The sequence below is a fragment of the Antechinus flavipes genome, chromosome 1, assembly GCF_016432865.1.
Source record: "Antechinus flavipes isolate AdamAnt ecotype Samford, QLD, Australia chromosome 1, AdamAnt_v2, whole genome shotgun sequence".
Lineage (NCBI taxonomy): Eukaryota > Metazoa > Chordata > Mammalia > Dasyuromorphia > Dasyuridae > Antechinus > Antechinus flavipes.
The window spans coordinates 399,893,585-400,037,763 of NC_067398.1; positions in this window are offsets into that span (position 1 = coordinate 399,893,585).

Consider the following 144,179-nt stretch of genomic DNA (forward strand, 5'->3'; position numbering starts at 1 on the left):
TGGGCTGGCAAATTGCCTTCTGTTCTTGATTTGCTCTTGTACTGTTTCAATGAGTCAGGATCAAGGGTCTCCATCGATGATTAGCTATGATTAAGACTTTCCCACTGGCTTTATCAACACCATCTGTGCTGTGATGTGCTATATTTCACTCTAGTGAAATTTACTTTTCTAAAAGTACTTCCAACTAATCTTGAGCTAGAAAATCATTTCATTCCATCTTTTCTTAGGCTTTGCCACTTCAGACTCTATTCAGAGACTTGTTTCATGTGGTTTAAAAAGGAAACTGGGAGAGTTTGAGCAGCTTCTGGCTTCACTCTGCTATCTTGGCTCCACCCTCAGAAGTGTTTTTTTTTTTTTTTTTAGTCTTTTACTCTTAAAAAAAATAGTTCCATAGTTTATTACCTAGGCAGATATCTTTGTAACTAAATACATGAAGTAGAATGCACTTCTATAGGCTTACTGAAAGCATCTTTGGCACAATTCTAATAATGGATGGGAAAATAAGGGTACTAGATTTCTCCCCTATTGATACAAATTTTATTATCTCTTCTGTCCTTTCAATGCTTTTGTTTAGTTATTAGTAAACCAAAAGTGCAGAATTTTATAATAGACTATAATAGAGATTAAGGGTAGATTTTTGTTGATTACTTTGAGGTTTTTATTGATGTTGTAAGAATTTCTTTTTTGTCACTTAATGAATGTTTATGTTCTTCTTATATATAGTCTATTTGACTTTTTGTGTTGTTTGGAATTTTTTAAGTTTGAAATTTTTGTTGCCTGCAGTAGTATTTTGCAAGTTTCCACTATTTCCTTACATAATCTATTAAATCAATATTTCTATGCTCCTTGTGGATGATCCTTTTCTAAATATAATGGCAAAAATCATTCATTGTTTGTATAAAGTTATTATTTCATAACCCCAAATGGGTCTTTTTAAAAAAATGCTTCTTTTATCCACATAAATTATTAACTATGTTCAGATGGTTATCATTCTAGAAAGTCTTTTCATTTCATTACAGGATTTTATCTATTCCATAGTTTTCATCTGGCAACAAACAATTTTCTCTCACAATTGTCTAAATATGTGTTGTATGGGCATCATCAGTATTTTATAATGCTTTGTAAAATGTTGTTCCAATATTTTGTTCCAAATATATTTCTAGAGTACATTTTCTCATTTATTATGTGCTTTATGTGTGTCTGTTGATCTATTATTTTATGGTGAGCAAATATTAAGCAATGCACACACAGACACACACATACATATGACATATACACATACAACATTTGGTTATGTTATGTTAATAAAATTTTTTCCCTAGCATGCTTTCAAATTATATAGTAATCCATTTTATGATTCTAGAAATGACCAGCAGTTGACACTATTTATGTTAACTGTTTTAAGTTATACTGCTCTTTTAAAATGTTTACTTAAAAGTAGTACTTGATTTTAACAGTGGGTAATAATTTTGCTCTTAATATATTTTTAACTGAGTTAAAAATAACTGATTATTTTAACTGATGTAACTCTTTTCCTTTCTTCCTTCATTCCTCCCTCTCTTCCTCTCTCCCTCTCTCCCTCCTTTTCTTCTCTCCTCCTTCCCTTCTTTCCTGCCTTCCTCCCTTTCTTTCTTCCTTCTTCCTTCCTTTTCCTTCTTTTTAAAAAAATATCTTTTCCATCTGTCTTTTTTCTTTTTAAAACAGCAAATATAACAAGTTGTTTTATAGGACTTAATATTTGTAATAGATTTTATATTTCTTTTGATCAATCCAGTCAGGCAGTTAATATGATGAATTCTGCATATAGGTTGAATAAATTAGGAGAAACTATACAGTCTTGTCATATTCCGTTTTCAATGTTAAACCAATCAGTTGTTCCATGTTACCTTGTAACTGTTGCATCTTGTTCTACATTCAGATTCCTCAAGAAACTAATAAGAGGATATGGTACTCCAATTGTTCAGAAGATTTTAACATTATCTTGTTATGCACACAGTAAAACCCTTTGGTAAATTCAAAGAAGCAGAACTTTTTTTGCAAATCCCCTTGTCACTGCAGGTTTTTTGTTTGTTTTGTTTTGTTTTAAAGTACACAAACATATAGAATTGTGTGCGTGTGTGTGTGCACGAGTGTGTGTGCACGTGTGTGTGAGAAACCACTAAATTTAACATGTCATTTATTTTAATTTATTTATCCAAAAAAACTTACTGTATGGAAAGTTCCATAGGTTTCATTTAGACAATTCTATCAAAGGGGTCCACACATGGATATAATAGAAAATGAAGACTAGCTCTTTGAAAAAACAAAGAAACAAAGAAACAAAGATGATATCTTTAAGTTTGTGTTACTATAATGTCATATAATATTTGGATCCAGAAATCAATAATAACTTCTACCTTTTGGAAACAAAAAAGAAATGCAAATTTTATTCATTATGATATTTCTTTGAAGTCTTTCCCCCCCTGAGGCAATTGGGGTTAAGTGACTTGCCCAGGGTCACACAAGTAGGAAGTGTTAAGTGTCTTAGGCTGGATTTGAAGTCAGGTCCTCTTGACTTTAGGGTTGGTTCTGTGTTCACAGTGCCATCTAGCTGCCCCTTTTTGAAGTCTTGCAGATGAATATTGTGTACTGCATGAGTACATTTTGTTATTCTTTTTAGGTCATTTCTTCTCATAGTACATTTTGGTTTTCTACATCCCTTTCTCTTAACATTATAAAAGCAACTTGATAACATATATATGATATCTGACAAATGTGTAATTTATTTTTCCTTATTAAGTATTCTCCATCAATAGTCTTGTACCTTGCATTTTATTCAGTTTTAGTTTAGTAAGATAAATTTTATTTTTCAACATAATCATTTCCAGATCTTAATTTTTCACAATAGTAAAAGGTGCAATGAAACAAATTAATGCTCAATTTAAGAATAAGATTTTGAGGAGGGAAAACTTTTTCAGTGATTAGTTATGGAAAATGAAATTAGGTACTTCAAAAGATAGTAGTTTCTACCTAATTAAAGTCTAAATGAACAAAAAAAAAAATCCCTCATAAATGTTATTGGATTATCTGACAAGTAAAATTCCATTTATTCCAAAATTCTCTTATCCTTTGATTTATGATTATATTTTTCCCTTTCAGTAATTTTTATTTTTTACATAGTGTATATTTATTTAAGTTCATCTCTTCCTCTTACCTTCTTTTAAAAGCAAACTTCTTTTTTTATTAAATCTTTTTAAATTTCAAAAGATATTCATGGATAATTTTTCAACATTAACTCTTGCAAAATCTTGTGTTCCAATTTTCTTTCTCTTCTCCTCACCCCTTCCCCAAGATTGCAAGTAATACAATATATGTGAAACATGGTAAAGATATATGTTAAATCCAATGCATATATATTTATATAATTATCTTGCTACACAAGCAAAAAATCAAATTAAAAAGGAAAAAAATCATTAGGAAAATAAAATGCAAGCAAATATTAATAGAAAGAGTGAGAATTCTATGTTGTGATCCACAGCCTGCCCACAGTCCTCTCTCTGGATGTAGATGGCTGTCTTCATCAAAAGATCCTTGGAATTGGTCTGAATAATCTCATTAGTAAACTCCTTCAGGGTAGAAAATAAGAATTTGTCTTTATATGTTTACTCTCTGTCACAATGCATTGGATAAAGTACTTACGATTTCTTACTTTAATCAAATATGTTTAAACTGAATTTTCTGGAAACAATCACAAAGGTATATAATTGATATATTGCTTGCCTATTGAATGGGAGAGAAGTAAAAGTGGGGGAGAATTTGAAAGTCAACATGTTAAAATTAAGTTTAGATGTTTTATATGTAATTGGGGCATATTTAGGGAATACATACCTAGATATATATGCGTGTATATTATATATGTACATATATAAGGTACTTAATGTATACACACATGCATATATAATAACCTTTTTATTCTCACAGTATAATAATACTAAATAAGAGTCACAATACTTCACTCTTTTCACCAAATTCATCCCATAAAAATGCTAGAAATGTTCATAATAAAATTTAAAATTGTTAGAAATTTGAAGGAATAGTAAATAAAATCCACAAATGACTTATATGTAAGATTTCCTAGTCCTCTGCATAATGAATCTACCAACACTATATACATAAAACTGCTAAATTTGAAAGACCTTTGAAACATCTGCTGTTTTATGAATTTGAAGGACTTGTAGCATTGTTTCAGAATGGCATAATTATTGCTAAAAGAAATTGAAGAATAAAATTATTGATGTTTAGTGCATCTATCACAAAATATTTTGCCCATTATCTATATATTAAAGTACCATCCATATGTTTAGGCCTATTAACAACACTGTATATTTGAATCTCTATTAAAATGGTAGACTTTTATCTTTCATCATTAGAAGATTATCTAATTATTCTAATAGCACTAGAATTTCATATGGGAAAAAATGATAAGATTTTCTATTGTCATCAGTCTTTGTAAGTTCAATTTACTTAATTCCTTTAAGGAATTAAGGCAAAATGTCCTTTTATATTAGGCTAATGATTGACTTAATTTTACATATCTTAAAATAACACATTACTTTCTTCATATGAAGTCTATTTTCACTCTTGGAGCATGACCCTTTGGAAGACAAAAGGGTGCTTTTTTTTTTTTTAAGGAAACAAAACTTATATCTAACATCTCAGAGAGGAGACAACAAAATTTTCACTGGATAACTATAATATCAAAATGTAGCTTTTCCTACAACAAGTCTGTATTGGATTCCATTTTCTTTTATATGTGTAGAACTAAATGTTGAGCCTTCTTAATGTCCCATTCTCCATCTAGCTCAGTGAATTTAATCAGATTATGTTTTATAATTCCTCTTTACTATTCCTCAATATCTTTTGTTTGACTGCTTTAATTTTGGTTACCAATTTACATATACTGACATTATATATATACACATATATATATATACATATACATATATATATAATACATGTTATACAATTTACATATAGTTAGCAAACAAATGGCTAGTTTTCTTCTATTTACACTCGTTTTTTTACATGTTTACACTCATTCTACTATATACTTTTTCCTTCATGGCTAAGAAGTTCAATAAATCAATAGAACTAAAGAATTATTGAGATCTTGCTATATTCCAAGTATTGAGATAGGCACTGATCAATGAAAGACAAAAATTTAACCCCTATCCACATGGAATTTAACTAGAAGGATACAACATTTCCCCAGGTAAACAAGTAAATGATGCATGAATATCAAATGCATTGTGCTGGAGAGAGGAATCTTAACAACCAGTGGGATCAGGAAAGGCTTTCTAAAGGAAGTGATGCTTTATATTACAAGTTCAGAAATCTGGGTTTCTGAGAAGCAAAGATGAGAAAAGAAACTATTCTAAGCCTGGGGATCCACCTTTTTAAGCTAAGTAATACATAATTAACCTGGAAAGATAGGAGATTTGAGCAGGCAAATTGTAGTCAGGAATATGTTTCAGAAATATTTATTTGGTGACTTTGGAAAACAATTAGGGAAACTGGAGGTAGTGAAACTAGTTAGTGTTTTTCAGTATAAAAGATATGAAGTTATAATTATTTGAATACCAGGTTGGTGATTCCTAAAGTAAGATTCTTCTCGAATGCTACCTCTAATATGTCTGTTTCAATGCTTTATAGTAAAGATGAACAAAAGAAAAACATGTTTTGATATGATATGAGAGAGGGGGTCAAGGGAAAGGGAGGCAGGGAGGCAGGGAGATAAAGGCAGAAAGAGAGACACACACAGAGAAAGGCAAACAGAATGAGGGATGCAAAGCCATAGACTAAGGCTGGGAGAGTCAGAAACAAAGAAACAGCATTTGAAAACTAACAGACACAGAATTAGAGAGTGTGACTGAGAGAGATACAGAGACAAAGAGAGAAAGAAATACAGAAAGTGAGGGAGATACACTCACAGACATACAGGGAGAGAGAAAAAGAAGGAAAGAGATAGAAGCAGAGTGAGTCAAAAACAGATTGAGACAGAGCAAATGAAAAAGACATAGAAAGAGGAAAAAGCAGAGAAACAATGCCAGAAACTGACAGTTTGAGAGAGAAATTAAAAAAGGGAGGCATTCTTTTTCTTATGCAATTTCACTATTTTACATGCAGATATATAATCTGTCATAAAATTATTTGAAAGTCTGATAGATAAAAATGTGTGATTGTTTCTTTTATCAATAATCCAACAAAGTAATTGCAAGTTTATTTCTTGCTTATAAATTATACTGCAAAGAAACTGGCTCCTTTGCTTATTTCTTCCATTCAATATAATAAATAAGAATTTCAAAATCATTCCAAAATTAAATCTGACCCACAACCTTCTCTCCCCAGGGTGTGATTTGTAGGTTAGAAAAAGAGAAAGAACAAAACAACATAAAGAGCTTTTTGATAAATCTATATTATTATGTGTGCAAATGAATCAACTAAATTTATATGCCCAATTAGATAGCAAATTATGTAGAAAATACAATTGCATAATAAACAGGTTGTTGTGTTCCCAAAGCCACAAAAGTGCTTTTCCCATAAAGTGCCTTGGTTTCTTTTCTTTCTCTTGGAAGATGAAAATAAATGGAAATTCAATTGTCCATCTCAGTACAAGATATCTCTGAGATGATGGACAATATGGCTGTGTATAGTTTTGTTTTGTTTTCTAAACTTTGAATTCATAAGTAAATAAGGGCCAAACTACAAAGGTAATTCAAAATCATTTCAGAAAAGACAATTTTATAAAATGCTAAATTGTTGTGCCAGTTTACTGTCAATTTTATTTTTTTCCCTTTTGAGTTGCTATTTGAACCAATTTATTTTCAAGGATCCCTGTTTCTGTGAGATTTAACTTCTTTTAAAATATTAGATCCCCTTTATTTAAATTTGTTATTAACAATATTTCTTTTTCACTATTTAGTCAACTCACTTTTATCTTGTTATTACTTATTCTACTAACATTAACTATTGGTGATTGACTGTACTTCCCTTCCACCTCCATTAAAGTAATACTCTGAGACTACATGTCTGAAATGTCCATAACAGCCCTTTAATGATATCACTATTATTTATCTCAATCAGGATGATTTATCTTTTTTAAAATTCATTTTTTTTAAGTTTCCCATAACTCCTGCATTTTTATGTACTTCTTTTATAGAAATCATGGATCCTTGAATGGTTGAATTATAGTGTCAGATTTAGGGAAGAGACTATCCAAAGATGATATCTGCATGATGATGAACCCAAGGTTATAGTGGAAAGCTTAGTTCCTGATATCAGCTCTTGTTTGTTACATGACCTTAATTAATTAATTTATTTTTCTGAGTTTTAGCAAAGTAATGTAAAAATCAAGAAATATTTATTAAACATATACTATCTGCCAGGAATTGTGTGAGCACTGGGGAAATAAAAGAATACAAAAGAAAGTCTCTATTCTCAAAGATTCACAGTATAATGGAAGAGAAAAAATGCAAGGAATTATGTATGACACATTATAAGATAAATTGGAAATGCTTTCAGCTGGAAGGCATTTAAATTAAGGAGAATTAGAAAAGACTTATTGAAAAGCTTAATATTGTAAATCAGACTTCAAGGAAATTATGGGGCAGCAATGAGTATGGTGTTATATTCAGAGCTGGAATGACAGTCAATGAAAAAGCCAAGAGTCAGTAATAGTATGTTTTACATTGAAAAGTAAGGAGGTTAGTGTTATCCTATTACAAAGTACATGAGAAATGCAATATAAGGGTACTGGAAAGACATGAAGAAGGAAAGTTCTTGAAGGGCTATTATAATAATCCAGAAGTAAAGTGGGAAGGGAATACATTTGGGCTATCACTTTCATCAGAGTAAAATATATTTATTTGAGATGTCTTGCAAATGCTGACTAAAAATGCTTTGGCAACAGATTGTACGTGATAAGGTGATAAAAGGTAACGAGTCAAGGAACACAACTATATTGAGTCTGGGTGAATCAGGTGATTTTTGGTACTTTGTACAGCCTTTAGAGTAAAGAGGAAATTCAAAAGAGTGGAAGATTATTTGGAGAAAGATAATTCAGTTTTGAAAATGTCCAATTTGAGATGCCCATCAGATATCCATTTTAAGAATCTGAATAAGCAATTGGTTCAGTTTGGTTGTGTGAGATTACAGATCAGCAGAGAGGGTGAGGCTGAATAAATGAATTGAAAATCTTTAGTAGAGGAGTAATATATATTTTAACATATTTAACATGTATTGGACAACCTGCCATCTAGGAGAGGAGGTGGGGGGAAGGAGAGAAAAATTTGGAACGGAAGGTTTTGCAAGGATCAGTGTTGAAAAATTAACTAATCATATCTTTTGTAAATAAAAAGCTATAATTAAAAAAAGGATAGGCGTAATAAAGATTCTGTGATAATACTGATGAGATCACTAAACTAAATAATATAGGAAGAGAAGAAGACATAGTAAAACGTCTCATTGTACACATAAAAATAACAGTTGTGGTGCTTATGTAATATAAAAATATTGAAGTAGATCATATCTTAGTTTCTTAGAAAAGAAAATAAATCCTTTTAAAGACTAAAGGAGATGTCACTTGCTTCATGGAATTTTATTTGATTACTACTGTTGTCAAAACTCTCCCTTTTGAACTTCACATGGAAATTTGTTTTATGCTTAACCTATGAAATGATATCATATTATTTTTTATTTTCTTAAGCAATATGTGGCACAATAAATAGAATCATTGACCTGGAGAGAGAATGACCTCAAATCTTGCCTCAAGTACTGAATAGGTTGTTATAAGTTTTAAATGAAATAATAATTGTAACATGGTTAGCATAGCATCTGGCATGTATATAAAAAAGTAAATGTTAAGCTAATCTTATCTAGCTCTTAACATATATTTCATATTTGACTCTCTTCACTTTGACAATTACCTCTTTAATATTTTAATTTAATTTTAAATGACTGTTTGTATTGCCCTTCCAAATCTTAATATTTTTAAAATTTTGTTCTTATTACATATCAAGACAACTTTTAGCATTTATTTTTACAAAAATTGAGTTTCAAATTTTTCTTTTCCCTCCATACCCTTCCTTCTTCCAAAAACTGTAGGCAATTTTAGATAGGTTCTATCTATACTATGTAAAACATTTTCATATTAACCAGAGTTGTAAAAGAAGAAAAAGATCAAAAGGAAAAAAAAACCACACATTTTCATATTAATCAGAGTTGTGATAGAAGAAAAAGATCAACACAATAAAATTAAAAACTTCAACCTGCATTCATAGTTCTTTATCTGGATGTGGATAACATTTTCCTTTGATTCCTTCATATCTGTCTTACATCACTGTGTTGCTAAGAGCTGAGTCCAACATAGTTGATCATTATACAATATTGCTGAAATTGTATGCTATGTTTTCATGATTTTGCTCTTCATGTTGTGTTTGAAAATACAAATCTTTCCAGGCTTTTCTGGAAGCTGCCTGCTCATCATTTCTCATTACATAGTAGTATTCCATTGCATTCATTTTTAGCTTGTTTCCTTAATTTGGGCATCACTTCAATCTCCAAAATTTCAGTACCATGAAACGGGCTGTTATAAGAACTTTTTAACACATGTATGTATTTTTCCTTTTTGTAATGATTTCTTTGGGAACAAAAGGTGGTATTAATGGATTAAATGGTGCTCACAACTTGGTTGTCCTTTGGGTATAGTTTCAAATTGCTCTCCAGAATGGTTGAATCAATTCACAACTCCAAAGACAGTGCAACAGTATCCCATTTTCCCACAATATCTCCACCATTTTCCTTTTTATAAGTCACATTAGCCAATCTGATAGTTGTGAAGGGGTACCCCAGAGCAATTTTAATTTTTAATAGCTTTTTATTTACATAATTTATGTTTTCTAATCAAAGTGATCTAGATGAGTTTTTTGCATGATTTGACAATTTTGATCGCTGAAAACGGCCTACTAATATTCTTTGATATTAATCTACCTATACATACTTCATACATGTATAGATAGAAAGATAAGAATATCTATATTTGAGAAATGAGACCTTTATCAGAGACACTTGTAAAAAAAGTTTCCTAGCTTTTTATTTTCCTTTTAAAATTGGTTACATTGGTTTTGCTTTTGCAAAAGATTTAAAATTTAATGCATTAAAATTAACCATATTTATATTTCATATAGTTCCCTATCTCTTGATTGGTTATGAATTCTTTCCTTCTCCACATATGTAACAGGCAGATTATTCCTTGTTCTTCTATTTGCCCATGGTGTGACCCTTTAAGTTTAAGTTATATACCTATTTTGACCATACCTTGATATTTGGTGTGTTGGTCTATACAATATATATGTCCTTTTGTTTTCTGGTTTTGCTAGTATGTCCTTTTGTTTTCTGGTTTTGCTAGTAGATTTTTGTCAAATAGTGAGGGTTTTTCCCAAAAAATCAGGCATTTTGGGTTTTATCAAATATCAAGTTATTATGATTATTGAGTATTGTATATTCTATAACTAATCAATTATATGTATATTGTAATCAATACCAGAGTGTTTCAGTGATTTATAATTTGGTTTTAGACCTGGTTTGTGTAGGTCTCTCCAGGCCTTTCTGAAATCATCCTGTTGGTCATTTCTTACTGAACTATAATATTCCGTAATATTCATATACCACAATTATTCAGCTATTCTCCAATTGTCCATCTATTTTTCTAATGATAGCAGAAAAACTACATCTTGCTAAAGAATACCACAGATAATAAACAATATACTTAACATATACATCTATATCTATATCTATATCTATCTATCTATCTATCTATCTATCTATCTATCTATCTATCTATCTATCTATATACATATATCTCAAGTGGTATAGCATCCAAATACTTATAGGGGAAATTAATTGAGTTGCAAGAAGAAATAGAAAGCAAAACTTTATTAATAGGGATCTCAATCTTCCTCTTTTAGAACCAGATAAATCTAACCACAAAATAAACAGGAAAGAAGTTGAGGAGATGAATACGACTTTAGAAAAGTATGGTATGAATTCAGTGGAGTTAGAAAAAAGATATGCCTGTTTCTTAGCAATGCATGACACCTACACAGAAGAAAAATTGACCATCTATTAGTGTTGGAATCCTTACTAACTGCTAACTAATTAGAGTTGATCTAATCTTACAAGAAGATATTTTGGGCAGAACCTGAAACAAGGTACTAAGTAGAACTAATTAATACAAGGCTTGTGTCCACACCTTTACTCATTGGAGTTCAATGAGTTCACACCTCCCTTGAAGCTCTTTGGGCCAGAGAGCACTATAGGAGAAAACCCATAATCCCTCTCTTGAGCATAAATAGAGCTTCAATGGGCCAGTCGAGAAAGTTCTTCAGAGGAAGACGCTACAAGTCGAGATTTCACCGGAATGACATGAAGACTGGAGCTGGCTGGAGGCTGAAGAAAGCAGAGGCAGAGGCTGAAGGACCAGACCTTTGGATTTAAAGACATTTGGAGAGAGCTCTTGGAACCAAGCAGAGAGATAGGCCTCTAAGCTAACCGGGCTATATTGGAGATAATAAAAGATCTGAACTTTTATCACCTGGCTGCGTTTTGAGAAGAAAAAGCTCACCACATTTTGGAGCCCAACGTGGGGCAAACAGACCCCCCCTCAGTGGATTTCAGTGGAAAAGCTCCGATCCTGATTCAAGTGGAAAAGACTTCAACCCAGAAATTAGGGTGAGTGCAACAAAGAAATTTTGTTAGAAGAGTTAAAGTAGAATTTCAGCTAAGATGGGACAGATATTTAGAAAACAGCCTGTTTCTGTTCAAGGAAAATGTTTAGAGAGCATTGTCAAAGTTATGGAAAGCCAAGGTTTAATTATAAGTTTACAGCAAATCACTGAACTTTTACAAACTGTAAAGGATATATGTCCTTGTTTCTCTCTTGATAAGGAATTAGATTTAAATGAATGGAAATTGGTTGGAGAGGATCTTTGTCAATTCTATGATAAAAATGGGCCTAACTCAATAATTAATACATATAATGTAATACAATTGGCTATAAGAAGTTATTTAAGTGATAGAATGATGAAAAGGAAAGTACAGGAGGAAGAAGTACCAACTTTACTGGGTGAAAAGGAGGACGAATCAGATGAGAATGGAGTTAATTACAATTCTGAGTATGATACTTCACAGCAGGAGGAATTAGATGATTCCACATCTCATGACCCTCCCCCTGCAATTAACCCTTCATGTGTGGAACAAGGGGTAGGGAGAGAGACAGAAACACAGTCAGCTTCTCCTGTAAAGCAGAATTTGACAAGATTAGAAAAAGTATTAATTAAAGCAAAAAATGAAGGAGAAGATATATCTGATTTTATAAATACATATCCTGTGATTGAAGAGCTCAACTCCTCAGGTCAAAAAGGGAGAAGATACACTCCTTTTAATTTGGAAAAAATTAAAGATTTGAAAAAGGGTTGCACTCTTTATGGGGCTACATCATCTTATGTGAAGATGTTACTGGATAATTTGTCTTATGAAATCCTAACCCCAAATGACTGGAAATCCATAACAAAAACTTGTCTAGAACCGGGACAAAATTTATTGTGGCTTTCGGAGTTTCATGAATTATGTAGGATTCAAGCCCAACGCAATAGGCAAACAGGAGCTATTGTACAAGTTGCTTTTGACCAACTAGCTGGTGAAGGTCAGTATGCAGAGAGTTCAGAACAGATTTATTATCCCATAACAGTGTATGAGCAAATTTCTAAGGCTGCAATAAAACCTTGGAATTCTCTCCCTGGACAGAAAGATGGAAATAATGTTTTCACAAAAATAGAGCAAGGTCCCAATGAACCTTTTGCAGATTTTGTGGGACGTTTACAAACAGCTGTAATAAGAACCATTGGAGACAATGCAGCAACAGAAATAATGACTAGACATTTGGCTAAGGAAAATGCCAATGAGATTTGCAAGAGAATTATATGGGGGCTAGAAAAAATGCTCCTTTAGAAGAAATCATTAGACGCTGTGCCACAGTGGGCACAAATGCTTATTATGCCCAGACTATGATGAACATGGAAAGACAAGGTCCTTCTTGGCAGAGGAATTCTAGAGAAACTCGTCGATGTTTTCAGTGCAAAAAATTGGACATTTGAGAGCTCATTGTAGATATGGAGATAGAGTAAGAAGACAGGGTGAGAGAAAACCCAAAACCCCATGTCCAAAATGTAACCGAGGATTTCACTGGGCCTCTAAATGTATATTGACCCAGAGGAATGAGAGGCAGGGCCCAGCTCTAAAGTATCAATCAAAGGACAGGTGGGGCATAATAGCAGCTGAGGTTACACCCAGAGAGACTTTAGAAATTCAGAACTCTGATGTCATCAACCAACAGAAAAGCAATCAGGATTACAGTTGGGAAGAATACAGGCCTTTTAAGACAACAAGACAATATCCAATGCAAACAGCTCCAATGTAATTACCAGATGATGAGGAGAAATCCCAAAAGTGGTAAATAGAAGAGAATTAGATAGGTTAACTTCTTGGGGAAGAGTATCTGCTTATATTTCCACAAGTGGAAAAGGAATCAGATGGCTAACAATGAGACTGTCAAAAGAACTTTAAAATCTTCAGCTTTCAGTTCCTGAAAAACCAGCAAGAATCACTGGATTCCCTGAGATGAAAAATTGTTGATGAGACTTTTTGCAGTACTTCAGAGCTTACAGGAATTATTAGATTCCTGGCGCATGAACTAATGGACAATGGATTCCTTATGGACTATTTCTAGGACTTATGGACATTTGTAAATTTTCAGGTCGATTTATGTTGTTACATTACTACTAGCCTGTGTTACATTACTATGTGCTTATGTATTTTAAGCAATTGCAAGAATCATTGGATTTCTTGAGATGAAAGATTGTTGATGAGACTTTTGCAGTAGTTAAATTTTCATGTTGATTCATGTTATTTGTTACATTACCACTAGCCTGTGTTATATTGCTGTGTGCTTTTGTAAATTATGTATAATGCCTCCCATATTGATGAATTTATGTATACCATGTATATCTGTTACAAAGTTCTGGCCCATATTGATGGATTTATGTGTACCCCCTCAGAAACCCCCTATGTTTTAAAACAAAAGAAAGGGGGAGATGTTGGAATCCTTACTAACTGCTACCTAATTAGAGTTGATCTAATCTTACAAGAAGATGTTTTGGGCAGAACCTGAAACAAGGTACTAAGTAGAACTAATTAATACAAGGCTTGTGTCCACACCTTTACTCATTGGAGTTCAATGAGTTCACACCTCCCTTGAAGCTCTTTGGGCCAGAGAGCACTATGGGAGAAAACCCATAATCCCTCTCTTGAGCATAAATAGAGCTTCAATGGGCCAGTCGAGAAAGTTCTTCAGAGGAAGACGCTACAAGTCGAGATTTCACCGGAATGACATGAAGACTGGAGCTGGCTGGAGGCTGAAGAAAGCAGAGGCAGAGGCTGAAGGACCAGACCTTTGGATTTAAAGACATTTGGAGAGAGCTCTTGGAACCAAGCAGAGAGATAGGCCTCTAAGCTAACCGGGCTATATTGGAGATAATAAAAGATCTGAACTTTTATCACCTGGCTGCGTTTTGAGAAGAAAAAGCTCACCACATATTAGGACATTAAAATCTCATGATCAAATGCAGAAAGGCAGAAATAGTAAATGTGTCCTTTTCAGATCATGATGGAAAAAAAGAAATATATGTAATAAAGGACCATGGCAAAAGAGACCAAGAATTTATTGGAAAATAAATAATGAGATCTTAAATAATAAATGCCTCAAACAACAAATCATAGAAGCAATTGATACTTTCATCCAAAAAGAATGATAACAATGAGAGAACATATCAAACTTATGGGATGCAGCCAAAGCAGTTCTAAGGGGAAATTGTTAATTTCTAGATGTTTACATGAATAAAATAGAAACAGAAAATAAGTTAATTGGATATGTAACTAAAATAGCTTGAAAAAAAATAAACCTAAAACCTCCAGTTAAATAACAAATTGGAAATTCTGAAAATCAAAGGAGAGATTAATAAAAGTGAAAGTAAAAAAAAAAAACTGTTGAATTGAGAAACAAAACTAATAGTTGGTTTTATGAAAAATCCAACAAAAAAGATAAAACCTTGGTTAATTTAATTAAGAAAAACAAAAGAAGAAAACCACATTACTAATATTCAGAATTAAAAGATTGAACTTACCACCAAAGAAGAGAAAATAATTGCCAGCTATTTTGCCAATTATATGCCAATAAATCTAATAAATTAAGTGAAATGGATGAATACTTATGAAAATATATTAAATAGTCCCACTAAAAAAAACAAATTGCACAAAATAATAATGGCCTCTTTAAGAAAAACTCTATAGGGCCAGCTTGACATGCTGGTGAATTCTACCAAATATTTAAAGAACAATTAATTCTAATGCTAGAAGGAGTTTTACCAAATTCCTTTTATGACACAGATTTGGTGCTGACACTTATAACAGGAAGGACCAACACAGAGAAAGAATATTATATATCAATTTTCCTAATGAACACTGATGCAAAAATTGTAAATAAAATGTTACCAAAGAGATTACAATAACTTATAAACAAGAAAATATATTATGAGCAAGCAGGATTTACACTAGGAATTCAGCGTGGTTTGATATCAGGAAAACTATCAGAATAATTGATTGTTTCCATAGCAAAACTAACAGAAATTATATGATTATCTTAGTAGATGCAAATTTTTTTTGGCAAAATACAATAGCCATTCTTATTAAAAACACTGGAGACCATAGGAATAAATGTTTTCCTTAACATGTTAAGTAGCATCTTTCTAAAATCACCAGTAAACATTATATGTAATTTACATAAGTTAGAAGCATTCCCATTAAGATCAGGGGTGAAACAAGCATTGCCCATTATCACCACTACTATTCAATATTGTACTAGAAATGTTAACTTTGACAATGAGAAAAAAAAAAAGAAATTGAAAGAATTAGAATGACTTAACAAGGAAACAAAACAATCATTTTTGCTGATGATATGTTAATATATTTAGAGAATCATTTAAAAAAACTCCTAGAAACAATTAGCAACTTTGACAAAGTTGCAGGGAATAAAATAACCCATGTTACCAACAGAGTTCAGCAGCAAGAGATGTAAAGAGAAATCCTGTTTAAAATAACTATAGATAATATATATTTGGGGATATATCTGCAAAGACAAATCCAGGAACCATATGAACATAATTACAAAATACTTTTACACAAATTTATACAAATTTTACACAAAATTACAAAAAGTTAGATCTAAACCAATTGAAAAATATCAAGTGCTTATGGGTAAAATGAGCTAAATAATTAAAAATGACAGTTTTTTCTAAGATAAACCTAGCTATTCAGTGCCATCCCAATCAAAGTGAAAAGAAATTAAATTATAGATTTAGAAAAATAATAACAAAATTGGCCTGGAAGTATAGAAGTTCTAAAATTTTAAGGGAATAAATGGAAAAAATGCAAATGAAATTTACCTAGCTGTACCAGACCTAAAACTCTATTATACAACAGTAGTCATAAAAACCATTTGGGACAGGTTAGGAAACAGAATATTTGTGATAGATTAGCTTCACAAGACACAGAAGTCAATGATATAATGTGTTTGAAAAACCCCAAATCTCTACCTTCTGTAAAAGAAACTCACTATTTGACAAAAATTGATGGGAAAACGGAAAAATAGCATAGCAGAAACTAGGCATTGATTAACATGTAACATCCCTCTATCAAGATAAGGTCAAAATAAGCTCATGGTTAGACATAAAGTGTGATACTATAAGCAGATTAGGAGAATAAGGAATATATACCTCTCAGCTCTGTGGACAAGGGAGTTATTTATGGTCAAAGAGAATATTATTAAATGGAAAATGGATAATTTTGATTAGATTAAATTATTTTTTCTCACAAACAAAACCAATGTAGCCAAGATTAGAAGAGAAGCAGAAATTTGGGGAATTTTTATTTTTACATACATACATACATATATATATAAAGTCCTCATTTCTAAAATATATAATTGAATCAAATTAATTTAAAAAATAAGCCATTTCCCTGTTGATAAATGGTCAAAAGATATAAACACTTTTCAGACAAAAATATTAAAGCCATTACTGATCATATAAAAAATGCTCTAAATAACCATTAGAGAAATGCAAATTAAGAAACCTCTGAAGTATGATCTCACATCTCTCTAAGTGGCTAAGATGATAGGAAAACATAATGAAAAATGCTGAAGGAGATATGGGGAAATTGAGACACTAATGCATTGTTGGGAGAGTTGTGAATTAGTCCAACCATTCTAAAGAGCAATTTGGAACTATGCCCAAATCACTACCAAACTGTGAATACTCTTTGATATAGCAATGTTTCTACTGAGTCTGTATTGCAAAGAATTCATAAAAGAGGGAAAAGGATCCACATATTCAAAAATGTTTGTAGCAGCCTTTTTGTAGTAGCAAGGATCTGGAAATTGAGTGGATGCCCCTCAGTTGGGGAAGGAGTTAATAAATTATAGCATATGAATGTAATGGAAAATAATTGTTCTAAAAAAAAATGATGAGCAGGCTGATTAAAAAAAAAAAAAAAAAAAAAAAGCCTGGGAATACATTCATGAACTGATACTCAGTAAAATGAGTAAAACCAAGAGAACATTGTACTGAGTGAACTATAAGATTATGTGATGATCAAATGTGATGGACTTATTACTTTTCAACAATGAGGTGATTCAAAGTAATTCCAAAAGATTTGTGATGGAAAGAGCCATCTGCATGCAGAGAGATGACTATGAATGCAGATTAAAGTATAATTTTTTAATCCCCTTTTAAGTTATTTGTTTGCTTGATTTTTTTCCTTTCATATTTTGATCTAATTTTTTTGCACAACATGACAAATATGGAAATATGTTTAGAAGAATTACAATTTTTTTTTATTATTATAGCCTTTTATTTACAAGATATATGCATGGGTAATTTTTCAGCATTGACATTTGCAAAACCCTTTGTTCTAATTTTTCCCTTCCTTCCCCCCATGCTCTCCTCTAGATGGCAGGTTGACCAATACATATTAAATATGTTAAAACATAAGTTAAATACAATCTATGTATACATGTCCATACAGTTATTGTGCTGTACAAAAAGAATTTGACTTTGAAATAGTGTACAATTAACCTGTGAAGTAAATCAAAAATGCAGGCAGACAAAAATAGAGGGATTGGGAATTCTATGTAGTTGTTTATAGTCATCTCCCAGAGTTCTTTCTCTGTGTGTAACTGGTTCAATTCATTACTGCTCTTTTGGAACTGATTTGGTTCACCTCATCACCAAAGAGGGCCGCGCCCATCAGAATTGATCATCATATAGTATTGTTGTTGAGGTATACAATGATCTCCTGGTCCTGCTCATTTCATTCAGCATCAGTTCATGTAAGTCTCTCCAGATCTTTCTGAAATCATCCTGCTGGTCATTTCTTATAGAACAATAATATTCCATAATATTCATATACCACAATTTATTCAGCCATTCTCCAGTTGATGGGTATCCACTCTGTTACCAGTTTCTGGCCACTACAAAGAGGGCTGCTACAAATATTCTTGCACATGTGGGTCCCTTTCCCTTATTTAAGATATCTTTGCGATATAAGCCCAGTAGTAACACTGCTGGATCATAGGGTATACACACTTTGATAACTTTTTGAGCATAGTTCCAAATCACTCTCCAGAATGGCTGGTTGTATTCACAATTACCAACAATGTATCAATGTCTGAGTTTTCCCACATATTCTCCAACATTCTGCATTATCTTTCCCTGTCATTCTAGCCAATCTGACAGGTATAGAGTGATATCTCAGATTTATCTTAATTTGCATTTCTCTGATTAATAATGACTTGGAGCATCTTTTCATATGGCTAGAAATAGTTTCAATTTCTTCATCTGAGAATGGTCTGTTCATATCCTTTGACCATGTATCAATTAGAGAATGGCTTGAACTATTATAAATTAGAGTCAATTCTCTATATATTTTAGAAATGAGATTTTTATCAGAACTTTTGATAGTAAAAATGTTCTCCTGGTTTACGCTTCCCTTCTAATCTTGTCTGCATTAGTTTTGTTTGTACAAAAACTTTCCAATTTGATGTAATCAAAATTTTCTATTTTGTGATCAATAATGATCTCTAGTTCTTCTTTGGTCATAAATTCCTTCCTCTTCCACAGGTCTGAGAGGTATATCTTCTTTTAATTTATTTATAATATATTTCTTTATGCCTAGATCATGAACTCATTTTGACCTTATTTTGGTTTATGGTGTTAAGTGTGGGTCAATGCCTAGTTTCTACCATACTAATTTCCAATTTTCCTAGTAGTTTTTGTCAAACAGTGAGTTCTTATCCCAAAAGCTGGGATCTTTTGGTTTGTCAAACACTAGATTATTAAAGTTATTGACTATTGTGTCCTTTGAACCTAACCTATTCCACTGATCAACTAATCTATTTCTAAGCCAATACCAAATGGTTTTGGTAACTGCTACTTCATAATATAATTTTAGATCTGGTACAGCTAGGCCATCTTTATTTGATTTTTTTTTTCATTAATTCCCTTGAAATTCTTGACCTTTTGTTCTTTCATGTGAACTTTGTTGTTATTTTTCCCAGGTCATTAAAATAGTTTTTTGGAAGTCTGATTGATATAGCGCTAAATAAATAGATTAGTTTAGATAGTATTGTCATCTTTATTATATTTGCTCTACCTATCCAAGAGCATTTAATATTTTTCCAATTAATTAGATCTGACTTTATTTGTGTGGAAAGTGTTTTGTAGTTTTGCTTATATAGTTCCTGATTTTCCCTTGGCAGATAGATTTTTAAATATTTTGGTAGTTACTTTAAATGGAATGTGTCTTTGTAACTCTTACTGTTGGATTTTGTTAGTGATATATAAGAATGCTGATGACTTATGTGGATTTATTTTGTATCCTGTGTGGATTATTTCTAAAATTTATTAGTAGAATCTCTGGGGTTCTCACTATACCATCATATCATCAGTAAAGAGTGATAATTTGGTTTTCTCATTACCTACTCTAATTCCTTTAATCTCTTTCTCAATTCTTATTGCCAAAGCTAGTATTTCTAATACAATATTGAATAGTAATTGTAATAGTGGGCAATCTTGTTTCACTCCTAATCTTACTGGGATTGGTTCCAGTTTATCTCCATTACATATGATGCTTACCGATGGTTTTAAGTAGATGCTCTTGATTATTTTAAGGAAAAGTCCATTTATTCCTATACTCTCAAGTGTGTTTAATAGGAATGGATGTTGGATTTTATCAAATGCTTTCATCTATTGAGATGATTATATGTTTTTTGTTAATTTGGTTATTAATATGATCAATTATACTAATAATTTTCCTAATATTGAACCAGCCCTGCAAGGAATTGCAATTATTTAGCTTATATGAGATTGGTTGCTGTCTTGGATTGGGGCAAGGAGAAGAGAGAGAGAAAAATTTGGAACACAAGGTTTTGCAAAGGTGAATGTTGAAAACAATCTTTGCATATATTTAAAAAAATAAAAGACTACTTAAAATTAAAAAAAAAATCTTTTATTTAAAAAGATGTTAAAGGGTGGAAACCAGAACTGTACTGATGAAAAAGGAAGTGAGGAGTATGAACATTGAAGTTTCATCTCATCAGATCTGGATTAAAGAGAAAATAACATATGTATTTGGTAGGAATAGAAATTTATCTTACATATAGGAATGTAGAAGATAAGGGGGGAAAAAAGCAGGGAAGTGTTAGAAGAGAGGAAAAATTAAGGCTGGAAGTAGTCAGAAGCAAAATTGGTGAATAGGGACAGGGTTAAAAGATAGAGATAAAAGTATAAAAGGAAGAGGTTATTTGATGTAGATATATATACAACAGATAATCACAATGTATATGTGAATAGAATGAACTTTTCCATGAAATAAACATGATTAGGAGAATATTTACAAGAAACATTAGAAGCAGAGAGATACACACAGACTAAAGGTTAACAAGCTGGAATAAAATATATTTTACTTCAGATAAAGTGCAAGATGCAGATATAACAATCCTGGCCTCATACAAAGCAAAAACACAAATAGATCTAATTAAAAGAAATAAAGAAGGAAAGAAACTTCATCATGCTAAAAAGTACCATAGATAATAAAGTAATGTGAGTACTAAATATGTATGCATCAGGTGGTATATCATCCAAATTTTTGAATACTTGAATCAGTACTTTGAATCTCAGAAATTAATAAATTTAACCACAAAATTAAGAAGAATTTAAGGAAGTTCATAGATTCTTATAAAACTTAGATTCTGAAGAAAACTGAATGGCAATAAAAAGGAATGTAACATTTTTTCCCTCAGTGGTCCTTAGTGTCTACACAAAAATTTAAATAAAAATCTCACAGTCAAATACAGAAATTCAGAAATAGAAAGTACACTCTTTTCTGAACATAAAATAATTGGGGAAAAATTAAGAATTTAAATCTACGATTCCCTAAGAATTTAGGGAATCGTTCATGGCCAAAATTAAAAAGGATTTGCAAAAAAATACAAGTAATATAGACAAAATTACAATGAAAGTAGAAAACTGGGGTGGAGGAAATGAAAATGTTTCTCTAATAACTGTTTTTGTTAATTGCATAGAAAATGGAGTCAAATTTATAAAGATATAAGTCAAAACCCACTTTGCATATTGGCAAAAGATATGGAGACAATTTTCAGAAGAAAAAAAAAACAAAGCTACCTATTTTCATATGAAAAATGGATGTAAATCTCTTAACTTAGACAAATGAAATTAAAACAACTTTGAGGTATCATATCACATTTAAGAGAGAGACTAATATTATTGAAAAGGAAAATCATCTATTTGGAAGGGAGGTGGGAAAATTGGGACACTAATGCATTGAAATAATAATCCCATCCAAGTATTCTATAAAAAATTGAAAACAATGAATAAAAAAAAAACTATATAAAATTTTGCATAGCCGTTGGCTCAGCATTATTAAGTCTGTATCCCAAAGAAATTAGAGAAATGAGAAAAAGACATATTTGTATAAATATATTCCTAAAATGTTTTTTTTTCATAATTTTCATGGTGTCAAATGGATCTCTGTTAATTGGGGAATAAAATATGTGGTTTGTAACTGCAATAGAATCCTATTGTTTGTTTTAAGAGATAATGAACATGATGATTTTAGAAAAAAAAAGATGAAAAGGTATTGAATTTATGTAGTGACATAAACAGAAATTGCCTACAAAGATCAAGTCTGAATGGCTTAGCCATTCTAACCAATAAAATGATTCAATAAAAGTTTGAAGAATTCAGGATGGAAAAAATGTCATTTACTTCCAAAGAAAGGACCAATAGATTCTAAATTCAAATTGAATAATTTTTTTTTTTTGCATTTTGTTTTTCTTAATTTTTTTTGCAACACAGCTAATAATTTTGTATCATTTTATATGTATGATTCATATCAAACTTCTTGCCTTCACATTGGTGGAAGAGGTTTGGGATGAGGAACATTATTTGGAAGATTTTTTTAATGTATAAAATACATAAATAATATGAATGTATCTTTATTCCTTCTTATGTCTATAATAATGGTTATGTATTGCCAGTTGGTATGATTAAGAAGATAACAAACTGATGCTCTTATACTAGGGTGGAATTAATTTATCATATGGTTGTCTAAACATCTACCAAATTATTATCACATTCAAGAATTCTGGCTTCTTTTCATTCAAATGTTTGAATGATTTTTTCCCTAACTACTGTTTTCTATCAATTATTTCCAAAGACTCTTTTGGGGTTCCTGTGAGAGTTATCAGTAAAAGTTATTTTTTTAATTCAAATTGGTTTTGAGTGGGTTATATTTATTTCCCCATCCTCATTCATTTGTATTTAATGAAAGTTTAAGTTTTCAAAAAAAAATGGAATAGAAAAGACAAGTTTGTAATTTCTAGATCAAAATTTATAAGAATCTCTGATATGAAAATAAACTATTCAAGTAAACCATATATTGTGTCCATATAAATATTTAAATTAATTACTCAAAGAATGAAACATTGGCATGACTCTGTGATATATTCATATAAATCTAACCAGGGATATAAACGTTTATCTGTGTATGTGTACATATATGTATATATGTAAGATTTTTTTTTTCACTTTTAAAGAAACAAAGAGAAGCAGTCCCTATCTATATTATAAAGAATTGTTTTTTAATGACAGATTCGAGTTAACCAGTGGAACTACTATTTGCAGAGCTTTCTGCCAATTAGAGACATAATAAGAAACTTACTAAAGAATAATTGTCTATTTCTCATAAAATAGCTGTCATTTCCTCTCTTGTTTATTAAAAATTGATAGCAATGGAATTAATTGAAAGCCATGTTTCAGGGTATGACTCAAGTACTTTGTTTTTGCTACTTGGGACCAACACATTTTGAAATATGTTCCTGCCATTCATTCTTTGCATTATACTTTAATCATAAACTTTTAAATCTAGAATTATAAAAATAGATGTTAGATCCTTCTATAACAATTCTAGGGTTTATTATTTTGATTCTCTTGGAGATGAGGTGATGTGAATTATCCTACTTACCGAATTTGATCATGTTGCCCTGCATACAGCTAGACATCATTTCAGCCCTAGAAGATCTCATCTAAATATATAGCGTTCATGACAATGGTTTTTCCAATTGAAAAAAAAAAAGTTATACCATTCCAAGAAAACTAATCTTATAAGAAAAGATGATGCTATAAACAAGATCAAATCTTGCAAAGAAGATAGTTAACAATTGGCATCAAGATACATTTCTTTATTTTGTTTTGGAGTACCATGCTATATAATTTTCTAGACTTCTAAATGAGACCTTACTACTCTATAATGTACATATCTTAATTTTAGTTAGAGAGTAAGTATAGGGGCAAGGGAAGAAATAAACAGTGATAGTAATTATTTTCTTTACAGTTACCAAATAAACAGTTGTATTTGATATTATCTTGCTACTCCTATTTTTCCCTTCTCCTTCCCCTTTCTTTCCCTTCTCCTTCCCCTTGCCTTCCTTTCTCTTTCTTTTCCTCCTTCCCTTCTTTTCCTTCTTTTTTCATTTTTAGTCCTATATATTTTTGCAGGATTTTTCAAATAAGTAAGGTGATTCTCAACATTCTTAGAGAGAAAAATATTCAAGGAAAAAAACCAAATTTCAAATAAATTTGGTTCAATTTAATATACATTTAGGAGTGAACTTTTGCTTGTTATTGTTGGGTATAATCTGGTTTCTAAGTCAGAGAATTCAGGATCAAATAATCCCTCTACAACTTTCTATGACTTTAGGCACGTCCTTTCCTTAGGTTAGAACTCAGTTTTCTCCCACATAAAATGAAAGTATTTGATATAAAGTTCTATTTTACTTCTATCTCCACTTCTCTTTTGGTGCTGGAAATAACAAGCATATGTTTGTAATTTTTCTATATACCATTGAGTATCCAATTAATAGTTTTGCATATTTTTGTTGCCTAATTAGGTTTGAATTTCTAACTTAATAACTAAAATAATGATTAAATGATCCAAAATATGTTGTATTAAAATAGTATAAAATTCAAGAATATATAATGAAAAAAAAAAAGAAAATAGGGCAATTTTATTTCTAGAAGAAAACCACTATCAATTTGACTGTGGGAAAGTCACTTAAATCCTACAAGTTTTATATTCATTACCTTGAAAATAAAAGGTAGTAAGTAAGAATAGGGATGATCTTTCCAAACTCTAACATTTTATTCTTATGTTCATGAAATAGAGAAAAAAATAAGTGGCGCAGTAGAAAGAATATTGGCCTTGAAATCAGGAAGATGAGTGTTTGATATTTACACAAAATTCTTACTAGTTTCATGTCTCTGAAGAAGTCATTGGACCTCTGTCAGTCTAAATTTTCTCTTCTGTCTAATAAGAATTACGATAACACATACCACATATAGTAGCATTAGGCAAAATAAAATAACATATTTAAAGTGAAATATAAAAGAAAGTACTATCTCAGTTTCAAGTATTAATGACTAAATAATGCAATATTTTGTTAAAATTCAAATGCTTCAGATAATACATACAAATGACTGACTAGGAGATTATTAGAATTAATTTAGCAAATACATTTGTTGAATTTGAAGTTTTGTTGATATTTTTTGTGGCAGATGTTTTTGTAACATTTTTCAGATTAGCTAGGTGAGCTTAATTTAAGTCATCTGAGAGTCAAGAATATCAAAAGCAAATTAGAACAAAGAGAAAAAAAAATAACATTCATTTCTTGCTCCTGTGATTACAAAGGAATTCTCTCAAATGTATTTCTCACCACTTCCTTTATAAAGCAGGTGGAATGTTCCATCATACTATGATAATGAACCAGTTGGGATGCTTATACTGTACACCTGTGAATATTTTAAACCAGATGTATAATTTCATATTTTGTAGTTAGCTGTTTTATGAAACTCAGGGAAATACAACTATACATAGAAAGATACATGAATGGAGTGGTTGTGTCCTTTATTTTGAACCAAATGTGTTCATTTTTTACTTTATATTTTAACTCACTGTTAACTTTTTTGAAATTTTATTACTTCTATTCTCCCAAGATAAAAAAAAAAATTCTCCCCATAAAGCAAAGATATTTCAAGATCCTAATTATCTTTTGGTATGCAAATTTTATTCTCCAAATTAATTACTTTTAAAACTTTTTTCATTGGTAGAATTTCTTCCGATTTTTTTCCCTTCAATCTTCCCTGAAAGCCACTATATTTCACAAAGAAGTACGTTGTAAAGAAAAAAAAATATGAATTAAAATCACTGAACCTATGCATCAAAAAAACTTAAAATTTATTTAGTGTTCCATGTTTCAAGGACTACCCAATTTTGATAGGGAAGTCATCTCTTCATATTGTTAGGTTGTATTATGCCTACTTTTTTACAATTCTGTAACATTGAATTTGGATTTTTTGTGGTTGCTCTGTCCACTTACATTGTTATAGTAATTGTATTTTTAAAGAGTAGGAGGAAGTCTTGGGAGCAAGTGACTCAGTAGAGGCAATGGCTTCTGGAAATCTGAGCCTACAGATAGTAAAAGGAATCAAGAAAAACTTGTCAGAAGGAGATTATAGGGGTCTCTTTCCTCAGACCAGCAACACAGTTATATTGCTTTACTCATATTCAAACCCATGTGGTAATCCTCAGTGATAGTCTCAGAACAAAAATGAATACTAACACCCAACACTTACGGCAACAGTGGAGCAGGATCCTTGTCCACAGTTCTAGGGAATAAATGAGTGCTTGTGGTCACAGGTCAGGGTAATTATAAACAAATATCTCCTTCGATTATAAAACCTAAAAAGAACTGAAAACTTATAGATTTCTAGAACTACCTCTGAAACAGATGCTTAAAAACATGGGGCGTGGGAAAGTACACCCTCCAACCTGGAAGCAGAACTTCACTAAGTCAAGAAATATGCAGGAAATATGGGCAAGCAACAGAAAAAAGAAAATTATATTATGGTGAAAGGAAAGACTAAAATGTACAAAGTCACAAATATTACATCCAAAGCTTCAAAGAAAAGTATGAACTGAATAGAGAGCATAGAAAAAAGGGAGCTTTTCTTAAAATAATAATCAATATCTATCTAAAACCAACATTATTTGTAATATTGTTGTAAAACAAGCATTATTTGTAATGGAGAGAAGTAGTATTGATTTCCAATAAGTTTAGGGTTAAAAGAAAGATGCCCATTATCCCCACTATTATTCAACATTATACTGAAACATTGGCTTTTGCAATAAAAACATGAAAATAAATTGAAGGAATTAAAATAAAACTATAATTCTTTGCACATGATATGATGATATACTTAGAGAATCCTAAAAAGTCATGCAAAAACATGCTGGAAACAAATCAATGCTTTATCAAAGTTGTGGGACATATAATAAATCCACAGAAATGATCAGCATTCTATATATTACTGAAAAAACCCAGAAGCATGAGATAGAAAGAGAAATTGTATTTAAAATAACTATAGACAAAACAAATGTCTGGGTATTTACCTGCCAAAACAAACCAAGGAAATATATGAACAAAATTGCAAAATAATCTCACACAGATAAAGATCTAAATAATTGGAAAAATATCAATTGTTTATGGGATGGCCAAGCTAATATAGCAAAAATGGCAATTTTGTCTCAATTGGTCTACTACTTCAGTACAATAGCAATCAAATTGCCAAAAATTATTTAATAAGGCTAGAAAAAAAATAATAACAAAATTCATCTGGAAGAACAAAAGGGCAAAAATGTCAAGGGAATTAACAAAAAACAATACAAAGGATAGTGGCTTAGCAGTTCCAGATCTAAAACTGTAATATAAAATAGCAGTCATTTGATACTGGTTAAGAAATAGAGTTGTAGATCAGTGGAATGGATTAGATACTTGTGACAGAATAATTAAGTCCTATAGTAATCTACCATTTTATAAGCCATCTAACTTCAGCTTTTAGGATAAGAACTCATTCTGACAAAAAACTGTTGGGAATACTAGATAACAATAGATCAGAAATTCAGCATAAACATTATCACATCTCATACCAAAATAAAATCAAAATAGGTAGATGATTTGAACATAAAAGGTGATACCATTAGCAATCTAGAAGATCTTTGGAGAAGAGAGGAATTTATTACTAAAGAAGAGCTAGAGATATTATGAAAGGCGAAATGGATAATTTGATTACATTAAATCAAAAAGGTTTTACGCCAAAAAAAATCAACAGAAATAAGATTAAAAGGGAAATACAAATATGGGAAAGTATTTTACAGCAAGTGTTTCTGACAAACATTCCATTTCTAAAACTGTGTCAAATTTATAAGAATACAAGTCATTCCCCAATTGATAAATGGTTAAAAGATATGAAAAGACATTTTTCAGATGACAAACTTAAAGCCATTTATAATCACATAAAAATGCTTTAAATTATTGTTGATCAAAGAAATGTGAATTAAAATAACTCTGAGATACCACCTCACCCCTCTCAGATTGGCTCAGATCACAGGAAAAGATGATAAATTTTGGAGAAGATATGGGAAAATTGAGACACCAGTGCATTGTTGGTGGAGTTGTGAAATGAATCAATCATCCTGGAGAGCAATTTGAAACTATGCCAAAAGTTCCACTGCTGGATTTGTATTTCAAGGAAGGATGATAGAAGTAAAAAGACCTGCATTTGCAAAAATGTTTGTAGCAGCTCTTTTTGTAGTATCAAAGATTTGGAAAATGAGAAGATGCTTATCAATTGGAAAATGACTGAATAAACTGTGGTATATGGAAGAAACAGAATATTGTTTTTCTATAAAAATGATAAACAAAATGATTTTAGAAAAGCCTGGAAAGTTTTACATAAAGTGATAATGACCAAAACAAACAGAACCAGGAATATATTGCAAATAATAATAGCAAGAATGTGCAATGGTCAATTATGAAAGACTTGGTTCTTTTCAATGGTTCAGGCATCAAAGGGAATCCCAAAAGACTTTGAATAGAAAATCCCATTTGCATCCAGAAAAAAAAAAAAAACCTATAGAAATTGAGTGTAAATCAATTAATTCAAATTTTTTTTTAAGTTTCAATTTTATTAACATCTCCTTTTATTTTTAAAATTTCAAGTTTGGTATTTGATTTGGGGTTTTTAATTTGTTCTTTTTTAAGCTTTTTAAAGTTGCAAGCCCAATTAATTAATCTTCTCTTTTTCTATTTTATGTATGTAAGCCTCTAAAGATATAAAATTTCCCTTTATTACAGCTTTGGCTGCATCCTACAAATTTTGGTATATCGTCTCGTTATTGTCATTCTCTTGGATGAAATTATTGATGATGTCTATGATTTGTGGTTTCACACATTGATTCTTTAGGGTGAGATTATTTAGTTTCGAATTTCTTTTTGGTCTGTTTTCCCATAGGCTTTTTATTGAATATATTTTTTATTGCATCGTTATCTGCAAAGGATGTCTTTACTATTTCTGCCTTTCTGCATTTGAATTTGAGGTCTTTATGTCTTTATATGATCAATTTTTGTATAGGTTCCATGAACTGCCAAGAAGAAAGTGTACTTTGTTTAGTTTTCTCTAAAGATCTAAAGATACCTAGCTTTTCTATTGTTCTACTTATTTCTTTAACTTCTTTCTTATTTATTTTTGATTTGATTTATCTAGTTCTGAGAGGGCAAGGTTGAGATCTCCCACCTTTATAATTTTGCTGTTTATTTCTTCTTGCAGCTTTCTTAACTTATCCCTGAGGAAGTTAGATGCTATACCACTTGATGTATATATGTTTAATATTGATATTGCTTCATTATTTATGTTACCCTTTAGCAATATATAGTGCTTTTCCTTATCTCGTTTAATTAGATAAATTTATGCTTTTGCTTGATCTGAAATCAGAATAGCTATCCCCACTTTTTTGACTTCACCTGAAGCATAGTAGATTCTGCTCCAGCCTTTTACCTTTACTCTGTATGTGTTGCCCTGCTTCAAGTCTGTTTCCTGTAAACAACATATTTTAGGATTCTGGCTTGTAATCCAGTCTGCTATCCACTTCCACTTTATGGGGGAGTTTACTCCATTCACATTTATGGCTAAAATTCCTAATTCTGTATTTCCTACAATCTTATTAACCCCATATTATGTTTTTCTCTTTCCTTTTCTCCTCACCTCTCTCCCCAGTATTAAACTTATGAGCACCACTTGCTTCACACATCCCTCCCTCTTTAGGATCCCCCCTCACATTTTCTTAAACATTTCCCTTATACTTTCTGTCCCCTTCTATTTAGCCCATTCCTTCCCTTTTCACTTTTCCCCTCCCACTTTTAATGAGGTGGGAAAAAATTTCTCTGTAAATTTGTGAAAATTAGAATATCAAAAATTGGAAATATCCTTTGCCTTTTTACTCATTTTAACAGAAAAACAAACAAACAAACGAAAACTACTGCAGTCTGCTTATGGGGTGCAGTGGGGATATTACCGGGCTGCCTCTACAGACAACAGGAAATAGCAGTGAAGCAGCAATGGAAGAAAGTGGCTGTTCTTGGAACAGCGGCTGTGCTGGGATTAGCGGTTGTGAGCTGAGATTGTGCTCAGTCCCTCCTGGTGCTGGGTAAGTGTGGCCAGGTCCTGAGAGACACTAGTGTTTTGGAGTTATAGTCTTTACCTTCTGAGTTTATAGCTTTTCTGCTGATCTACTGGCTCACTAATAGGGCAGAGTAGTCAACACTGTGATTGAGTTCTCCCCAACATCCTTCTGGTCTGCTCAGCGTAAACTGTTCTCCAGGCAATTGCCTATCTGCCTGAGTCTGTGCCTGGTCTAGCCCAGTTCCATTCCCAAGCACGAGCAAAAATAGACCTTTTCTGGTAATGTGTTGTATTCCCAATATTTGTACATTTTGACAGTCAAGCACTAATTACAAGGTTGAGTTTTATAAAAATACTTTGAGGGTAAAGTAGAGCTCAGAAAGACACGTGTGTTCTCTCCACCATCTTGGCTCCATCCCCTTTTTATAATTTTTCTAATAATTATGCTTTCTAATAGAATGTCAATTTTATACAAAATTATCTGTTTTGAGAAATTCACATTTTTAAGTAATCCATTTAGAATAAAAGTTTTTTTTTAAACCTCTAGTTTCTTTAACAATTTATTTAGCTATATATTTTCATCTTTTATATTTATGATAGGTTTGTTCAAAATTGAGAGAGTAATTTTAAAGTCTCTTAATATTTCAATCTTACTGTCTATTTTTTTCTAGGATTTACTGGATTTTTGCTTAATTAATTGAGGCACTTGGCATATATGAAGTTTAATACTGATACTGAATTATTGTTGGTTTTCTTTCCATATGCTGTATTTTCTTTACCTCTATTTATATTTCAAATTTAATTTTATATTTTTGCATTTATAAAGTATCACTTTCTCTAGGACATAAAAAGAAGTATTTTACCAGTTTAGAAACCTTTCTTTGTTCCTGATTGTCTGGTTCATCTTACCCTATTCATTCTTCATGATCATTCCCCGCCACTCCACTTGTCATGACATCTACTCACTGTATTCATGAACTTTTACCTTTTTGGATGTTGGCTGATCTAAAGGAGTCTCTGACTTCCCCAGTATACCAGGATACACTCCATATTATCATCATGCTTGTAATGATCGTAGTATTTTTGAAATATATATATATATGTATATACTATACTACCTTATAAAGTAAATGCATTTTAATGTACTCATGTCTTACTTCTTACTTTTTCTTTCTCACCATGGAAGTTTTTATTTTTGGGGGGTAGAGGAAAAGAGAAGGGAATATATTCCTATTGCTAAATTAATATTTTCCCAATTTTCTATTCCTATTTCAATCTGTCTTTTTACCAGTCATGTAACCTACCATTGTTATTTTTCTTCCTCAAAACTAGGATTTATTCATTAATTTATGTTTAATTCTCTATTCTATTCTGTTCTCTATTCTAAAAGATTTAGCACAAACATTTTACCCATAAAGTTAAGCTCAGTCTTTGTTTTTATATTGTGTATTAATATATGTATGTATGTATATTTATGAAATGTGTATATGTATATAAGTATATATGTATGTGTATACTTGTGTAATTTATGTAAATGTATCATAGTGACTTATAAATTATTAGTTACTGTTTGAAATGGAAGATGGGTTTCCAAATCTTGTTGGGGGAAAAAAAGGAGAAACAAAATTAAGGAAAAAAATCTGATTATGAAAAGGCTATACAACCCATCAGGAAAAAAGGAATTCTAGAGAAAATTAGGGAATTTTTCATAAAATATATCCACAAAGAATATATAAGTGAAAAAGGAACAGGCTATCCAAGAAAATATTAATAATAAAGACCAATTATAAGAAACTCAATAAGGTCAAATCATTTACTTCTTATATATGTAAATATCACTTCTTTTGTGACTGTCATTTTTATATGAGTTGTTTGAAAGAAAGACTTGGGATGAGCTAAATATAAATATAAATATAAATTTATACAAAAAAATGTTAATAGTGGTAAAGGTGGGTAGTGCTGAAACCTTATTGTCATCAGGATTTTAATAAAAAAGGAAAACATTGTAGCATCCCTTTTAGTAGTGTCAAGGAATTGGAAACTGAGTGAATGCACATCAGTTGGAGAATGGCTGAATAAGTTATGGCATATGAATGTTATGCAATATTATTGTGTTATAAAAACGATCAGCAGGATGACTTACCTAAACTTAAGCTGAGTGAAGTGAATAAAACTAAGAGAATACTGTACACAGCAACAAGAAGATTTTGAGATAATCAATTCTGATGGATGTGGCTTTTTACAACAATGAGGGGATTAAGGCCAACACCAATAGACTCTGATAGAGAAAGCCATTTGCATCCAGAAAAGAGCACTGTGGGGACATAGAATTTTCACCTTTTGTTGGTGTTTTGTTTGCTTTTTGTTTTCTTTCTCATTTTTTCCTTTTTGATTTGATATTTCTTGTGCAGCATGATAATTGTAGACAGATGTATAGAAGAATTGCATATGTTTAACAGATGTTGTATTACTTGCTGTATTACAGATCAAAAAAAAACAATAAAAAAAAACAAAATAAAAATATATTCACTCAGATTGATTCAGAGTGAATTTAAAAAAAGCAATTATTTCTATTTTGGTAAGAAGGCCTGAGGATCTTCCCCTCCCTGATTGATTTTTATTGACTAAGTAAAAGAGGCCATTCTCTGCTTCATTTCTTATTTAGCCTTAATCACTGATTGCTTGTGTCTACATTAACCTGAGACTTGTTAGAGATCCCAACTTAAAAGGAGTCAAGGTCTGCTCTTGTATCCAGAGCCATTTCTAATCATGCTGATCTGTATCAAGCTACTGAACCCATATGGCTAAGGAGGAGAAGGTGAGTCTGGTGACCTTGCCTCAGTCCTCACTCACTCAAATCAAATTCACTTGTATGCCATGGCATCACTTCCCAATTTTAAGGTCACCTTTGAGAACAAAGGACACACTAAGAACACTTTATTTTTCTGAATTAGCTTTCCTCTCATACTTTTCATTATGATGTCTCTCTTAGTCATTCTATATGTCTATCTACTCTTTAATTTTCTGTGTTTCATTTTCCCAACATTAATTAGCATGATTTTGTGCTGATATCTATTATTGTTCCATTTTCCCTCTTATATACTATCTCATTTTCTTATTTTTTCAGAGTTCATTGTTGCAATTTTAATTTCTCTGAAGGAAATAACCTTATCTTTATAGGATATTGTTGGAATCCTTACTGTTAACTAATTAGAGTTGATCTAATCTTACAAGAAGATGTTTTGGGCAGAACCTGAAACAAGGTACTAAGTAGAACTAATTAATACAAGGCTTGTGTTCACACCTTTACTCATTGGAGTTCAATGAGTTCATATCTCCCATAGTGCTCTCTGGCCCAAAGACCTTCAAGGGAGGTGTGAACTCATTGAACTCCAATGAGTAAAGGTGTGAACACAAGCCTTGCATTAATTCGTTCTACTTAGTACCTTGTTTCAGGTTCTGCCCAAAACATCTTCTTGTAAGATTAGATCAACTCTAATTAGTTAACAGTTAGTAAGGATTCCAACAGGATATCATAAAATAAAAGTATAGATTTAAACATTAATAACTTTATTATCATAAATATTCCAAACTTAATAGAGCTATCATTTAAAACTATTTCAAATTAATGCATGTTTTTTTTATTTTTTGTAAAATATAAGTGGTCTTTAATTTTAATTTTAAAAACATAAGCCAAATTATCAGTTATTGTATGTCTGACAGTTTCTGTTTTATACATTCAGACTGATGGTTTAATTAAGGAGCTGCTTTTTTCTTCCTCCTTCAATTGATCTATTTCTGTTAGATATTTTCTTATGATGACAAATCACAGTTTTCTTGTATGCCACAAAATCTAATGTTTTGGGTGATCTTAAGTTAGTTACAAATGTAGTCCTTTCAGTTGTGGAATGGCAAATGATTAAAGTTCTTAAAAAGTTCAAATATTGCTTAGAATTATCAAGAAAATTGTTATGCTAAGAAACATCAGTTAAAATGAATAAATACCTTTTAAAAATGTATATTTTGCCCTAAGACATTTAAAATACCTTTTATATTTGCCTCTAAACACTATCTAAATTTTTAGGTTTGAATCACCAACTTCTTGAGCCTCTCAATTGGATGTTATTTTCCACAGGTATCATGAATGCAGCATTACCATAATAAATTCAATATATTCCTCTCACCTCCAAGACTTCTACTTTCAAAATTTATTTACTAACCTTCATGAGACCTTCATTTTATGGTAATTCAGATTTACAACCTTAGAGCTGCATTATTCCTTACTCAAACTCACTCCACCTAGCCTACTTATTTTTGTCATGTCATTTATACCGTCATATCATCTTACGTTCCCTTGATTCTACTCCTACATTTCACACATATATGTAGAACTGAGCTTTTACAATAATCTTATCATTGGTCTTTTCATCTCTACTGTTTCCCTATTCTAGTCCATCCTTTACTCTGATAATAAATTGATTTTCTTATAGTGCAGAAATGTCTATATTACATCCCTCCACCCCCACAAAATACCTGTTAGTTAGAATTAGATAAATATTTTTCATTTGGATTTTAAAATCTTTCATACCTAGTCTTCTTTCTTTCTACCCTATTTACATTTTAATAATCATCCACTTATTCTGTGATAGGGAAAATTGGCCTCTTCACTGTTGTTCAGAGAAGGCAATCCATCATCTGAATTGAATTTTCATGGCTGTCCCTTATACCATTAATGAAGACTTTTTTACTTGTGCCTCTTGGATTCCCCAGTTTTCTGGAATGCAAGTCAAAATTTTACTCTCTGTAAGAAACATTTTCCACTCTTTCATCTTTGCTTATACCTTTCCTTTCATGGAATTTTCCATTTATGTGGTTACAAATTGAATGAAGATAAAATTATATGCACATTTTCTTCCCCAGTACAATATATGTTCTTTGAGAAGAGGCATTTTAAAAATATTAGTTACATGTAGAAACAATATTCATTTTATTACTTAATTACCTCTGAATCATGAAGGGAGAGAAAAATCAGAACAAAATGGGGAAAAAAAGAAAAAAAAGTAGACACAGCATATGCATATTTACACTTAGTTTCCATAGTTTTTTTTTTTTTTTCTATATATATGGATGGCATTTTACAACCTAAGTTTATTGGAATTTCCTTGAATCATTGAATTGCTGAGAAGTAATTATGTCATAGTTGATCATCATATAATCTTTCTGTAATTGTTTCTATTTGTTTTGTTCAACATTAGTTCCAATAAATCTTTCCAGGCCTTGCTAAAATTGTGTTCTCATTTTTTTAATAGTACAAAAATATTCGATTATTTTCATATATCATAACTTATTCAGGCATTCTATAACTGATGGGGAATCTCCTCATTTTCCAATTTTTTGCTAGCATAGAAAGAGCTATTACAAACATTTTTACATATGTGGGTCTTTTTTCTTCTTTTATGATGTCCTGGGGATACAGACACAGTAGTGGCACTTCAGGGTCAAAGGGTATGCACAGTTTTATAGCCTTTTGGGCATAATTCCATATTGCACTCCAGAAAGTTTGGATCATTTCACAACTCCCCCAGAACTGTATTAATGTCTTGGCTTTCCCATATCCCCTCCAATATTTATCATTATCTTTTCCAGTTATCTTAGCCAATCTGAGAGATATGAGATGGTACATAAGAATTGTTGAATTTCTTGAATCAATAGTGCTTTAGAGCTTTTTGTCTTATGATTAAAGGTGGCTTTAATTTCATCATATGAAAATTATATTTTCATATATTTTGATTATAGGGGACCACTGGGGACTGACTTGTATTCTTATAAGTTTGACAAAGTTATAGGAATGGGACTTTTATCAGAAACATTGGATGTATAAAAGTAAAACACTGGGGAGGTGAGAAGAGGAAAAGGAAAGAATAAAGCATAACAGGGTGAATAAGATGGCAGAAAATACAGGATTAGTTATTTTTACTGTGAATGTGAATGGGATGAACTCTCCCATAAAACAGAAGTGGATTGCAGACTGAATTAAAAGTCAGAATCCTACTATATGTTGTTTATAAGAAACACATTTAAAGCAGAGTGATACATACAGAATGAAGGTAAAGGGCTGGAGCAAAATCTATTATGTTTCAGGTAAAGTAAAAAAAAAAAAAAAAAAAAAGCAGGGGTAGCAATCCTGATCTCAGATCAAGTAAAAGCAAAGAAGGATGAATACAGAGAGGCTTGGAGAGACTTACATGAATTGATGTTAAATGAAATAAGCAGAACCAGGAGATCACTTTAACACTTCGACATCGCTATTGTATGAGGATATATTCTGAGGGAAGTGGATTTCTTTGACAAAAACTCAATTTCAATTGATAAATGATGAACAGAAGCAGCTACACCCAAAGAAAGAACACTGGGAAATGAATGTGAACTATTTGCATTTTTGTTTTTCTTTCCTAGTTGTTTTTTTACCTTCTGAATCCAATTACCCCTGTGCAACAAGAGAACTGCTCGGTTCTGCACACATATATTGTATCTAGGATATACTGCAACATATTTAACATATATAGGACTGCTTGCCATCTAGGGGAGGGGGTGGAGGGAGGGAGGGGAAAAATCAGAACAGAAGTGAGTGCAAGGGATAATGTTGTAAAAAAAATTACCCGGGCATGGATTCTGTAAATATAAAGTTATTATAAAATAAAATAAAATATTAAAAAAAAGTAAAAGCAAAGAAACATTTAATTAAAAGAGATAAAGAAGGAAACTATATTTTACTAAAGAGTACAATAGATAATGAAGCAATACTAAGTATATATATATACACCAATGTTATAGCATCCAAATTCTTAGATGAGAAGTTAAGAGAGATGCAAGAAGAAATAAAAAAGCAAAACCATATTAGTGGAGAATCTCAACCTTGTTCTCTCAGAACTAGATAAATCAAATCACAAAATAAATAAGAAAGAAGTTAAGTGTGGTGTTCTCTTCTTTAATACAATGGTTTTTTATGAGCAGTTTTCTTGGGGAGATTTTCTGGAGGCAGCCTTAGTTTCAGTTCAGATCAATAATCACCCCAAATGCAGCCAGGTGATAAAAGTTCAGATTTTTTATTGCTTCCTCCAATATACCCTGGTTAGTTTTCTTGGTGGCCTATCTCTCTGCTTGGTTCCAAGAGCTCCATCTGAATGTCTCCAAATCCAAAAATTTGTCCTTCAGCCTCTAGCCAGCACCAAGGTGAAAGTTGGAATGAATCTGACTTGCCTCCGAGAGAGGGCTTCTGCAGAACTGACTGACTGGCTCACTGAAGCTCTTTTTATGCTCGGTATAAAAGGTTGACTCCTCCTCCAAGAGAGTGGGATTATGGGACCTGAGAGTGGGATTATAGGTTTCTGTCTTGTACATACTGAATACTGACTTATGAATCTTCCCAAAGTGTGAACTCCCATGAGTACTTAAATACATTAGTGAGCTAGAGGATTTGCTAAGTACCACGATAAATTAGGCAACTGACTTATCACTTTGTAAGGATTCAGTCTAAAGTGTGAACCAATGAGCATTGTATCACTTTCATTGAGTTAACACTAGGATTCTAACAGTTAAGAAGGTGAATAAAATGTTAAAAACATTAGATATGATAGATCTTTGGAGAAAATTGAATAGACACAGAAAGAAGTTTAATTTTTTCTCAGTTGAGTGGATGTCCATCAATTGGAGAATGCCTGAATAAATTGTGGTATATGAATATTATGGAATATTATTGTTCTTATATTGTAACCTATTTAACATGTAAAGGACTATTTTCCATCTGGGGGAGGGGGTGGAAGGAGGGAGGGGAAAAATCGGAACAGAAGTGAGTGCAAGGGATAATGCTGTAAAAAATTACCCTGGCATGGGTTCTGTCAAAAAAAGTTATTAAAAAAGAAAAAAAAAAAGAATATTATTGTTCTGTAAGAAATGACTGGCAGGTTAATTTCAGAAAGGCCTAGAGAGACTTACATGAACTGATGCTGAGTGAAATAAGCAGGACCAGGAGATCATTATATACTTTAACAACAACAATACTGTATGATGATCAGTTCTGATGGACATGGCCCTCTTCAAAATGAGATGAACCAAATCATTTCCAATAAAGCAATAATGAATTGACCCAGCTTCACTCAGCAAAAGAACTCTGGGAAATGAGTATGAATCACTTCATAGAATTACCTCTATTTTTGTCCACCTGCATTTTTGATTTCCTTCACAGGTTAATTGTACACTATTTCAAAGTCTGATTCTTTTTGTACAGCAAAATAACTGTATAGACATGTATACATATATTGTATTTAACTTATACTTTAACATATTTAACATATATTGGTCAATTTGCCATCTGGAGGAGGGGAAGGGGGGAAGGAGGGGAAAATTGGAACAAAAAGTTTTACAATTGTCAACGCTGAAAAATTACCCATGCATATATCTTGTAAATAAAAAGCTATAATAAAAAATTTTTCTCAGTGGTTTCATGGAACCAAATAAAAATTGACCATGTATTAGTGCATAAATACCTCAAAATCAAATACAGAAAGGCAGAAATAGTAAATACATTTTTTTTCAAATGACTATGCAATAAAAAATCACATGCAATATAAGGCCAGGAGAAAATAGACCAAAAATTAATTGTAAATTAAATAATCTAATCCTAAATAATGAATGGCTGAAACAACAAATCATAGACACAATCAACAACTTCATCCAAGAGAATGACAATAATGAGACAAGATACCTGTGATGATTTCAAAAGAAAAACAAATGGGAGAAAGAAAAAGAGTATACTAGGTGAATGGGAAGGTTGAGGGGAAAAAATATTTTCACAGAAGAGTCACAAAAGAAAAAAAAAGTTGTTTGTTTTAATTGATAAGCTAATATTAAGATAAGTTTTTTTCTGACTTTCTATGCATATTGTATTGCAATCATTATCTTAGTTAGCTTCTCAATATTTTCTAGGGCCTTGATAGAGGAAGTGAATTAAAAAAAAAAAAAAAAAAACAGGCCCACACACATAAGACACAGAGTTATCTTGTTCTGTGTATTTACATATATGTATACTTGTTAAAATAAAAATTTTTAAATAGTAAAATACTAAGAGATTTTGAATGCACTTCACTATGTTAAATGAGAATATCTGTGTACACTGCTGGATTTGATCCATAAACTATTCTTTGTGATTTTCCAGTTTTATATAACAATGACATTTCTGGCATGATATAAATTCCTTTTGTTCTGGTAAAACTAAAGCTAAGAATGTGATGCAAATAATTTAGAAAACTATTCAAACAATTCAAGAAGTAAATGATACCAGCTGTTTGCAGCTAAGGTCTGACTTGAATTATGTTTTTATTTTTGTGTACATAATATATTCAAATATATTTATATACAAAAAATATAATACAACATTTTATTCAAACATGTTTTATTTATGTATGTGCAAGTACATATGTGGTGTATATAGATATACATTATCAGATGTATTTATAACTTTAAGTATTTGATAGTTTTAGAACTAGAAAGCATCTGAGAAGTTATTTAATATAACTCTCTACTTTTAACAATGAGGAACTAAGCCTAAAAGTATGAAATATTGGACTTAAGATAACAGAAGGAATAGTTCAGCAACTATAGTGCCCAAACTAGAATAGGAAAGACTCCTCTTCCTGACTTTAAATCTGATTTCAGAGTTTTACTAGTTGTATCATCCTGAGCAAGTCACTTAAACTTGTTTGTTTAAGTTTCCTCATTTGTAAAATAAGCTGAAGAAGTAAATGACCAACTCCCGCATTATCTTTGGTAAGATATTTCAGAAAATGTCACAGACAGGTAAGTATGATTGAAAGAAAAATTACTGAAAAACAAAAAAAAAAAAGTGCAGAGTTGAGACCTGAAGCCAGATCTGGATACTCTTCTGTTTCTGCAGGAAAAGTTTGCATTTTTTTTTGATAAGTTTTGTACTTTGCTGGCTGAAAATGTACTTGTGGTCAATTAAATCCCCAGGTCCTTTCCCCATACATTGTTATCTAGCTGCATCAATCTCATTATATGCATATGATATTGTTATTTTTTTTGTTTAAATTAAAACCTGTATCTTTCTTAATTTTAATTTGCTAGTGTATACCAACCATTTCCAGATATCATTTTATTTTTTATGTCAATATATTTTTATTTTTATTATTTTTTTAAATTTATTTTTAATAGCCTTTTATTTACAAGTTATATATATAGGTAATTTTACAGCATCGACTATTGCCAAAGCTTTTATTCCGATTTTTCCCTTCATTCCCCCCACCCCCTCCCCTAGAGGGCAGGATGACCCTCTAATTGTTGTTAAATATATTAAAGGATAAATTAGATACACAATAAGTATACATGACCAAACCATTATTTTGCAGTACAAAGAGAATCGGACTCTGAAATACTGTACAATTATCCTGTGAAGGAAATCCAAAATGCAGGCAGGCAAAAATATAGGGATTGGAAATTCAATGTAATGGTTCTTAGTCATCTCCCAGAGTTCTTTTGCTGGGCATAGTTGGTTCAGTTCAATATTGCTCCATTGGAACTGGTTTGGTTCATCTCATTGCTGAGATCCATCAGGTCCATCAGAATTGGTCATCATATGTTGGAATCCTTACTAACTGCTAACTAATTAGAGTTGATCTAATCTTACAAGAAGATGTTTTGGGCAGAACCTGAAACAAGGTACTAAGTAGAACTAATTAATACAAGGCTTGTGTTCACACCTTTACTCATTGGAGTTCAATGAGTTCACACCTCCCTTGAAGCTCTTTGGGCCAGAGAGCACTATGGGAGAAAAGAGAAAACCCATAATCCCTCTCTCTCGTATCCCACAATTCCTCCCTCTTGGATAAAAGAAACAGACAGAGGCCCTCGGTCAGATTTCAGTGGAGTTATGCCAGAAGCCCTCTCTCTGAGGCGAGGCAAGAGAGAATACATTTTTCCTCTTGGCTGGCTGGTGGCAGACGAAGTGCTTCAGAGTGAAGAAGCTACAAGTCGGGATTTCAGCAGAATTACGCCAGAAGCCCTCTCTTCAAGGCAAGACAGATTCAACTTGATACTGGCTCTGGAGGCTGAAGAAAGCAGAGGCAGAAGCAAAGGACAAAGCGGCAAGAGCTCTTGGAACCAAGCAGAGAGAGATAGACCTCTAAGCTAACTGGGCTATATTGGAGATAATAAAAGATCTGAACTTTTATCACCTGGCGGTGTTTTGAGAAGAAGAGGCTCATAACATTTTGGCGCCCAAACAGGGATAGATTCAGATCCATCTGAACTAGATCACGACAATCATATAGTATTATTGTTGAAGTATATAATGATCTCCTGACCCTGCTCTTTTCACTCAGCATCAGTTTGTGTAGGTCTCTCCAGGCCTTTCTGAAATCATCCTGTTAGTCATTTCTTACCAAACAATAATATTCCATAATATTCACATACCACAATTTATTCATCCATTCTCCAATTGATGGGCATCTACTCAGGTTCCAGTTTCTGGCCACTACAAAGAGAGTGCCACAAACATTCGTGCACATAGAGATCCCTTTCCCTTCTTTATGATCTCTTTGGGATATAAGCCCAGTAGTAACACTGCTGGATCATAGGGTATGCACAGTTTGATAACTTTTTGAGCATAGTTCCAAATTGCTCTCCAGAATGGTTGGATGTATTCACAATTCCACCAACAATGTATCAGTGTCCCTGTTTTCCCACATCCCCTCCAACATTCCGCATTATCTTTCCCTGTCATTCTAGCCAATCTGACAGGTATGTAGTGGTATCTCAGAGTTGTCTTAATTTGCATTTCTCTGATTGATAATGACTTGGAGCATCTTTTCATATGGCTAGAAATTGTTTCAATTTCTTCTTCTGAGAACTGTCTGTTCATACCAGATATAATTTTAATGAAAATGAATAAACTAGACAAGCTCACAAACAAGTCCTATATCATTCCATCAGACCTCTCTAGGTTCAAATTAATCTTTTAATCACTACAGTCTATTGTGTTTTTCAATGAGATACAAATTTAATTAGCTCTTTTGTCATCTGTTCTATGTCATTCATTCTTGTATGAAAAAGTTTTTTGAAAAAAAATTCAGTTGCTTTGGAGAAGTCAAATATGATTTGATAATTACTTCTTAAAAGGCATCTATTCAATGCCTTTCAATCCTCCACCTCCAAATCTAAAGTCTAAACATCTTCAGTTCTATTGTTATTATCAAAGATCAAATCAACTTTATTGGGGGAAAATTAAAGAACTGAATAAAGCCAGGTATATACATAGCAGCTCTTCATCTTTTCTCCTGACAGAATCTGTAAATATAATACAAGAGTATTTCACTCTTCCCTCCTTCAGTTAAGAAGATGTAGAACCTAAGAAAGGCTACTGAGGCAAACCTGGGTTCTGAGATTTATTCTATTAACTCTGGAATAGGATACCATACATTGGTACTTTTAAAAAATCCTTTCATTCTGTTATTATAGAAAGTGATATATTACTATATTTTAACATTCTCTTCTCTGAGAAGGGACAATACATACATATATACACAGTAGATAGATAGTATATCAAATATGTACACATATTTATATATACACATATATGTATGTATATATATATATATATATATATATATATATATATATATATATATATATTTGTGACAGTATACCATCATATCATATACAAAGAGTGAAAATTTAGTTTCCTCATTACCTACTCCAATTCCTTTAATCTCTTTCTCGACTTATTGCCAAGGCTTGCATTTCTAATACATAATGAATAATAATAGTGATAGTTGGCAACCTTGTTTCACTCTTGATTTTACTGGGAAAGGTTACAGTTTTTCCTCATTACATATGATGCTTACTGATGTTTTTAAATATCCTTACTATTTTAAGGAAAGTGTATTTATCCCTATCCTCTCAAGTGTTTTTATTAAGAATGGATGTTTTATTTTATCAAATGCTTTTTCTGCATCTATTGAGATGATCATAGAGTTTTGTTAATTTGGTTATTGATATAGTCAATTATGTTAATAGTTTTCCTAATATTGAACCAGTCCTGCATTCCTGGTATAAATCCTTCTTGGTCATGGTGTATTATTCTGGATATGATTTTCTGTAATCTTTTTTTAGCATTTTTTAAAAATATTTTTTCATCAATTTTCATTAGTGAGATTGGTCTATAATTTTCTTTTTCCATTTTCATCCTACCTGGTTTAGGTATCGGTACCATGTCTGTGTCATAAAAGAAAGTTGGTAGGACTCCTTCAATCTCTATTTTTTCAAATAGTTTGTATAGTTTTAGAGTTAATTGTTCTTTGAATTTTTGATATAATTCACATGCAAATCCATATGTTCTTGGGGATTTTTTCTTAAGGAGTTGATTAATAGTTTGTTCTATTTGTTTTTCTAAAATGGGTCTACTTGACCAATTTACCTCTTCCTCTATTAACCTGGGCAAGCTGTACTTTTGAAAGTATTCATCCATTTCATGTAAGTTATCCAATTTATTGGCATAAAGTTGGGTAACATACCTCCTAACTATTACTCTAATTTCTTCTTCAGTAGTGGCAAGTTCTTTTTCATTTTTGAGCCTAACAATTTGATTTTCCTCTTTCCTTTTTCTAATCAAATTTACCAAGGATTTATCTATTTTGTTGGAGTTTTTTATAACACTTATTCTTAGTTTTATTTATTAATTCAATAGTTTTTTTTTTAACTTTCAATTTTATTAATCTTTTCTTTTATTTTTAGAATTTCAAGTTTAGTGTTTGGGGTTTTTAATTTTCTCTTTTTCTACCTTTTTTAGTTGCAAGCCTAATTCATTGATTTTCTCTTTCTCTATTTTATGCATGTAGGCCTCTGACATATAAAATTTCCCCTTATTACCACTTTGGCTGTATCCCAAACATTTTGGTATGGTGTCTCATTATCGTCATTTTCTTGGGTGAAATTATTAATTGCATCTATGATTTGCTGTTTCACTCAATCATTCTTTAGGATAAGATTATTTAGTTTCCCATTACTTTTTGGTCTATTTTCCCACTGGCTTTTTACTGAATGTAATTTCATTGCATCATGATCAGAAAAGGATTCATTTAATATTTCTGCCTTTCTGCATTTGAATTTGAGGTTTTATGTCCTAATATGTGGTCAATTTTTGTATAGGTTCCTTGAACTGCCAAAAAGAAAGTATATTCCTTTCTGTCTCCATTTAGTTTTCTCTTCAAGTATTCTATTTACCTCTTTAACTTCTTTCTTATTTTGTGGTCTGATTTATCTAGTTCTGAGAGTGCAAGTTTGACATCTGCACTATTATAGTTTTGCTGTTTATTTCTTCTTGCAGCATTCTTAACTTCCCCATTAAGAATTTAGATGCTTCGCCACTTGGTGCATATATGTTTAATATTGATATTGCTTCATTATCTATGTTACCCTTTAGGAAGATATAGGGCCTTTACTTATCTCTTTTAATTAGATCAATTTTTGTTTTTGCTTGATCTGAGATTAGGATGGCTACCTTGGCTTTTTTAACTTCATCTGAAGCATAGTAGATTTTGCTCCAGGCTTTTTACTCTGTATGTATCACCCTTCTTCCAATGTGTTTCCTGTACACAACATATTGCAGGAGTCAGACTTTTAATCCAGTCTGCTATCCAACTCAACTTTATGGGGGAGTTTACCCCATTCACGTTTATGGTTAAAATTACTAATTTTGTATTTCCTGCTATCTTAACCCCAGATTATGCTTTTCTCTTTTCTTTCTCCCTTACCTCGAGTCTCCAGTATTAAACTTGTGAGCACCACTTGCCTTTCACAGCCCTCCCTCTTTAGGATCCCTTCCCCCACTTTAGAGTCCCTCCCCTTTTCTTAAACTTTTACATTTCAATTTCTGTATTCCCTTCTATTTAGTTTATTCCTTCTCCTTTCACTTTCACCCTCCCACTTTTAAATTAGTTGGGATAACTTCTCTGTAAATCTATTATATCTAATATTTTTTCTCTTTGAGCTAATTCTGATGAGAGTAAGTTATACACTATGTTCATCTCCCTCCCTTATTTCCCTTAGATATAAAAGGTTTCCTTTGCCTCTTCATGAGCTGTAGCACCTCTATTTTTTTTTCCTTTTTCTCTTACAATTTCTTTTCCACCTCTAGCTTCTTTGTAATATTATTACAGTAAAACTAAATTATACATGTATTCTTTATGTATACTCATAATAGAAATATAGTTCCCAACATTTCTTTTTAGCTTTTATGTTTCTCTTGAGTCCTATAGTTGGAGGTCAAACTTTTTGTTTAGTTCCTGTTTTTCATCAGAAATAAATTGAAATCACCTATTTCATTGAATGTCCATCTTCTTCCCTGGAGGAAAATGCTCAGTTTGGCTGGGTAAGTTATTCTTGGCTGAATTCCAAGTTCCTTAGCCTTTTGGCATATCATATTGCATGCCCTTTGATCCTTTAATGTGGACACTGCTAGATCCTGTGTAATCCTTATTGTGACTTCTTTGTATTTAATTTTTTTTTCCTAGCCATTTGTAGTATATTTTCCTTCATCTGATAATTTTGGAATTTAGTCATAATATTTTTTGGAGTTTTCATTTTGGGATCTCTTTCAGTAGGTGATTGATGAATTCTTTCAATGTTTATTTTAACCCTCTATTTCTATAACATCTGGACAGTTCTCTTTGATGATTTTCTGAAAAATAGTGTCTAGGCTCTTTTTTTCATCATGATTTTCCCAAAGTTCAATAATTCTCAGATTATTTCTCCTAAATCTATTTTCCAGGTCTGTTGTTTTCCCAAGTAGGCATTTAACATTTTTTTTTCATTTTTTGGTTTTGCTTGAGTGATTCTTGGTGTCTCCTTGAGTCATTCATTTCCTTTTTTTCAATTCTGATTTTTAAAGAATTATTTTCTTTATTTACTTTTTAATTTCTTTTTGTAATTGTCCAATTGAGTTTTTAAAGGAGTTATTTTGTTCTATGCAAAATTTTTTTCCCTTTTTGCCCATTTTATTTTTTAGAGAGCTATTTTCTTTTTCCAATTCATTAATTCTGTTTTTTAGGGAGTTGATTTCTTTAATCACTGTATCTTTTAATGACTAAGATGACTTATGCAGACCCTCTTGCAAAAGCTTCCCTTTCCTTTCTTCATTTTTCTTCTAGCTCTCTTATAAGAGCCTTTTTAATTTCTTTCACAAGAGCCTTGTGTGGTGGGGACCAGATCATATTTCCCCTTGAGGTTTCATCTAGATACAATCGATTTTTAGTCTCCTCAGGGTTTTAAGTTTCCTTTCTGTCAGTTTAGAAGCTATCTGTAGTTAGAGCCTGCTTTATCTTTTTACTCATTTTGCAAAAGACAAAACAAAACAACTGAAGTCTGCTTTTAGGACAGTGTGTTGTTATCCAGCTTTCTCTACAGCAAAATGAAATAGCAGTGAAGCAGTAGTAGGACAGCAATGGCTGTGCTGTGATCAGCATCTGCACTGGCATCAGGGGTTGCCTGCTGAAATGGTGCTGAGTCCCTTCCAGTGCTGGGAGGGTATGGCCAGGTTCTGAGAAACTCTAGCATTTTGGAGTTATAGTCTTCACCCTTGGTGTTTATAGCTTCTCTATTGATCTACTAGCTTGCTGCTGGAGCAAAATAACTCACACTATGGCAAAGTTCTCCTTGCAAATTTTCTGCTGGCTGAGAAAACACCGCGGCCTTGTCTGTTCCACTCAGTATGAGCTGCCTTCTGTGCTCTCACTGCCAACTTGACTAATGCTGTGCCTGGCCTAACCAACCCCACCTACAAACAAAAACAGACCTTTTCAGGCAAATTTAGAGAATATCTTCTGTTAGTAATGTGTTGTAATACCAATATATGTGGGGTATGCCAGTCAAGCACTAATTCTGAGGCCTTTCATAAAGGAAGTAGTTTGAGGGTGAGGAAGAGCATAAATAGATGTGTATGTGTCCTCTGCACTATCTTGGTTACACCCCCACCCACCTTTTCCCCCTCATTCTTTAGAGTCAGATTAATTAGTTTTCTATTAATTTCTGTTCTATTTTCTCCTGGATTTTTATTACATGTAATTTGTATTGCATCATGCTCTGCAAAAAAAGTGCACTTAATATTTCTGCCTTTCTGCATTTGATTTTGAGCTTTTTATGCCATAACAAATAGTTAATTTTTGTGTAGTTTACATGCAGTGCTAAAAAAAAATGTATATTCCTTTCTGTCTTCATTCAATTTTTTTCAAAGTTCTATCAGTCTTAACTTTTGTAGGATGCTGTTTACCTCTTTAACTTCTTTTTTATTTATTTTGCGGTTTGATTCATCTAGTTTTGGTAAAGTCGAGATTCCACACTAATATAGTTTTGCCGTTTATTTGTTCTTGCAGCTCTCTTAATGTCGTGTCTAAAAATTTGGAAGCTATATCATCTAGTATACTTATTGTTGATATTACTTTATTATCTATGGTACATTTAATTGGGATGTAGTTGCCTTCCTTATCTCTTTTAATTTGATCTATTTTTGCTTTTGCTTGATATGAGATCAGTATGGTTACCCCAGTTTTTTTTTTTTTTAATGTCAGCTGAAGCATAATAGATTCTGCTTCAGCCTTTTACCTTCCCTCTAAATGTACCACTATGCTTTAACTGAGTTTCTTGTAAACAATAAATTGTAGGATTCTGGCTTTTAATCCAGTCTGCTATCTGCTTCTCTTTTATGGGAAACTTTGGAGAGTTCATCCTATTCACATATAAAATTATTATCTCTGTATTTCCTGCTATCTTTTTTTTTTTTTTACTATTACTTTATTTTTTTGCTATTTTCTTTTCTTTTCTTTTCTTTCCCCCTTTTCTTCCTCCCCAGTATTTTGTTTCTGGTCACCCCCTCTATTATACATACCTCTCCTTTTGCAGCTATCCCTTTCTTTTACCTTTCTACTTCTATTTCTACTCCTCCTTCTATTAGCCTCCCCTTTTCTTTCCCCCCTTTCCCTCTTACTTCACTATAGGGTTAAACAAACTTCTCTGTGAAGCTAAATGTGTCTGATATTCTCTCTTTGAGCCAAATCTGAGAGTAAGATTCACACAATACTCACCCACTTCCCCTCTTTCTCTCAACTGCAATAGGTCTTTTTTTGCCTCCTCATGAGATGTATGTAATTTATCCCATTTTAACTTCAATTTTCTCTTCTTCCAGTAGAATCACAATTACTCCTCTGATTTTTTTTCTTAAATCATCACAATAAAATCAAATTATACTGCACCCTCTAAGTATACTCATAACAGAAACATAGACCTCATTAGTTAAACATATTATCTTCCCGTAGGAATATAAACTTTTAAACTTTAAAAACATTATTTTTTTCTTTCTTTTTTATGTTTTTATGCTCCTCTTGAGTTCTGTATTGGCAGATAATATTTTATATTCAGCTTTGGTCTTTTCATCAAAAATAGATGAAATTCACCTGTTTCAGTGAATGTTTATCTATTTCTCCCTAAAAGATGATGCCAAGGGCAACTATGTGGCACAGTGGATAGAGCACCAGCCCTGAAGTCAGGAGGACCTGAGTTCAAATCTGACCTCAGACACTTAACACCTTCTAGGTGTGTGTCCCTGGGCATGATTCTTATTCTGGGTGTTCTATTTAGTAATCTTAATATGTCAATAGTACTGGGGAATGATCCCAGATTGAGTAAACCTCTGTGAGGTGCTTAGAGAGAAGCACACTGACAAAAAATATATAGGAACAAAAGATATAAAAAGGTTACCATTTACATTATGCCAGGTACACATGAATATCTTATAAAAATTCAGTCAAATCTTACATCAGCAATAATAGTAATAATACATCAAGAGTTGTCATTTTGAAGAAACTAACAATCAACTGTTGCTCTGAATACCAATTGTTATTCTTCTTTAAATACAGGGCAGTTACTGTTTGTACTGAGTAGAAACTGGAAATTGAATGTATGCCCATCAATTGGAGAATGGTTGGGTAAATTGTGGTATATGAATGTTATGGAATATTATTGTTCTGTAAGAAATGATCAGCAAGATGAATACAGAGAGGCTTGGAGAGACTTACATAAACTGATGCTAAATGAAATGAGCAGAATCAGGAGATCATTATATACTTCAATAACAATACTGTATGAAGATGTATTCTGATGGAAGTGGATTTCTTTGACAAAGAGACTTAACTCAGTTTCAATTGATCAATGATGGACAGAAGCAGCTATACCCAAATAAAGAACACTGGGAAATGAATGTAAACTATTGGCATTTTTGTTTTTCTTCCCAGGTTATTTTTACCTTCTGAATCCAACTCTCCCTGTGCAACGAGAAGTGTTCAGTTCTATTGTATCTAGGATATACTGCAACATATTTAACATATATAGGACTGCTTGCCATCTAGGGGAGGGGGTGGAAAGAGGGGAATAATTGGAACAGAAGTGAGTGCAAGGGATAATGTTGTAAAAAATTACCCTGGCATGGGTTCTGTCAATAAAAAGTTATTATATATATTAAAAAAAAAACAGGGCAGTTATTCATTATTGATTGTGTGTTGGAGTCCATCTCCAGTGAATACTGAGAGTGTGAATCTCAATTGAATATCCAAGATCAGGCAGAAGATATACTTTGTGATTTTTGTTTATTAGGGTTTATATAATCTTTAAATTAGTTATACATTAACACAAGCTACCTCCAAGTGATGCCATATACATTCCAGGGTTAATACATAAACCATACTTTGATATTTCAGTTCCACTTTAACTATAAATACCAATATATTTATCAAAACAGTCATAAATAGCATAGTTGTGATGCTTATCAATACCAACGTATTTGTCAAAACAGAATTATAAATAGCAAAAACTATCATACCAATGTATTTATCAAAACAGTCATAAATAGCATAGGTGTGATACCTTGTTCCTATCACATGCATTTTCCATCAATATCATCATGATTATTTATTATTATTTATCTCAAGTATGTCTTTCATTCATTGTTGAGGAGATGCTGAGCCAACACTTTGAATTGTTCCCCTTACAGAGAGTAGGTCTCAAGTAATCTCTGGACCAGACCCTTCCTGTACATGGATTTATTCAATACTGGCTTTCTACAATTCTACATTTATTACACAAATTTTGCTAATAAATTAAAATCAATCCCATTTTTGTATAGCTATTATTCCTTCATTAAAATTGAATATCATTGAAGAAATATTCTTTTGTTTTTTTTAACTTATACTTCTTATACTTATATAATTTTAAAGTTTAGTCAAAAATTTGCCTTTGGATAAAAATGAAATATAGAGTTTGTATAGTATTATTTCCCAAATATTCTCAATTCTTCTAATCTAGTCATGAGACTGCATATATAAATATGACTACAGAATCTAGACTTACAGAACCTTTAAAGAGTTAACATGTACATAAATATACACCCACATTTTACATGCATATTTATATTTTGTACATTGCATATACATAGAGGCATGATGTATGCATGTATGCATGAATACACTCCTGTATATATTCCTGCCAAATTGATATCAAAATATTTCATAAGAATTTTTGCCAATATCTGGGTAAATTATACAAATTCTCACAATACACCAGTTAATTATAACTGTGAGCAAAGACAGTTGTGTTAGTCTGTCATTATCTGTTTTTTATAGGCTAAATATTTATAGTAGTTATTTTTATATTTCTTAGTATTTAATATTTTTAATGAACAAGCAAAACATTTATAAAAATTTAAGTCAAGATCAGGATTTGCATAAAATCAATTTGATCTATATTTTAAAAATGGAAACAATATATATCTTTTCCCAAGCATTTTAGTAGTTTCCTATTTATTGATGATATTTAAAATATCAGAGATTAATATTTTAAATACCTACCATGTTTACACTTTATGTACTTAGTTGTTTATTCCTTTCACAGAATCTGTATCTTTTTTTCCCTCACAGTGTTTTTGCAGATTGTCCCTCATGTAAGTTATGCATAAATGGCAACATTCCTTCTTACTCTGATGTACTCAGGTGTTGCACAAGTTTTGCTTATAACTGAACCCAGTCATTTTTACAATAAAAAGTCAATAGCAGTTGCATGTATTGCCTTTTATTTTTGTCTACTATTCTATAATTTTCATCATTGTAATAATCTGTACAATAATAATACAATGGAAATTATTCAAATAATCTGTATACTGACTTCCTATTTTGAATTGTTAAAAAAAAGTAGATAATATAGTAGAGTATCTTTTGTTAGTTATTTATGAATTAATTTATTTGTTATTTATAGAAATGTTCTTCTTGAAATTATTTTTTCTGAAGAGTTTTTTTTAATACTTAGCCATCTGCTTTTTCAACTTTCCTCTAGTATACGCCTGTTCAAAACATCTGTATATTAATAAAATCCTCTTGTAAAATAACATCCATCAAAATCAAGCTTAGAGGGACTTTGGAAAGACAGACACACTATTGTAGAGTTCAGACAACTTTGAGTTGGTTCAATCTTTCTAGAACTCTTTTAGAAATAAGCTAACAAAACAAAATGTTTTTCTTTTCAATCTCAGATTGACAGTACTGCTCATAAACAATGGCATTAAGGAGAAAAATAAATGCTCTACATATGTACTTATATATTATACATATATGCTTAAACTATGTAGAGCTTTTAAAGACCAATAGTATCATGGGACATTGCCTATAATATAATATTTAGCTAATGTATTGATTACTGGAGGAGGAGAGAGAGAATGAGAGAGAGAGTGAGCAAGAGGAGAGATCAGGAAACAAAAGTGTTATCTTTTTATGGGTATCAATAAAATTAAATAACAAAATACTGGTAAAATGATGTGATCTCAAGATATTTACAGACTTTCCATAATATATTCAAAATTAAAATCATTTCCAACACATGATAATATTAATAAAGGTCTAAATAGCAATTAAAGCAATTATACTGAAGAATGTCAGATGGTGATATTTTAATTATTTGTTTCTTTTTTGCAGTTCTTTCATCTCTGACTGATGTGATAAGGCACACCACAAAGTACTCTGAGTATTTGATCCTTTCTTCTCTATTGGAAAGATGAATTTACTGCTTAATTTTTTTGAAAATATGACACTATTTATCTGATACTGATTGGTACAACTGAAAAATCTCTACTCCTTTAATTCAATGTTCATCCATATGCATATGTCTATCGACATACTGTACATATATATTTGTGTGTGTGTGTGTGTATATATATATATATATATATATATATAGTCTATGTGTTTGTATATATACATTTCCACAATATGAATATGTATATATGTATGTGTGTATATATATATATATTCTAACTAGTGAACTCCCTCTCGAAATATCTATGATAAAATAATTAAAATAGTTAACAATTATAAATGCTTATTATGTGCCAGGGACTATACTAAATGCTTTACAAATATTGCTTTCTTTTAATTCTTAAAACAAATCTGTGAATTGGGTTATATTATCCCCATTATTTCCAGATGAGAAAATTGATGTAAACAGAAAAAACAGTCCAGACTGCACAGGAAGCATCTGAGTTCTGATTTTAATTCAAGTTTTCCTAACTCTAGGGAAGATTCTCTATCTACTGTACCATGTAGTTGCCCAAATTAAAAAAAAAAAACCTATTTCCTTACATATTCATCCTCCCCATATCAATAATAACTAAAGAAAAGACATGTTTAGGAAGTTAGGTTTGGATTCTCTATAAATATTAATGATACTAAAGTAGAGTCTATAGTAACTTAAAATTTAAGCTTTAAGTAAATCTTGAATGCCGGTTAACTGATATGATCTCTTCTTCCCTTTAGGTGATTTGGTCCTTAGTGAAAAGAAAACAAAGAAAAAGATCCACTAATGTCATAGATGAGCTGCTTTTAGATTTACAACTTGGGAAGTTAGGAAGTCATAGAAGAAGAAAATGAAAGAGCTTTTTGAGACTAGAGGTGTTCTGGGAAGCATACTTGGCACGTAAGCCTGCCTGGGCATATCTGAATGTGCTAATGTGGGCTGTTAAACATATTTCCACTGTTCATTTGGCTGTCCTCCAAATGAGGCTATTGCTGGAATGGCCCTGACTGTGCAAATTTGAACAGTGATGCTTATTCTCAAATATATTCAGCATATTCTCTGAAATTGTGCAGTTATTTTTTTTTTCTTTTGGTGCTATATTCATTTTCCTACAACCAATTAAAATGATTGTTCCACATCTTTGAGTTATTGAACTCACCTAAGATCTTCAAAAATCACTGATATAGAGAAGTGATCAATGATAGGATATGGGATAATTTCATTATTTTCAAGCAGGCTCTACAGAAGTGCTGAATCACTTAAAAAACTTTTTTCTTGTTATTGAGTCATTTCAGGCACGTTCAACTCTTCATGACTTCATTTGAGATATTCTTGGCAAAGATGCTGGAGTGCTTTGTCATTTTCTTCTCCAGTTATTTTTACTGATAAGGAACTGAATCAAGCAGGATAAAGTAACCTGTCCAAGATTATAATGCCAATAAGTGTCTGGAACCAGATTTGAAATCAGGAAGAAGAGTCTTCCTTATACTAGACTTAATGCTTTATCCACTGTATCACTTAGATGCCCCCTACTATATCGAGTAACAAACACTATGCATGCTATTCCAAAATATTAATGCAATTTTAGCCTTTAATAGCTTAAAACTAAGATTTTTTGGTACCCTCTATATAAAATGTCTCACAGATAAATGAAATTGAGTAAAATACCTCTGAATATAGGCACATCATAGGATGCCCACTCTGTAAAATTTTAGGGTAACATTGGAGCAGAGCTTTTATCATTTATTACATAAGTTACTAACAGTCTACTTCCGTAACTGGAGTAATCTCTCTCTCTCTCTCTCTCTCTCTCTCTCTTTCTCTCTCTCTCTCTCTCTCTCTCTCTCTCTCTCTCTCTCTCTCTCTCTCTCTCTCTCTCTTTTCTTTGCTAAGGCAATTGGTGATAAATGACTTGCCCAGGATTACAAAGCCAAGAGGTATTAATTGTTTGAGGTTGGATTTGACTCAGGTCCTCCTGACTTCAGGGCCAATCCCATCCACTATGCCATCTAGCTGCCCCCTAATCTTATTTTTTTTAACAGAATATGACAAAATCAGTGAGTTTTTGTTAAGTATGTAATTTATTTTGCATTCAGTTTAAATGTTTTTTGAAACAAGCCAAATTACTGCTGTATTAAATAAGTTGGGCAAGACCTAATGATATCTATTAAACAAATTCTATGTGAATATGTTTGTTTAGCTGTTCAAGTACTTCATGAAACATAGTTGACAAAACTGACATAAGTTTACTCAAGGACTTTTAAACAAAAATTAAATGTGGCAACACTGTTGAATGGATGTTAAAATAGTTCAGTGATAGATTAGCTTAAGAAGTATGGTATCAAAATGATGGAAAACATGTTTTATTTGCTCATTATATCATACCTAAAATATATTTTAAAAAAAAACTCCTCAGAAATGCCATTTTGTTATTATGCTTCCTAATTCTCTTTTCTTCCCATCCTTGCAATTCTGTTAAATCTATTTTCTAACTTAACTGACAATTTTCTCCAATGTTACCAATTAACTTTATTGAGGAATTTTATATTGTCATGTATAATGTAGTGATCTGGCTGAACTGTGAATATTGAATACTTTTCTATCAAAGTCATCATTTTTTAAACAGCATCATCTAATTTTATTTATATACTGTTTACCTATATTTTTATAGATTAAATTATAGGTATTTTGAGTATTTAGGAAATATTTTGCATGTTCTTTCTCTGTTAACTACTCTTGAATTTTGTTTTCCAGAAGCTGAAAATATTTGTCCATTTTATTTGAAACACTGAATAATTTTTTGGAGATATTGCTCCAAATGATTTTCAGATAGTATTTTTGGAGTTTTCAAAGTTAACAAACCTCATTTCTAAAACAATGGATAATTTTGTCTATTATTTGTCAATTCTGATGACTTTTTTTGCATGGTTTTATTATTTTTAGTTTTTCCAAAATAATATTAAAGTAATGGAGAAATATACTCTTGTTTAAGCCTTTGTTTACTGGGCAAGACTAATATTTTACCTTGTAAATAAGAGATATAGAGAAAGATTTGTATGCCAAATATGAAGGGTTTGGATTATGATATACTGAAACGTTTACTATATTCTCTTTTACTTTCAAAAAGATTTGTCCAGGAATATCAAGTTTTCTATGAAAGATAAACATGGATTTAAAATAAAATGCAGGAACATTGATTATTCATACTGATTAAGTTAAAGCTACATAGTAAAGTAGATATTCAAATTTATCAAACAAAATAAATATATGAAAAATTAAAAAGCATGCCATTCCTGAGGTAGACTCAAGATGGTAGAGTGAAGGCAGGGATTTGTTTGGGCTCTCCCGCATGCTCCTTCAAATGCCTTGAAGTAATAACTTTTAAAGCAGATTTGAACTCAGGACCTTCTGATTACAATGCCACTGCACCTTATTATTTGCTATCAATTGTGGTTGATTTTTGCTTAGCTTTTGTTAAATTATCTTGCTTTTTGATTGTCCCTGTATATTTTATTACATGGAAGTGTTCTCTGGGTAGGAAAATATGCAAAAAAAAATAATAAAACCATAAGGCATGAAAGAAAATAAAACACTCATAAAGTATTAAAGTAATGAGTGCCAAAAAAGAAATGTTACAGGAGGTTACAGGTGATAAGAAAACAATATGTCCTCACACTCTTAGCCTTCATGGAGGATATGTAACAAATCATTTTATGATATGTATATGTGTATATATTTTATGATCTATATGTTTTTGTAGGTGTGTATGTGTCTACACATATCTTAAGCAATCACTGACATAAAGAATAGAACTTTTTTTCTTGTTTCTTTATTTTTATTTTGTTTACTTTTGAATAGCTTTATTGTTTACAACTTTTTTCATACAAGTAGCCTAATCCTTTATCTTTAACCTTTTTTTTAAATCAATAGCTTTTTTATTTTCAAAATACATACAAATAGTATTCAACATTCACACTTGCAAAACCTTGTGTTCCAAATTTTTCTCCCTCCCTTCCCACCAACAGCAAGTAATGCAATATATGTTAAACATGTGCAAAAGAAAATGAATTTTAATGTCTTTTACTTTATAGTGTTTGTTTGTCAGATAACTGTTCCTTATTCCCCTACTTAAAGATCCTATTTCTGCAGATATTAAGTTATATTACCTAGAAGTTATACATTTATTGTTAGTGGTTAGTGAGATCATTTCTTTGATTTCAATCTGGGGGGAATGTCTAAGCTTGTATTTTAACTGCAATTGCATTGCAGTGAACTTTACAATAGACTAATTTTTGTGCTACAGGGGTTAAGCTAGGAGTGTTCTTTCTTTTCACTCATTGTTATTTATTTGTTATATGCAAAATACATTGACAAATAGCAGGAGACAAATGACTCCTTCCAGGAATTTAAAATATTAGTATTTCATGAAAATTAAGCATAATGAATGAATCCTTGGTGGATTAGTACAAAATAAGATTATATACCAACTTATGCCATTAACTTTCAAACTACAAATATTAGGTACATAATATTTTAAAATGAATGATAAAGTAAGATTACATGGCATTATATTAGAATTCTCAAAAAAAAACAATAGCTTATATGTAAATAAATATATAGATACCCTTGTGTATATTATCTCATATTTTTAGGTTTCTTTTTTTATTTTTTTTATTAATAAAAAGGTATATTTCCCTTGTATACCCCTGCTCTTTTGAAATAAAGAAAAGCAAAAGACTGAAGCTTGTAACAAACATGTGTAAGAAAGATAACCCTACTCATGTCTAGATCTTTGAATATGGAGATACCTAGAACATAAATGATAATAGTCTTCTTTGATTGGTTGCATAACCACATAGGTTGGGACTTTAAAAAGAGTTAGATGGGGACAGTCATTTGATTTTTTTTTCCTTGTAAGCTCTTTCACAGTACCACTTCTACAAACTAAGCCAGTTTGGAGAATATTTCCCCTATTCGTTCTTTTTTTTTTTTTTTTAATTTTCTTTCAGCCTAACAGAGAAACCTAGTTTATAAGATTCTGGTGTGAAATCGGTTTTGGACTTAGAATTTAGCTCTTGAGGAATGGACTAAACTAAATCTAATTCCTTTTTCTTTCACAGAGTTTAAGGGAATGAAAGTTGGGAAGGGATTTAAAATCCTTTGGGGGTTTAATATATTTGCATATTTGTGATTATCTTTGCAGTTAATTTTTAATTTTAAATACTATCTGTGATTAAAAGGAAATAAGAAATATGTTCCCTTATACTTCAATGAATATTACTAGTATGAATATAACCATTTACAAAGAGATTAGATCATTCATATTCCCTTATAGGTTTTAGAGAACTCTGGAAGAGGGGTGAAATGAAATATCTGGCTTTCAGGCAGTGGAGCCAAATGAAATCAATGTTAAATGGCATAGTCAAACAAATAAAATACATACAAAATGTATATATTCTGCACCTATTCTCCCCTAGTTTGGCACTACTCAGCACAGGAATAGAACACAAAGAATCAAAAATTCAGAAGAATGATTTGAAGTTCATGACTGAATAAGAATTATTTTCTTCAAAATTGTCAGTCAGTAAGATATATGAACTAGGTTGAGGTTTCTGTTATCAGTAGAAAAGGAAACTTTTATGTCAAAACTGATTCCTTTGATGGCAGAAGATGGAAAGCATATACGATATTGCTTTCATGTATTCAATTCTAAACATTTCCCAGATACTCAGTGTCCCTTATGTGCTCTCTTCCTTTCAGACAGAGAAAAACATCTTAGAAGATTGGTTGCTCAATATTGGAGATAATCTCCCATCTACTTTTTTCTTTATTTATCTGTTTCTCTCTCTGTGTCTCCTTTCCTACTCAAACCCTTCCTCTCTTCTTTCCTCTATTACTTGCATTTGTCTTATTTTCTCAAACTCCAATTTCAATAATATAGGAATAATTCAGTAAAGCTTTTTATTCCTTCAATCAATGAATATGAACAACTGTTTCACCATTCATAATCTAGCAGATTTTTTTTGAAACACTAAGAATTTAAATGAATTGAGCAGAGTAACACAACTAGTAGAATAAGAAAAGTCAATCTACTTCACGACAGCATTTATAGGAATAATAGAGTCTGTTATTACATCCATGTTATTTTCTAGAAACTTGTGAAATATATAGATGGTAGGAATGCTAATTTTGCTAACTATAGGTATTATTTATACAATAGTTAATCAGATTATAAACAAAACTCTTTTGATTATATTTAGATAAATATCAGATTATCTCTGATATAGTCTGTCCTTGGACTCAGATATAGTTAGATTTCTGTGTCTACCTAAATATAGAAATGGGAACAGAGTGTTAGGAACTACAGCCTCCTATGGCTCTTACTTTGGGAATAAGAATGTTGCTGGTCAGAATAAGCCACATCATTTCTTGTGGTTCCTATTTAATTTTTACTGTTCTTGATTCTACTATGAAGGATATTTTTAGATCACTAAAAGGGGGATAGAGGAAAAGAAATTATTGAGAAAATGTGATGTAATATATCAATATTGTCTCATATAGAAAAGTTATTACCCTGATTAATTTTGTCTCATGTAAACCAATATATATATTCAGTTTATGTTTTACCTATTGAGAAGTTTGCTAAAAAATTTAAAATAAATAAATAAAATCAAAAAGGAAAATTTCTTCTTAATTCTCTTCTTCCAACTAGGATAAAATAACAATAACAACAATGAGCAAAAACTTATTTAAACAGAGATGTCAGATGCTGTATGTCTTTCACTGTTGATAAATATTAGTTGACTGACTGACTGATTGTACCAATCCTAACTAATTTTTAGCTCAATCCTTTTCTACAAAAATAAGCAATCTGTTTTTATCTAGAAAAAAATTAAAAGAACTTATAATAAGCAACTAATCAACTTAAATCATCAGTAAACTCTGAATTCTCAAGTCATCTCTCTGCTTTGCTCTCATTCTTTAATTACAAATTGTCAACAGGAATTCCAAAGCTCCAGTGTAGACTGCCTAAGACAAAGACCACCTCCTCACTAAAGCATAAAAAAATCCACAATCCTGTGGCTGACAACTGTTATTTTTAGACTCCTCCAGGTTACAACAAATATAATTTTATGCAGTTGAACTATATACCTGAGAATTATCTAAAGATTCTCTGGGAGCTTCTTTTCCCTGACTCTAAAAAAAACTGGTCTCAAACTCCACTCTCTCCCTCAGATCCAATTTCACTACACTTTTTAAAAATTATCTAGTGCTTGAAACTTCCATAATTTCATTTTATTAAAACCCTATATACAAAGAAGACATACCCAACCTTAGCGCTCTTTAAAATACAATGGTCAACACATGATGCAGAAAAAAACAGAATTTTTCTGTAGGCGGTGGTAAACAAAAGAATATTAACATCACCAAAGAAACTGCTCTACTAGAACTAGAAAAATGTATACAAATATATTTTTTTTCTCATTCACCATTCCACACTTACTACAAAATGTCACTAGTAAAATGTTAAGAGTTCAAATGTTGGAGTTTGTTCTTCTCAGAGCACAGCCGGTTTAGAGGCTTGGAGCCCTTCGGATGTCTCCAAATCCAAAGGTTCTGTCCTTCAGCCTCTGCCTCTGCTTTCTTCTGCCTCCAACAGAGATGGAAGATCTCTCTTATCTCCTTCTGGGGAGCCCAGTCACCAATTTGCCGCGGAGAGAGGGCTTCTGGCGTAGCTCCACTGACGTCCGTCAAAAGTGTTCTCTGCAGCAGAGTCGTTCCTTTCGAGTCCAGCGCGATCAGCCAGCCAAGAGGAAAAAAGTGTATTCTGGAATGGCTGTCTCGCCTTATATGTGAACCTTCTGAGAGAATGGGATTATGGGTTTTCTCCCATAGTGCTCTCTGGCCCAAAGAGCTTTAAGGTATGGTGTAGAAAGTGTACTTTTTGAAGCTAGCATACTTGTGGAGTCCAATGAGTAAAGGTGGGAACACAAGCCTTGTCTTGATTAGTTCTACTTAGTACCTTGTTTCAGGTTCTGGCCAAAACAACTTCTTGTAAGATTAGATCAACTCTAATTACTTAGCAGTTAGTAAGGATTCCAACAGTAAAATGTTACAGAATACACAAAGACTGCATTTGTGTCTTTGAGGCATGCTTCCTACCAAATATTAGTCTATCTTGTTTGTTATTTGTAAATTAAATAATAACAAATTTAACTTAAGGAATGAAAGATTTATACTAAAGAATAGATATCTTTGAGAATAAGTCACAATTACAAGGTAGCATTCATCAATGTATATTGTGTTTCATTGTGAGAAATTTCCAGTTATTTTTAAGCCTTTATGTATTCATTGTCACTAAATTTTTGTTGAGTAATCAAGTGATAAACACAATGACTTTATTAGTGGAGAAATCCCAAGTGAACTGGGAAATAACTTGTCAAGAACCATCTGAGCTACCATTAACAAGGTTATGACAAAGCACACTATAATTATTTTAGCTTAGGGTGGAGGTGTATGCTTGTTTGGGAAAGATTTATTATTTCCACTGTTAATGGTAATTGCAAGCTAATTTACACATATAAATTGATTTGTGTGCAAGTGACTTTAATGCTTTAATATTTGCTGTTTCATTTTTCATTGTTCCAGAGAATAAAGGCACCCTTTATAGTTTGTGCAATCAGTTTGGCATGTACTCCAAATGATGACCTATTATTACACATATGAGTGTATGTATATATGTGTGTGAGTGTACATATACACATACATACACATATGTGTGCGACATATTGCTCAGGGCATGCATAATCAGAAAAGATGAGCCTTCCACTTTCACAAAATACATGAACAACTCAGATGATAGATGGGCATATCATCTATCTATCTATTTATGTATCTCTCTATTAATCTATTTATCTGTCTGTCTATCTATCTTTTCATGTTCAGTTCTAAAATGATGAACACAACAATGAAGAGCTTTTGGCCAAAGGGGAGCTGAGATCTTTGATCTAGGCCATAGAAGAATGCTTGATGTATCTCATAGAATATTACACAATACAGGAGAATAGCAAATAAGTCCCCAGGTAACAGGATCTTGTAAGACCAAAGGATTACCTCTGAAAACAATTACTAAAAACAAAACAAAATAAAACCAACAAACAAAAGTCCCTGAAGCTTGGGGTAGTGCCCCTCCTCTCCAACCTGAAAAAATATACCCAAGAGAGACAATTTAAGAATTGTTGGACTACTTGAAAGCCATGGCCAAAAATGAACCTAGACAGTGTCTTTCAAGAAATTATCTATCTACTTATCTAATTATCATGTCCACTCCACTAAAGGGCAAAAACTCCATTGTTCTTCATTCCCTGAAAGTGAGAAAAATAAAGAGAATTCAGGTATTTGTATAGGATAAATCACTTAACCTTAAAACTTTTTATCCCAAAGGGTCTTTATATACCATTTTACTCGAAAGGTATGTGAAATCCACAAGAGAAATACCTTTTTTAGATGACTACACTTTAAAAATATTAATAATAATTTATTTATGTATTACAGATTATTTATGCATTACAGCAGTTACCAAAACCATTTGGTATTGGCTAAGAAATAGACTAGTTGACCAGTGGAATAGGTTAGATTCAAAGGATAAAACAATCAATAACTTTAATAATCTAGTGTTTGACAAACCCATAATGTCATTAATGTTGTGAGTTGGTCCAATTAAGGAAAACAATTTAGACTTATGCAAGAAAATTTACTAAATGATCCATAGTCTTTGATATAGTGGTCTTGTTATCATATTTATACTCTGGGGATAGGTCATTGATAGAAATAAGGAGTATTCATAAGAGCAATATATATATATATATATATATATATATATATATATATATATATATTTCATATTATTACATGAATATAAAGAATATTATTTTTATAAGGAATGATAAATATAAAAAATTTTGAGAAACATTGGAGAATTTATATGACCTGATACAGAGTGAAAAAATGCAACTAAAAGAATAATATGGGGGAGCTAGGTGGCAAAGTGGATAGAGCAACAGTCCTGAAGTCAGGAGGACCTGAGTTCAGATCTTGTCTCAGACACTTAACAACAATTCCTAGCTGTGTGACCTGGGCAAGTCACTTAACCCCAATTTGCCTCAGGGGGAAAAAAAAGAATAATACACAGTGACTATAATGATGTATAAATAAAGACAGCACTATCTTTCAGTAATTCAGTTATCACATAACAGCTGGCTTGTTTCATCAGATTTGAATGTTGGTAGGTTGTCAGTTTTTTATTTAAAAAACTTTTTATTTTTTATTTACTTTTTATTGACAGAACCCATGCCAGGGTAATTTTTTTTTTTTTACAATATTATCCCTTGCACTCACTTCTATTCTGATTATTTTTCCCCTCCCTCGCTCCACCACCTCCCCTAAATGGCAAGCAGTCCTATACATGTTAAGTAGGTTACAGTATATCCTAGATACAATATATGTGTGCAGAACCGAACAGTTCTTTTGTTGTACAGGAAGAATTGGATTCAGAAGATATAAATAACCCGGGAAGAAAAACAAAAATGCAAGCAGTTTACATTCATTTCCCAGTGTTCTTTCTTTGGGTGTAGCTGCTTCTGTCTATCCTTGATCAATTGAAACTGAATTAGATCTCTTTATCGAAGAGATCCACTTCTATCAGAATACATCCTCATACAGTATCGCTGTTGAGGTATATAATGATCTCCTGGGTCTGCTCATTTTACTTAGAACAGTTCATGTAAGTCTCGCCAATCCTCTATGTTTTAATCCTGCTGGTCATTTCTTCCATATTCCATAATATTCCATAACATTCATATACCACAACTTACTCAACCATTCTCCAATTGATGGGCATCCATTCATTTTCCAGCTTCTAGCCATTACAAAGAAGGCTGTCACAAACATTTTGGCACATACAGGTCCCTTTCCCTTCTTAAGTATCTCTTTGGGGTATAAGCCCAGTAGAAACACTGCTGGATCAAAGGGTATGCAGAGTTTGATAACCTTTTGAGCATAGTTCCAAATTGCTCTCCAGAATGGCTGGATGTGTTCACAATTCCATCAACAATGTATCAGTGTCTCTGTTTTTCCACATCCCCTCCAACATTCCATATTATCTTTCCCTGTCACTCTAGCCAATCTCACAAGTGTGTACTGATATCTCAGAGTTGTCTTAATTTGCCTTTCTCTGATTAATAATGATTTGGAGCACATTTTCATATGGCTATAAATAGTTTTAATTTATTTTTCTGAGAATTGTCTGTTTATATCCTTTGACCATTTATCAATTGGAGAATGGCTTGATTTCTTATAAATTAGATTCAATTCTCTATATATTTTGGAAATGAGGCCTTTATCAGAATCTTTGACTGTAAAAATGTTTTCCCAGTTTATTGTTTCCCTTCTAATCTTGTCTGCATTAGTTTTGTTTGTACAAAAACTTTTCAATTTGATATAATCAAAATTTTCTATTTTGTGGTCAATAGTGATCTCTATTTCTTCTTTGGTCATAAATTCCTTCCTCTTCCACAGGTCTGAGAGGTAAACTATCTTATGCTCTTCCAATTTATTTATAATCTCATTTTTTATGCCTAGATCATGAACCCATTTTGACCTTATCTTGGTGTACATTGTTAAGTGTGGGTCAACACCTAGTTTCTGCCATACTAATTTCCAATTTTCCCAGCAATTTTTGTCAAATAATGCATTCTTATCCCCAAAACTGGGGTCTTTGGGTTTGTCAAACACTAGATTATTAAATTCCTTAACATTCTTGACCTTTTGTTTTTCCTCATGAATCCATTTTGATCTTATTTTGCTGTATGTTGTTAAGTGTGGGTCAATGTCTAGTTTCTGCCATACTAATTTCCAATTTTCCCAGCAATTTTTGTCAAATAATGCATTCTTATCCCCAAAACTGGGGTCTTTGTGTTTGTCAAACACTAGATTATTAAATTTCTTAAAATTCTTGACCTTTTGTTTTTCCATATGAACTTTGTTGTTATTTTTTCTAGGTCATCAAAATAGTTTTTTGGGAGTCTGATTGGTATAGCACTAACTAAATAGATTAGTTTAGGTAGTATTGTCATCTTTATTATATTTGCTCACCCAATCCAAAAACATTTAATATTTTTCCCATTGGTTAGAGGAGACTTAATTTGTGTGGAAAGTGTTTTGTAGTTTTGCTCATAAAGTTTCTGATTTTTCCTTGGCAGATAGATTCCTAAATATTTTGTACAATCAGTAGTTACATTAAATAGAATTTGTCTTTGTAACTCTAACTGTTGGGTTTTGTTAGTGATATATAAGAATGCTGATGACTTTTGTGGGTTTATTTTGTATCCTACAACTTTGCTAAAGGTGTGGATTGTTTCTAATAACTTTTTAGTAGGATCTCTGGGGTTCTCTAAGTATACCATCATATCATCAGCAAAGAGTGATAATTTAGTTTCCTCATTGCCTATTCTTCTTCCTTTAATCTCTTTCTCAACTCTTATTGCCAAAGCTAGCATTTCCAAAACAATATTAAATAGTAAAGGGGATAATGGGCAACCTTGTTTCACTCCTGATCTTATTGGGAATGGTTGCAGTTTGTCCCTGTTACATATATCATAAAATATTTTAAAAGGCAAATAAGAGGTAGAAAAATCAGGAAAAGAAATGAGAGTTTTGCAAATGAAAGTGAACAGCTTGGAAAAGGAATAAAACTCCTTGAAAAAAAAATTGTAAAATGTAAAGAAAAAAAAGAAAAAAAAAAGAAAATTCACTGAATTTTGAAAATTATAATTAATCAAATAAGAAGACATACAAAAACTAATTGAAGTGAATCATACATTACAAACTAAAATAGGGCAGATAGAAGTCAATGACTCTATGAGATGTCAAGAATCAGTAAAAGAAAAATAAAAAGAATGAAAAAATGGGAGAAGATTAAAAAAAATCTCACTGGGAAATTGAAATTTCTGGAAAATCGAATCAAAAGAAATTTTAAAAATATTTGTCTACCTGAAGATCATAATCTGAAAAAAAAAAAAAACCTGAATAGCATTCTTCAAGAGAACATCAAAGAAAACTTCCCTGATATACTATAATCAGAGTGAGAAATAGTCATTTAAAGAATCCAAAATTTTCTCCAGAAAAAAGATCCCATGAAGAAAACCTCAAGAAATATTGTTCCAAAATTTCAGAACTATAATTTCAAGTAAAAAAAATCTGCAAGTTGCCAAGAAAAAAACAAAAATAAAACAAAATTAAAAGCAAAAACAAAAACAAAAATATTTCAAGTATTGTAATGGGTTGAGGCTTGAGTTGATGCACTGAGATCCCAAGCACATGATGCTAAATAGTAATTGGACCATACTCTATTAATATATATGCTTGGAGAAAGAATTGCCCCAGCCCACTCTTTGTGCAAGTCTTGTTGTGTTGTATAGGAAATGATGATTTCCTCCGCAGGGGGCGGAGAGGGAAGCTGAAAGAGAGACTGCTGGCAGGCTTCTTGACACAGCTGCTCACATTGCTATCGTGATCCCCCTTCACCTCCAATTCCTCTTCACCTTCGATCCTTCTTCACCTCTACTAAGAATAAAGATCCACGATTTTCCCCTAAACTAAATTCCTGACTCCGGCTGATTTTAAATACGCGGTCATCACATTTGGTGCCCAAGCATGGGAACCAAGGACCCTACTAAATATCAAAGAGTAAGAGTCAGGATTACACAGAATTTGGCAGTTTGTACAACAAAATATAACAGGGCATATAATATTTTATTCCAGAAGGCAAAGGACCTGGAATTGCAATAAATAATCAACTACTCAGCAAGACTGAGCATCAACTTTCAGAGGAATAGATGGTTCTTCAGTGAAGTAAGAGATTTTTCAATCATTTCTATTGAAAAAAAAAAAACAGAACTAAACAGAAAATTTGATCTTCAAACACAGGACTCAAGAGAAGCATAGAAAGGTAAATAGGAAACAAAAAATATACAATTTAAAAGTTAAACTATTTACATCCCTAGCTGGAAAACTGATACTTGTAACTCTTAAGACCTAAATTCTATATCGGGATAGTCAAAGGGAACACAGATGAATGGAGAATGTGTACATGAATTGACAGTGGTATGATGCTATCAAAGAGGAAAAATTAAGGAGTAAAAAAGGATTGTACTGCGAGAAGAGGAAAAGGGAGGTAAAACAGGATGAATTAGATCACATGAACAGGCAACAAAAGATCTATTATGAAAGAAAAGAGGAATGAACATTGTTTAAAGCTTAATCTCACCAATTTACTTGAAGAAGAAATGACATTCTCTCAGTTGGGTTTAAAAATTTATCTTGCTATATAAGGAAATAGGATAGCAAAGGCGACAGAAAAGAAGGGACTGAATAGAAGGCAGGGAAGAAGCCCTTGAAGAAAGGGTTTAGAGAAAAGATAAGAGTCAACAAATGGAAAGCAGATTGAGAGAAGGGTAGGTTAGAAACAAAACACTAATAAGGAGGGACAGGGTGCAAAGACAGAATAAAAGTGTATGCATAGGATGGCGGGAAATACAAAACTATTAATAACAACTGTGAATGTGAATGGGATGAATTCTACCATAAAACAGAAGTGAATAGCAAAATGCATTAAGTGTGGATAAAGAGTGCATTAAGAAAGTTGCATGATATATAAAATAAACCCACAGAAATCATCAATATTTCTCTATGTTGATAACAAAGCCCAGCAGTGGGAGAAAAAAAATTCCATTTATAGAAATTGTCAACAAAATAAATATTTGAGTATCTACCTGCCTAGAAAAACCCAAGAACTATATTAATACAATTACAAAACACTTTTCACACAAATAAAATCGAATCTAAACAATTAAAATATATCAATTGTTCTTGGTTAAGCCCACTAATAAAATAAAAATGATAATTCTGCCTAAACCAATCTACACATTTATTCCCATACCAATTGAACTGCCAAAAGATTATCTTATAAAACTAGGAAAAATAATAGGAAAATTTATCTCGAAGAAAAAAAGGTCATGAAAACTAAGGGAATTAATTGAAAAAAAAAAATACAAGGATGGTAGCCTAGCAATACAAGATTTAAAATTCAGTTATAAAGCAGTAGTCATCAAAACCATATGGTACTGGACAAAAAAATAGAGTGGTGGATCCGTTAAAAAAAAATTGCTGGGAAAACCAGAAAATAACATGCCAGAAACTTGGCATAAAAGCACTTCTCACACATCATACCCAAATAAGATCAATATAGATGCCTGATGTTGGCATAAAGAATGACAATATAAACACAAATAAAACAAGCAATAGTTTAGCTTTTAGATCTTTGGGGAAATGAGTAATGTATGGTCAAAGAAAAACTAAAAAACATTATCAAATGTAAAATTGACAATTTTGATTCCATTAAATTAAAAAGTTGACCCAGCATTGGAAGTCAATCAGAAACACCCAAGGGCAAACTAAAGCAGCTGTCTTTCCTTTGCCTTAAAAGCAGAACTCAACTCTTAAAAAATGAGCAAAAAAGCAAAAAGGACTCTGACCACAGAACTTTAATGGAGAGGGAGAGAACAGAACTCAAAGCCTGAGGTTCCTAAAGGCCAATCAACTCCAGATGAAGTTCCAAAATGGATATGAGTTGGTCCACATTTCACAAAGTTTTCTTGGAAGATTTCAAAAAGGATCTTAAAAGAAAGAAAAACAATGGGGAAAGGAAATGAAATCTTTGCAAGAGGGTATGGAAAAGGAGAAACAAAAATTACCTGAAGAAAACTCTTGGAAAAAAAAAGATATGATAGAAAGGAAAAACATAAATTCCTACAAAATAAATTTAATGAAATGGAAAAAGCATATAACTCCTTAGAAAATAGATGCAAAAAAGATACCAACTCATTGAAAAACAAAATTTGTGGAATGGAAAAATGCAATGAATAAAACAATCCAATTGGCCAAATACAAAAGGAACTAAAAAGGTCACTGAAGAAAATAATACACTAAAAATTAGAATTGAGCAAATGGAAGTGAATGACTCAATAAGACTTCAAAAATCAGTCAAACAAAACCCCCCAAAAATAAAAAAAGAAGAAAATATGAAATACCTCCTAGAAAAACAATTGACCTGGAAAATAGATCTAGGAGAGATAATCTAAAGATTATTGGACTTTCTAAAAGCCATGTTGAAAAAAAAAAGAACCTAGATATTATCTTACAGGAAATCATAAAGGAACACTGCCCTGTTGTCCTAAAATATGAAGGTAAACTAGCCATTGAATGTTAAGTTCAAGCTAGCTCCCTGGAGGCCTCAGTATCAGCCAAAGCCAGGATAAATTAAAGTCCCTGGTCTTTAGGAGGAGGAGTGAAAGAAGCAGGCAAAATGCCAGGAGTTTTGCCAAAGATCTCTTCTCGATTCTGGAGTCCAGAATCTCTATCTTTCTACTCTTCTTCCTGCTGCCAAGTAAGATCTTACCTTTCTCACTTCACCCTATAATCCTTGCCTACGATTATCTGTATCATCAAACATTGAGTAAGCATCAAACAGTGAGAAGAGCCATTTCCCAAATACATGCTAATAGAGTCATTGTCTTATATCAAACAGGTAATTAGCCTTAAGTGCTTGGGTGTCTGATTCAAGCACACCTTTTCATAGTTTCAGCCCTTTACAGAAAGAATTCACCTATCCTGAATGAAAACCCAAAATTAAAACTCCAAGGAATATCATGGCTAAATTTCATAACTATTGGACCAAGGAAAAATTATTGCAAGTAGCCAGTAAGAAACAATTTAAATATTGAAAAGCCACAATCAGGATTACTCAGGACCCAGTAGCTTCCATCTTAAAGGATAAGAGAATCTGGAATCTGATAATCTGAAAGTCAAAGGAAATTGGATTACAGCTAGGAAGCAACAATTCAGCTAAATTCATCATTTTTTTTTCCTCAGGGAAGAAGATGGTTATTGAATGATATAGGTGAATTTCTTTTATTTTAGATGAAAAGACCAAAACTGAACAAAATATTTGATCTCCAAATACAGAACTCAAGAGAAGCATAAAAAGGTAAAAAAGGAGTGAACCCTTGAGAACTATATGTCTGTTATGGATATACTTAAAGAATGTGGGTATAATTTGATTTCATTGTGACAATATGAGAAAGAAACTAGAGTTGGAAAGGGGATTGTACTGGAAAAAGAAGTAAATGGAGGTAAAATAAAGGAAATTATATATCATGAAGAGGCAAAGAAGAACTATTACAACTGAAGAAAAGAAGGGAGGGGGGGTGAACATTGTGTGAATTTTATGCTTCTCAGATTTGGCTCAGAGAGAATAGTAGACATATTTGGTTTCAAAGAGAAACTTGTCTCACCTTATGGGGAAGTGAAAGGGGAAAAGAAAAAAACTAACAGAAGGGAAAACAGAAGTAGTAGGGGCAAGGTATAAGAAAGGGGAGGGTTAGTAAAGAGATAGGATTATTTGAGGGAAGTCATGGTAAGAAGCAAAATACTGGGGAGGATGAAAGGGGGAAAGGAAAGAGCAAAACACACCTTAGGATAAATAAGATGGAAAGAAATACAGTATTAGTTATTTTAACTGTGAATATTAATAAGATGAACTCTTTCATAAAATGGAAACAGCCAAGTGGATTAAAAGTGAGAATACTATAATATGCTGTTTGCAAGAAAAACATTTAAAGCAGCATGCTATATAGAGGGTAAAAGTACAAAGCTGGAGCAGAATCTCTTATGATTCAGGTGAAGTAAAAAAACAAACAAACAAACAATAACAACAACAACAACAACAACAACAACAACAACAACAACAAACAAAACAAAACAAAAAGAAAAACAAAAACAGGGGTAGCCATCCTGATCGCAGATCAGGCAAAAGCAAAAATTAATCTAATTAAAAGAGTTAAGGAAAGAAACTATATCATGCTGAAGGGTACCAAAGATAATGAAACAATATCAATAATAAACATATATTCATCAAATGGTATAGCATCCAAAATCCTAGAGGAGAAGTTAAGAAAGTTGCAAGAAGAAATAGACAGCAAAAATATACTGGAGAGAGATCTCAAACTTGTTTTCTCGGAACTTGATAAATCGAATCATAAAATAAATAAGAAAGCTGTTAACTAGATAAATAGAATCTTAGAAAAGTTAGGTATGATAGATTTTAGGAGAAAATTGAATGGATACAGAAAGAAGTTTACTTTTTCTTCATGGTTCATGGAACCTATAGAAAATTGACCATGCATTAAAACATAAAAACCTCAAAATCAAATTCAGAAATGCAGAAATAGTAAATTTATTTTTTTTTTTCAGATCATGGTGCAATAAAAATCACATACAATAAAAGGCCAGGGGAAAATAGAACAAAAAGTCATTGGAAACTATATAATCTAATTCTAAAGAATGAATGGGTGAAAAAAAAAACAAATCATAGACACGATCAATAACTTCATCCAAGAGAATGACGATGATGAGATAACATAACCATTATTTGTGGGATGCAGCCAAAGCAGTTACTAGGAGAAATTTCACATCTTTGGATGCTTGCTTGCATAAAATAGAGAAAGAGAAGATCAGTGAATTGGACTTACAACTAACAAAAGCTAGAAAAAGAACAAATTAAAAATCCTCAATTAAATATCAAATTTGAAATTCTGAAAATAAAAGGGGAGATTAATAAAATTGAAAATATGAAAATTATTGAATTAATAAATAAAACAGTTGGTTTTATGAAAAAACACAACAAAATAGATAAACTTTTAGTTAATTTTATTAGAAAAAGGAAAGAAAAAAATCAAATTGTCAGTTTCAAAAATAAAAAGGGAGTACTTTCCAACAACAAAAAGGAAATTAGTGTAATAATTAGAAGTTATTTTGCCCAACTATATGTCAATGAATTTGATAATCTAAGTGAAATGTATGGATACGTACAAAAAATATAGATTGCCCAGATTAACAGAAGAGAAAATAAATTATTTAAATAGTCCCATTTAGAAAAAGAAATAGAACTAGCTATTAATCAACTCCTTAAGAAAAAATCTTCAGGGCCAGATGGATCCACATATGAATTCTAGCAAAATCTTAAAGAACAATTAATTTCAATGCTATATAAACTATTTGAAAAAAATGGAAAGGGAACCTTCCAAATTCCTTTTGTGACACACAGTGCTGATCACTAAACCAGGCAGGGTGAAAATATAGAAAGAAAATTGTAGACTAATTTCACTAATGAATAATGTTGCAAAAATCTTAAATAAACTATTACCAACAAGATTACAGAAAGTCATTGCCAGGATAATTCACTATGACCAAGGAGTATTTATTCCAGAAATGAAGACTGGTTCAATGTTAGGAAAACTATTATTATAATTGACGATGTCATTAACCAAATTAATAAAAACCATATGATTATCTCAATAGGTGCAGAAAAAACATTTGAAATCATCCAACACCCATTCTTATTAAAACACTAGAGTATAGGAATAAATGAATTTTTTTCTTAAAATAATCAGTAGCATTTATATAAAACCATCAGCAAGTATCATAATAATGAGGACAAACTAGGACTATTCCCAATAAGATCAAGGGTGAAGTAAGGTTGCCTACTATAACCATTACTACTCAATACTGTATTAGAAATGTTAGCTTTGTCAATAAGAGAAGAAAAAGTGATAAAACAATTACAATAGATAATATAGATAATAGGAAACCAAATTATCACTCATTGCAGATGATGCCTTGGTATTCTTAGAGAACCTTAGAGTCAATTAAAAAACAACTAGGAGCAATTCACAATTTTAGCAAAGTTGCAAGATACAAAATAAATCCACATAAATCTTCATCATTTTTATATATTACCAACACAGTCCAGCAGTAAGAGACAAAAGAAGAAATCCCACTTAAAATAATTGTTGATTGTATAAAACATTTGGGAATCTAACAGCCAAGGGAAAGTCAGGAACAATATGAACACAACTACAAAACATTTCCCACACAAAAAAAGTCAGATCTAATCAATTGGAAAAATATCAAGTGCAAATGGGTAGGGAGAACTAATATAATATAAATGACCATATTTTCTAAATTAATTCTACTTATTTAGTGTTATAACAAACTCTCAAGAAATTATTTTATAGATCTAGAAAAAAATAATAACAAAATTTATCTGGAAAAACAAAAGGTCAAGAATTTAAGAGGATTAATGAAAAAAAAAAGCAATGAATGTAACCTAGCTGTGCTAGACCTAAAACTATATTATAAAGCAGCTGTCCTCAAGTGGTATTGGCTAAGAAATAGAGCATCAGTGCAATGGCTTAGGTTCACAAAACACAAAAGTCAATGATCATAGCAATCTAATACTTGACAAACTCAAAGCTTTTGGCATAAGAACTCACTATTTGACAAAAAATCTGTTGGGAAAATCAGGAACTAGTATGGCAGAAACAAGTCATTTGTCCATATCTAACACCATACAGCAAGCAAAAGGTTGAAATGGGGTCATGATGTAGGCATAAAAAAAATAATATTATAAGCAAATTAGAATAGCATAGGATAGTTTATCTCTCAGATCTGTAGAAAAGGAAGGGCTTTATGACCAAAGAAGAACTGGAATTAATTACTGAACACCAAACTGATAATTTTGACTTTATTAAGTTAAAAAAGGTTTTGTCCAAAGAAAAATAATAGAGAAAAAATTAGAAAGGAGGCAATAAATTGGGAAAATGTTTTTTTTTACATTTCAGGTTATGACAAAGGCCTAAATTCTAAAATATAGAGAATTGACACAAATTTATAAGAATTCAAGCCATTCTCCAATTGATAAATGGTCAAAAGATATGAACATTTTTCAGATGAAGAAATTGAAACTATTTCTAGCGATATGAATAGTGCTTTAAATCACTATTGACCAGAGAATTGCAAATTTAAACAACTCTGCGATACCACTACACACCTCTCAGATTGGCTAAGATGACAGGAAAAGATAATAAAGAATGTTGTAGCTATTGTAGGAAAACTGAGGCACTTATACATTGTTGGTGAAATTGTGAATAGGTTTAGCCATTCTGGAAAGCAATTTGGAACTATACTCAAAAGTTTATTAAACTGTGCATACCCAAAGATGGTGGAGAAAACACAGGTGACTTTCTATACTTTCTGATACCCTCACAACCAACATTGAAGTCAACCTCAAAAATAGTGATTGACTGGTAAAACTCACGAAGACTAGAAATACAACTCACCAGCAGAAAATAATCTGGAATTTCATCAGAAAAGGCTTGTCCTGAGGGACCAGGGAGATCATTGCAATCAGGGAGAAAACTAGAGGCAAGCAGATTGTGCAGACCTGGTGGGAGTGGCCTCTGTAGTTAGAAAATTACAGAAACAACATTGGCATAGACTGATTGCTCTGCAAAACAGTAAATCAGCAGAGAAATCAAAGCCACTCTTTAAAAAAATGCCAGAACCTAACAGGATCTGGCTGAACCCACCCAAAACCAACCAGAAGTGACAGCACAGATCAAAACATAACCTTGCAGCCCCAACCCACAGTACAGGGCTTTTCTTTGGGGCAGTTGTGAACCTGCACAGCAGGGAGGCACAGCGCCCAGGGTAGCCTCTAATCTGCACAGTGGGGGAGGGAGGAGGGGGCTCTATTTACTTCAGGGCAAAGACACTTCTGGTCTGAGCAAGGCTATTAGCTGGTCTGAGCAGGGCTATTAGCTGTTTATCTGCTAATACCCACAGCCCCACAGAAGGCTATGGCCTCCCGTGGTGACACTTTCATGGTAGTCTGTAGCCTTAGGGAAGTCGCTAAACCACACAGCAGGGTTCTCCTCTGGGCACTTCTATAGCTCGGTCATGCTGAATCACTTCTGCTTGGGGCAGGGTGGGGGGGAGGGGGGAGGAAACTTTTGCCCAGAGGACTCCCATACCTTGCTGCCTGAAGCCTGTTTACATCTTTCCCTGCTTTGCAGAGGAAGCTGGTAATCCCCTTGCCCTGAAGGCAGACTCTAAAGGCTTTAAAAAAAATGAGTAAAAAAATTAAAAGGATGATCAACAGCTTCTACACAAAAAAAGAGCAGGTTGCAACCCCAAGGAGACTAATAGTAAACAGTCTCCAGACAATATCCCAAAGGGGAATGTTTCCTGTCCCCCTTTACATAACTCTCTACTAGTAGAGACCATTAAAAGTATCAAAAGGGAGTTAGAAGAAAATGGGGAAAGGAAAGAGAAGCTTTGAAATATGAATTGGAAAAGGTACAAAATTCCCAGGAAGTGCAGGGAAATACAATTTGTGAATTGGAAAAAGAAAAAAAAATATCTCAGGAAAATAAGATTTGTGAATTTGAAAAGATAAAGAATTCACTAGAAAGTAGGATTTGTGAATTGAAAAAGACAAAGAATTTGCAAGAAAGTTGGATTTGTGAATTGGAAAAAATAAAGTAATTCACTAAAAAAAAAAATAGTGAAATGGAAAAAAAAAATTCCATAGAGCAAAACAACTCATTTAAAAACTCAGTTGGACATATACAAAAAGTAGCAAAAAAAAGCTAATGAAGAAAATAACTCATTAAAAATCAGAACTGAACAAATAGAAATGACTGATTCATTGAGACATCAAGAATCAGTCAAGCAAAACCAAAAAAATGAAAGATTGGAAAAAAACATGAAATATCTACATGAAAAAATGACAGACCTGGGAAATAGATCTAGGAGAGATAATCTGAGCATTATTGGACTTTGTGAAAATTATGATGAAAAAAAGAGCCTAAATACTATTTTACAGGAAATCATCAAAGAGAACAGTCCAGAGGTAATGGAATCAGAAGGGAAAATAGGCATTGAAAGAATTCAGCAAACACCTTCTGAAAAATACCCTGAAAAAAAAAAAAACTCCAAGGAATATTGTGGCCAAAATTCAGAACTATAAGATTAAGGAAAAAATGTTACAAGCAGCCAGAAAAAAAAAAATTCAAATACTGAGGTGCTACAATAAGGATCACCCAAGATCTGGCTGCCTCCACATTAAAGGATCAAAGGGCCTGGAATCTGATATTCAGAAAGGCAAAAGAACTTGGAATGCAGCCAAGAATCAACTACCCAACCAAGCTGAGCATTTTCTCCCAGGGAAGGAGATGGTCATTTAATGAAACAGATGAATTTTTTTGTTTCTAAGGAAAAAACCAGAACTAAACAAAAAAATTGATCTCCAACCATAGAACTCAAGAGAAGCAGAAAAGGTAAAAGGAGCTCTTGAGAATTGTATTTCTGTTGTGGATATACAAAAAGATACATGTATAATTTGATTTTACTGATATAACATAAAAAAGGGAAGCAGAAATGGAAAAGGGATAATGTTAGAAAAGGGGGGATAAAAAGAGGAAAACTACATCCCACAAAGAGGCAAAGGAAACTTATCATATCTGAGAGAATTTAGAGAGGGGAAGGAACATTGTGTGAATCTTACTCTCATCAGAGTTGGCTCAAAGAGAAAATAATTGACATGCTTGTTTCACAGAAAATCTTCTCTCGCCTCATTAAAAAAGTGGGAGAAGAAAAGAGAAATAAGGGAAGGATACAAGAAAGGGGAAGAGACTCTAAGGGGGGAGGGAGGGATCCTAAAGAGGGTGAGTGGCATTATACAAGTGGGGCACATAAGTTCAAAACTGGGAAAGAGGGTTGGTGGGGCAAGTAAAAGAAAAGCATAATCTGGGGATAATAAGATGGCAGGAAATACAGAATTAGTCATTTTCACTGTAAATGTGAATGGGATGAATTTTCCCATAAAGGGAGGCAGATAGCAGACATGATCAAAAGTCAGAACCCTAAAATATGTTGTTTACAGAAAACACATTTAAAGCAGGGAGATACATACAGTATCTATTATGGAGGGAGCAGTATCTATTATGCTTCAGGTGAAGTCAAAGAAGCAGGGCTAGCTATCCTTGTCTCAGATCAAGCAAAAGCAAAAAATAATCTAATTAAAAGAGATAAGGAAGAAAACTATATCTTGCTAAAGGGTAACATAGACAATGAAGCACTATCAGTACTAAACATATATGCACCAAGTGGTGAAACATCTAACTTCCTAAAGGAGAAGTTAAGAGAGTTGAAAGAAAAAATAGACAGCGAAACTGTAATAGTGGGGCATCTCAACTTTGCACTCACAGAATTAGATAAATCAAACCACAAAACAAATAAGAAAGAAATTAAAGAGGTAAATAGAATATTAGAAAAATTAGGTATGCTAGATCTTTGGAGAAAATTGAATGGAGACAGAAAGGAATATACTTTCTTCTCAGCAGTTCATGAAACCTATGCAAAAATTGACCATATATTAGGATATAAGGACCTCAAAATTAAATGCTGGAAGGCAGAAATAGTAAATGCTTTCTCTACAGATCACGATGCAATAAAAACTACATTCAATAAAAAGTTAGGGGTAAATACACCAAAAAGTAATTGGACTCTAAATAATCTCATCTTAAAGAATGATTAGGCAAAACAGCAAATTGTAGACACAATAATTTCACTCAAGATAATGACAATGATGAGACATCATAGCAAAATTTGTGGGATGCAGCCAAAGCAGTAATAAGAGGAAATTTTATATTCTTAGATGTTTACTTGAATAAAATAGAGAAAGAGAAGTTCAGTGAATTGGGTTTGCAACTTAAAAAGCTAGAGAAAGAGCAAATAACCCCCCCCCCCCAATCAAATACTAAATTTGAAATTCTAAAATTAAAAGGAGAACTTAATAATATTGAAAGTTAAAAAAAAACTATTGAATTAATAAATAAAACTAAGAGTTGGTTCTATTAAAAAAAAACAATAAAATTGATAAACCTTTGGTAAATCTGATTAGAAAAAGGAGAGAGGAAAATCAAATTAATAGTCTTAAAAATGAAAAGGGAGAACTTTCCACCATAAAGAGGAAATTAAAGAAATAATAAGGAGTTTATTTGCCCAACTTTATGCCAATAAATTCAATAACCTAAGAAATGGATGACTACCTCCAAAAATATAGGCTTCCCAGATTAACAGAGGAGGAAGTAAACTACTTGAATAGTCCCATTTCAGAAAAAAGAAATAGAACAAGCTATTTACCAACTCCCTAAGAAAGAATCCCCAGAACCAGGTGGATTTACATGTGAATTCTACCAAACACTTAAAGAATAATTGGCCCTAATGCTTTATAAACTATTTGAAAAAATTGGGAATGAAGGAGTCCTACCAAATTCCTTTTATGACACAGACATGGTACTGATACTTGAACCAGGTAGGTTGAAAACAGAGAAAGAAAATTATAGGCCAATCTCCCTAATGAATATTGATGCTAAAATCTTAAATAAGATATTAGCAAAGAAATTATAGAAATATCATCCCCAGGATAATACACCATGATCAAGTAGGATTTATATCAGGAATGCAGGGCTGGTTCAATATTAGGAAAACTACTGGTATAATCAGCCTTATTAATAACCAAAAACAAAAACCATATGATCATCTCAATAGATGCAGAAAAAGCATTTGATAAAATCCAACATCCATTCCTATTAAAAACACTTGAGAGTATAGGAATAAGTGGACTTTTCAACTTAAAATAATCAGTAGCATCTATTTAAAACCATCAGTAAGCATCATTATATAATGGAGACAAACTGCAACCATTCCCAATAAGATCAGGAGTGAAACAAGGTTGCCCTTGTTACTATTCAATATTGTATTATAAATGTTAGCTGTGGCAATAAGAGTTGAGAAAGAGATTAAAGGAATTAAAGTAATGAGGAAATCAAATTATCACTCTTTTTTGATGATGGTATACTTAAAGAACCCCAGAGATTCTACTAAAAAGTTATTAGAAATAATCTACAACTTTAGCAAAGTTGCAGTTTACAGAATAAACCTAAATAAGTCATCAGCATTCTTATATATCACTAACAAAATCCAACAGTCACAGTTACAAAGAGAAATTCCATTTAAAGTAACTACTGATAGCATAAAATACTTAGGAATCTATCTGCCAAGGGAAAATCAGAAACTGTATGAGCAAAAATACAAAACACTTTTCACACAAATTAAGTCTAATTTAACCAATTGGAAAAATATTAAATGCTCTTGGATAACTTCTTTCTTATTTATTTTGTGCTTTGATTTATTTAGATATGAGAGAGCAAGATTGAAATCCCCCACTAGTACAGTTTTGCTATCTATTTCTTCTTGTATCTCTCCTAACTTCTCCTCTAAGAATTTCTGTACTACACTACATGCTTCATTATCAATGATACCCTTTAGCAAGATATAGTTGCCTTCCTTATCTCTTTTAATTAGATCAATTTTTGCTTTTGTTTGATCTGAGATCAGAGTGACTTGAGGAGACATCAAGAATCAGTTAAGTGAGGGCAGAGCCAATATGGCCGAGAAGACACACATGACATTCTATGCTCCTCTCATACTTTCACTACTAATTACCAAATTCGGCCTCAAAAATAATGCTTGATTGGTAAAATTCATGAAGATTGGAAGTACAACAACTTACCAGCCAAAGATAATCTGGAAGATTGCCAGAAAAGGTTTGTCCTGATTGGCAGGAGCATGTCAGCGCAAGCAATGAGAAAGAACCAGAGGCTAACACATTGAGTGGACCAGGGTGGAGGCAAGTCTCTGTGGCTGAAAAATTTGTAGGGAGGACTCTACTACAGGTTGGCTGCTACAGGTTGGCTGCTCTACTTTGGTTGCAAAGCAGTAGATCACCAGAGAAGTTAAAGCCAAAGGTAGAGCGTACTTCAAAAAATGCCAGAATGTAACAGGATCTGGCTACACCCCCAAAAAACCTTCTCAATAAATTAGAAGAATGTAGGATAGTTTACCTCTCAGACCTTTGGAGGAGGAAGAAATCACTCTTCCCAGAGCAACTGCTAATCCCCACAGCAGGGTTCTGCCAGGGATAGTGACACTTTTGCTGCTCAGCCTCTAGCCCAGCACACTTGCTTACCACACAGTGAGACTCTTCACAAGGCACTTCCACAGCTCACCATGTACTATCCAGGCCAGAGAAACTTTCTGGTGTGGGGCTTTTCCCAGGGCATTTTTGTAGCTCCTCTGCTCTTTGCAGCCAATTTGCAGTACAGCTACTCTCCATATAGTTATCCCTGCTCTGCAGAGGAAGCTGGTATCCTCCTTGCCCTGAAGCCAGACCCTAAGGGCTTTTAAAAAATGAGTAAAAAAGCTAAATAGACCATGAAGATTGCTTCTATACAGAAAGAGAGCCGTTTTTCAAAACCAAGGAGACTAATAGCAGACAGTCTCCAGACAAAATCCCAAAAAGGAATGTAACCTGGTCCTCATCACACAAGGCTCTTCTAGAAGAAATTATAAAAATCTTAAAAGAGAGCTAGAAGAAAAATGGGGAAAGGAAAAAAAGAAGCTATGCAAGAGAGTACTGAAAAAAGCTTATAACTCATTTAAAGAAAAATTTGATAAAGTGGAAAAAGAAAACAACTTCCTGAAATGTGAATTGGAAAAGGTAAAGAACTCCCAGAAAAACAGATTTTGTGAATTGAAAAAGATAAAGAACTCCCAGGAAAGTAGGATTTGTGAATTGGAAAAAGACAATAACTCAGTAAAAAAAAAATAGTGAAATGGAAGAAATTTCCATAAAGCAAAACAACTCATTTAAAAAGTAAATTGGACATACAGAGTGCATGTATAATTTTTTTTTTTACTGATATAATATAAAAAAGGGAAGTAGAAATGGAAAGAGGATAGTATCAGAAAAAGGGAAAAGGGGATATATAAAAAGAAGGAAACTACATTCCACAAAGAGGCAAAGGAAAACTCTCATAACTGAGGGAATTTAGAGAGGGGGAGAAATATTGTGTGAATCTTACTCTCATCAGATTTGCCTCAAAGAGAAAATAATTGATATATTTGGTTTACAGAGAGAAACATCTCTCACCTCATTAAAAAGTAGAAGAGGAAAGGGGAAAAGGAAAAGAATAATAAGGGAAAGTTACAAGAAATCAAAAAGGATTAAAAGGGAGTGGGAGGGATTCTAAAGAGAGAGCTATGTGGTACCCATAAGTTTAATACTAGGGAAGGAGGTAAGGGAAGGGGCAAGAAAAAGAAAAGCATAATCTGGGGATAATAAGATGGCAGAAATTACAGAATTAATCATTTTAACCATAAATGTGAATGAGATATTAGCCTCTAGAAATATAATTTTGCAATAGAATATCTTAGAATTGAATGGTTTTAGATGATAGTGGGGTTTGAGTTTTGAACATGGATTTTGAACACTAATAGCTTTAATAGAGTGGTGGTAGAAGACACAATTTTGGCAAATCTGATCAAGTTAGTAGCAAGTGTTCAGAAGTACCATAAGTATAAATATTAATGGCATCAATGAACATGACACAAGAGTCAGTCAATTAACATTTATTATATAGCTACCATGTGCCAGGCATTATATTAATGATTGAGGATTCAAAGAAAGGCAAAAGACAATTTCTGTCCTTGAGAACTTGATGGGGAAAGAAAAAAAAAAGCTGAAAAGTGAAAGAGAAGCAAAAAGAAAAAAAAATAATATCTATTACAGAAGCATTGAAAAAATTTATAGCAGAGAGAAATTATGTGACTATAATTCTGAGTTCTTTTGTGGGGCAATCTGGTAGACACTTTCTGATGTCCATGCTCCACTAAATATCTTCTTTCTGACACTGATAATCTATGTTCTAATAAGCTTGAAAATTCTTCCTTATAAAAAATCATACACAAGAAGCCATTTCTCATAAATGAACAATTTAAATAGAAATCAGGCCTAAATGATGTTGCTTTGGGGCTTTTTTAGAATGAACAAATGCCTTGATTTACTCCATTTTTTAACATGATTTTCTTTCAATATATTACAAGCTTTAAAATATTCTATGATAAAATTAATTTAGAAAACATAGTGTTAGTATTAGCAAATGCTAATTTGCTGTCATATAAAAACAACCCATTGTGATTATAACTTACAAAAAATAAAAATTCTAAACGAAATACTACAGAATAAATATATTGGGTACTTAAATATTTTTAAAGTCTGAAAATGTTTTGTTTGAGTCAGATGTCAACTGCATGTTTAAGTATGTGACTACAATTATTAATGTAAAATTGAAGATGGTGCAGTAAGTAATCAACTACCTGGAAGTCATTTTTTCATTTTTCATCTGTAGTAAACAAAAACCAATATTCCTCCTTCAAAAGAAAATAAAGCATTCTTCCTTATATGTGGAGGGAGAGAATACCTGCATAAAGTTGCATTTGAGATTTTATCAGTAAGTGAAAATAAATCAGGATTTCAAATTTTACACGAATGTGTCAAATTTCTTTCACTATTCTAGGATGACTTGCAATGAAACCAGTAAAATTCAAGTACTCTAAACAACTTGATCAAAATTTGAGGAACAACTAGATGGGTTTTAAATGAATGTGATGAAGTACTTTTGTGTTACAAGAAATGAATGGTTTCATTAATACTTGTAAAGACATATGTACTGACGAAAAGTGAAGTAGAACCAGAGGAATGATTTACGTTATAAAATAAATATTATGAAAATGAGAAATTCTAAGGATTTTTATAAAGTAATAGAGAGTGAAATGAAAAGAACTAGGAGAAAAAATATTTATACATTAATACAAAGACTGGTGATGGATCATGCTACCATTTATAGTCATATGTTGCCTTTAAGGGACAAAGTGATACATATATTTTAATAAAATTATCAAGGAAATTTGTTTTACTTGATTATGAATATTCATTACAAAACATTATTTTTCTTTTTTTTCCTCAGTAAGGTGGGGGCAGAAGTAAGGAAAAAGAGATTTCTGTAAATATCCCCTTTAAAAGTAAAAGAGTTAAGGAGAGTTCCACAAATGTGAATTATTACATATACTTTAAAGATAAGCTCAATGAATCCCCAAATGAAAAATTGTTAAAGGATGAAGATTTTTCCAATGAAGTCATCTATAGTCATATAAAAAAATGCTTTAGATCACTATTAATTAGAGAAGTACAAATTACAACAACTCTAAGGTTCCCCTGCATACCTTTCAGATAGGTTAAGATAACAGGAAAATGATAATGATAAATGTTGGAGGAAATGTGGAAAAACTGAGACAACAATATGTTGTTGGTGGAGTTGTAGAAACTCTTTTTGTGGTAGGAAAGAATTAGAAGATAAGTAGGTGCTCATTGGGTAAAAGCTGAATAAAATGTGGTATATGAAGGTAATGAATATTATTGGTTTTATTAAAATGATGAATAAGCTTATTTAACAATGCTTGGAAGATTTACATGAATTGATGCTGAGCAAAGCAAGCAGAACCAGGAATACATTATACACAATAGCAGCAAAAATATGCAATGATCAACTCTGAAAGACTTAGTTTTTCTTAGTGATTCTGTGATCCAGTAAATTTTAGATAGAAAACACCATATTTATCCAGAAAAATAACTATGAAGATTAAATGTAAATCAACCCATTCTAAGTTCATTTCTTTTTTCATTTTATTTTTGGTTCTCTCTCATGGTCTTTTCCTTTTGTTCTGATTTTTCTCTCTTAATGTGATTCATAAAAAAAAAAATGTACATTTAAAAAGTTGACACATGTATAACAAAAAATACAGTTAGTAAAAAAGATAAGGCCACTGCATCATTATTATTGATTTTACACTTATGTTTTTACTATATTACATGAGACTTATCATGAAATAGGAATAATCTGTAGATGAAAGTTATAAAAATAATTTTAAAAATGAAAAAAAAAAAGGCTTATTATGGGTGTAAATGAGTGGAAATAGGCAATCATATTTACCTTCATTTGCTAATTAAACACTGTTGGAAGCTATAGGTCAAATGGCAGGACTGATAAAATGGCTAATTATTATTAATGGTATCATCATTGTTATGAATTATTAAATCTTGATAAATTGAACTTCTAATTGATGAGGGTTAGCTTGCTGAGTATAGTATATGAGGGATTTTTTTTTTTTTTTTTTTTTTTTTGCTGACAGCCTATTCTCTGAATTTAGAAAAGATTAGAATAAATGAGTTCTAAAATATGTGATTCAAACTACCAAGAGAGTAAGACTGAAGCATATGTTAAACTTGATATTGAATTATATGAGTGGATGTCTACATTTTAAATAAAATTTGTAGAACTTATGCCCAGATCAAAGTTGTACTGATGCAAAATTTTGTAGAGAGCCACAGATAGTGGGGGAATTCTGGGTAAGGTATAAGACCTTTCAGCCCAGAGGGAACCTACTGACATTGCCTGGTTTGTCTCCCCACCTCCCTTTGGTGTCCTCACCCATTCTGACTGCCAGTGGCTGCTGGAGGTCTAACTCAGTCTTGTAAAATGGTTCTATTCATGTGAGAGGATATGATGACACAAGGAAACTAAGAGGCAATTGCATTGTCTGACCTCTCTCTTCTTCCCTCTGCTTAGAATTTATTTCATTCCCAATGTATTTCAAGACATTTCCTATATTTCATTGCCTATTGTATAGGCAAAATTTCAAACAGAGAAGAAGACTATAATCAGAATAAGATTTTTCATAAGTCTCTGTTCATTCTTCTGGCTCGGCCCATTGATATGTTGACCCATTTAATTACCCCAGCTAAAAATGTCTTACCAGGTCACTTCTTTCTTTCCTAATGCTGGGTTACCAAAGGAACTCTGGTAGGATCCTACTCACAAACAGCTCTGAAATACTGCGGCATCTTTATTTTTTATGTTTCTTGTGTCCTGAGTTCAGGTACCATATGTTATGATACGGGAGCCATCGGCCAGTGGCTTCTGAAGGTCTAACTCAGACCTGTAGAATGTATCTCTTCATGTGAGATGATGATGATGATGATGATGATGATGATGATGATGATGATGATACAAGGAGATTAAGAGGCAGTTGCTGTTCTCTGACCTCTCAGCTCTTCCCTCTGCCTCCAATTTATTTCATTCCCAATCAACAAGGAACATCTGCATTAGTAAAGGCAGCTTTGCAACTTCTTCAAGTATTATGATTTACAGCTGTGGAGGTTCTCAAAGAATTGACCTGCCCCTTCACTTAGGCATAGTCCTTACTATTTTTTTTGCTATATCTTCTTTTTATATGCATATCCCTGTTGCTGTTTTAATGATGAACACTTAAAATTATCATTTCATACCACTAGGCAAGAGCAATATTACTTTTGTCATTATATAAGGAATGATAAGCATTTTCTCAGAGCTTGGGGCAGAGAAAAAGATGCCTGGGGGAAAAAAAAACATTAATAAACTTGGTCTGAAGATATAGTATGATTCAAAAGGTTGTTAAGTGTATAAAAGACAAATTTATGGCACTTCACTTATTCCAGAATTTCTTCAGGCAATGTGAAATTATATATCTTACAAATATATTTTTTTGCAAATCTCCGGAAAATTCTTGAATAGTCTGAGGGGTATACATATGATGACCAACCAAATCAACCAATTAATAACAGTTTAACACACACACACACAAACACACACACACACACACACACACACACACACACACACACACATATATATATATAACTTTAAAAATAAACCTAAGATAATTTAGCTAGCATATTTTCACAGAATGTTTTGCAGTGGTTTACTTCAATATCTAACTTTAAAAAAAATCTACCTAGGAATTTTTCATCAACCAAAAAAATGATCAATAGTTCTTGTACTTCAAATTATGATTACTGTATTTCCATAATATCTAAATTGTTAGTCACAATTCTCTCTTTCTTAAAAAAAAATCCTATTTCCTCTTATATTTACTGATCTCTTTTTGATCCTGGCATATGAAATGCATTGATATTTACCAACCATTATTTAATTAAGCAGAATGTTCATAATACAAATTGCAAATAATTCCCAAGTTGTTTTGTTAAACCTTTTATGGCCAAAATTATGTTTCTTTTATGTGTATCTTTTTGAATAATCTTCTAATGTAAATTAATTATAATTGAATAAAAATAAATTGAACAGCAACCTATTAATATTATCAAAAAGCCAAGATTTTTTTTTTTTTAAGAATGTAAAGTTCAAAGAAAGAATCCTTTTCTAAAGACATGACAAACATTTCCAGGGCTATCCATCTTAACCTGTTGCAGTTTTAGATGAAAAGGAAACAAACTTTCTTTTAGAGTCTACCTCTCCCTGCCCTCTCATGATAAAAGGAAAACTAAGTATTTTTGGAAGATAAGAGGACTGGATAACCTAGTATACAAGGATTAGATGAAAGAATTAAGAAATTTTAACAGAAAAGAGAAAGTAAAGAGAGAAAATGAGAGGGAACAGGATGTTCTTTCAATTTCTTTCTTTCTTTCTTTTTTTCTTTTTAAGTCTAGGTCTCTGTATTTTACACAAGTCTAAAATAATCTGCCAAGTCCAACCTTGATCCCACTTTTGATCATTATAGGTTGCTTATTTTTCCCCCCTTGGACCTGTTTACTCTTAATATTTAGCCTTGTTTCTTGCAGCTCTAAATGTCTTATCATGTGTCACACTCAGTGAAAATAGACAAGTAACTTCTCCCACTGCAGCTCAGAATCTCCTCTTAAGCAAGCCTTAATTTTCTCAATAAGAAGTATTACAGATGTGTATCACCACAAAAAGTTCTTCAAAATATTGAAACAATAAAAAAGAAGAGAGATTATAATAATTCTACAATAGTTTCCAAAGAGAAGAAATAGGAGCAATAAATGAAACTTTCAGAGATTTTTTTTTTTTCATGAAAAGAAAATTGTTTTATTAGAGCTTACCAAAAGTAGAGTATGTTGCCTTAGAAAGAAAGAAATGACTTCCATCTTCATTGCTGGTCTTAATACAAGTATTCACTTGTTAAGGACATTACATCATTTAATCAATCAAATACATTTATTATGCACATACTGTGCTCCAGGTACCTGAGCCTTTTACTTAAATAGATGATGGGTACCACAATATCCTCTCTCCACATTCTCCAATCAGAGAAAGGGAGAGAGCAAAGAAAGGTGTGAGGTTAGAAAATAATTTAATCTTGCAGTAAATTGAGACAATTGAGTAGATTAATGGCACATCTAGATAGAAAGTGATAAGAATTCTGCCAGAATGTCCTCCTTAAAATAGAGGACCTTGAAGGAACTCTGAAATGTCCACTCTCCACATTCTTCAATGTCAGAGAAGAAGGGACCCAAAGGACAGGAATTAATGAGGAGCTATGAATTACCGAGTTGATTTGATGTTGAAAGAATCATATTATGTACACACATGAATTCATACATACAAAACACATACCATATACACAAAACAACACACATGTTACATCATCATCTATGTCTACTCATATCACGTGCATATATGGTCCCTTATTATGTGTCTATATATGTAGGAGTGCACACATACACCAAAATGAGTATGTATCTATGTGTATATTGGTATGTATGTGTATTTTGTATCCTTTTAATATAAATTCACCTCCTCCTTTTCTCCTTTTTTTATACATTTGTGCATCTTATCTCACTATCTCACACATTTCTGTTTTTAGAACAGAAGATACCTCTTCTCCTTGATCATAAGCATAATGTTATCTCCAAAACATTGTGCCTTCCTGTAGAAGGCCAGGAGGTAAGAAACCATTCCAGGTCTTGAATCTTGCAGTCACTTGGCCCACCAAAACTTCCTTTTCTTATTGATATAGCAGAGAAATACTTGTTAATATGTGATTAGAAATCTAGTGACTGAAGCAAAATGTAAAACTACCATACAATGGATCAATGGATTACTATTGGAGATTAAAGACATTTTGGAGAAAGGTACTTGAGGACATTAATAGGATGAGTTTGCTATGCATTTCAACTATTTACATCTCTAAGTAACTGAGATTAGGGCTTAATTATTTACATTGTACTTCTTAGTAAAGATATTGGGACTTCGACAAGTGAATTTCATATCAAGCCAATAAGCATTGGAAGATTTATCTCTCTGATCAATAAAATTTTGAAGAGTTCTAACCAAATTCTTTCTACTGGTCCCGGTTTTCACACCCTTAATTCACTGCAGGAGTTGGATTCCAACAACTCCACCACCTCCTCCTCCCCCTCTACAAAATCATCCCCATTCTCTCACATCTTTAACCTACTTCACTTCTACTGGCTTCCTGGACTAAAACATTTTAGCTCCCATTATAAGATTTTAAAGAATACAAATAAGCATGTAGACCAAGATAAATTTCCTTTGTAATTTATTTATGTAAATAACCTGTATTCTACACATGATTCCTATTTCTTCTCAAAACGCAGCCAGGTGATAAAAGTTCAGATCTTTTATTATCTCCAATATAGCCCGGTTAGCTTAGAGGCCTATCTCTCTGCTTGGTTCCAAGAGCTCTTGTCGCTTTGTCCTTTGCTTCTGCCTCTGCTTTCTTCAGCCTCCAGCCAGCTCCACTCTTCACTCGGTGAAATCTGACCGAGACCCTCTGTCTGTTTCTTTTATCCAAGAGGGAGGAATTGTGGGATACGAGAGAGAAGGATTATGGGTTTTCTCCCATAGTGCTCTCTGGCCCAAAGAGCTTCAAGGGAGGTGTGAACTCGAACTCCAATGAGTAAAGGTGTGAACACAAGCCTTGTATTAATTAGTTCTACTTAGTACCTTGTTTCAGGTTCTGCCCAAAACATCTTCTTGTAGCAGTTAGTAAGGATTCCAACATCTCCCCCTTTCTTTTGTTTTAAAACATAGGGGGTTTCTGAGGGCGTACACATAAATCCATCAATATGGGCCAGAACTTTGTAACAGATATACATGGTATACATAAATCCATCAATATGGGAGGCATTATACATAATTTACATAAGCACATAGCAATATAACACAGGCTAGTAGTAATGTAACAACATGAATCAACCTGAAGATTTACACATGTCCATAAGTCCTAGAAATAGTCCATAAGCAATCCATTGTCCATTAGTTCATGTGCCAGGAATCTAATAATTCTTGTAATCTCTGAAGTACTGCAAAAGGTCTCATCAACAATTTTTCATCTCAGGGAACCCAATGATTCTTGCTGGTTTTTCAAGAACTAAAACAGTTTCATCTTGTGTTAGGAAATCCAATGATTCCTGAAGATTTTAAAAGTTTTTTTAACAGTCTCCTTGTCAGCCATTTGATTCTTTCTCCATCTGTGGAAATATAAGCAGATCCTCTTCCCCAAGCAGTTAATCTAATTCCCTTCTATTTACCAAATTTGGGATTTCTCCTCATCATCTGGTAATTACATTGGAGCTGTTTGCACTGGATATTGCCTTGTTGTCTTAAAAGGCCTGTATTCTTCCCAACTGTAATCCTGATTGCTTTTCTGTTGGTTGATGACATCAGAGTTCTGAATTTCTAAAGTCTCTCTGGGTGTAACCTCAGCTGCTATTATGCCCCACCTGTCCTTTGATTGATACTTTGGAGCTGGATCCTGCCTCTCATTTCTCTGGGTCATCCTACATTCAGAGGCCCAGTGAAAGCCTCGGTTACATTTTGGACATGGAGTTTTGGGTTTTCTCTCACCCTGTCTTCTCACTCTATCTCCATATCTACAATGAGCTCTCAAATGTCCAACTTTTCCGCACTGAAAACATCGACGAGTTTCTCTATAATTCCTTTGCCAAGAAGGACCTTGTCTTTCCATGTTCATCATAGTCTGGGCATAATAAGCATTTGTGCCCACTGTGGCACAGCGTCTTATGATTTCCTCTAAAGGAGCATCTTTGTCTAGCCCCCATATAATTCTTTTGCAAACCTCATTGGCATTTTCCTTAGCCAAATGTTTAGTCATTATTTCTGTTGCTGCATTGTCTCCAATGGTTCTTATTACAGTTGTTTGTAAACGTCCCACAAAATCTGCAAAAGTTTCATTGGGACCTTGCTCTATTCTTGTGAAAGCATTATTTCTATCTTTCTGTCCAGGGAGAGAATTCCAAGCTTTTATTGCAGCCTTAGAAATTTGCTCATACACTGTTATGGGATAATAAATCTGTTCTGAACTCTCTGCATAGTGACCTTCACCAGCTAGTTGGTCAAAAGTGATTTGTACAACAGCTCCTGTTTGCCTATTGCGTTGGGCTTGAATCCTACATAATTCATGAAACTCCAAAAGCCACAATAAATTTTGTCCCGGTTCTAGACAAGTTTTCACTATGGATTTCCAGTCATTCGGGGTTAGGATTTCATAAGACAAATTATCTAGTAACATCTTCACATAAGATGATGTAGCCCCATAAAGAGCGCAACCCTTTTTCAAATCTTTAATTTTTCCCAAATTAAAAGGAGTGTATTTTCTCTCTTTTTGACCTGAGTAGTTGAGCTCTTCAATCACAGGATATGCATTTATAAAATCAGATATATCTTCTCCTTCATTTTTTGCTTTAATTAATGCTTTTTCTAATCTTGTCAAATTCTGCTTTACAGGAGAAGCTGACTGTGTTTCTATCTCTCTCCCTCCCCCTTGTTCCACCCATGAAGGGTTAATTGCGGGGGGAGGGTCGTGAGATGTGGAATCACCTAATTCCTCCTGCTGTGAAGTATCACACTCAGAACTGTAATTAACTCCATTCTCATCTGATTCGTCCTCCTTTTCACCTAGTAAAGTTGGCACTTCTTCCTCCTGTACTTTCCTTTTCTTCATTCTATCACTTAAATAACTTCTTATAGCCAATTGTATTACATTATATGTATTAATTATGTCTTTGGAAATTGAGTCAGGTCCATTTCTATTATCAAAAAGATCCTCTCTTTCTAATGTCCACTGCATTGAGTTTGAATTAGATCTGTAGCATTCACCCAGTTTTTCTCTGATTAATTTCCATTCATCTAAATCTAATTCCTTTTCGGTAGAAAACCAAGGACATATGTACTTAAGAATTTCTAAAAGTTCAGTGATCTGCTCCAAAATTATAATTAAACCTTGGCTTTCCATAATTTTGACAATGCTCTCTAAACATTTTCCTTGAACAGAAACAGGCTGTTTTCTAAATATCTGTCCCATCTTAGATGAAATTCTACTTTAACTCTTCTAACAAAATTTCTTTGTTGCACTCACCCTAATTTCTGGGTTGAAGAGTCTTTTCCACTGGATCAGGATCAGAGGCTTTTCCACTTGAATCAGGATCGGAGCTTTTCCACTGAAATCCACTGAGGGGGTCTGTTAGCCCCACATTCAGGGCGCCAAAATGCGGTGAGCTTTTTCTTCTCAAAACGCAGCCAGGTGATAAAAGTTCAGATCTTTTATTATCTCCAATATAGCCCGGTTAGCTTAGAGGCCTATTTCTCTGCTTGGTTCCAAGAGCTCTTGCCGCTTTGTCCTTTGCTTCTGCCTCTGCTTTCTTCAGCCTCCAGCCAGCTCCACTCTTCACTCGGTGAAATCTGACCGAGACCCTCTGTCTGTTTCTTTTATCCAAGAGGGAGGAATTGTGGGATACAAGAGAGAGGGATTATGGGTTTTCTCCCATAGTGCTCTCTGGCCCAAAGAGCTTCAAGGGAGGTGTGACCTCCTTGAACTCCAATGAGTAAAGGTGTGAACACAAGCCTTGTATTAATTAGTTCTACTTAGTATCTTGTTTCAGGTTCTACCCAAAACATCTTCTTGTAGCAGTTAGTAAGGATTCCAACAAGTGGTGAATACATAAAGGGTTGTAAGTTGTAATGTATAGACTTCTTGTAATTAGGATGACCAATGCCAATTTTTAAAAAATATTGGTATTATATAAATGTATATAGACAAATAGACAACTGTGAGGAAATCACTTTGTGATTTTAAAGGATACATAAATGGTCTTTACATCAGAAAACATTATTCTGAGTTCTATTTCCAACACTGCGTAATCCTATTAAATCAAGTAATCTTTGGAAATCACCATTTCAGTATTTGTTAAATATGGATAATGATAAATCTGTACGAAATACAAAGTGCTATGATGATTTATCTATTTTAATCACATATATTAGTTGAATTAGTATACTTTAAGAACATATAATTTAATTTTCAAGAATTTTACACGCATAAACATAAGATTATGCCCTGAATGAGATTATGAATGTATATTCACTGTTGTACATTTTCTATTTATCTCCCAACATCTCCAGATACAAAGTCAGAGAAGTGTAGCATTCTTTCTTGAATATACTTTTCAACCCTGACCTTGAAAGGTTTCTGTACTCTAATCTTCCTTTAAAAAAATAATCAATTTGTACTCTCCATTTTTCTAAAACTTTGTGAAAATTGGCTTAATTAGCTGATTTGTGCTAATATGTTCACAGATTACTACACTATATCATCCAATGTCATTTAACTTGCAGAAAAAAATGCCTTAATTCAAAGAAATATATTTCTAATAGTAAAATTTTTTGTATCCTAGTATATTGTTATATATCTCATAACTGTTAAATCTATTATGATCTATCAAATGCATTTCCAGTGCACAACTTTATGACAAACAATAGAGGTAGAAACATTTCATTTTGTTGAAGAAGCATTTATATTCATTTGCTGGTTTTCAAACTCTGTGCTCTTTCTTTTTAAAAAAAATTCGTTTGCTATTCACAAATATCATTATGTTGAGGTCAAAATTTGAGACACTGAGTTCAGTAACATTGTTTCTTAAAGTAACTTAAAATGTTTCTCTAGCCATTTTTTCCTATTTCTTCATTCTACAGATTTAAAATTTAACAAACTTGTATTTTTACAATTTGTAAGCAGGTAAACATATCCTGAAGTGAGGATACAATCAAAACTACAGGATTTCAGAATTGAACAGCACATGGTAAACTATTCAGTCACAATATAATATTTGTAGAGACTTGACATGAAAAATTAAAATACTTTATTAAACTTTGATTATCAGAAGGTTGTCAAAGACTTTTGTACTTTCAACATATCATTTCTAAGAAGAACAGAAGGATAAATGACTATTCATGTGCTTGCCTATAGAATGAGCACTCTCCCTATCAAGAGATGTGTGAAATACGTGAATCCTTTGTAAGCTTTCAGAAATTGCACTGAGTCATTGATTATGCTGAAACCTTTATCATTTTTCTAGATGGAAGCTCAGTCATTACTGCATTTGTAAACAATGAAGATGAGAAACAACCCTAATGATGCATTAACCATCAGGCTTCTCTTTCCCCCCAATAGGTATAACTTACTGACATGAAGCATATGTTAGTCAAAGCTGTGGTCCTTTCATTAACACAGAAATCCTATCTTAATCACTACCCAAAACCATCTGGAGCTCTGGAATATTAATACAGCCTCAGAGGAACTTTGTCTTCAAGCAATTTTGTTCAAATCCAAGGACATGACTCTATTACTGGATTAAAAGTAATTTGAAGTTTAAGGAAATGGTGAAGGGGATTAAGGATTTAGATATAGGTCATATATTAATAAATTACCCAATTCATTTTGTGCAAGTCAATTTTTCATTTTCAGTTTGAGTTCTGTATTTCCAGCTAGTTTTCTTTTGGGACTTATTCTTTCCATAAAGCAAAAACAAAATCAAATAGCAAACCTTTCTATTTTTACTGTTTTTCACTTTCTTCTGTACCCTCTTTAACTCAAACAAACACATACCTCTTCCTTAAAAGATATAATCAGATAAACTTGTAGATATTGCTATCATATCATTAAGTATTAACATATCTGTTTTTTTCTTGTTCTCCTCAATCTCATTCTTCCTAGTCTGAGTACTCTACACATTCCTCTGAAGCATTCCTGATTTTTATCAAATCAAGAAAGTGAAGTTGTAAGAATATAATAATATTGGCACCCAATATTTTTCTTTATGTGATAGGTAGGTAGCACTGTTAAAATACCTGTCTTGGAGTAAGGAAAACATCTTCATTAGTAAAAATCTGACCTGAGACAACTACAAATAGTGTGATTCTAAGCAAGTCACTTAACCCTGTTTACCTCAGTTCTCAGCTGAAATAAGCTGGAGAAGGAAGTAATAATTCAGTCCTGTATCTTTGTAAGAAAACTTCAATGGGGTCGAGAAGATTCAGGTATAACAGAACATACAAATGATACACTAATATTTAATCTTTATGTAATCATTTATTTAGGGCCAGTGAGATGATACAGTGGTTTGAGTACCAGAAGAGGAATCAGAAGATGCATGTTTTTTAGCTCAAATGTGGCCTCAGATAATAATTGTGTGACCTGGGTAAATCACTTAACCCTGTTTCTTCAGTTTCTTAATTTGTTAAGTGAGATGAAAAAGGAAATTTCAAATAGTTAGATTTGAATTTAGTAAATCTTTCTTGGTGAATAACTTTACCAAGAAAACCACAAATGATGTCACAATGTGACACACATCATTTTGGGATGGCAGGTGTTGAAAATTATCTTTGCATGTATTTTGAAAAACAAAAGAAAATTATTTTTAAAAATAAAATAAAATGTCTTATGAGCACTTACAAGAAACTTCTTTGGGCTTGAGGCCAATTCATATCAGTCTTTGAGATTTCCCATGTGGACATTTTGTCTTCATCTTAGTTTGTGTTTAGGTCTTCTTTGTCACCGTAGTAGCTTTCCATGGTTAAGGTTCTTTCTCCCCACCCATTTTGAGACTTTTATGATCAAAATCTGCTTCTGAATTGCAGGGGTCACTATTCCAAAATTTTTATGCAGCTCTGAGCTTTGGTTATGAGCAGAGGGCCCCCTTGTGTTTGAGATCTTGCTCACAGCAGGAGGAAAAGCCTGGTTTTCTGAGCCAGTCATTTGTCTTCTGTGACCATATGGATGCTGCCCCATTGGTCTCTTCCACTATTGAGAAAAGACAAAAGGTCACAGTTGCTGATCTAATGTGATTAAGATTTTCTCACTGGCTTTCCTGGACACCTTCTTAGCTGAGCTGAATGCCCCTTTCACCTCAGTGAGACTACATTTCTTGAAGAACTTTTAGTCTATTTTGAGCTAAAGAGTGTTTTCATTCCATCAGACTCTGTTCAGAGGCTTGATTTCTTGTTGTTTTTGAGGAAAACATGGGAAGATTTGAGCAGCTTTGTGGCTTCACTCTGCCATCTTGGCAGAACTCTGACAAAGAAGATTTTTAAATGAACAAAAGCAAAGTGATTTAAAGGAAACTATGAATTAAGGAACTTTTCTTTACTCAAATTTCTCTGATAAAATTCTTATATTCAAGATATGTAGGGAGGAGGAAGAACTATTTGAGAACAAGAACTAATCTGTAACTGCTGTAATTGGTAACTGCTGCTATATAGTATAATTTTAGATTTGGCACAGCTAAGCCACGTTCATTTGATTTTTTTTTTTTTTCATTAATTCCCTTGATATTCTTGACCCTTTGTTTTTCCATATGAACTTTGCTGTTTTCTTGGTCATTAATTTTTTTTCTTTTTTCTTTTTTTGGTTTTTTGGAAGTCGGATTGGTATAACGCTAAATAAATAGATTAGTTTAGGTGGTATTGTCATTTTTATTTTATTTGCTCGTTCTATCCAAGAGCATTTAATATTTTTCCAGTTGGTTAGGTCAGACATAATTTGTGTGGAAAGTGTTTTGTAGTTTTGCTCATATAGTTTCTGATTTTCTCTTGGCAGATAGATTCCTAAATATTTTATACTATCAATAGTTACTTTAAATGGATTTCTCTTTGTAACTCATAACTGTTGGATTTTGTTAGTGATATATAAGAATGCTGATAACTTATGTGAGTTTATTTTATATCCTGCAACTCTGCTAAAGGTGTGGATTATTTCTACACATTAACAAATTTCAAGGAAGGAAGGAGGAAGAGGAGAACGAAGAGAAAGAGGAAGAAGAGGAGGAGGAGGAGAAAGAGAAAAAGAAGGAGGAGAAGGAAAAGGAGGAAAAGGATTACAACTAGACTAACATTAGCAACAAAACAAACTATGTCTTTGGTAAAGCTTACATATAAACTTGAAAACTTATCTATTCAGGGCCACAGTTTTCTATTTGCAAAATGAAGTTGGATTAAATATTTTCTAACTTCCTTCAAGCTCTAGCTGTACCCAATAAAAGCACACTGATACATTGTTGGTGGAGTTGTGAACTTATCCAACCATTCTGGAGAAGAATTTGGAGCTATGCCCAAAGGGTTATCAAACTGTGCATACCCTTTGATCCAGCAGTGTTTCTACTGTATCCAAAGGGGATCTCAAAGGAGGGAAAGGGACCCACACGTGCAAAAATGTCTGTGGCAGCCCTTTTTAAGTGGCAAGAAACTGGAAAGTGACTGGATGTCTATCAGTTGGCAAATAGCTGAATAAGTTATGCTATATGAATGTTATTAAATATTATTGTTCTATAAGAAACAATCAGCAGGATGATTTCAGAGGGTCCTGGAAGGATTTATATGAACTGATGCTAAGTAAAATGAGCAGTAACAGGAGATCATTGTACACAGGATCATCAATATTATACAATGATCAATTCTGATAGATGTGGTTCTGATGAGATGATACAGGCCAGTTCCAATAACTTTATGATGAAGAGAGCCATCTACACCCAGAGAGAGGACTGTGGGAACTGAGTGTGGATCACAAAGTAGCATTTTTGACTCTTTTGGTTATTGCTTGCCTGCATTTTATTTTCTTTCTCATTTTTTTTTTCTTTTTGATCTGATTTTTCTTGTGCAACAAGATAATTGTATAAATATGTATTGGATTTAACATATACTTTTACCATGTTTAACATATATTTGATTACTTGCCATTTAGGGGAGAGGAAGGGAGGAAGAAGGGGAAAATTGGAACACAAGATTTTGCAAGGTTAATGTTGAAAAATTATCCATGAATATGTTTTGAAAATAAAAAGCTTTAATGAAGAAATAAAAAATAAATTTGAGGTTTTGCATTAAAAAAAATAAGATTATCACATAGCTGACAAGAAAAAGAGTGAGTGATCACCTAAGCAAAATCAAGAACAACAATGGAGAATCTGCAGACTTCATTTGTGTTATATTTGAGAGGATAAATAGATAAGACACATATTGGACTGTATATTATGCAAGGATTATAATCTGCAGTATTGGAAGAGACAACCATGATAAAAATTCTTTGAATCCAGTAAGTATGAAAATAATATATTCTTAAGGTAAAAGAGAAAACTCCGAGACATTTTAGGGAAAAATCAAAAAAAAATTGTCCCAAAATAAGATAATTTGGGTTTCTTCCAAACCAATTTTTATTAATTTCAAGTTTTGACTATGTAAGATTATAACTATAAAATACAAAATAAAAACAGTATGATTATGGGAGAGAGTGTCTTGGCAAGAGCCTATATTAAGAAAGTTCCTCATGTCCTTTAACTTGATATTAGTAATTAAAAATTATTGAATAAATGACTTCTGTTTTATCTTTTTAGATATCTTTTAAAAGGTAAGTTATGGCATAGAAGAAATTTTGAACGAAATCTTTTAAAATAAAAATATTTTATATTCAAATTAATGACAATATGACCTATCACTCTATATTTTTCAGTAAAATATTTTTATCTGTAAAAACAATTGTCAAAGCCTGTATTTGCTCAAATTTTCATCAAGGGTGCCCTCAGCACATTTATACATTATTTCCATAATGGTTCCTGAAACATGACAAATTAAGTTTACAAATTGCTGCTAATTAATTTCCACACAATCAATTTTCTCAAATGGTGATATATATGACTTTTTCAATTGTTTGATAGTTTTTCTTCTTCCAAATTTCTTAGAAACTGATCCATAAAATTGATTCAATGTCAAATAACCAATTAAGATGAAGTATTGAAAATTTCCAACATTCCAAAGACTAAGCTCTTCTAAATTGACAAAAAAAAAAATAATAACCAGCTTGCGCTGCTTAGGTAAGATCTCAAAAGTTAACCAACACATCACCTATTATTTAACTTTGAAGAAAAAGAACATGAAAGCAAAACCTTAGGAGTATTTATAAACATTTATTTGCATATCTTATTTCTCTAGTACTTTTATTTTTAGTCCATGTAACTTTATGAATAATGTGTATAATGATAAAAATCAGAGCGAAAGGGGGAAGTGGGAATGAAAATAAAACAGAAAAGAGAAGTGAACATAGTATGTTTTGATTTATATTCAGAATTCTTATTTCTTTTTCTGGATTCAGATACCACTTTATGTCCAAAATTTACTGGGATTTCTTTGGATCCCTGAACTACTGAGAAGAACTAAGTCCTTCATAACTGATCATCACACATTCTTGCTGTTATTCTGTACAATGTATTCCTGCTTTTGCTTGATTCACTCAGCATCAATTTATGTAAATTTTTCCAGGTCTTTCTAAAATCAGTTTTTTCATCATTTTTATAGAACAGTAATATTTCATTATTTTCATATATGACAGCTTCTTCAGCCATTTCCCAATTGATGGGCATCTGCTCATTTTCTGATTATTTCTTAACACAAAAAGAGTTACTACAAATCTTTTTTCCATAAATGGGTTCTTTTCCCTCCTTTATGATTTCTCAGGGATACAGACCCAATAATTGCACATTAAATGCACATATTTATAGCCCTTTGAGAATAGTTCAAAAATAATCTTCAGAATGAGTAGATCATCTCACACCATCTCCACCAATAATGCATTAGTGTCCCAGTTTTCCCATATCCCCTCCAACATTTATGATTATCTTTTCCTGTGATCTTAGCCAATCTGAGAGGGGTAAGGTGGTAACTCAGGATTGTTTTAATTAACGTTTCATTGATCAATAGTGATTTAAAGCATTTTTATAGAAGTATAGATGGCTTTAATTTCAACATCTGTTCATATCCTTTGTCCATTTATCAATTGGGGAATGATTTATATACTTATAAATTTGGCACCATTTTTCATATATTTTAGAAGTGAAGCCTTTATCGGAAACACTGCTATAAAGATTTTCCCCCAGCTTTGTATTTCCTTTTTAACATTTCTGATGATTTTGTTTGTGCAAAAGCCTTTTAATTTAATGTGACCAGAATTGTCCATTTTATCTTTCATAATGTTCTCTAGTTCTTCTTTGGTCATAAATCCCTCCCTTCTTCAAAGATCTGATAGGTTAAATTATCCCTTGCTCTTCTAATTTATTAATGGTATCATTTTTTATGCCCAAATCAGGTATCCATTTTTATTTTCATATGTGGTGTGAGATGTAGGTCTGTGTTGAGTTTCTAGCACATTATTTTCCAGTTTTCCCAGAAATTTTTATGATCTAATGAATTGTTATTCCAGAAGCTTAGAGTTTGGGAATTTATGGAATACTAGATTATTATAGATCTTGATTATTGTTCTGTGTATATCTAATCAATTCCACTGATCCACCACTCTATTTCTTAGCAAATACCAAATGTTCTGATGACTGCTGCTTTATAATAATAGTATTAGGTTTGATATTTTAAACAACCATCCTTTTGCATTTTTTTCATTAATTCCCTTGCTATTCTTGACTTTTTTTTTCTTCCACATGAATTTTGTTATTACTTTTTCTAGCTCTATAAAATAATTTTGGCAGTTTGATTGGTATGGCACTGAACAAGTAGGACAATTTAGGCAGAATTTTTTTATTATTTTAGCTCAGCCTAGCCATGAACAATTAATATTTTTCCAATTGTTTTGATTTTACTTTATTTGTGTGAGAAGTATTTTGCAATTGTTTTCATATAGTTCTTAGATTTGTCTTGGCAGGTTGACCCCCCAAATATTTTATTTTGCCTACAGTAATTTTAAATAAAATTTATCTTTTTATCTCTTGCTGATAGGCTTTGTCACTAATATATAGAAATACTGATGCTTTCTGTGGGTTTATTTTATATCCTGCAACTTTGTTAATGCCATTAATTGTTTCCAGTAAGTTTTTTGGATGACTTTCTAGGATTTTTAAAAATATATCATCATGTCATTTGTAAAGAATGATATTTTTATTTCTTCATTGCTTATTCTAATTCCTTAAATTTCTTTTTCTTTTCTTATTGGTAAAGTCAACATTTATAGTACCATGTTGTTGTGATCTTGTTCAGATGGATCTGAATCGGTCCCTGTTCGGGCGTCAAAATGCTGTGATCTTTTTCTTCTCAAAATGCAGCCAGGTGATAAAAGTTCAGATCTTTTATTATCTCCAATATAGCCCGGTTAGCTTAGAGGCCTATCTCTCTGCTTGGTTCCAAGAGCTCTCTCTGAATGTCGCCAAATCCAAAGGTCTGGTCCTTCAGCCTCTGCCTCTGCTTTCTTCAGCCTCCAGCCAGCTCCAATCTTCATGTCATTCCGGTGAAATCTCGACTTGTAGCGTCTTCCTCTGAAGAACTCTCCAACTGGCCCATTGGCCTATTTATGCTCCTTCCAGAGAAAGGGATTATGGGTAGTTCTACTTAGTACCTTGTTTCAGGTTCTGCCCAAAACATCTTCTTGTAAGATTAGATCAACTCTAATTGTTAGCAGTTAGTAAGGATTCCAACATCTCCCCCTTTCTTTTGTTTTAAAACATAGGGGGTTTCTGAGGGGGTACACATAAATCCATCAATATGGGCCAGAACTTTGTAACAGATATACATGGTATACATAAATCCATCAATATGGGAGGCATTATACATAATTTACATAAGTACATAGCAATATAACACAGGCTAGTAGTAATGTAACAACATGAATCAACCTAAAAATTTACACATGTCCATAAGTCCTAGAAACAGTCCAATAGGATTCCAGCGTCTTCCTCTGAAGATTCAACTCCTGTTTGTTTCTCCTTCTGGATATCAGAGAAGCTTGAGATACCTTCCTTGCTCACGTCAACATCATTGGAATTCAATGAATTTATTTCTTTCAATGGCTGAACCTTGTCCATGGATAAATGTGGTTTCTTCTCCAGAGAAGAGAACACCAGCAGTACAGCAGAAGATCTCCAAGGGAATCGCACCTCCCAGTGACAAGCCCTGAGGATACAGCTATAGCAGCTTGTGATCTAGTTCAGATGGATCTGAATCAGTCCCTGTTCAGGCGCCAAAATGCTGTGATCTTTTTCTTCTCAAAACGCAGCCAGGTGATAAAAGTTCAGATCTTTTATTATCTCCAATATAGCCCGGTTAGCTTAGAGGCCTATCTCTCTGCTTGGTTCCAAGAGCTCCCTCCGAATGTCTTTAAATCCAAAGGGCTGGTCCTTCAGCCTCTGCCTCTGCTTTCTTCAGCTTCCAGCCAGCTCTACTCTTCATGTCATTCTGGTGAAATCTCGACTTGTAGCTTCTTCACTCTCTGAAGAACTCTCCGACTGGCCCATTGGCCTATTTATGCTCCTTCCAGAGAGAGTGATTATGGGTAGTTCTACTTAGTACCTTGTTTCAGGTTCTGCCCAAAACATCTTCTTGTAAGATTAGATCAACTCTAATTGTTAGCAGTTAGTAAGGATTCCAACATCTCCCCCTTTCTTTTGTTTTAAAACATAGGGGGTTTCTGAGGGGGTACACATAAATCCATCAATATGGGCCAGAACTTTGTAACAGATATACATGGTATACATAAATCCATCAATATGGGAGGCATTATACATAATTTACATAAGTACATAGCAATATAACACAGGCTAGTAGTAATGTAACAACATGAATCAACCTAAAAATTTACACATGTCCATAAGTCCTAGAAACAGTCCAATAGGATTCCAGCATCTTCCTCTGAAGATTCAACTCCTGTTTGTTTCTCCTTCTGGATATCAGAGAAGCTTGAGATACCTTCCTTGCTCACGTCAACATCATTGGAATTCAATGAATTTATTTCTTTCAATGGCTGAACCTTGTCCATGGATAAATGTGGTTTCTTCTCCAGAGAAGAGAACACCAGCAGTACAGCAGAAGATCTCCAAGGGAATCGCACCTCCCAGTGACAAGCCCTGAGGATACAGCTATAGCAGCTTGTGATCTAGTTCAGATGGATCTGAATCGGTCCCTGTTCGGGCGCCAAAATGCTGTGATCTTTTTCTTCTCAAAACGCAGCCAGGTGATAAAAGTTCAGATCTTTTATTATCTCCAATATAGCCCGGTTAGCTTAGAGGCCTATCTCTCTGCTTGGTTCCAAGAGCTCTCTCTGAATGTCTTTAAATCCAAAGGGCTGGTCCTTCAGCCTCTGCCTCTGCTTTCTTCAGCTTCCAGCCAGCTCTACTCTTCATGTCATTCCGGCTAAATCTCGACTTGTAGCTTCTTCACTCTCTGAAGAACTCTCTGACTGGCCCATTGGCCTATTTATGCTCCTTCCAGAGAGAGGGATTATGGGTAGTTCTACTTAGTACCTTGTTTCAGGTTCTGCCCAAAACATCTTCTTGTAAGATTAGATCAACTCTAATTGTTAGCAGTTAGTAAGGATTCCAACACCATGTTGTAGAATAGTGGTGATAAAAGGCATCCTTGTTTCACTCCTTATCTCATTGGGAATGTGTCTGACTTCTCTTGCTTAAAATAATGTTTGCTGTTAGTTTTAGATTGATACTACTTTTTATTTTAGGGAAAGCTTCCTTTATCCCTATGCTCTGTAGTGTTTTTAATAGGAATGGATACTGTATTTTGTCAAAAGCTTTTCTGCATTTAATGAGATTATCATAGGAGTTCTGGTTTTTTATTGATATGGTTGATTGTGGTAATAATTTTATCGTTATTGAACCAGCCCTAAACTCTTGGTATAAATCCCACTTGGTCAAAGTGTATCATCCTGTTGATAAGTTGCTATAATCTCTGTGCTAATATTTTATTTAAAAATGATGTGCCAATAGTCATTAGGGACATTGGTGTAATTTTCTTTTTCAGTTTTGGCTCTTACTGGTTTAGGTATCAGTACCATATTTGTGTCATATTTATATGTGTTATAATAAGTGATTTAAATATGGTGTATTAAAAATGTGATCTTTTCAAAGTTTACTATGTGACTTTTATCTGAATTATCATTAATACTATCTTGAGCCTATCAACAATTTATAAAAATTTTCATTTTTTAGAGTTTCACATTTCTATGTAATAGTTTGATTCTTCAACCTATATGTCCTGGAAACAAGAAAGCCTAGTGCCAAAATTCAGCTGTGTAAACACTTTGGCCTTTGTTTAATATTTCTTGCACTCAATTTCCTCATCTATAAAATGAGGCAGAATGGAGAGCAGAATAAACTAGATGATTCTGAATGTCTTTTCCATTTTGGAATCTATGGTTATTCTTTTTCCTTTTCACTTATCAAAGAAGCCTCTTCCCAAATAAACAGATTGTACCATAATTTACTTATATTCAGAGACCATCCCTAATACATGAATAAACGAGGTACATATATTTGTGAAATCCATCTGTACATGAATAGAATTGTAAATCTGGAAGAGAATTTAAAGTTTTATCTTGAACCCTTCAATTTTTATATGAGGAAAGGTTAGTGATATGCTAGAGGCCATAAAACTCATTAAATTCTGCATGAATTTTAAAATTATAACTTGTTCTCACTTCTTAAAACAAATGCTGAAATTGATTTTCTTTAGTAGACAGAATAATCAAGGTGAAAGTAATAAAATAATAAATATATATTTATAGCTAAGTCACTCTGTACAGACTGAATATATTAGAATAATTTATAGTTAAATAACTGTCATATTTATCAGCAAATATAAATTGTTATAAACAAGGAACTCAAAAGGATGTGAATTTACAGTTGAATTTTGCAATCATCTCCATGTCATAGCAATTTTAGAATGTAATGCTAAAGCATCATTGCACTAGATTTTCATGTTTGTTGCAAAAAAAATGTTTAATCAATCTTTATTTTTCTGTCACTAACACTTTCCATTGTTTTCACCACTACTTTCACAAGCAGCCACCATTATAAGAAAGAACTAGAAACTACCAATTCACTGAAGGAAAGTGGTAAGTAAGTTTTCCATGTCTGCTGAAGTCATGATCAGAATTCTTACATATTTTCAAAGTTGTTTACAATATTAGGTTCATCAGGGAAATTTTTCTTTGTTTTTCTTTTGTTGGCTCTGTGTCAATTCATCCAGTTCCTGTCAGTTTTTGTGAGCCAATAAATAAATAAGATAATAAATAAATAAGTAAGCAAACAAATAAAAATTAGAGAGGGAAAAGGAGTCAATATGGCTGAAAGTAAATAATGCTTTGTCTGTGGCTTCCCTCAGAATTCACACTAAATTAAAACTCTGAATGAAGTGAGTGATGGAACCCATAAATATTTGGAATGTAACAAAGTTCCACCAGAAGATACATGGGAAGGAGTTTAGGAAAGGTCTATCTTGATTGGGCAGTGAAAGATGTGGCCCAGTGCAGGTGTAGAACAGGGAATCCTCAGAGCAGAGAAGTCCCCATGCAAAGAATGTAGTAGGAGGCTCTTAGCCAAAATAGAATGTTGGCTACTCTGTCCTGGTTCAGAACCTAGTGATTCAGCAGATTAGCTGTGAGATTCTCAACAAAGGCAGATAGTGATCTCTGATCATAAGTAGCTATTATGGTGATGGAAAAGAAGAAAACACAAACCCTGAGGACACTCCAAGCAAAACATGTCCAGATAAAACCTTAAGTGAAAATGAACTGGTCTCCAACTCAAAAGACTTTCTGGGAAAATTTTAAAAAGGATATTAAAAGAGAGTTCAAAGAAGAATGGGGAATGGAAACGAGACCTTAATAGAAGAGTTTGGAAACGGAAACAGAAATTGACTGAAGAAAACTCCTTAAAATATATATTTGGTGAAATTGAAAAAAAAATTTGAAGAAAGACACTTCTTGAAAAACACAATTGGTGAAATGGAAGAGAGAACAACTCTTTAAAAACTAGAATTTGTGAAATTCTATACAAAAAAATACACAAAAATTGACCTTATATTAGGGCATAAAAATGTCATGATTAAATGCTAAAAGGCAAAAACAATAAATGCAAACTTTTTAGATCATGATGCAATAAAAATTGCATGTAATAAAAGATATAGGAAAAATAAACAAAAACTTAGTTGGAAACTAAATAATGTAATCTTACAGCATAAGTGGGTAAAAAAGAAATCATAGACACAATTGATAATTTCATCCAAGATAATGATAATATATAATATAGCAAAATTTATGGAAATCTGCCATAACAAGTCTTAGGTGAAATTTTATATTTCTAGATGCTTACATGAATAAAATATAGAAAGAGAAGATCAGTGAACTTGGCACACAACTTTAAAAAAAGCTAAAAAAAAGAACAAATTAGAAAACCCAATTAAATATTGAATTTGAAATTCTGAAAATAAAAGGAGAAATTAATAAAATTGAAAGTAAGAATACTATTGAACCAATAAATTATTGATTTTATGAACAAACAATAACAAAATAAATATACCTTTAGTTAATTTGATTGGAAAAAGAAAGAAGAAAACCAAATTATCAATATAAAAAATGAAAAGTAAACTTGCCACTCAAATGAAGAGGAAATTAAAGCAATAATTAGGATCTATTTTTCTCAACTGTATGCCAATAAATCTGATAATCTAAATGAAATGGATATATACTTACAAAAGTATAGATTGCATAGATTAACAGAGGAGGAAATAAATTACTTAAATAGTCCCATTTTGGAGAAAGTAATTGCACAAAATATTAATCAATTCCCTAAGATAAAATTTCAGGTCAAATGGATTTACAAATGAATTCTACCAAACATTTAAAGAACAATTAATTCCTTTTATACTACAGATATGGTTCTGACAACTAAAGAAAGACCAAAACAGAGAAATAAAATTATATACCAATTTGAATATTTTGAATTTTGAATATTGAACTAGGAATAAATTGAGTTTTCCTTAATATGATAAGTATTAGCATCATATTTAATGGGGAAAAAACTAGAAACATTCCCAAAAGATCAAACATAAAGTAAGAGGATTTATATTATATATTTATGTATTATTATATCAAAAGTAAAATAAGAACAAATGTGGAAAAAAACATGACAAAGAGCAACCCCCCCCCCAAAAAAAATAAAACAATTGAAAATAGTATGCCTTGATCCTTATTGAGTCTTCCCAGTTTTGTCTGTGGATTCAGATGGTATTTTCTATCTCAAGTCTATTCAGTTGTCTTGAAACAGTATATTGCTGAGAAATGCCAAGTTTATCACTGATCATCACATAATCTTACTGTTACTGTATACAGTGTTATTTTGTTCATCTCACTCAGCATCAGTTCATGTAAGTCCTTCCAGGATTTACTGAAACCAGCCCATTCCTCTTATATAACAATAATATCCCATTATAGAAATGATTCTGATCATATCTAATAAATTTTTAATAGAGAGAATCATCTGCATCTAGAAAGGAGACTATACAGATCACACACAACATAGTATTTTCATTGTTTTTGTTGCTGTTTGCCTGTCTTTTTTTCCTTTTTGAGCTTATCTTTCTTGAGCAGTGTGATAAAGATGGAAATATTTTTGGAAGAATTGCACATTTAACCTATTTGGATTACTTGCTATTCAGTGGAGGAGGCAGGAGAAAGAGACAGAGAAAAATTTGGAACACAAAGTTTAGCAAAGATGAGTATTAAAAAAAAAAAACTATCTTTGCGTGATTTTTTTTTACAAATAAAAATTATTATTAATATAATAAAAATAATATTTCATTATAAGAAAAACAACAATTTAAAAAGTAAAAATAGTATGCTTCAGTCTGCATTCAGGAGTCACATTTTTTTTTTCTGGGGATCTGGATGCCATTTTCCATCATGAGTCATTTAGAACTGTCTCAGATTATTGTATTACTGACAAGAAAAATCTATTGATGTTGATCATTCATACAAAGTTCCTGTTACTATATGCAACTTCCTCCTTGTTCTACTCATTTCACTCAGTGTCAATTCATGTAAGTCTTTCCAAGTTTATTTTTTTTCTGAAATTTCCCTGTTCATCATTTCTTATGAAATATTTGCCTTCTATTACATTCATATACTACAATTTGTTGTCTTTCCTCAATTGATGGGCATCCTCTTGATTTCCAGTTATTTACTACCACAAAGAAAGATGATATAAATATTTTTGTACTTGTAGATCATTTTACATTTTTAATGATTTCTTTGGGATACAGCTCTAGTAAAGGTATTGGTGGATCAAAGGATATGCACAGTTTTATAGCTCTGAGAAAATTTCCAAATTGTTCCCAAAAATATTTGGATCAATTCACAACTCCACCAACAATACATCAGTGTATCAATTTTACCACATCCTCGTCAACATTTGTCATTTTTTTCTTTTCTTTTGTATTAGCCAATATGATAGGTATGAAGTGGTACCTCAAAGTTGTTTTGAGTTGCATTTTTCTAATCAATAGTGATTTAGAACACTTTTTATAGGAAAATAGATGGTTTTAATTTCTTCATCTAAAAACTACCATATTTTGACTATTTATCAATTGGGAGATGACTTGTCTTATTAATTTAATTCAGTTTTCTCTACATTTGAGAAATTAGGGCTTTTCAGAAATATTAGCTGTAAAAATTGTTACCCACCTTTCTACTTTGTTTCTAATCTTGGCTGCAGTACTTTTTTGTGCAAATGCTTTTTGATTTAATATAATAAAACTTATTCTTGAATTTCATAATGTTTTCTATATCCTGATTGGCCATAGATTTTTCCCTTCTTAATAGATTTGACAGATAATCTGGTCCACACTCTCCTAATTTACTTCTGGTATTATCCTTTATGTCTAAATCAGTACCCATTCTGACTTTATTTTGGTATAGGATATGAAATGTTAGTCAATGAAAAAGGACATTTTTAAAGCAGTAATTCATTTAAAAGTGGATAACATACCCAGCAGGAATAATGGGATATATTCACATCCAGCAATTATGTTTCAGAAAGGAACTTCAAAGAATTGAATCTAGATGAGTGGAAATTAGTAGGAGAGGATCTTTGTCAATTATATAATAAAAATGGACCTGACTCAATTTCCAAAGACATACTTAATACATATAATTTAATACAACTGGCTTTAGGAAATTTTGTAAGTGTTAAAAGAAGAAAAAAGAAGAAACAGCAAGAATAGGAAGTGCCAACTTTAGTAGGTGAAAAGCAGGAAGTATCAGATAAGAATGGGGTTAAGTACAATTCTGAGTGTGATACTTCACAGCAGGAGAAATTAGATCATTCCACATCTCATGACCCTCCCCCCTCAATTAACCCTTTATGGGTGGAGGAAGAAGGGAGAGGGAGAGAGGCAAAAACACAATCAGCTTTTCCTATGAAGCAGAATATGACAAGATTAGAAGAGGCATTAATTAAGGCAAAAAATGAAGGAGAAGATATATCTGATTTTATAAATGCATACCCTGTGATTGAAAAGCTTGACTCTTCAGGTCAAAAAGAGAGAAAATACACTCCTTTTAATTTGGAAAAAAATAAAGATTTGAAAAAGAGTTGCACTCTTTATGGGGCTACATCCTCTTATGTTAAGCTATTACTAGATAATTTGTCTTATGAAATCTTGACCCTGAATGATTGGAAATCCATAGCTAGAACATGTCAAGAACCTGGACAAAATTTGTTGTGGCTTTCGGAGTTTCATGAATTATGTAGGATTCAAGCCCAAGGAAATAGGCAAACAGGAGCTATTGGACAAATCACTTTTGACTAATGAGCTAGTGAAGTCAGTACACAGAGAATTCAGAACAGATTTATTATACCATAACAGTGTATAAGCAAATTTCTATGGCTGCAATAAAAGCTTGGAGTTCTCTCCCTGCACAGAAAGATGGAAGTAAAGCTTTCACAAAAATAGAACAAGGTCCCAATGAACCTGTTGCTGATTTTGTGGGACGTTTGCAAACAGCTGTAATAAGAACCATTGGAGATAATGCTGCCACAGAAATAATGACCAGACATCTGGCTAAGGAAAATTCCAATGAGGTTTGCAAAAGAATTATATGGGGATTAGACAAAGACGCTCCTTTAGAGGATATCATAAGGCACTGTGCCACAGTGGGCACAAATGCTTATTATAAGCAAACTATGATGGACATGGAAAGACAGGGTTCCTCTTAGCAAGGGACTTGTAGAGAAACTCGTCGATGTTTTCAGTGTGGAAAAGTTGGACATTTGAGAGCTCATTGTAGATATGGAGATAGAGTGAAAAGACAGGGTGAGAGAAAATCCAAAACCCCGGGTCCAAAAATGCAACCGAGGTTTTTACTGGATCTCTGAATGTAGATTGACCCAGAGAGATGAGAGGCGGACCCTGCTCCAAAATATCAATCAAAAGACAGATGGGGCATGACAGCAGCTGAGGTTATACCCAAAGAGTCTTTAGAAGGTCAAGACTCTGATGTGATCAATCAGCCTAAAAATAATCATATGGCAGGAAGAGATTACAGTTGGGGAGAATACAGGCCTTTTAACCCAACAAGGTAGTATCCAGTGCAAACAGCTCCAATGTAATTACCAGATGATGAGGAGAAATCCCAAAGTGGTAAATAGAAGGGAATTAGATAGGTTAACTGCTTGGGGAGGAGGGTTTGCTTGTATCTCTACAGGTAAAGAAGGAATCAGATGGGTGCCAATGAGCCGTATTCACCTTGTCCATCAGAGAGAAATGGAAAAAGAGAAAAACTTCAAAACAAAGGAGAAGATTTAAGAAACATCTGACACTGAAAGAGCATGGATGATAATGAGACTATTAAAAGAACTTCAAAATCTTCAGGAATCATTGGATTCCCTAACACAAGATGAGGCTGTTTCAGCAGAATCATTGGATTCCTTGACATGAAAAAATTGTTGATGAGATTATTGCAGTACTTCAAAGCTTACAGGAATTATTGGATTCCTGGCACATGAACTAACGGATAATGGATTCCTTTTGGTCTATTTCTAGGACTTATGGACATGTATAAATTCTCATGTTGATTCATATTATTTGTTACATTACTACTAGTCTGTGTTATACTGCTATGTGCTTATGTAATTATGTGTAATGCCTCCCATATTGATGGATTTATATATACCTGTTTCAAATGAGCCCCTTTAGAAACCTGCTAACCTGATTTGATTCTCTATTTCCTTTGGTGTTTTCATCTCCCTTCTTGACATGTATGGGAGGGTGTGACCACCTTCATTTTATGGTGTTTTCACTTCTTTTTTGAGCAGTCAGGGAAGATGTGATCACCTTCTTTTTTGGGGTTCTCACCTCCTTAAGAAGTCAGGGAGGTCATGACCACCTTATGTTCTAAAACAAAAGAAAGTGGGAGATGTTAGAATCTAGTGTTAACTCAACTTGAAACAAGGTGATAACTCAAGGGAGATGTTAGAATCCTAGTGTTAACTCAATGAAATTGATACAATGCTTGTGTTCACACCTTTAGAGAGCTCATAAGAGCAAGAAGTATTTAAATGAACTCACTGGAGTTCACACTTTTGGGAGATTCACAAGTCAGTATTCAATATGAGATTCACAATCCAGAAAACCATAATCCCACTCTCAGATCCCATAATCCCACTCTCTCTGAGGAGGAGTCAACCTTTGAGATAGCATAAAAACAGCTAAGCTCAGTCAGCACAGTTCAGTTGAAAAGATTGAGAGGGGAGCAGTGGTCAGTTCAGAGAGAAGGCCTCTCTCAGAGACAAGACAGATTCATTCCAGCTTTCACCTTTGTGCTTGCTGAAGGCTGAAAGGAGTAGAGGCAAAGGACTAGTGGCAAGAGGACTTTTGGCACCAAGGAGAGAGAAGGCCTCCAGAAAATTAGCCGAACTCCAAGTGAAGGAGATAAGGTTTTGGAAGAGACAATAAAAGATTGTACTTTAATCCCTGGCTGCATTTGGGGTGATTACTGATCTGAACTGATACTAGGGCTACCTCCCCAAGAAACCTGCTCCCAGAGAGAACCTTCATATTATAGAAAAAGAAAAGAAAACCACAGATCTTGACTTTTGGCAGTAAAGAAGGGTATGAACTATACGTCTGTAGTTCATTTGGCAGTGGGGAGAAGAGTTACAGAGAGAAACAGATCTAGGAGTGCAGGTGTGTGACCAGCCCAGCAGAAATACCAGACCCAAGGAGAAGCACTTCAAGAATACTAGAAGATGAGAAAAGCTATAGGAGCTCTTCATAATCAAAGATTTGAGTTGGCTTGTCCACACGTGTCACTTCTATGTGTGTGCATTTTATTGGTGTTCTCTAAGTTTGTGGGCACTCTTCTCAGATGCTATATGTATTTCTGGGAGAGTATATTGTTGGAGGAGTTTTTGTGGCTACTATCTTCACTGTTCCATCTTAACAATGGCTGTACTTTGAGATAATTGTATCTAATAAGTGACATTTCAAAATTTTGTCTTGTAAACTAGAGTTTCAGAAGTGTTGCTTCCATGTAGAATCCCAGAACTTGATGTAGTATTAAGTTCCACTCACCAAATACACACTTCAGGGACTTTGACAACAAATTTCTGAAATTCAAATTAATGAGTTGGACAAGATGAGGAGAAAGTCATAACTATGAAATTATTTTCTATTCGGTAGAACAAAATTTCACATCAATGGGACTAAGTTAAGGCTTAGAGCTAAACTAAAGTGTAATTCTTACATAATTAAAAAAAAATCATTTGCATGATTCCCCACAGATGTCTGATGAAAACTATTATGCTTCAAACAGAATCCTTAGAGTTCAAATCCAAGATGGGAGAATAGAGAATACTCAGAAGATCCCCCTGATTATCCTCAAAACAATTCTAAAATAATAGTTCAACTCAAATTATAGAACTAAAGAAGTAACAAAGATAGGGTGAAACAATTTTCAATTCCAATTATAGAACTAAAGAAGTAACAAAGGTAGGGTGAAACAATTTTCAGACAACTTCAGGAAGTTGGAAGAAAAAGTATGACACACTGGGATATTTTCTGGGCACACAATCAGCACAGTACAAGCTGCAGCAGGGCTAGCGGTAGAACTTAGAAGCAGCTACATTGGTAACAGCAGCAACTTTGGCAACTCAGCCCATGGAAGGGCCAGATAACTAGTCTGAGCAAAACTGCAGAAAACTTCACTGCCTCTGAGTTCAGAATCTTGTTGGATTGTCCATATTCCGCTCAAGGCAATGGTGCCAGGAGCAAAATGGTCAATGTTACCTAGGGTCTCATGGTAGCCCTGGTCATGGTTCCAGGGTAGCTTATGGCTGCTTATGGTGGAGTAGGGACCCTTATCTCAAGTCCAAACAGAAGGAAGCAGCAATAATACAGCTATAGGAGGTCAGAGTACCTGGTAAGTGTACCAGGGTCAAGCAGAGTGCTAGACCTTGTTTGCATTAAGAAACAAATTACTTTCCAAGCCAAAGAATAGAGCAACACTTAGAAGAGCAGTAATAACCATATCTCTCCTTAGAACTTGACACTCTTGAAGCACAAAAATCATACATATTTCCAATTTAGCTCTGAAAACAAAATTTAGAAAAATCTGAAGCTTGGAATAGTGTTATCCAGAAATAGAATTCAAGTTTGAGATAATGTTAAAAGTCAAGAATTAGGCTGGGAAAATGAGAAAAAAAACAAATAATCTAACAATAACAAGTTACTTTAGTGACAGGTAAGATTAAGATGCAAGCCCAGAAGACAACATCAAGAACATTATAAACAAAAACTCAAAGAAAACTATAAATTGATCACAGGCCCAAAAAATACCTACCAAACATTGAAAGAATCATTAACTTAAATAGTATATAAATTATTTGATACAGATAAAGGAGTCTCATCAAATTCTTTTAAAATATAAAATGATGGGGGGCAGAGCCAAGATGGTGGAGCAGGCACACACCACTCTCTAAGCTCCTCTCATTACCCTCATAACCAACTATTTAATCCAGCCTCAAAAATAACTCTTCACTGCTTAAATTCATGAAGATTAGAAGCACTACAATTTACCAGCTGAAGTCCATCCAAAAGCTCTCCAGGAAAGGTTTGTCCTGAGGGGCCAGGAACAGACTAGCACAGGCAGCCAGACACTAGCGTCCTGAGCAGACCAGGGGCAGGGGTGATCTCTGTGGCTAGAGAAGTTATAGAGACGACTCTGCTATAGGCTAACTGCTCTGCCTTGATTACAAAGCAGTAAACTGGCAGAGAAATTAAAACATAAAACAGAGGGTCCTCTAAAAAACGCCAGAACCTAACAAGATCTGGCTGTAACCCCTCAAACCCGGAAGTGACTCAGGCAGACTTTACTGCAGCCCTGTGGCTACATCCCGAAGTTGGGGCTTTTGCAGGGCAGTTACTAATCTGCACAGCAGGGCGGCACAGCCTGGGCAGCCTCTAATCAGCAGAGTGGGGGACTCAGCCTGGGGCAATAGAACCTCCCCTGCTGACTGTGCTTCCCGGGCAGATACTTCCAGTCCCTGGGTCCCTGCAAATCCATTCACTACTCAGCTGCTAAAACCCAGGGCAGGGTTTGGCTTGGGGCAGTGAAACTCTCACTGCTAAGTGTCTAGCCCCAGGACAGTCGTTATCTCACACAGCTGGGGTTCTTTGAAGGGCACTTTCCCAGCCCAGCCCTGCAGGCCTGAGTTACTTTCAGGTGAGGAACTCTTTCCCAGAGCACTCCAGTACCTCGCTGCTTTTTGTAGCCAGTCGACAGGACAGCTACCCCGTCCATATACCTTTTACTGCTCTGCAGAGGAAGCTGGTAACCTCCTGGCTCTGAAGGCAGACCTTACAGGCTTTAACAAAATGAGTAAAAAAATCAAAATAATGATTAATAGTTTCTATACAGAAAGAGAACAGCTTTTCAACCCTGAAGAGACTAATAGCAGACAGTCTCCAGACAATTGTTGGTCTCCAATACAAAAGGTTCTCCTAGAAGAGACTATTCAAAAACCTTAAAAGAGAGCTAGAAGAGAAATGGGGAAAGGAAAGAGAAGCTATGCAAGAGAGTACAGAAAAGGCACATAACTCACTAAAAGAAAAATTTGGATATACATAAAAACCATATGTATCATTTGATTTTACTGATATAACATAAAAAAGGGAAGTAGAAATGGAAAGGGGATAGTGTCAGAAAAAGGGAAGAGGGGAGATAAAAAGAGGAAAACTACACACAACAATGAGGCAAAGGAAACCTATCATATATGAGGGAACTTAGAAAGGGGGAGGAACATAGCGTGAATCCTACTCTCATCAGAGTTGGCTCAAAGAGGAAAAAATTGACATATTTGTTTTACACAGATTCTTCTCTCACTTCATTAAAAAGTGGGAGAGGAAAAGGGAGAAGGAAAAAGAGTAATAAGGGAAGGGAACAAGAAAAGGGGAAGGGATTCAGAGGGAGGAGGGAGGGATACTAAAGAGGGGGAGCTGTGCAACGTTAGTGGGACCAATAAGTTTAATACTAGGGAAGAAGGGAAGGGGGGCAAGAAAAAGAAAAGTATAATCTGGGGATGTTAGGATGGCAGGAAATACAGAATTGGTTATTTTAATTGTAAATGTGAATGGGATGAACTCTCCCATAAAGAGGAGGCAGATAGCAGACTGGATCAAAAGTCAGAAACCTACAATCTGTTGTTTACAGGAAACACATTTAAAACAGGGAGATACATCCAGAGAAAAAGTAAAAGGCTGGGGCAGAATCTATTATGCTTCAGGTGAAGTTAAAAAAGCAGGGGTAGCCAACCTTATCTCAGATCAAGCAAAAGCAAAGATTGATCTAATTAAAAGAGATAAGGAAGGAAACTATATCTTGCTTAAGGGTACTATAAACAATGAAGCAATATCAATATTAAACATATATGCACCAAGTGGTATAGCATCTAACTTCCTTAAAGAGAAGTTAAGAGAGTTGTGAGAAGAAATAGACAGCAAAACTATAATAGTGGGAAATCTCAATCTTGCACTCTCAGATTTAGATAAATCAAATCACAAAAGAAATAAGAAAGAAATGAAAGAGGTAAATAGAATATTAGAAAAATTAGGTATGATAGATCTCTGGAGAAAACTGAATGGTGACAGAAAGGAGTATACTTTCTTCTCAGCAATTCATGGAACCTACACAAAAATTGACCATATATTAGGACATAAAGACCTCAAAATTAAATGCAGGAAGGCAGAAATAGTAAATGCTTTCTTTTCAGATCACAATGCAATAAAAACTACATTCAACAAAAAGTTAGGTGTAAATAGACCAAAAAGTAATTGGGTTCTTAAAGAATGATTGGGTGAAACAGCAAATTATAGACACAATTAATAATTTCACTCAAGATAATGACAACGGTGAGACATCATATCAAAATTTATGGGATGCAGCCAAAGCAGTAATAAAGGGAAATTTTATATCCTTAGAGGCTTACTTGAATAAAATAGAAAAAGAAAAGATCAATGAATTGGGCCTGCAACTTAAAAAGTTAGAAAAAGACCAAATTGAAAACCCCCAATCAATTATTAAACTTGAAATTCTAAAATTAAAAGGAGAAATTAATAATATAGAAAGTTAAAAAAAAAAACTATTGAACTAATAATTAAAACTAAGAGTTGGTTTTATGAAAAAAAAACAATAAAACTGATAAACCTTTGGTAAATCTGATTAGAAAAAGGAGACAGGGAAATCAAATTGGCAGTCTTAAAAATGAAAAAGGAGAACTTTCCACTGATGAAGAGGAAATTAATAATAAGAAGTTACTTTGCCCTACTTTATGCAAATAAATTTGATAACCTAAGTGAAATGGATGACTACCTCCAAAAATATAGGCTTCCCAGATTATCAGAGGAGGAAGTAAATTGCTTGAATAGTCCCATTTCAGAAAAAGAAATAGAACAAGTTATTAATCAACTCCCTAAAAGAAAATCCCCGGGACCAGATGGATTTACATGTGAATTCTACCAAACATTCGAGGAACAATTAGCCCCAGTGCTTTATAAACTATTTGAAAAAATAGGGAATGAAGGAGTCCTACCAAACTCCTTTTATGACACAGACATGGTACTGATACCTAAACCAGGTAGGTCAAAAACAGAGAAAGAAAATTATAGACCAATCTCCCTAATGAATATTGATGCTAAAATCTTAAATAAGATATTAGCAAAAAGACTACAGAAAATCATCCTCAGGATAATACACCATGATCAAGTAGGATTTATACCAGGAATGCAGGGCTGGTTCAATATTAGGAAAATTTTCAGGATAATTGGCCACATTAATAATCAAATTAACGAAAACCATATGATCATCTCAATAGATGCAGAAAAAGCATTTGATATAATCCAACATCCATTCCTATTAAAAACTCTTGAGAGTATAGGAATAAATGGACTTTTCCTTAAAATAATCAGTAGCATCTATTTAAAACCAGCAATAAGCATCCTATGTAACGGGGACAAACTGCAACCATTCCCAATAAGATCAGGAGTAAAACAAGGTTGCCCATTATCACCATTACTATTTAATATTGTATTAGAAATGCTAGCTTTGGCAATAAGAGTTGAGAAAGAGATTAAAGGAATAAGAATAGGCAATGAGGAAACCAAATTATCATTCTTTGCTGATGATATGATGGTATACTTAGAGAACGCCAGAGACGCTACCAAAAAGTTATTAGAACCAATCCACCCTTCAGCAAAGTTGCAGGATATAAAATAAACCCACATAAGTCATCAGCATTCTTATATATCACTAACAAAACCCAACAGTTAGACTTACAAAAAGAAATTCCATTTAAAGTAACTACTGATTGTATAAAATATTTAGGAATCTATCTGCCAAGGGAAAATCAGAAACTTTATGAGCAAAACTACAAAACACTTTCCACACAAATTAAGTCTCATCTAACCAACTGGAAAAATATTAAATGCTCTTGGATTGGGCGAGTAAATATAATAAAGATGACAATACTACCTAAATTAATCTATTTATTTAGCTCTATACCAATCAGACTCCCAAAAAACTACTTTGATGAACTAGAAAAAATAACAACAAAATTCATATGGAAAAACAAAAAGTCAAGAATTTCAAGGGAATTAATGAAAAAAAAAATCAAATGAAGGTGGCCTAGCTGTACCAGATCTAAAAATATATTATAAAGCAGCAGTTACTAAAACCATCTGGTATTGGCTAAGAAATAGAATTGTTGATCAATGGAATAGGTTAGGTTCAAAGGACAAAACAGCCAATAACTTTAATAATATAGTGTTTGACAAACCCAAAGACACCAGTTTCTGGGATAAGAATGCATTATTTCACAAAAATTGCTTGGAAAATTGGAAATCAGTTTGGCAGAAACTAGGCATTGACCCACACTTAACACCGTACACCAAGATAAGATCAAAATGGGTTCATGACCTAGGCATAAAGAATGAGATTATAAACAAATTGGAAGAGCATAGGATAGTTTATCTCTCAGACCTGTGGAAGAGGGAGGAATTTATGACCAAAGAAGAACTAGAGATCACTATTGACCACAAAATAGAAAATTTTGATTATATCAAATTGAAAAGTTTTTGTACGAACAAAACAAATGCAGACAAGATTAGAAGGGAAACAATAAACTGGGAAAACATTTTTACAGTCAAAGGTTATGATAAAGGCCTCATTTCCAAAATATATAGAGAATTGACTCTAATTTATAAGAAATCAAACCATTCTCCAACTGATAAATGGTCAAAGGATATGAACAGACAATTCTCAGATAAAGAAATTGAAACTATTTATGGACATATGAAAATATGCTCCAAATCATTATTAATCAGAGAAATGCAAATTAAGACAATCTGAGATATCACTACACACCTGTCAGATTGGCTAGAATGACAGGGAAAGATAATGTGGAATGTTGGAGGGGATGTGGGAAAACAGGGACACTCATACATTGTTGATAGAATTGTGAACACATCCAGCCATTCTGGAGAGCAATTTGGAATTATGCTCAAAAAGTTATCAAGCTGTGCATACCCTTTGATCCAGCAGTGTTTCTACTGGGCTTATACCCCAAAGAGATACTAAAGAAAGGAAAGGGACCTGTATGTGCCAGAATGTTTGTGGCAGCCCTGTTTGTAGTGGCTAGAAGCTGGAAAATGAAAGGATGCCCATCAATTGGAGAATGGTTGAGTAAATTGTGGTATATGAATGTTATGGAATATTATTGTTCTGTAAGGAATGACCAGCAGGATGAATACAGAGAGGACTTCCGAGACTTACATGAACTGATGCTAAGTGAAATGAGCAGAACCAGGAGATCATTATATACCTCAACAATGATACTGTTTGAGGATGTATTCTGATGGAAGTGGATCTCTTTGATAAAGAGAGCTAATTCAGTTTCAATTGATCAAAGATGGGCAGAAGCAGCTACACCCAAAGAAAGAACACTGGGAGATGAATATAAACTGCTTGCATTTTTGTTTTTCTTCCCAGATTATTTATACCTTCTGAATTCAATTCTCCCTGTGCAACAAGAAAACTGGTTCTGCACACATATATTGTATCCAGGATATACTGTAACCTATTCAACATGTAAAGGATTGCTTGCCATCTGGGGGAGGGGGTGGAGGGAGGAAGGGGAAAAATCGGAACAGAAGTGAATGCAAGGGATAATGTTGTAAAAAAATTACCCTGCATGAGTTCTATCAATAAAAAAGTTATTAATATATGTATATATAAAATAATGTAGAAAACATAAATGATTTTTTAAAATTAAATAGTGGTACATGGATTTTTACATAAAATATTAGCAATTATTATTGTAATCATCACAAAATTCAATATCTATGACAAGGTAGGATTTATAACCGGAATGCAGTCCTATTTCAATATTAAGAAAATTACCATCATTATGTATTATATCAATAACAAAAACAACAAAAAACATGAGTCTATCAAGTAGATGGAAGAAATGGTTTTGAGTGAATATAAAATTCATGTCTATGGCACTATAAATAATAGTAACAAATAAAAATTCCCTTAAAATCATAAGTAACATGTTTCTTAAATCATGAACAAATATCATCTGGGATGGGTATAAGCTAGCAACCTTTCCAATAAAAACAGAAATGAAGAGAGAATACCCATTATCATCTATATTATTTAATAATAACATTCTAGAAATGGTTGCTATATCAATAAAACAAAAAAAAATACTAAGCAATTAGGAAACAAAATTGACTCTTTTTACAGGTGAGATGATAATATATAAAGAGAATTTTAGGATACCTACTTCAAAAACTACTTAAAATAATGAAAAATTTCTGCATATAAAATTTTCTGGCTATAAAATAAACATATAAATCCTCATTATTTCTATGTTACCATCAAAGTTCAGCAAAAAGAGATAAAAAGTGAAATGAAATATTTAGAGGACTATCTGCCAAGACAAATCCAATAACTAAATGAAAAAAAAAAAAACTGGAATGCAGTATAGAAGAAAATAAGTACAGACCAAGATCTAACATAATATACCAAGACAATGTCAAAATTGGTGCATGATTTAGTCATAAATGGTTATGCCATAAGGAAATTAGGGGAGCATGAAAGAATACCTCTCAGCTTTAGGGATAAAGGAAGAATTAATATCAAATAAGTGATAGCATTATGATATGTAAAATTGATGAATTAAATTACATCAAATTAAATAGTTTTTGCACAAATAAAACCAATGCATCCAAGTTTAAAAGGAACACAGTAAACTTAGGATGGGAGTGGAAATGAAAGTATATTTCTCTGATAAAGGACTCATTTCTCAAAAAGATAGAGGACTGAGTAGAATTTATAAAAATACAAATCATTCCCCAATTGACAAATGATCAAAGATATGAATAGTCAGTTTTTAGATGCAAAAATTAAAGCTATGTACAAGCATATTTTAAAATTTTCTCTAAATAATTATTGATTTGAGAATCCATATTAAAATAAATCTGAGATACTACTTCATACCTATCAGACTGATTAACATAACAGAAAAGGAAAATGATAAATATTGGAGAAGATGTAGGGAAATTGGAACAGTAATGAATTATTGCTGGAGGTGTGAAATGATTTAACCATTCTGTAGAACAATTTGGAAATATGTCCAAAGTGTTATAAAATTATGCATATTCTTTGACCCAGTAATGCCACTACTAGTTCTGTCTTTCAAAGAGATCAAAGCAAAATGAAAATGTTATATGTACAAAAATATTTATAACAGCTCCATTAATGGTTCCAGAGAACTACAAATTGAGAGAATTCCTATCACTTAGGAAATGATGGAATGAGTTATACGATTATGATGGAGTATCATTGCACTATAAGAAATGATGCAGAAAGCGATATCAGAAAAATCTGGAAAGACTTGTATGAACCCTTATGAAGTGAAATGAGCTGAATCAGAAGAACATTGTACATAGTAACTGTAATGTGATATGAAGATTAATTGGAAATGACTTAGCTATACTCAGGAAATGATCAAGAACAATTCCAAAAATCTTACAATGAAACATTCCATCTACTTTATGGAAAAAAAAAAAAAAAAAAAAAAAAAAAACTAATGAAGCCTGATTGAAGATGAAAGCATATGCTAAAACTTTGATTATATTGCAATAAGTGAGGTTTTTTTTTTTTTTAAGTGTATAGCACAATTCCTGGAAAAAGGAAGTACTGATTAAATATTTCTTTAAGAATTAACTGATTAAAACATGGACCACGTTGCTAAATACAAAATTCTAAAGATATAGATAATAAATTAGTGCAAGTGTTATCTTCATATAAACTTTGTCTTTTCACCAATACAACATGAACTTGTATGAGTTGTCTGGGCTTTTACGTAATTAAGACAATTCTAAAACTTTCAAATAGTCTAAATCCCTTAAAAAATAAAATTGAGTTATAGCTTTTCCTTTTCTTTGTATCGGGGAGCTTTTGAAAATACCCACTGGATTTTATGTGTTTACCTATTCATAGGCTTATATAATTGGTATATTAGAAGGAAACTGCTCATTCTCCACCTTCTTGGAACTTAACATTCTTTTTTGTACTTATTATTCCAATGTTTGATTCCTAGTTTTATACATATTTCATTCAAAAATTGAGCACATAAATTTATTTACTTGTCATTTTCTGGTGTATATATCTACATATGCTAAAGCTCTTTCAATAAATTGGGGCATGTCCATGAAATAAGATATTATGGTTCGTTAAACTTAAGAATATGAGTAAACAATATGAAATATAGACATAATTCTAAAACATGATGTAAAATCAAATGAGCAGAAACAAAAATATATACAATTCACCCAAAATTATATATAAAAATATATCAAAGACAGATTTATATAACTGTAGAGAAATGTAGCAGGAGACAGAGGGAAAAATGTATTTTGTTGCTTTTTCACATTAGATCATACAGGGTCTAAAGCAGCTTTGGCCTACTGGATCTATAAGCTTTTTTCTATTTTTTTTTTTTTTTTGAGGTGGGTATGCCAAATATATGTTCAGTTTCTGTAAAAATGCCATGAATGCTTGAAAAATGTTATTTCTTTCTGTTGTGAATTATAATTTCTAAATAATCAATAATCCATATATTTTTTACTAATGTTCTATTCATCTCTTCATCTTTCATGTTCATTTTGTTGTCTTTTCTTAGAAAAAACTGACATATTCCTGTACTATTGTTCTGCTATAGCACATATAGATTGATAGATACATAAATACATACATATATAGAATGAGAGAGATAGACAGACATAGATGATAGATAGAAAACAGTAGGTAAATGGAAAGAGATATGTAAACATAGCAATATATTTGTGTCCCTGAAATTTGACTAACTTTTGGCTTAATATTTTAGAGATAATGCTATTTAATGTATAAAAGTTAAGAAATGTCATTGATATATTCTTCATAATTCCCTTATGCAAAACATATTTTAACAATAAATAGGAAGTGTTTCTACTTTCTTCCCTTTCTTTTCTTTCCCTCATCCTATCCCCAATTAAAGTTTTAACTTTTTTCCCCTTTCCCTTCATACAATAGCTACTATATTGTATTACATTTTATTTATAACTATTTATTCATTCATACTGACTTCTCATATAAATCCCTATACATGTTTTATCCTGCCTATATTTCCACTGAGTTTAATATACTTCAGTGCAGCAGTCTTCTGTGTGTGAGTGTGTGTGTGTGTGTGTGTGTGTGTATAAAAGACACACAGAGAAAGAAATTAAAAGGGAGAAAGAAAGGTAGAAATTAAGAGGGGAAAAAGAAAGAGAGAGAGAGAGAGAGAGAGAGAGAGAGAGAGAGAGAGAGAGAGAGATATTTTGGATTTATATGAAAGTAAAGTTTATGTGCAACTCATTCTTCCCCATATTGTTCTATGTGTTTGTTTACTGATTATCACATGTACCATTTTATATATGAAATTTTAAATTTGAATTCTCTCTTCCTTCATGAGTTCTCTTTCCCCTCCTACTTACTAATCACTTCACTCTTCAAAGAAAAACAAAATGACTGAAAATCTTCTTTCTCTAATGTACCTTTCTTTTTAGGCCTTGAAGTAATTAAAATTTTATGAGATTTGCTTCTCTTCATACTAGCAGGTCCAATGAATCCTTCCAATTAGTCAATGTATACACATTTTCCTACTTGTCTTTTGTCTTCTGTATTTCTGTTTCAAAGTGAGTATTCTGTTTTGATCTTTTTATCATGAAAGCTTGAGAATAACCTATTTCTATTTACCATAGGATTGTGCTGTTTTGATACACAGGCTATTCTTGGTTTTAAGCCTTTATTTTTTAAGTTCTGTCCCATTTTATTCTCTCCAAGGGGAAAAAAATCTCTCCTCTTTTGTGACAGAAACTACTTTTTTTTCTCTTCTATCATTAATATGGCTCCTTGGTGCTAGAATTCTTTGTTTTGAAGAGCTTACCATTTTTCCCCTTTTTCTTTAGCAAGAAATTTGATTTAGCTCTTGATATTTTGAGCATATTTCTTTTGTAGTTTCTTTGAAGAGGACACTGCTGCATTCTTTTAATCTTTATTTTATCCTCTAGCTTTAACAGACTTAAACAATCTTCATTTATGATACTTGAAATACGATATTCAAACGTTTTTGTTTGTTTTTTGTTCATGATTTTTAAGTAGTTTAATTATTATCTCTCCAAGTATTTTTATTTTATTACTAAATTGTTTTTGATTATATGTATATGTGTGTGTGTGTATGTATGTCTATATATATATTATTATTGCAAATGTTTCTAGGTCAATCTTTTGATTTATTTAAATATTTATTATTGCCTCACAGAACAGATATTTTTACATAATGGCTCTACACTGTGCTATTTTGATCCTGTCTTTGGCTGTGAGAGAGGAACTTTTCTGTATTTATTATGTCAGATTAATCTTGGAGAAAATACTTATAAGTGACTGAATTCAATTTTATAAAACTAATATCCATATTTCCTATAGTATGTTTACCATGAAAAGCAGGGGAACATGTGACAACTGCGCTAGCACCTAGTTCACCCTAGAATCAGCCAGAGTCAAGATAAGCAAAAGTCCTTAGTTTTTATTCTTGGTCTTGAGACACAGGGTTGAACAGGATGGAAGCAGAATCTCCGAGACCGCCTTCTCCCTTGTCTGCTGCCAAAGAGTGACTCTGGCTAGTCTTACTCCACCGCCTAGTCCCTCCTACAATCCTCTGTATACACCAATCATTGAGCCAGCACAAGATAGTGGAAGGACCATTTTCCAAGCATATGCCCATAGAGTATTGTCCAATAGGTAGTTAGCCTCAAATGCTCAGCAGTCCTGACCTCATTGCATTGACTCAATAGTTTCAGTCCTCTACAGGAAAATCGATGGTAAAGTCTTGAGATAGTGAAATGATGACAGAATTTCAAAAATTATATATATATATATATATATTATATATATATATATATATATATATATATATATATATTTATGCATATACTCACATATGCACACACAATATGCATTTTAAGAGCAATGTATAATACAAGAGTGTCACATTTGGAAGAAATCTTGATGGTTATGATAATGAAATTAATAGTAAAAAACTTATAGTTATTCTTTTTCTATGCTAAGAAAGCAAATTATATCTGTGTGCTTTTATTTGTCTGGAATATAGCAAAAATAAATATTTCCCTAATTCTATTGTTAAATGCATTTACTGTAGCTTCATTAGTAATAATTTATAATTATTGTTAGTAGATCATATTTCACAAATTCATGCAAATGGGTTCTTTTAATGAATCATTAAATATTCCATAAGATCTTAATGAATCTAATTAAACCACATACAATATCAAATTCATGATAGATCAGACTGATCATATAAAATCAAATAAAAGATCATATAAAAATGTGATTCCCAAAATCAAGAAAATCTCTCATACAACTCTGAAGTCAAATAGATTCTGTCAGGATTGTGAAAAGGGATCAGGCTAGATTTGAATGTGTGAAAGAAATAAGTGCTAATTATCTGGAATTTTATATTTTCAGAGAAGTAGTTTATTTTGCCTAAGAAAATAAATTTAGGCCATATTTTAATATGTAGAACTCATTGCATATATGTTCTCATTTGATTCTTTGTTATACATATGATAAAGGTTTAAAAATACTAGTTGCCTGATTCTCACAGCAGAAGGGCTAACTGCAGTTATTAACTATTCGTTGAAAGAACTAAAACACTAAACTTTTTTTTTAACAAAGCATTGAAACCTAAAATATACAAATATATCCTAGAAAGGATAATTTAATGTAGTGATTATTTTAAGAATTATCCAGTTAAGACCATTAAGTTCTGCAATGGACTGAACTGGACCTGGAGTGAAGAAGATTCAAATTAATATCCAGTCTCAGTTACTTCTAGCTCTGTGACTTTGAGAAAATCATTTAATCTCTGTTTGCTCCAATTTCCTCAATTGTAAAAAGAATAGCAAATACCCACATGACTAGCTTGTTGTAAGATTCAAAAGAAACAATATATTTGAAAAGCACTTAGCAAAATACTATTGTTGTTCAGTCATTTTTCAGTTTTGTCTGATTCTTTGTGATGTAGTTTGAGGTTTTCTTACCTGAAATAAAATAATGGTTTATTGTTTTTTCTCCAGGGCATTTTATAACAAGGAAATTGAGATAAACAGGGTTGTTACTTGTCCAGAGTTGGCACACAGCCTATAAATATGTGAGGCAAGAATTGAACTCAGGAAAAGGATTCTTCCCAAATGTAGTCTTGGAAGTTTTGTCCATTGCTCTTTTTAGATGTTATAATGTTTTATAGTGTCAGTCATAATTTATTTATTTATTTATTTACTTTGCAAGGCAATTGGGGATAAATGACTTGTCCAGGGTCATACAGCTAGTAAGTGTTAAATATCTGAGATCATATTTGAACTCAGATCATCCTCTTGACTTCAGGGTTTTGGTCCATCCATTATGCGATCTAGCTGCCCCATTGGGTATCATTATTAACATTATGTGACCTCTGTATAACATCTTTTGAAAGACTTCATCAAACCTTTTTTATCTTTAATTTTACTTGGTTGAAATGATATGAGTAATGTGAAACACAGTTTGAAAAGGAATTGCTTAAACCAAAATAAAAATGCTAATTAAGGGTAAGTTTCCATGCTCATCAAGTAATGTGTTGTCTCCAAACACAGCCACAATCCCTAGCATCACTAGTATTTTCTTCATGTTCAAGGTTATTGCATCTCCAATCATCTTGTCATTGAACCCAGATGACTCTGGAGGAGAAAGTGAGACAAGTGACCTTGCACCTAAATTCAATTCACTTCCATCATAGCATCATTTCCCTGACTTCATGGTCCTGTTTGAGAACAAGGACAAATAACAACCTCTGTGAGTAAAGCTGGCCCACAAAGTGGAAAACTGGTCATTTGAAACACTTCCTTCCTTCCTTTTTTCTTTCTTTTCTTTCTTCCTTCCTTCCTTCCTTCCTTCTTTCCATCTTTGTTTCCTTATGTTCCCATCATACCTTTTTACCTACAGATGCTCTTAAAAACATATTCTCCTTTTCTTTAGGCCTTCTGAACCCTCTAAAGTTATATTGGGGCTTACTGGCTAGATTTCTTTCTTAAGGACCATGCCTGAAACCAAAATCAATCTGATTCTCATTGAATACCAATAGGCCCTAGGCCAAGCCTCATTTGTTTGGATCTTGATTGATTCAGACTGAGTAAATAGCTTTGGGCAAAAACTCTGAGAATTTCCCCTCCTATATTCATCCATTTATTTACTTAGATTTTTTTTTTTTTTTGGACTAGGTGAAAGAGGAGATTTTTTTTTTTTTGCCTCAATTGCTACCTCACTTTAATCATTGGATGGATTAAGCCTCAGTCAAAGTGAGACTTGTTAAATAGCTTAGTTTAAAAATGCCAAGATCTCCCTTGTCATCCAGGACCATCTCCAATCATCTTGACCTGACCATTGGACCCAAATGGTTCTGAAGAGGAAAGTGAGGCTGGTGACCTTGCATGTCCCTCCCTCACTTAAATCCAATTCACTTACATATCATGGCATCACCTCCCTGATGTCATGGTCCTCTTTGAAAATGAAGGAACAATCTTAAAAAAATAATAATAAGTATAGTTGGACTAAAAAACATATGAAGGGGAGAAAAAATATATAGCTGGACCAAAAATCATATGAAGGGGAGTAAAGTATAATAATCTCCCTAAAATAGACAAAATGCAATTTGTGAAAGACTGTAGAGGCCAAAACATGTTTTTTGTTACTTTTGTAAGTAAAAGAGAACTACTAGAGTTTGAGAGAAAAAGAATGATTAATGATAAAAAACGTTCTGTTTAAAAAAAATCTATTACTATTAATTCATTTTTTATATATTTCTCCTACTTTTGAAGTTTTTATGTTTTTTTCTTATTTATTTAACAATTTCTATAATTATGTATCTCTATTTTTAAAATTTCTCAGAAATGTGTCAGTATTTTAAGTATGAGAGACTATGAGTGGGTATATATAAACTATCCACATATATGTGCATATAGACAAACACATACATACATACATATTGTGTAAATATTAAAGAAATAAAGAATTTGAATTATAGTTACATTTGTATATTTCTGCTTGCATTTTCAGAAAAGGCCACTAAATTATGTTTATTTAATTGAATTAATTTGTTAAAAGAAACCTCTCAAGGAGGGGGTGTGATCTATTGGCAATAGAAGTCTTAACACATTAATAAAACATTTTAAAATGAGAAAAAATGAAATAAAATGAACATAGACTATACTGGCTTCCAGAACTTCATAACCAGTGATGTCAGATTGAGATTCCTTTGATTTTTAGACTTCTCAGCTATATTTAAAAGGTTTTCTTTCTTTTTTTTTCATTGTTTTTGGTTTTATATTTTTATTTTTGAGCATAGGGAAGGTCTAGACATTCTGCCAACTTCTCATCACTTCAGGTCCATTAACCATTAACATTCAGGTTAGGTTTTAAACAGAAATATTCTCTTTAAAAAGTAAAATCAGAAGCATAAAAAATTATTCCCTCAACACATGTGAAATATGTGTTCTTTCCCCTGATGTAATGACTTCCATATCTGGGTAGGGGAAGGGAATAATGTTCATAATTTGTTTAAATTTTTACAAAAAACAGATCAATTTCCAAATTTATACCCTAATTGTTGGAATCCTTACTAACTGCTAACTAATTAGAGTTGATCTAATCTTACAAGAAGATGTTTTGGGCAGAACCTGAAACAAGGTACTAAGTAGAACTACCCATAATCCCTCTCTCTGGAAGGAGCATAAATAGGCCAATGGGCCAGTCGGAGAGTTCTTGAGAGGAAGACGCTACAAGTCGAGATTTCACCGGAATGACATGAAGACTGGAGCTGGCTGGAGGCTGAAGAAAGCAGAGGCAGAGGCTGAAGGACCAGACCTTTGGATTTGGTGACATTCGGAGAGAGCTCTTGGAACCAAGCAAAGAGATAGGCCTCTAAGCTAACTGGGCTATATTGGAGATATTAAAAGATCTGAACTTTTATCACCTGGCTGCGTTTTTGAGAAGAAAAAGATCACAACATTTTGGCGCCCGAACAGGGACCGACAAAATCCTGATTCCAGGGAAGGCACCCAGAGAGAACTTTTATAATATTTTATAGAAGAACAAGAACCCCACATTTGAACTCACAACATTTTGGCGCCCAACGTGGGGCAGACAGACCCCCCCTCAGTGGATTTCAGTGGAAAAGCTACGATCCTGATTCAAGTGGAAAAGCCTCTGATCCTGATCCTGTGGAAAAGACTCTTCAACCCAGAAATTAGGGTGAGTACAACAAAGAAATTTTGTTAGAAGAGTTAAAGTAGAATTTCAGCTAAGATGGGACAGATATTTAGAAAACAGCCTGTTTCTGTTCAAGGAAAATGTTTAGAGAGCATTGTCAAAATTATGGAAAGCCAAGGTTTAATTATAAGTTTACAGCAAATCACTGAATTTTTACAAACTGTAAAGGACATATGTCCTTGTTTCTCTCTTGATAAGGAATTAGATCTAAATGAATGGAAATTGGTTGGAGAGGATCTTTGTCAATTCTATGATAAAAATGGGCCTAACTCAATAATTAATACATATAATGTAATACAATTGGCTATAAGAAGTTATTTAAGTGATAGAATGATGAAAAGGAAAGTACAGGAGGAAGAATTGCCAACTTTACTAGGTGAAAAGGAGGACGAATCAGATGAGAATGGAGTTAATTACAATTCTGAGTATGATACTTCACAGCAGGAGGAATTAGGTGATTCCACATCTCATGACCCTCCCCCCGCAATTAACCCTTCATGGGTGGAACAAGGGGGAGGGAGAGAAACAGAAACACAGTCAGCTTCGCCTGTAAAGCAGAATTTGACAAGATTAGAAAAAGCATTAATTAAAGCAAAACATGAAGGAGAAGATATATCTGATTTTATAAATGCATATCCTGTGATTGAAGAGCTCAACTCCTCAGGTCAAAAAGAGAGAAAATACACTCCTTTTAATTTGAGAAAAATTAAAGATTTGAAAAAGGATTGCACTCTTTATGGGGCTACATCATCTTATGTGAAGATGTTACTGGATAATTTGTCTTATGAAATCCTAACCCCGAATGACTGGAAATCCATAGCGAAAACTTGTCTAGAACCGGGACAAAATTTATTGTGGCTTTCAGAGTTTCATGAATTATGTAGGATTCAAGCCCAATGCAATAGGCAAACAGGAGCTATTGTACAAGTTGCTTTTGACCAACTAGCTGGAGAAGGTCAGTATGCAGAGAGTTAAGAACAGATTTTTTATCCCATAACAGTGTATGAGCAAATTTCTAAGGCTGCAATAAAAGCTTGGAATTCTCTCCCTGGACAGAAAGATGGAAATAATGTTTTCACAAAAATAGAGCAAGGTCCCAATGAACCTTTTGCAGATTTTGTGGGACGTTTACAAACAGCTGTAATAAGAACCATTGGAGACAATGCAGCAACTGAAATAATGACTAAACATTTGGCTAAAAAAAATGCCAATGAGGTTTGCAAAAGAATTATATGGGGGCTAGACAAAGATGCTCCTTTAGAGGAAATCATAAGACGCTGTGCCACAGTGGGCACAAATGCTTATTATGCCCAGACTATGATGAACATGGAAAGACAAGGTCCTTCTTGGCAGAGGAATTCTAGAGAAACTCGTCGATGTTTTCATTGCGGAAAAGTTGGACATTTGAGAGCTCAATGTAGAAATGGAGACAGAGTGAGAAGACAGGGTGAGAGAAAACTCAAAACCCCATGTCCAAAATGTAACCGAGGCTTTCATTGGGCCTCTAAATGTATATTGACCCAGAGGAAGGAGAGGCAAGGCCCAGCTCCAAAGTATCAATCAAAGGACAGGTGGGGCATGATAGCAGCTGAGATTACACCCAGAGAGACTTTAGAAATTCAGAACTCTGATGTCATCAACCAACAGAAAAGCAATCAGGATTACAGTTGGGAAGAATACAGGCCTTTTAAGACAACAAGGTATCCAGTGCAAACAGCTCCAATGTAATTACCAGATGATGAGGAGAAATCCCAAAAGTGGTAAATAGAAGAGAATTAGATAGGTTAACTGCTTGGGGAAGAGGATCTGCTTATATTTCCACAGGTGGAAAAGGAATCAGATGGCTAACAATGAGACTGTCAAAAGAACTTTAAAATCTTCAGCTTTCAGTTCCTGAAAAACCAGCAAGAATCACTGGATTCCCTGAGATGAAAAATTGTTGATGAGACTTTTTGCAGTACTTCAGAGCTTACAGGAATTATTAGATTCCTGGCGCATGAACTAATGGACAATGGATTCCTTATGGACTATTTCTAGGACTTATGGACATTTGTAAATTTTCAGGTCGATTTATGTTGTTACATTACTACTAGCCTGTGTTATATTACTATGTGCTTATGTATTTTAAGCAATTGCAAGAATCATTGGATTTCTTGAGATGAAAGATTGTTGATGAGACTTTTTGCAGTAGTTAAATTTTCATGTTGATTCATGTTATTTGTTACATTACCACTAGCCTGTGTTATATTGCTGTGTGCTTTTGTAAATTATGTATAATGCCTCCCATATTGATGGATTTATGTATACCATGTATATCTGTTACAAAGTTCTGGCCCATATTGATGGATTTATGTGTACCCCTCAAAAACCCCCTATGTTTTAAAACAAAAGAAAGGGGGAGATGTTGGAATCCTTACTAACTGCTAACTAATTAGAGTTGATCTAATCTTACAAGAAGATGTTTTGGGCAGAACCTGAAACAAGGTACTAAGTAGAACTACCCATAATCCCTCTCTCTGGAAGGAGCATAAATAGGCCAATGGGCCAGTTGGAGAGTTCTTGAGAGGAAGACGCTACAAGTCGAGATTTCACCGGAATGACATGAAGACTGGAGCTGGCTGGAGGCTGAAGAAAGCAGAGGCAGAGGCTGAAGGACCAGACCTTTGGATTTGGTGACATTCGGAGAGAGCTCTTGGAACCAAGCAGAGAGATAGGCCTCTAAGCTTACCGGGCTATATTGGAGATATTAAAAGATCTGAACTTTTATCACCTGGCTGCGTTTTTGAGAAGAAAAAGATCACAACACCTAATAAGTTCAAATCCTAGGCACCCTAGGTTCTCAGAACTTCCTTCTCAGATTGGCTAGTTGGATGACTCCACCTTTCATTCTGGCTCCAGGGTCACCAGAATGATGGGTCCTGTGTGCATGTGTATTTTGGACATGCCTAGACCACAGACCACCTATACATGAAACATGTGTATGTCGCTATGTGTCTTTATATACATACATATACATTGATACACATATACCTATCTATCTATATATGTAAGCTACTCATATTTATGAATCAACCTATATAGAGTTATCATGGAGCTTGAGTTAAAGCACTTCAGAATCTGGAAAATCAATACAAAATTTTTTGGCTTTCACTTTGTACCAAAAAAGAAACCTGTTTTCTTTTTCTTTTTCTTTTATGGAGTAAAGTACCTGATAGTAAAATTTGGGATATTTGGTAATAGACTCTGTGTCATCTACAGATCTTTATGTGTTATCTTGTCTCCACAAAAATCCCTCAAAATTTCCATTTAATTTCTTATGCAAAAAACATTCTATGATATATTGAAACCCTAATGGGGAAATTCTCAATGTGGAAAGGATAACTAAATCTATAACTATGTATAAATATACATAGGTAAATATATGTGTTTACATAAATGCAAACACACATGTGGCTTTCACGTTCCCTCAATCCATCATATTTCAACAGTGGGTTGTATGTGTCATTATCCATTTTCTGAAATCATGAATGATTCTTAAAGTGATAATATTTCTATTGATTTCATAGTTTGCTTTTATATTGTTATTATTGTACACATTATTCTCTCATTTCATTCTTCATTAGTTTATTAATGTCTTCAAACTTGTTTATTTTTAAAGTATAATACAAATTATTCCTCGGGTTCCATTTATTTCACTCTACACTAGAATATACAAATCATTCCATATATTTTTGGAATCATCTATTTCCTCTTTTCTTAAAAGCAAAATAGTGCTCCACATTAACATTTCATAACAATAATTCTTTAAATGATGGGCTTCTTATTGGTCTATGGTTTATGCTACCACAAAAATAACCATTGCAAACATTTTTGAATATATAGAGTCTGACCTCTTTGGGGTATATCTCTGATAGTTGTATAACTATATTAAAAGGATTATAACTTTTTAAGTAGGTTCATCATTTTATTAACTTCCAACACATTTCAGCACGAAAAAAATACTCACTATCAGGACTTCTATCTGACATAGAAACTTGATGCGGGGGTAGCTAGATAGCACATTGGATAGAGCACCAGCTCTGAAGTCAGGAGGACCTGAGTTCAAATTTGGCCTCAGATATTTAACACTTCCTAGCTATTTGACCCTGGTCAAGTCACTTAAGCCCAATTGCCTAAGGGGAAAAAAAAAGAAACTTGATGGTTATAGTGATCTTTTTTTTTTTTTAATGAAGAAATACCTCTAGGTAAAAGAAACACAAATATGTTATTTTGTTTTTTTTGCAGATAATGATAAATTAAGAAATCCTAAAATATTAGCTAAAATTAATTGTAATAGAAACTTCCACAAAATTGCAGCATATAAAATCAAATCACATAAATCATATTTTATATATCAATAAAATCTCAAAAGAAGAAATAGTAAGAAAAGTTATGCCTATAATTATTTAAAATATCTGTTAACTTAGAAAATACACACAAGATTCACATAAGAACTCTATAAATTCAAATATTACCATCTCTTTACATTAATTTTTAAAAAGCCTAAAGATTTAAGAAAAATAATAAATTGCTCATAGATAGGGTGAGGCAGCACATTAAAACGTATAATATTATAATATAACTATAATACTTTCCTATTCAATGTCATGCCAAATTATCCAAGATTAATTTATTGAACTGGAAAATGTAAGAAAATTCATTCACAAGGAAAAAAAAATGAGATCCTTTAAGAGAAATGATCAAAAGAAATGGGAATGAAGGGATAATTCCAGGTGTCAAAATATACTACAAATCAGTAACCATTAAATCAATTTTATGCTGATTAAAATAGAGTGATTAATCACTGGGATGGATTAGTTATCTAACATAAACACTTGATCTAGTACAATTGTATTTGATAAAATTAAAAACAAATCTCAAGTACTGGGGAAATGGCTCATTATTTTACCAATTCTACTGTAAAAATTAGAAAGCAATATAGAAGAAATTAAATTAAAAATTCACCTCAATTTTCACCCCAAACTAATTTTCAAATGTATACATGACCTAGATGTAAAAGGTCACATAAACAGAGGATTAAAAAAAAGTAATTATGATTACATAAAGTAAAAAGAAAAGTTTTTCCATGAATAAATATAAGAAAACTTATATGTAAGTTTAAGCTTAGTACTAATTGGTATTTTCATTTTTTTAAAAAAAGTATTTGCTTTGTTCTGATTCCTAATTATTCTTATTCACCTAAATACCATTCAAGATATTAAAGAAAAATAATCATGGATCTATTTTTTTCTGTGTCTCAAAGTAATGATAATACCTTCTGAGGTTTTGCCTAGTAATAAATTCATATATGTTATCAATAGTGTAATGAAATCTAAGAGAACAGTAGAATTAGATCAGGAAAGCATCTTAGAGGTCATGTACTCAACTTTATTTTTCATTTTATAGAAAAGAAACTGGCATTATTATAGACATTGATTCAAATGTTGCAGAGCTTCAGGGTCACTTCCATTGACTTCCCACTGCATTGCCCTGCCACCACATCAATACTTTCAAATTAAAGTCTTACAATAGTGTCATTTAAAAAAAAATCATTTATATATATCCGAAACATATTTGATTTCCATTAACCTATGATAATGATGATACTCTTGCAATTGTGGTAAACAAATGTACTACAATGAGGAGTTAGTTCCTTTATAGTGATTAAATGGTTTTAATTTGGTTTTAAGGAAAACTTTCTGCACAGACTATCCCTATCCCCCAAGCTCTTTTCTTGCCTTTTAGAAAATCTAGCTTCCTTCAGAGTTGAACAAAAGCATCATCTATTACAAGGAAACTCTACTGACTTGAACTTGCAAGTTTCTGCATTCCCTTTTTTCTAAGTTATTATATATTAACTTATTTGTGTCCTCTATCCTTATTGCCACCAATAGATTTTTGGCCCTTTGGGGATAAAAATTATTTTTCATTTTTTTGTCTTTATATCCCTTCATTTCACACTTTTCCTGGAACATAGAAAGTTCTTTATAATAGCTTGTTCATTTATTGATTTAAATTTATGCTGAATTTGGTGTGTGCTTTTTGCATAGATAATCTGAGCAGATCCTATATCTGTAAATGAGGGATACAATAAAAATCTGAAAAAATAAACTTTATTTCTGTAAGCTATATTCATATGGTTACTATTATAAGAAAATCAGAAGGATTTAAAAATCAAAGTATGGATTTGTTTTTCAACAAGTGAATCTTTAAATGCAAATCCAGTAAGTTGAAACTAAATTCTACTTGATTCTAATATTATGGGAACTAATGTTCTGCACCCTCAATGCAATAGATAAATAGATAGATAGATAGATAGATAGATAGATAGATAGATATGTAGATAGATAGATAGATAGATAGATACATAGATATGTAGATAAATAGATATATAAATAGATACATAGATAGATAGATTTGAAGCAGAATTTGAATTTTGGTCTTTCCAGAAATTATAGATATTAGAGAAAGTAATTACTACTAAATCACAAACTTAATTCTGAAATATTCTACTGAGTGTTTTTGGATTTCAATTTCAGTCACATTTCTAATATAAATTTCATATCTGCAGTTTCATTTACATCTTCATAATATTGATTAATTTTTATTCCTAAGGCAATTGGGGTTAAGTGACTTACTTAGGATTGAGTGTCTGAGGCCAGAATTGGGCTAAGGTTCTCCTGACTTCAGGGCTGGTGCTCTATCCACTTCTCCACCTAGCTGCCCCATATTGATTGAAATTTGAAAAAAAAAAAAACACTGATAAACTGGTAGAAAAATAGATTGCAGATTATTTTGCTACTCTGTTATTTTCATTTATACAGAATGATTTTATGGCTATATCACTTAACTTAGAATTTGGGAGACTTGAGTTCAAACTTGCTTTAACAACTTAATCCTTGTATAAGCCTACTCAAATTATGAAACAACTCAGACTCAATTATTTTATCTATAAAAGCAATATGCTGAACCCGATGCTCTCTAATATTCCTTCTTGATGTTTAAATTTAACATTCTAGAAGTACTATTGTTTCATAAGAAAAAGGGCATGCACACTTAAAAAAAATTGAAACGTTGCAAATTCTCTACGAGAGAGAGGTGGGTAAGGGAAAATATAAAATTGACAAAAAGACTATAACTATCAAGATTAGAATGTGTATTCAAGAATCAAAACAAAAATAATGATGGTAAACATGAATGCATTATTAGAGAATTATGAGACTTTAAATCAGGAAGTAATAATTTAGATATGATCTAATCAAGTTTCTTCATTTTACAGTTGGAAAAATTCAATTAAATAACTTGACTAAGGTTAGACTAGAAATAAACATCCTTCTTGAGAACTGACTACTGTGTTCATATATATAAGATTAGTAGTTTTATAGAAAATAATCACTTGTTCTTTCCCAAACATATTGTGGCCCAAGATCATCTATTCTGGAAAACAGATATAGATTGATTAAAATAATAGATTGCTGATTTCATTAGATATCAAGAGAACTAATGTGGTTCCAACTATTATCTGAGTGCAGATGAATCTTTGTCCTATGTATCTTGTCTTTGTCTCAAGTTATAGTAGTTCTCCTCCCCACTCCCACATCTAACCTCATGGATTTCATCCACTCAGGGACCTTATTGTTGTCTTGTTTAATATATTTTTAAATTTAAGTTTGTTTTATTATTCCTTTTCCTCTTATCTTAATCTGGGCCATATATATGTGCAACTATTCATTTCACTTACACCATCTAATTTACTGTCATATAATTGGACCAAAAAAAAGGTTCTAATTAATTTTATCTTATTATTCATTGGTAGCAAATTTACCATTTTCACTTGATATTAATAATTTGTTTTACTTTATTTGAAATCAAATGAACCAATAGCTTATTTATTTTAGTGTGTTTTTTTCTCATAAAAGCAGCTCCTAGTTTTATTTTTTATTCCAGTCTTTATATTATTTTTAATTTAAAAATCTTCTAATTTCTAATTAGAATTTCTAATTTAATGTTCAATTGAGAAATTTAAATTTTGTTCCTTGTTCTTTTTTTGTTTTCTTTTTTAAAAATTTTATTCCAAACTTATTTGTTTTCTCTTTTTCTCTTTCAATTTTAATGGAGGGAGGGAGAAAGGAAGGAAGGAAGGAAGGAAGGAAGGAAGGAAGGAAGGAAGGAAGGAAGGAAGAAAAGAAAGAAGGAAGGAAGAAGGAAGGAAGGAAGGAAGGAAGGAAGGAAGGAAGGAAGGAAGGAAGGAAGGAAGGAAGGAAGGAAGGAAGGAAGGAAGGAAGGAAGAAAAGAAAGAGAAAGAAAGAAGGAAAAATAGAAAAGTTTAGATTCTTTTTTAATAATTAAAGAAAATCAATTATATTGAAGTAACTCAAAATATTGAAGAAACAGGTTCAAAGACATCATCCCTGTTTTAAAGCCACAAAAATAATATCTTGTATTTACAAAACATTTTGAGGTTTTCAAAACTATTAATATATATTCTCTTATTTGATCCTCACAACAGCCTTCAAGTGTTATTATTTCCATTTTGCCCCCCTGAAGCAGAAAGAAGTTAAGGACTTACCCAAGCTCACATCACTAATATTTGAAGTAGAATTTGAACTATGATGTTCCTGACTTCAGACTCAGAACTCTACTATAGTAACTGGGTACATGAATAAATAAAATAAATAAAACTTACATGCTTAGGAGATGTTCTCACAGCAAAGTAGTTTGTAGTTGTGTGGGTTTTATAAATAATCTGGTTGAGGTGGCTTGTTTTTCTTTCTTTTTTTTTTTTTTTTTTGCCTTTGAATTTTTTTTTTTTACAATTACTATTGCTAATTGTATTTTCCTCCCTTTATTCTCTCTCTTCTTTCATCCTATCCCTCCTCAAAAATGTTATGCTACTAACCACTCCCTCTTTCAAGATGTCTTATCTTTTATCACCCTCCCCTCTCTCATCCTAACCCATTAATTTCCTATTTTCCTGCAGGGTAAGACAGATTTCTGTACTCCTATTGAGTATGTATGTTGTTTCCTATTTGAGTCAATTCTGATGAAATACTATTCACTCATTCAACTTTTGCTCCCCCTCTTCATCTCACTTAAGAAATCTTTTTTTCTTGCCTCTTTTTATATGGCAGATAATTTGCACCATTCAGTTTCTCCCTTTCCCTTTCTCTGAGTATATTCTTCTTTCACCCTTTAATTTCATCATTTACAAAGAAAAAAAAAGATATTATCCCTTTATTTTCAACTCACACCTCTACGCTCTGTTTAAATATACTCTTACTCACTACCATAATAAAGAGAATATTCTAATGAGTTGTATTATCCTTCCATGTACAGATATAAATAGATAAACTTTTTAAAGTCTCTTATGATGTCACTTTCCTAATTACCTCCTTATGTTTCTCCAGAGTCCTGTATTTGAAAATCAAATTTTCCATTCATTTCTGATCTTTTCATCATAAATGCTTGAAAATCTTGTTTCATTGAATAACCACCTTTTCATCCAAAGGATTGCACTCAGTTTTGCTGGGTACGTGGTTCTTGCTTGTAATTTTAGCTCTATTGCTTTCCAAAATATCATATTTCAAGCCTTCTGATTCTTTAATGTAGAAGCTGTTAAATCTTGTGTTATCCTCACTGTGATTCCACTATACTTTAATTGTTTCTTTTTGGATACTTGCAATATTTTCTACTTGATCTAGGGTTCCAGAATTTGGCTATGATATTTCTGGGATCACCTCTTTCAGTAGATAATTCATGGATTCTTTCAATTTCTATTTTACTCTCTGGTTCTACAAAATCAGGACAGTTTTCCTTAATAATTTCTTTAAAAAATAATTTCCAGGCTCTTTTTTATCATGAATTTTGGGTAGACCAATAATTTTAAAATTATCTCTCCTGGATGTATTTTCCAGATCAGTTGTTTTTCCAATGAGATAGTTCACTTTTTTTTCTGTTTTTCTTTTTTGGTACTGTTTTATTGTATATTGATTTCTCATGAAGTCATTAGCTTCCAGTTGCTTGATTTTATTTTTTTTTAAGGAATTATTTTCCTCAGTAAACTTTTGTACCACCTTTCCAAATTAGCCAATTTTGTGTTATAAAGCATTCTTCTCCTCATTTTTTTTTAAATTTCCTTTGGCACCTCTCTCAATTCTTTCCCTAATTTTCCTCTATCTCTGTTACTTGCTTTTCAAAGTCCCCTTTTAGGTCATCGTCTCAAACTTCAGGGCTTTTTGTGTAGGTCTTTGCAAAAATCCTTCTAGGAATCTACTACAGGTACTCTTTTCTTCCCGGAGCTGTTGGGTGTGTCCCCACATCTAGTGCTGTAACATGTAGTGTGCTGGCCTAGACTGAGGTTCTGATGACTAAGACTGCACTGGGACTACACACCAGAGTTCCATCCTGTTGCCACAGACCTTCTCCACTGACCCTCCAAGTCCTTCCTGGTGTCCCTGGACTGAGAGGTCCAAAAGGCTCCAGTACTGCTCCTAATTCAGAAGTGCAGCCTTGCTGATGATGGAGTTCCCCAGGTGGGAACTGGGGTCCTGGATGTGTCTACCCTGAGATTGCAAGTTGGGATCCCATCTGGTTCCACAGACTTTTTCTACTGATCTTCCAGCTCCTCTTTGGTGTCTCTGAGCTGAAAGATCTGGGAGCCCCCAGTCCTGCAGCTGATTCAGAAGTGGGGCCCAGGATGGGCTGGTGCAGGGTTCAGGAGTATCCTGGTCACACCTTGCCATGAGATATTCATCCTATTGTCACAGACCTTTTCTGCCGAGCTTCTAAGTTGCCTGTGGCTGGAAAATGTTCTGCTCTATCTTTTTGGGTGTTATGATGCTCTGAAATCTGTTTAAAGTCATTATTTAAAGGAATTTGAAATGGTTTGGGGAGAGGTTGGGCAAATTCCTGCCTTTACACAGCCATCTTGGTTTAGTTTAGATTCTATCTTGGGTTTTTGTTCTGCAATATAATTGAATATAATGATTTACAATAGTTAAATATTTAGAAAGAAAAAAACATTAGAATGACCTACATGAAATAATTCAAAGTAAATTGGAAAAACATAATATGAAGAATAGAATACAAAATGACAACCAAAGCATAAAAGAGAATATCTATTTCAATTTATATATCTATATTTGTATCAATAGGTACATTAATACATATAAATGCATATATGTACACATATCACATGCATATGTGTGTACATACATATGTACACATTTGTTCAGACCTGTACTTTATTTATTATTATTTTTTAAATAACTTTTTATTGACAGAACCCATGCCAGGGTAATTTTTTACAGCATTATCCCTTGCACTCACTTCGGTTCCAATTTTTCCCCTCCCTTCCTCCCAGATGGCAAGCAGTCCTTTACATGTTAAATAGGTTACAGTATATCCTAGATACAATACATGTGTGCAGAACCGAACAGTTCTCTTGTTGCACAGGGAGAATTGGATTCAGAAGGTAGAAATAACCCAAGAAGAAAAACAAAAATGCAAGCAGTTTATATTCATTTCCCAGTGTTCTTTCTTTGGGTGTAGCTGCTTCTGTCCATTCTTGATCAATTGAAACTGATTTAGCTCTCTTTATTGAAGAGATCCACTTCCATCAGAATACATCCTCAAACAGTATCATTGTTGAAGTATATAATGATCTCCTCATTCTGCTCATTTCACTTAGCATCAGTTCATGTAACTCTCGCCAGTCCTCTCTGTATTTCAGATCTATATTTTAACTACTATATGGAATTCCCAGTAAAGGAATTCCTTCTGTTAATACAGATATTGAATTCTTCTCCATTTCATTACCCTAGTTCACACAATCAGGATATCAGTTTCAGGACTTACTTTAGCCTAACTTGTCTCTCTTTTCTATCCACTAAGTCACACTGTGTATGATATGGAAATAAGAATTTAAATGAAACTAATTCTATCAGAAGAGCATACATGTGAAAGATATTCACGTTTCCATTATAGTTATGGTGGTCAAATTAAGGTTCAATTTCAGGGAATTTAAAACTGTTCAATTCCATTCATTTCTTGAAACATTTATTTTGCATTTACTTTATATAAGGCACAGCATAATGTGGTAGAAATAATGAAATGAAACAAAAAGTCAATCTTTGACCTCAATGTTTAGATTCTACTCCAGACTGTGCTTACTTCATGGTATCAGAAACAAATCAGTCAACAGTTGGCCAACAAAAATTTACTCTACTAAGAACTGGGTGTAAAATGGATGGCAAATGCATGATCCCTATTCTTATCCATATGGAGTTAACACTTGAATGACAAAGAAAACATTCAAATAATTTTGTATGTCCAAAATACATAAAGTATAAATGAAATGTCATCTTAGATAGAAGACACTTATAAAGAGCAGTATTAAGAAAGCAAAGGGTAAAATTTCAGCTTAGACTTGAATGCTGTATATTTAAAATCAGGATTCTTGGTGAGACACATTTGGGAAAGAATTGTTTCTGGGATCCCTTTAAACTCAGAAACTTTATGATGCTGTGATACTTACTGGACTTATGATCACAATATTTGTCTATATTTTATAGCATTAGGAAAATATATTAAAGTACTAAAGTAGAAATCTATATAGCTTCATATATAAATGCATATCTACACCCATAGTATATGTATAAACTGGTGATTTTTCTCAAAACAGACATAAAAATTAATTAGACAATTGAGAATCCCCAAAATAGACAAAGATACTTAATTAATTGGCGCCAGATTCATTTTAACATTCACTGCTACATTCCGTGATTGCAGTAAAATTGCCAAGCTTCTGGAAACTTCCCTGTGGCAAAACATTATAAAAGTCAATGATTAATATTGTTGCATGTTTGAGATGAGCATCACTAATTGCCTTTTTATTTCCCTCATGCTTCTCAAGAGTGTTTCCACTCAAGTGAATGACCTCTCTGATTGGTACATGATGATATGGAAACAGATTTTTAATTACTTAGGATATGACTCCTAATTTTGGCAAATTCAACTTTATTTGTTCACCAATCTTTGCATTTACAAGCAAGGCATTTCTCACCCTTTGGAGCTTAATTATTGACTTTCATTTTTTTTCATGTAATTCCATAAAACAAGAGCAAGAATTATTAAACATGAATAGGTTATATATATATATATATATATATATATATATATATATATATATATATATATGTCAACTAAGCTGTTTGTTTGATTTTGTTTTAATTTAAAAGCATATGTGTATTGTACACTTTGCTTTTATTACAAGTTATACCTGTCCATTTTTATGGAATAGCAATTCTCAGAAGGGGACAAAGTTTTAATTCAAACTAATAAATTTGTCTTTTACAATGATAAAGACCAATGTAATCATAATAAATGCATTTCCTATTGTTTCACAAGAACAGAACTGATAAAAGTCTATCTTTGTTTATGGCCTATGTGGTTTTTTGTTGACTCAATATTCAAACATAGCTTAATATTCAAAGCAAGTGAAAGAGATGAACTTACTGCCTTAATCCTACTCCTATCACCATATACACGCATGCATACATGATCACACACATATGTGTATATATATATATATATATATATATAGCTATACATAAATGTATAGCTATATGTGTATGTATGCACATGTCTGTGTATATGCTTAATAAAAATACTGTCTTTATTTTGTAAGTCATAGTGGGAAATATTAAGCAAATAAAACTCCTTGAACATGCTTTAATCTTTCAGTAGATCTTGCCAGAGGAGTTTTAAAGCCAGAGATTCATGAGAGGCAAGGGAGAAATTCATATCGGATGAGGTCTTTAAGACTGGGGATCAAAAATGAGTAGCTAGACTGAAAGAAAAATAATTATATTAGCACCCTAAACTAGATCACTTGGATTAGGAGTGACTTTGGATACAGTTTGGATTTTTCTAGTTTTTTAAGTCTGCTTAGAGTACACATTGACATTCCATGGCAGAATGGAAATGGAAAGACTATATGAGCCTTACAATCAAAGGAAATGCAAAAATCAAATGTGTTCCTGTAAGAATTTTTCTAAATTATTCTTATCAGAATTACTTGTATTGGTAGGAAACCCTGAAGATTGTTTAGACGATGTATAAAATAGAATTATTCTTATTCACCTTGTCATTGCCAAGAAGGAAAGAAGTAAGTAGAATCTAAACTCTATAGATCTGTTTCAAAAGTTTTTGGACTAGTCACAGTTTCTTTCTATTTGTTTGTTTCTTTATCTATTTATCTATTTTTATTAAGTAACTATCATCGAAGGACATTTACTCTTTTTTTTTCTTTCTTTCTATCTACCTATTATTTTGACTATAATACAATTATCATATGGCCATCCTCAATAGGAAAATGAATGATGTCTACTTTTTAAAAGTATTTTATTTTCAGAGATCATCATTGTGTGTATAATATAATTTGCTTGTGATGTTTTAGCAATTCTTACCTACCTTCTTTTAAAAAAGATATAGGAACAAGAAGCTTTTAAAATTAACTTTAGGGATATGAATGGACAATTTTCAGATGGTGAAATTAAAGCTATCTATAGTCAAATAAAATACTCTAAATCACTTTTTATTAGAGAAATGCAAATTAAAACAACTCCGAGGCACCAATTCACACCTCTCAGATTAGCTAGGATGACAGAAAATATAATAGTAAATGTTGGAGAGGATGTTGAAAAACTTGGACATTAATGCATTGTTGGTAGAATTTTGAAATGTTCCAATCATTCTGGAGAGCAATCTGGAAATATGACCAAAAGGCTACCAAGCTGTGCATACCCTTTGATGTATATATTTATACACACACACACATACAATTTAAAAAAGAATGGTGTCAATAATGTAGGGATAGCCCATTAGGAAAAGGTTGAATATAGTAAAATGTAAAGAATGAGTTATTCAGGCAAAACACAGTGGGCCATCTAAGAGAGCTAATTTTTACTCATGAAGTTATGAATAGGAATGTAGTGAGCCTCCTCTTCAAGGAGCTCAAAGTTTAGTGGATCAAATTTAATAGGATGAAACCTTTGGAAGTTTGGTTGTGAAAGAGTCAATAAGTAATTATTAAGTGCTTGATATATGCTATTCACTATATTCAGCAGTGGATATGTAAGAAAATGCCAAAATCTACATACAATTTAGTCAGAAACATACAATCTAATAGGAGAAGACAATTTAAGAATTTAGCTAATTAGATAGATAGGTAGGTAGGTAGATAGATAAAAAGAAAGAAAGAAAGAAAGAAAGAAAGAAAGAAAGAAAGAAAGAAAGAAAGAAAGAAAGAAAAATAGATGAAAGGTTATTTGAAAGAGGAAGACTTCAGAAGGAGAGAGCTGAAGAAGTCAAGGATGAGGACTAGGGAAAGGCTATAAGATGTGGCTAATCAATGGGAATGAATGGGAATGGAACATATTGTGTAATTGATTTGGTCTACCAAAGGGTTGAGGAAGTGAACTGGGGATTGATTAGACAATTGATAACTGCAAAGAATTGCAGTCTAATATAAATTAGAGTAGTCTAAAAATAAAGACAAATTAAGAAATCAAATTAATTAGATTTGGGGATTGGCAAGGGCACGTAATTTTAACTAAAGCAAGCAAACGAATCTGGAAAGGAGAAGGCATATCATTTAAGTGACTTGAGATGGTTTCATGATATAGTGGATTAGAAAATAGAAAGAAGTGAACAGAACAGTTTTTATAATGATCATGAGGAACAAGCTTAGCAAAATTGATGAATCTGGGAAAGATAAAGGTCTGAAAAGTCTGGTTGAAGAACAGAATTTCAGAGCATAAGAGTTTGGGATAGGGGAAAAAATTGTGATAATCAAGTCTAAGATATGGCCATAAAAAGGGGAGGTTGAAAATAAATGGAAATGACATATACACAAAAAAATACAGATATGAAATTGGTTCACATGGAATTAAAAAAAACATATTTAGGTATTGTATTAAATTTTTGTGAGCTTTTCAGAGAAAAGCTTTTGTGTTGTTGTTTTCATTTCACTTGAACCAGCTAAAAGCTATTTTAAGCCATCAACAAAGATGGAGTTAATCCTAAGGTGATTAAACAAATAATGGTAAAACCATATTTTAATTGAATTTTTCACCAAATTTTGCAAATTGACATTTCACAAATGTCAATACTTTTCAAAGTATTATCTCATAATAATCTTAGCTGATCATTACAAGTCTGAGATTTAAATAGAATTGGTGTTATTGCCATTACACAGATTAGGAAGCTGACACATTC